General features: G+C 35.6%; 17 protein-coding genes, 2 long non-coding RNA genes and 1 pseudogene across 26 annotated transcripts; 11 read left to right on the plus strand and 9 right to left on the minus strand.

Annotated features, from left to right (window-relative positions):
• The first annotated feature begins 1,334 nt into the window (after window positions 1–1,334).
• Window positions 1,335–18,678, plus strand: SDG14 (SET domain protein 14). 2 transcript variants are annotated; one of them, XM_088810396.1, is made up of 29 exons: window positions 1,335–2,772; window positions 2,851–2,906; window positions 3,001–3,184; window positions 3,436–3,543; window positions 3,644–3,712; window positions 3,799–3,867; window positions 3,969–4,057; window positions 4,186–4,281; window positions 4,395–4,530; window positions 5,089–5,161; window positions 5,290–5,389; window positions 5,476–5,600; window positions 6,196–6,341; window positions 6,532–6,636; window positions 6,821–6,885; window positions 7,014–7,227; window positions 7,528–7,614; window positions 7,774–7,830; window positions 7,919–8,008; window positions 8,146–8,232; window positions 8,929–9,003; window positions 9,141–9,241; window positions 15,867–16,066; window positions 16,163–16,207; window positions 16,397–16,573; window positions 16,689–16,736; window positions 17,248–17,418; window positions 18,280–18,387; window positions 18,593–18,678. In XM_088810396.1, exons 1-29 carry the CDS (start codon window positions 1,906–1,908, stop codon window positions 18,676–18,678), a joined length of 3,834 nt encoding a protein of 1,277 aa, XP_088666522.1. In that variant the 5' UTR covers window positions 1,335–1,905. The 2 variants fall into 2 exon arrangements, with proteins under 2 accessions (XP_088666522.1, XP_088666526.1); XM_088810400.1 differs by lacking the exons at window positions 15,867–16,066; window positions 16,163–16,207; window positions 16,397–16,573; ... (2 more) ...; window positions 18,280–18,387; window positions 18,593–18,678 and adding an exon at window positions 9,378–9,855 and having other exon boundaries at window positions 1,343–2,772.
• LOC18613984 (uncharacterized) lies at window positions 12,988–13,624 on the minus strand. The gene is made up of 2 exons (XR_001927637.2): window positions 13,504–13,624; window positions 12,988–13,420 (listed from the first exon to the last, which is right to left on the minus strand). It is a non-coding gene; the product is annotated as an uncharacterized LOC18613984 (long non-coding RNA).
• Window positions 18,679–19,457: 779 nt separating the features above from the next.
• LOC18613986 (putative RING-H2 finger protein ATL21A) lies at window positions 19,458–22,272 on the plus strand. The gene is made up of 2 exons (XM_007051498.3): window positions 19,458–20,381; window positions 21,426–22,272. The coding sequence occupies exons 1-2, from the start codon at window positions 19,715–19,717 to the stop codon at window positions 21,875–21,877; spliced, it is 1,119 nt and encodes a 372-aa protein (XP_007051560.3). The 5' UTR covers window positions 19,458–19,714; the 3' UTR covers window positions 21,878–22,272.
• LOC18613987 (Ubiquitin-like superfamily protein) lies at window positions 22,158–24,616 on the minus strand. The gene is made up of 3 exons (XM_007051499.3): window positions 23,873–24,616; window positions 23,160–23,778; window positions 22,158–22,517 (listed from the first exon to the last, which is right to left on the minus strand). Exons 1-3 carry the CDS (start codon window positions 24,511–24,513, stop codon window positions 22,371–22,373), a joined length of 1,407 nt encoding a protein of 468 aa, XP_007051561.3. The 5' UTR covers window positions 24,514–24,616; the 3' UTR covers window positions 22,158–22,370.
• A 573-nt stretch (window positions 24,617–25,189) lies between these two features.
• ATG6 (AUTOPHAGY 6) lies at window positions 25,190–29,441 on the plus strand. The gene is made up of 10 exons (XM_007051501.3): window positions 25,190–25,524; window positions 25,906–26,246; window positions 26,335–26,505; window positions 27,004–27,128; window positions 27,339–27,387; window positions 27,686–27,844; window positions 27,930–28,015; window positions 28,271–28,342; window positions 28,659–28,808; window positions 28,974–29,441. Exons 1-10 carry the CDS (start codon window positions 25,374–25,376, stop codon window positions 29,224–29,226), a joined length of 1,557 nt encoding a protein of 518 aa, XP_007051563.1. The 5' UTR covers window positions 25,190–25,373; the 3' UTR covers window positions 29,227–29,441.
• A 505-nt stretch (window positions 29,442–29,946) lies between these two features.
• Window positions 29,947–30,324, plus strand: LOC18613989 (non-specific lipid-transfer protein A pseudogene; annotated as a pseudogene).
• Window positions 30,325–30,991: 667 nt separating this feature from the next.
• Window positions 30,992–36,684, plus strand: LOC18613990 (mitochondrial inner membrane protein OXA1-like). Its single transcript, XM_088802868.1, is given in 10 exon segments — window positions 30,992–32,127; window positions 32,438–32,528; window positions 33,023–33,070; window positions 33,307–33,365; window positions 33,553–33,628; window positions 33,762–33,893; window positions 34,037–34,044; window positions 34,076–34,175; window positions 35,873–35,927; window positions 36,149–36,684. Coding segments are annotated over 10 exon segments (1,281 nt in total). The 5' UTR covers window positions 30,992–31,654; the 3' UTR covers window positions 36,388–36,684.
• A 313-nt stretch (window positions 36,685–36,997) lies between these two features.
• On the minus strand, window positions 36,998–41,286 carry LOC18613991 (putative cyclic nucleotide-gated ion channel 13). The gene is made up of 9 exons (XM_007051509.3): window positions 40,896–41,286; window positions 40,218–40,331; window positions 39,321–39,864; window positions 38,951–39,163; window positions 38,567–38,862; window positions 38,347–38,458; window positions 38,010–38,246; window positions 37,530–37,924; window positions 36,998–37,440 (listed from the first exon to the last, which is right to left on the minus strand). The coding sequence occupies exons 2-9, from the start codon at window positions 40,244–40,246 to the stop codon at window positions 37,137–37,139; spliced, it is 2,130 nt and encodes a 709-aa protein (XP_007051571.3). The 5' UTR covers window positions 40,247–40,331; window positions 40,896–41,286; the 3' UTR covers window positions 36,998–37,136.
• Window positions 41,287–44,380: 3,094 nt separating this feature from the next.
• Window positions 44,381–49,465, minus strand: LOC18613992 (helicase with zinc finger protein). Of its 4 annotated transcripts, none has more exons than XM_018122747.2 (10): window positions 48,951–49,465; window positions 48,719–48,795; window positions 48,038–48,165; window positions 47,671–47,826; window positions 47,425–47,530; window positions 46,993–47,175; window positions 46,327–46,486; window positions 45,488–45,813; window positions 45,124–45,213; window positions 44,381–44,719 (listed from the first exon to the last, which is right to left on the minus strand). In XM_018122747.2, exons 3-10 carry the CDS (start codon window positions 48,050–48,052, stop codon window positions 44,652–44,654), a joined length of 1,104 nt encoding a protein of 367 aa, XP_017978236.2. In that variant the 5' UTR covers window positions 48,053–48,165; window positions 48,719–48,795; window positions 48,951–49,465; the 3' UTR covers window positions 44,381–44,651. The 4 variants fall into 4 exon arrangements, with proteins under 4 accessions (XP_017978236.2, XP_088664394.1, XP_088664402.1 ...); XM_088808268.1 differs by having other exon boundaries at window positions 48,692–48,795; XM_088808276.1 differs by lacking the exon at window positions 48,719–48,795 and having other exon boundaries at window positions 49,110–49,465.
• Window positions 49,466–55,654: 6,189 nt separating this feature from the next.
• LOC18613994 (DEAD-box ATP-dependent RNA helicase 31-like) lies at window positions 55,655–60,734 on the plus strand. The gene is made up of 10 exons (XM_007051514.3): window positions 55,655–56,744; window positions 56,827–56,933; window positions 57,367–57,422; window positions 57,852–58,076; window positions 58,383–58,589; window positions 58,675–58,761; window positions 58,842–58,937; window positions 59,199–59,414; window positions 59,751–59,933; window positions 60,128–60,734. Exons 1-10 carry the CDS (start codon window positions 55,768–55,770, stop codon window positions 60,353–60,355), a joined length of 2,382 nt encoding a protein of 793 aa, XP_007051576.3. The 5' UTR covers window positions 55,655–55,767; the 3' UTR covers window positions 60,356–60,734.
• A 567-nt stretch (window positions 60,735–61,301) lies between these two features.
• LOC18613995 (nucleotidyltransferase) lies at window positions 61,302–69,224 on the minus strand. Its single transcript, XM_018122726.2, has 9 exons — window positions 68,071–69,224; window positions 67,596–67,784; window positions 67,156–67,248; window positions 66,866–67,048; window positions 66,676–66,778; window positions 66,386–66,562; window positions 63,256–65,702; window positions 62,352–62,953; window positions 61,302–61,913 (listed from the first exon to the last, which is right to left on the minus strand). The coding sequence occupies exons 1-9, from the start codon at window positions 68,308–68,310 to the stop codon at window positions 61,904–61,906; spliced, it is 4,044 nt and encodes a 1,347-aa protein (XP_017978215.2). The 5' UTR covers window positions 68,311–69,224; the 3' UTR covers window positions 61,302–61,903.
• Window positions 69,225–69,758: 534 nt separating this feature from the next.
• On the minus strand, window positions 69,759–73,148 carry LOC18613996 (alpha/beta-Hydrolases superfamily protein). The gene is made up of 5 exons (XM_018115516.2): window positions 72,343–73,148; window positions 71,528–72,052; window positions 71,216–71,275; window positions 70,686–71,102; window positions 69,759–70,494 (listed from the first exon to the last, which is right to left on the minus strand). The coding sequence occupies exons 1-5, from the start codon at window positions 73,030–73,032 to the stop codon at window positions 70,075–70,077; spliced, it is 2,112 nt and encodes a 703-aa protein (XP_017971005.2). The 5' UTR covers window positions 73,033–73,148; the 3' UTR covers window positions 69,759–70,074.
• A 12,910-nt stretch (window positions 73,149–86,058) lies between these two features.
• PYL7 (PYR1-like 7) lies at window positions 86,059–88,019 on the plus strand. Its single transcript, XM_007051517.3, has 3 exons — window positions 86,059–86,472; window positions 86,971–87,186; window positions 87,301–88,019. Exons 1-3 carry the CDS (start codon window positions 86,347–86,349, stop codon window positions 87,517–87,519), a joined length of 561 nt encoding a protein of 186 aa, XP_007051579.1. The 5' UTR covers window positions 86,059–86,346; the 3' UTR covers window positions 87,520–88,019.
• Window positions 88,020–88,536: 517 nt separating this feature from the next.
• On the minus strand, window positions 88,537–92,738 carry LOC18613999 (pentatricopeptide (PPR) repeat-containing protein). Its single transcript, XM_018123680.2, has one exon. It carries the CDS (start codon window positions 91,769–91,771, stop codon window positions 88,937–88,939), a length of 2,835 nt encoding a protein of 944 aa, XP_017979169.2. The 5' UTR covers window positions 91,772–92,738; the 3' UTR covers window positions 88,537–88,936.
• Window positions 92,739–95,022: 2,284 nt separating this feature from the next.
• Window positions 95,023–98,489, minus strand: LOC148764805 (uncharacterized). The gene is made up of 4 exons (XR_016024221.1): window positions 98,343–98,489; window positions 95,624–95,963; window positions 95,446–95,517; window positions 95,023–95,273 (listed from the first exon to the last, which is right to left on the minus strand). It is a non-coding gene; the product is annotated as an uncharacterized LOC148764805 (long non-coding RNA).
• WTF1 (Ubiquitin carboxyl-terminal hydrolase family protein) lies at window positions 96,310–98,360 on the minus strand. Its single transcript, XM_018123684.2, has one exon. The coding sequence runs from the start codon at window positions 98,277–98,279 to the stop codon at window positions 96,687–96,689; it is 1,593 nt and encodes a 530-aa protein (XP_017979173.2). The 5' UTR covers window positions 98,280–98,360; the 3' UTR covers window positions 96,310–96,686.
• Window positions 98,490–98,581: 92 nt separating the features above from the next.
• Window positions 98,582–101,354, plus strand: LOC18614001 (Glycosyl hydrolase superfamily protein). Of its 2 annotated transcripts, none has more exons than XM_007051523.3 (8): window positions 98,582–98,900; window positions 99,008–99,081; window positions 99,162–99,242; window positions 99,339–99,447; window positions 99,521–99,618; window positions 99,757–99,844; window positions 100,364–100,718; window positions 101,002–101,354. In XM_007051523.3, exons 1-8 carry the CDS (start codon window positions 98,631–98,633, stop codon window positions 101,253–101,255), a joined length of 1,329 nt encoding a protein of 442 aa, XP_007051585.3. In that variant the 5' UTR covers window positions 98,582–98,630; the 3' UTR covers window positions 101,256–101,354. The 2 variants fall into 2 exon arrangements, with proteins under 2 accessions (XP_007051585.3, XP_007051584.3); XM_007051522.3 differs by having other exon boundaries at window positions 99,363–99,447.
• Window positions 101,355–102,204: 850 nt separating this feature from the next.
• On the plus strand, window positions 102,205–105,902 carry TROL (thylakoid rhodanese-like protein). The gene is made up of 8 exons (XM_007051524.3): window positions 102,205–103,061; window positions 103,836–103,938; window positions 104,025–104,105; window positions 104,312–104,386; window positions 104,514–104,588; window positions 104,790–104,870; window positions 105,118–105,303; window positions 105,451–105,902. The coding sequence occupies exons 1-8, from the start codon at window positions 102,418–102,420 to the stop codon at window positions 105,496–105,498; spliced, it is 1,293 nt and encodes a 430-aa protein (XP_007051586.3). The 5' UTR covers window positions 102,205–102,417; the 3' UTR covers window positions 105,499–105,902.
• Window positions 105,903–106,805: 903 nt separating this feature from the next.
• HTR12 (Histone superfamily protein) lies at window positions 106,806–110,190 on the plus strand. 3 transcript variants are annotated; one of them, XM_088803042.1, is made up of 7 exons: window positions 106,806–107,128; window positions 107,230–107,279; window positions 107,784–107,847; window positions 107,945–108,063; window positions 108,400–108,474; window positions 108,895–108,970; window positions 109,566–109,708. In XM_088803042.1, the coding sequence occupies exons 1-7, from the start codon at window positions 107,077–107,079 to the stop codon at window positions 109,577–109,579; spliced, it is 450 nt and encodes a 149-aa protein (XP_088659168.1). In that variant the 5' UTR covers window positions 106,806–107,076; the 3' UTR covers window positions 109,580–109,708. The 3 variants fall into 3 exon arrangements, with proteins under 3 accessions (XP_088659168.1, XP_017969663.1, XP_007051593.1); XM_018114174.2 differs by lacking the exon at window positions 109,566–109,708 and adding an exon at window positions 109,872–110,190 and having other exon boundaries at window positions 106,811–107,128; XM_007051531.3 differs by lacking the exon at window positions 109,566–109,708 and adding an exon at window positions 109,872–110,190 and having other exon boundaries at window positions 106,816–107,128; window positions 107,233–107,279.
• Window positions 110,191–115,136: 4,946 nt separating this feature from the next.
• Window positions 115,137–116,579, plus strand: LOC18614004 (CAPRICE-like MYB3). The gene is made up of 3 exons (XM_007051533.3): window positions 115,137–115,403; window positions 115,597–115,684; window positions 116,268–116,579. Exons 1-3 carry the CDS (start codon window positions 115,352–115,354, stop codon window positions 116,389–116,391), a joined length of 264 nt encoding a protein of 87 aa, XP_007051595.3. The 5' UTR covers window positions 115,137–115,351; the 3' UTR covers window positions 116,392–116,579.
• Window positions 116,580–121,896: the final 5,317 nt, after the last annotated feature.

Genomic DNA, 121,896 nt, shown 5'->3' on the forward strand with positions numbered 1-121,896 from the left:
TACCAAATTTTGAGCATTTTTTAGGACATTAACCCCACCCAAATTTGACAGTCTCAAAAACTGAAGCTTCATGAGCTGTACAAGCTGGCTAACAGAGTCAGCGGTCAGCACATTCCTCAACCTCAACGAACCTGCTAACTTCACACTGCAAATGGTGCCCCAAGCTTCAGATTATAACAGGATTTTCCTCTAAGCATGGAGCTTAAACTCTCTGTATTTTATGATACAAGGAGTTATTGGGGATATTTCCTAAAACCCAAATATCCACTTCGAAAGTCTGATGTACACAATTAAAAACATTACAAGACTGATTGGGTTTATTGAGTGTATAATCACCCTCATATTTTTGGAGTATCAAGAAAGCGTTTTAAATGATTTGTCGAGTGCAAGACGATTGCAAGGAGTGAAACGGTTCAGACTCTGTAATAGCAAAATTAATTAAGGAATATGGTAAATGACTACCATCTGAAAATTAGTACAACTAGACTGTCTTTTGTATAAACAGAAGAAAAGGGAAGAATGCAATTATTCTTTCTTTGGAAAGAAGGCTTTTAAAGAATGAATAGACCATAGGCCTCAGCTCAGATTCATCCCTGAATTGGCACAGAGTTACTGACTGAGCCTCCACCGAACTGTTTATATAGTATATATGCAGTGTGCACTGAAACCGGTTTCCAGATTCAAATAAAGTCTACACTTTCAATGCTTGAAACCGGTTTCCAGCTTCAAAAACCCGTTTGTAATATCCATGAGCAGTATCAGTATTAGTTTAACTATGTCTTTCTCTAACAAATCCAGATGGTAACAGGATTTCAGAGATATCAAAGCAAGGTGAATCTCATAAAGCTTGAACCTTTCAAGTCAGAAGGATTTTAAGCAGAGAGCAAGTTGCTGTAGGAGACGAGAGGTTGCGAAAGTCGCAAATGCTAGGACTATAACAAGGACGAGGGCCCTCTCCCGTACTCCTGATGCCGTCCCTAATGCCATGAGGCAAAACATAGGTTTATCAACAACCCAAAACCGCGTCGTTTTGCTTTGAGCCAGCTACCACTTTCACGGTGTCGTATTGGTACGAAATCTTAATCCAAAAGCAGTAACTTTTTTGTACCACATTCTTGGAGTTCGGATTTAAACCTCAGTTTCACCACGACGCTACTTTCTCTAAACCCCCTGCGACAAGACAACAAAGAAGATCCACCTGTACTTTTAAAAAAGGGCAGGCGGTAGGCCCCCAAGTCGGCACCACCTGCCAGAGAGGGTAAGCCTCAAAAAACTGCCCCAAGCTTTATTCTACACGTTTCAATTTTCGTTTCGCGCTTCCAACGAACCCAAAATTTCCTCCTCCTCCCCAATCTCCCTCCGTCTTTCCAATATTTGGAGCCAAAACACGGCGCGATCTGTGCCACCCCGCCACACGACACCATATTTTTAAAGTCCATTAATTACTTAAACCAATAATAATACTCTTTAAAACCCCATAAAAAATATTTTTAAAAAATATAATAACCATCTCGCCTTCCACAAAACAAGACCTCTTCCTTTCCTTGTCCGTCTATAACTATAATAGTCGTAATAATAATAATTTCACATCGACTCTAATTACCCTTCGCCAACTTTTATTTTAATCTCTTTTGCTTAAATTTAAATATTCGAATCCGAAATTTCTTTCAGTGTTTTGTTTGGAAGATGGATAAAGCAGGGAGAAGCGTGCGAATTTTGTAGCTTCTTCCTATTTTGTGTTTCATTGTATCAATCGGGACTTTTTTAGGGTTTTTAATCGGGATTCCGGTGCGCGTGGTTTTCAATTGCGCAACCATCGACAACCGAATACTCTACATCTAGTTGGGGCCTTTTGTTTTGATGTGAATTAGGGTTTTGGTTGACGTGCGTAGATAGATAGGGGAGATGATAATCAAACGGACGTCGAAACTTGAAATGCCGAGTATGAAACGCTGCAAGATGGAAGAAGCGAGCTGCGACGACTACGAAGAAGACGATATATACTACGATTATAACGCGAACCCCAAGAAATTGAAATCGAATTGTTACTATTCCTACGGCGAATTCGAAGATATCAGCAGCGGCTCAGGTTATTGGAGCAGCGAGGGGTCATACTGGGCTGGTGAATTCGAGTCGAATTCACTGAATGTGAATAAAGCAAAGCAATCTAAGAAGAGTTCCAAGAAGAGTGTGAAGCCTCCGTTACTGAAATCATCTAGAGGAAGAACTCAAATTCTTCCTTCCAGATTCAACGACGCCCTTCTTGATTCATGGAAAAACGGCGAATTGAGTGTCGATTACGAGGATTTGAGCTTGGAGGACGATGAATTTGATAGTGGAAGGTCTGAATTTGATGGGTCGAGATATATGAAAGATATTCGATATGGAAGCTCGGATTTGTATCTAATTAGTAAGAAAAGAGAGGAAAGAGAAATGGATTATGTAGGAACTAATAGTAGTTTTGATTATGGGAATTATTTGAATTCTTCTTTGGCATTGCCCGGAACGGAGGAGTTTGTGCCTGGGTATAATGGTTATAAGGGTTTAGAGAAATTGAGAAAAGGGAGAGCTGGAAAAAGGAAAGATGTGTATAAGCCTGAGGATTTTGCTTTGGGTGATATTGTTTGGGCGAAATGTGGGAAGAGATACCCTACTTGGCCAGCTATTGTGATTGATCCGATATTGCAAGCTCCTGAAGCGGTCTTGAGTTGTTGTGTTCCTGGTGCTATTTGCGTTATGTTTTTTGGGTACTCGAAAAATGGAACTCAGAGGGTAATCTCATCTCTTAAGTTGCTTTTGTTGTTGTTTAGTTTATGGCTAGTATACTTATATATTCGCAATTACGAGCAGGACTATGCATGGGTGAAACAAGGAATGATATTCCCCTTTGCGGAATTCATGGACAGGTGTGTACTCTGTAGATGACCATTCTTGGCTGACGTTACTGTAATGCCTTCAAAATAAGGGCTTTCCTAATGTTCTTGAAATTTCCTTGTTCAGATACCAGGGGCAGACCCAGTTTTACAAGTGGAAACCAAGTGATTTTCAAATGGCACTGGAGGAGGCAATTTTGGCAGAAAATGGTTTCCTAGACTCAGGCCATAAGACCCAGCAATTAGGATACCCTGAAGCTCAACCCAGTGGTTCAAGTCAGGATCTGGATTATTTATGCTCTCAAAACCAGGTACGTTTCAGAACCACTTTTCTTGCATCTCTGAGTTGAGCTTCATGACATCAATAAACTTGTGGGGCATTTCTAATTTTGGTGACCTAAATGACATGGAATGCAATGTGTAGTTGTAGTATGCTCTAGCTCAGTTGGATTTTTCTTTCTTCTTCCTGTAAATTTTGGTTTAGCTCTCTGATTTCTCAATTTTTGGCTTATAAGGCTCACAAAGTAGTTAAGTTGTAAGAATTCCCTGTTGATTTCTGCAGGATGCAAGACCTTGCGACAGCTGTGGCTCAGTTGTCCCATTGAAAACTATGAAGAAAATGAAGAAATCTGCTTATGAGGCTGAGCTTTTGTGCAAACATTGTGCTAAGGTTGATTAAAAATTCTTACTTTGGAGGATGTAGGTATGTTTGAATCTGAACGCCAATAAAATTTTAGTTTCTTAAAATGGTGTTCATGTTTCCATTACAGCTGCGGAAATCAAAGCAGTATTGTGGCATATGCAAGAAGATATGGCACCATTCCGATGGTGGCAATTGGGTAAGATATCTGCAGTTTAGATTTTGTAACTATTTTCATCGATAAAGCAGTTGCAGAATTTGAGATTGTCGGTTTAACTGAATTAGGTCTGTTGTGATGGTTGTAATGTGTGGGTACATGCGGAATGTGACAACATCACCAGTAAACTTTTCAAGGTGTGCTTATGATTTTGAACTTGCCTGTTTTTATGTTTTTGTTCCCCTCTTATGTTATTGTTTACCTAAGTAATTAGGACTAATTTGTTCACTGTTTGAAGGATATGGAGCATACGGATTACTACTGCCCTGAATGTAAATCAAAGTTCAAGCCCAAATCATACTTAGTGAAAAGAGAGCCAAAAATCAAGTATGTTGGTTCAATCTGTGTTCCTCCTGTTTACAGTTCCATGTGAATTTACACATTTGTCTTAAGGGAACCCTCTAGATTCTTTTCTAAAGCTGTAGACTTAATAACGTGATAAAACACTAAAACAGATCTACGGAAAAAGGGGGGGAAAGTGGTGTTCCTCCTGACAAGCTAACTGTAGTCTGCAATGGCATGGAAGGAACATATATTCCAAAACTTCATTTGTAAGTCCTCAAAACCTACTAAAATATTTGGAATAGGTTAAAGTGGGTTGTTCTCTACTGTACTTCTATCTACCATAATTTGTTCTTACAAAAAGATTTTCTTCACATTCTAGAGTTCTATGTGAGTGTGGGGCATGTGGGTCAAAGAAGTATACGCTCAGTGAATGGGAACGGCATACAGGCTGTAGAGCCAAAAAATGGAAGTACAGTGTGAAAGTCAAGGACACAATGATACCTCTGGAAAAATGGGTTTGTTCTTTTACTTATTCTTCTTTTTTGATTCTTGAAGCATGGCTTTGTTCTTTTACTTGATTTATAGTTTAACTTGCTTCAAAACCCTTTTTTTTGGTAATTTATAGGATTATTAGAGCAAGAACGTACTCTTTCATTTTCCCACAGAGAAACGAGCTTTATTTCTTTTTTTAATTTTGCTTCCACCTTTTTCTGCTGAAGGTTTTTTTTCATGGCTGTTCTTTAATGTTTTTGAATCCTATGTAATACCTTTTTTTTTTCTCTCCTTTGAGCAGTACATATCTGGCTTGGCCATGGTAGTAGTAACTCGTTATTGTGTAGTCCTTACATGTAACTTAAGCTTATAATGCTTTCAGATGATGTTATTAAGGCTAACTTCTGTGTGCATCCTATATAACTGATGCAAAGATACTAAATTATTGCTGCTTTCTGATTGTTATAGCTCAAGGTCCCCCAACCCTCAACCTCCCAGAAACACCAAAATAATCCCATTGTTTTCTTGTTTTTTATAATATATTCTCACATGCATTATGTATGTGTGGTTCTTGTGTGCAGATTGTTGAATATAATGCCTTTGGTGTAAATACTATGAAGTTAGATAAGCAGAAGTTGATGGGTTTTTTGCACGGTAAAATATTATTTCAATAGGACTTTATTTGTTGAAGTTCTTTGATCCCTTCCTTTTGTTTTAAGTTGCAGAAGTTAATCAATCTTTAAAAGCTTGAACTTAGTTATCTACTACTTTCATTGTAATAGAAATTTATGAGCCTGTTGATGCAAAATGGACGACAGAAAGATGTGCCATTTGTAGATGGGTTGAAGACTGGGACTATAACAAAATTATTATCTGCAACAGGTATGGTATGAATCAATTTTTTAGTTGACTTTGGCTACCATTTTATGTTTGCCAGATTTATTGGAAACAAAATTTTCTGTTTTCAGGTGTCAAATAGCTGTTCACCAAGAATGTTATGGGGCAAGCACTGTTCAAGATTTAACTTCTTGGGTTTGTAGAGCTTGTGAAACACCTGATATTGAGAGGGAGTGTTGCCTCTGCCCTGTAAAAGGCATGTCATCTAAAATTAGTTTTCACTCGTTTTCATTCTTTGTTGAGATTATATATATATGTTGTGAAGATCTTTTAAGGCACTATTGTAGCTATCCAGGAAAAAAAGGGGGGGGGGGGGGGGGGGGGGGGGGGGGGGGGGGGGGGGGGGGGGGGGGGGTTGGTGGTGGTGGTGGCCTCTGAAATTTTGGGACATCCAAGAATGTCATGGGGCAAGCAATTTTCAAGATTTGACTTGGGTTTGTAGAGCTTGTGAAACACCTGATATTGAGAGAGAGTGTTCCTTTGCCCTGTAAAAGGCAGGTTATCTAAAATTAGCTTTCACTCCTCGTTGAGATTATATATGTACATTGTGAAGATATTTTAAGGCACTATTATAGCCATCCAATCAAAAAAAAAACCCGGGGGGAGGGGGTGGTTGTGGTCTCTGAAATTTTGGGCCATCCAAGATTGTTATGGGGTTTGTAGAGCTTGTGAAACACCTGATATTGAGAGGGCGTGGTGCCTTTTCCCTGTAAAACGCATGCTTTTTGTGGAGTTTGACTGTTTCTTTGAACTGTTTGTTGTTCTTACAATATGTAAATCTGCTTCTCCAGGGGGTGCTCTGAAGCCTACCGATGTTGAGTCACTGTGGGTTCATGTCACATGTGCCTGGTTCCGGCCTGAAGTTGGTTTCTTGAATCATGAGAAGATGGAACCTGCTGTTGGAATCATTAAAATTCCATCAAGTTCATTTTTGAAGGTATCTTCTGAATTAAATGATCCTTTTAAACTGTTATATCTTACGATAATTCAGTTTTAAGATTTTTTGTAGGTAAGCCTGAGGTCTGGAAATGTCATCATTTTCTGCAATGCATTTTAATATTATTATGATTACATCACAACATTTGATTGCTTTTTATCTGAGTGCGCTTTAATTGTGTGGATGACAGAGTTGTGCGATTTGTAAGCAAACTCATGGCTCCTGCACCCAGTGTTGCAAGTGTGCAACTTATTTTCATGTGATGTGTGCATCAAGAGCAGGATATAGCATGGAAGTAAGTGTTTTTTTTGGCTTAATGGCAAATGTTAATCCCAGATTTATAAGTTGAGGAGTGTTATATGAACTTAAATGGTTGCTAAAATGCATATGACTGACCTTTTAAGTGCTTGTGCTTTTATAGAACGGGCACTTTTGTTCTTAACTCATATTTGTGGCTATCTTATGTATTAAATTTACAGCTACACTGCTCAGAGAAGAATGGAATACAAATGACGAAAAAGTTAGTGTATTGTGCTGTTCACAGGCAAGGATTATGTTCCTTCCCTTTTTTTTTTCTCAACAAATGGAAGGGAATACCTTTTTACCTTCTTCTCCTGTGTGCATCATTTTTATTGTTTGGATTTTATCCTTATACTTTGGTCTTTGATGCAGGAGCCCGAATCCAGATGCAGTTGTTGTCATGCATACTCCTTCAGGGGTCTTTGCTGCCAGAAACGTACTTCAGAATGAAAATGAATGTCTTAGAGGTTCAAGGTTAATTTCATCAAAAAATGCGGAGCTCCCTGGATCCCCAGCTCCAGAAACCAATGAGTTTGATGCATACTCTGCTGCAAGATGCCGTGTTTTTAGAAGATCAAAATTTAAGGTAGATGTCAGGGAACTTGTGATTTGCTGTCATTTAATTTTTTATATTCTGTTAGTATTTGCCAAATTTCCCTGATTATATTTTTATACTTCCTGAAACCTTTCTATTTTTTATCTTCATGAAGTTAAAGTCCATTAATTTTATGCGATTAATTTTGCCAATTAAGTGTGCTTTTTTAGCTAAAGTGAAAGTTGTTTGCTGGTACTAGTTACCATTAGCTTCATATAAAGTAAACTGCTAACATGATGCAATTATTGGTATCATTATTATGTTACTTATACTACTCTTGTTGTTTGCCAGAGGGCTGAAGGGGAGCCAATATTTCACCGACTGAGTGGGCCAAGTCATCATACTCTAGATGCATTAAGTGCATTGAGCACGTATAAAGTATTATTCCTGTCCTTAATGTAGTAGATCTCCTATTTTTTGAACAAAAAAGTTTTTCATTTGGAACATACATTGTTTATTTTTCCTTCTTGGTCCTTTTATATTGGTCAATGAGGTAGATAATTTACTATATTTATAAAAACCATTATCTCGTTACAGGAAGTAGATGATTCTACCGTTTTCTTGTCATTTAAAGAACGACTATTCCAGTTACAGGTAAGCTATGATTCTTGATTATGTCCCATGGTTATTTCTTCATTGATATAGTTTTCTAATTCAATCTTACATCTGTTTGTGCCTTTAGAGAACTGAGAATCACCGAGTTTGTTTTGGCAAATCTGGTATTCATGGATGGGGCCTCTTTGCACGTAGGAACATTCAGGAAGGAGAAATGGTACTTTGTTTGTGCTGCTATCTCTGTTTCTGTCCATTTCTTAAGTCATTTATGTAGATTGGGTTTGAGGTTGGACTTCATCAAGGCAACTATTATTATGTTTGGTGTGTGTTGATAGTCAGCTTGTCTATCTTCAGGTCATTGAGTATCGTGGTGAGCAGGTTAGGCGTAGTGTTGCAGATCTTAGAGAGGCACGGTATCATTCTGAAGGAAAAGATTGCTATGTAAGTTTTTTCAAATCCCCTGTTTAGTTTATGGATGTGCTGCATCTGTTATTCAAACAGGTTAGATTTGACAATCTTTATGGTCTAGATTTTTAGTTTATAGACATAAAATTCATCATACTAATGAATCATCATGAAGAATAGTTCTGCACATGATCTTGTGGTGGCTTATACCATACAAGTACTACAAAAATCATTGAATTGATAAGCCAATGCCAATATTTTCTTGGTTTCATGAACTTTCAAGGTTTGATTATGCTGAAGTACCCACTTGATTAGTAGTTAGTCTTAGCATTTAATTTGATTTGGAAAATGTTACTAAACTTTTTGAAGACCACCTTGATATGTTTATGTAGATTGTATAATTTGCTGAAAGTCCAGAAAAAGATTGCATGCCATAGTTTCACTTTCAGCCAACCATCAGATGTTGAACCGAATGTAGGTTAAAATAAATGTCTCTATCATCTTTGTGATCATGTATATGTTTTAAAGCATTTATAAAATGGCTGAAGTTTCTACATTTGCTGTACTCAATTGACACATGCTGGAGTCTCTAGAGCCTCCTTGATTGTCTGTAATTAATCATGTTTGAAACACCCTTGCTTTCTGGATACGTCCATTTTTAATTGTTGCTGCTGCTGCCGGCTACTTTTGTTTGGTTACTGGTTTTTAATGAGTATTCAACATACAATGCAGCTGTTCAAGATCAGTGAGGAAGTAGTGATTGATGCCACCAACAAGGGGAATATTGCACGCTTAATCAACCATTCGGTATGGCCTTATAATTGGATTGATGCTCCCTCCCCTTTTCTTTCCCACCAAAAGAAAAACAGAGGAAGTCGTTATGATTACTTCTGTAGCATTACGAGTTATCTTTTTATGCTGAAAATGTCACATCCCTTTTGCAGTGCATGCCCAATTGCTATGCACGGATCATGAGTGTTGGTGATGAGGAGAGTCGGATAGTTCTTATTGCTAAGACTGATGTGTCTGCTGGTGATGAGCTAACGTAAGATTTGTGGATTCCACTTTTCTCACTCTTTCTTTTTGTCCTTGTATATTCAAGCTAGTCTGCATTCATTTATCAATACTTCAATTGCAAATTTGGATGATATAATATCATTTACGTATGATTTGTCTGGCAGGTATGATTATTTGTTTGATCCCGATGAGCATGATGAACTAAAAGTTCCTTGCCTATGTAAAGCTCCCAACTGCCGGAGGTATATGAATTAATGTCTATACTCCTCTTTACCTACAGAAGAAGCATTAAAGAGCTCCGAACATGGGGAACCTCTCCCCATTGACATATTTGATAAAATCAGAACCGAAACAGATGAGGAATGCCACAGTGTTTGTCACACATTGAGCTTGTCATTCTTTCCTTTTTTTCCCCATAACCTCATTTTTTTGTAATTCTTTACGAATAATATGTAAATTTACCAGCTCTTCGGCTGGTGGCTTTTATTGCATGGATGTTGTTGCACTTGCACCTTATACCATCTTACCTTACAATGTGACGCCTACGCCATTTTATATACTAGAATGTACTCATGTGCGGTGCACACAAATACAATAATACATATTGTAATAATTATATTTATTATATTTTTTATTTTATAACTTTTTGTAGGTGAGGATTAAAGTAAGTTCATGTATTAAAAATTATATATGCAAAATGTTATAGTCAGTAGTTAAAAATGTAAAGTAATATTACGATAATTTGTAATTTTATATAATCATTGTTAATTTAGTTACAAAAAGTAGTGCTTCTAAACAAAAGTCTATATAACGCTTTGGTAAAGCTTTACAAAAAATGTATTATTTTGCGTCTTTTTGAGATAGTATGTTATTGTTTTGTTAATACTTTAAATTTACATAAAAAATAGAGTGATAGTGTGCAATAAAACATGAAATTTGGTAATTAAATAATAATTTAAAGTTAATAGTAATTGATATTGGGTTTAGAATCATAGAATTTTAAATCAAGGATTATAATTGAAATGATAGGATTTCAGATTGAGAATATCAAGTATTATGTTTGAAAATGTAGCATTACAAATCGATGATATAAATAAATAATATTAAGGATATTATTTATTATATTTGGAATTGAAAAATTTCAAATCAAAGATATCAAACATTAGGTTTGGACACGTAGCATTACCAAATCAACGATAACAAGTATAATTATTTGATCTATATTATTGTAGACGAAGGATATAAAGATTATGTTTGGTATCATAACACCTTATATCAAGAATATCATCTATTATCAAGGATATTTAGTGGATATCATATTTGATACTACACAAATCTCATTCTTAAGTTGATGCCATTATATATAAAAATATCAAGCATAAAATTTGATGTAAATATTTAAATAGATATTATATTTAACCGTACAAAGAGCATCTGCGAATAATTCCTGATAAAAGAAAAATCTATTTCAATACCGTTGTACTGCACGATCACAAAATCCATTTCACTTCTGACTTGGCTAAAATGCAAAAAAAAAGTAGAAAAAAAAAGCTTAAATGCTCTCACATAGGGTGAAGGAAACCATGAATGTGACTCTCTACAAAAGAGAAGAACTAAAGGAGAAATGGAAAGTGTACAAGGAATAACGTTGAGAAGCTTTTTCCTAGTGAAAAGATTTGTTGTAGAAAATGGTAGTAAGGTGGTTTGACTTATGTACTGAAATGAACGGTAATGATTTGATCATTGCTCAGATAAAAATGCAGTGAATAGTTACCTTTTAACAATTACAGGTGATCAGAAGAGACAGGTTATGCTTTGAGAGCAATAAAATTGTCGCTTACGCCATTGAATTTCTTTGTCATTTTTTTAGAATTACCTTTTTTTTATCTTAATTATTGTCTTTATTTTAATATCTGTAGATATTTGTGATGGTAGAGGCAGTTGTTGTATACAAAGTTAACATCAAATAGTTGAAATTGTCAAGTTGATTTCTTACATGTTGATAATCCCTTATAGTCCATGAACAAAATTAAGATAATTATCTATTGGTATGCATTTGCAGATATCTGTGATGTTAAAAGCATTTTGTTATATACAAAAGTACATAATTCTGTACATTCATTCCCACCTAGCTAACAAAAAGTTTGTCGTTATCAACAAAATTAGCATAATTCTATGACAAAGCTGAACAACTGACCTTGCTTGGTTTTGCACAGCATTTTTGTAGCACTCCCTCAAAATTAGCCTAATTCATTGTACAATTTATTCATAATAGTACAGAATTTTCAAAAGAGAAAAGTCATAGGCTAATAAAGCAGGATAATATTAGAAATCAGTTCTTTTCATTCTAAAGAAGAGATGTACGCACCTCAAAATATTAAAAATAGCATAGAATGGTGCTTAAAACTAAATAAGCAAGATTCCTACACTTCATAAGAACAATGTATATTCTTTTGTTCTAGAAAACAAAAGGTTGAAAAGTCCACTGCAACAAACAATTACAAATACTATATTACACAACTAAACAACAACTAAACTTTTACATTAGTTTCATTGGACTAACTATCAGGCTCTTAAACTTGAAAAAGTATCCATAAAGTGATGGTTTGAATGTAACTTGTTTAATTTCATAATAGAAGTAAAAAATAATGTATCAAAAAGAAGAATCCTCTCGATGCACCATAATATAGTGTCATATCAGATTAAAAGTTTACAAATCATATTATGTAAAATAGCTAATAAATAATTATTGACACCTTTATAAGCATTTGCATCATAATACATGGTGAACATACATTGTCTCAAGGGAAATAAAATAAATAAATTAACGCATTTGTGAAATCCCCATTATGTCACTAATTATGCGTAGAAATTTGAAGAAAGTAATTATCCATGGATGTACTGAAAGAAGTAAATAACAACCCCATAAGTTATTTAATTTTCCTCAAGTAGTTAAAGCCCAAAAAACAATGCTATCACCTTGAGATACAACACAACTGATGTAGATTTTTGTTGGTTTATGTTAATATCTCACGGTTTTTCACAGAGCAAAAAAAAAAAAAAAAAACCATCTCGTGGTTTTCCAATGGAAGTGAATTGAGCAAAATATTAAAACAATGTAGTATTGAAAGGTGATAACAGCCTCAATCAAAATTATAATTTCAAGCAAGGGAACTAAGAAATAAGTTCTAGCAACTATATAGTTTAATCTAAATATCCCTAAAACATGTAAACAACAATCTCCTCATTCAAGATACATAACGTAGAAAAACTATGAAGCAAATGATTTACAATTGTTATAAGTGCTGACAAACAAACTGAAGCAGAATCCTCTGCGAAACAAAAAATGACAAACAAATGAATATAGAAACCCATGAATCATAGAAACAAACAAATAATTTAGGATAAGTACTAAGGAAAAGAAACAAGCATAGGACAATCAGTACATGTATAAGCAACTTTTATGAACAATCGTATATTTATTTTTCCCTGGAGGATAATATTTTCACATCAACAAATAGACAGAGAAGTTTGAAGTTTATAAAAAGGTTAGCATTTTCTTGTAAGTCAAGCAATAAATTCAAGTCCAAAATTTGTACGTAAAAAGCATAGGAATTACAGATAGCACAAACCTAACCTAAAACAGGTTTATGTAAATTTTTGGAACTTGTGAGTAATTCAATTTCCCCACAAAAGAATGGAAAAAGTCAAAGTAGAAATTAAAATCATAAACAATAACAAAAAAAATTAATAAAAACAACAACCTCAAGAACATGATAAAACAAATAGGTACATAGCAAAGAATAAATATGGTAAATTTTCGCAAGAACAAATAGAGAGATTAAAAAAGAAATAAAACCTATAACTAATAACAAAGCAAGGTCATAAACAAAGAAAATATAGGAAATCTAAAACAACTCAAAGAAGACAAACGGTGTTGAACCCAAATGGCGAAATTGAGAGGTAAACACAGGAACACATAAAAGCATAGATAAAAGAGGGAAAAAATGCAAATAAAAGGAAAAAGAAAACGAAAGAGAGAAAATGCTACAGTAAACTTTTGGAACCCACAACACCTCCAGCAAAGACAATTGAAGACCCATGATTGACATCGAGAGGACAAGGCCAAAAGGTCCAAAACACGGCACTGAATTCAGGTAAGTCACGTCTAACTGCCGTACAAATTGGAGTCGTTGGGTTCAAATCCCTATAAACCAAAAACTTTCACGTCACTGTGAAACAATAGAAGAAACACATAGAAAAAAAAGAATGATATGGGAAGGAAAAAACCTTATGTGGGCCTTAAGCTAAAACCCAACCAAACCCAAGATAAGAAACCCCTTGAAAACGTCACATGTCATACAAATAGATTTTCACTTATTGACCTCAAGGATATCCGCATGAGCTTCCTTTAATACAGAGGTATAGATATTTATTGTTGGCTCAAGAGAAATTGAAGATAAATTAAATAACATTTTACAAACCTAATTCCATTTTTACTGGAACAAGTATGTCAAAGACATCTTATCTTATTATCTAATATATATAAATTGTGTCTTAGTAACTTGTTTGAGCTACCTTTGATTGGTTAAACTCATTTGTATATACAAATTTTCCAAAGTTCTAGTCCATGGTGAGGTTTATGTTGCAGGTGAAGATGGATCTTCTATGCAAAATTAAGGTGGCATTTGATATTTTATAATATAATATAATTATAAGGAAGATAATATTATAATGTTTGATATATTAGTAAAATAAAGATTAAAATATAAAAAAGATAATATCAATTTTCAAAATTATTCCTATATCTTAAAATATAAGTTTAATATATTTATATTTTTTTATTATTAATTTTTATATCATATCATCTCTTACATATATTTTTCATAACATATATTTTGTTTTCATTTCTTAATATAATTTCCTATATTTTATATTTTATTTAAATTTCTTTTCTTTTAAAAAGACAATATCTAATATTTTATTTTAAGTTAAAAAATAAAAATATTGTAGAGTACAATGCAATATGATTACATTAATTTTAGACTGCAATTACGTTACATCTATTAACTGTAATATGATTACATTGTAGTGTTTGTTATAAAATAAATATTATAATATAATTTAATTTGATCTATTATAAAAAATATATTCACACTTCTCTCATACTAAACGCTGCTTAAGCCCTTAAACCTTAGCCATTATGTTTGGAGACCTGAGCACGTTGATAAGGAACCAAGTAGCTCAAAAATATTTTAACGAGGCCCATTTTCAGATCCATTTAACTCAGCCCGATCCAGGATTCAGATCCGTAATTGAACCCGTTTCATTTTTTATTTTCCTTTTTGAATTATTTTTAAATATGAGGATTTCGCGCGTCACCTGTATAAATACCCCAAGATTGAAGGCCTCTTACAAAATATTTGAATTCGAAATTCTTCTCAGATTCACGAAGAAACAAAAGAAAAGAGAGAATGAGGAAGCGATTGAAGAGAACGAAGGGAATTTGCAGTTGCACATCTCCTCGTTGCACTGATCGCTCTTCCTTCAGTTGGTAATCTCTCTCTCTAACGATTTGGAGCTTGATCATTTTGATTCTTTCAATCCTTTTTTTATTCCATTGAAATTTGGAGCTGGTTCGACTAGTTTAATCATGCAAAATAACAAACTATGAAAGTTGAATCTGATGAAATGAGCGATCAAAAGGATTTTTAAATTTAAACTACTTTGAGTTTTAGCCGATTCAGCTAAAACAATTTGATGATAAAGCCTTTTTTTCATTTATGATAGTTCTTCTCATTCATCCAACTTCGAAGGTTCGCGCTTCTTCATGTATCGACGATGTTTTTTCGAAAAAAGAAACAAGGAAAGAAAATAAAAATCTCATTTCTGTTGATTTTTTTATCCTAAAGAAAAGGTCTCCATGAAGAATTGATCTAGAAGTTTAAATGAGTCTCTGCTCTTCAGAGACGATTCAGCGTTAGTTCTACAAATTTTGGCACTCGAAATGCATTTTTCTCCTCGAATGCAACCTGTCGCTGTTTTAGAATAGGTTGAACTAATTTCATAATGGTCAATTGAGTTCATTTAATCGTCTAAATCTGCTTGTTAGCTGAGAAATGGTGGAATTTGAACTGAACTAATTTCATAATGGTTTATTCAGTTCATTTAATCGTCATCTGAGAAATGGTGGACTCTGAAATATTCACTGACTTTTTAAAGCTCTGTAAATCTTCAAATTTCCATAATGCTTAAGGTTTCTGATTCTTTTTTTAAAGCTTGACATTGAAGGTTCAGTTTCTGTTATTCCGTTAAATTTTCTAAGTTACCAAAGATATCCTTGATATTAATTTCCTTTCAGTTAATTCTGTTATTTGATAATATGTTAGAACAGAAGTTGATTATTGAAACGTATCTAGTTTGTACTTATTGGTTTTTGCTCAAAACAATACACGATTACTCTTAAATATTCAGAAAAAAAAAAAAAATTCTCATGAATTAATTTTCGAGAAAGTGATCGGCCCGCCGAGTCAAGTTCATATGTTGATTCAGTTTTTTTGTTCTTTTTTTTTTCTCAGCAACCAAACAGTAATTAATTGTTAAATTTTTGTCATATGGTTAAATTAATCTATAACTTTCATATACTAAAAAAGGTACGAGCAGGATATGTGGACATACATAGCCAGGTTTTTGGATGGAAGATCATTGGTGATGCTGGGAGCGGCGAGTAAATGGTTCAACAGCGTCATCATGCAAGACTGTGTATGGAAGTTCGCATGCCTGCGTGATCTTCAGGTTCCTGATCCTGGCCACGTGGCATTCAGTTGGGCCAAGCTCTACGCTTCAGCTGTTGGTAACCATCAAATCCCTTTATATACACGTGTACATTAACTGTTTAATATTTAATTCCACTGCTAAACATAGCTGTCTGATTGACATGGTTTTGCAGATGGGAGTCACTCTTACATGTTCCGCCAGCAGGAGAAACATATTGGTTAGATATTTTTATCAAATCCAATGGCTTGTTAATAGTTTGGAGTTCAAAGTCTAGCACCATTAATTGTAGATTTTGTTGGATGCATTTGATTAATCTATAGCTAGAATCTGAAATTATGAGCTGGTGGTCTTAGTATAAGGACAATTTGCTATTGACTGAGTTTTGTTTTTCTTGGGGAGTAATCAGACTGGATGCGCATTGGGGCGTTTTCTTTCGAATCAGAAGTAGCATTTCTGAGCGAAAGGCTGAGTGCACCTGTGAAAATCCCAAAACAAAAAATCGTAGATGATATGTTGCAGTCGTGCGGGACATGCCTGTTAAGGAAAGTCAAGACAGGAATCTGGATAGCTGGTACTGTTAAAAATGGGGCAAATTTACTCCTGGCATTTTTCTTTTGTAGTATGGTCTCATGTTCTCATGCAAGTTGTGGTCAAAACTCTTACCTAAGTTTGTGCTTCAACATGGTTGATGTTTTCAGATCTACAGCTTGTTCGATGCCCCGTGTGTGACCAAGAAAAATGTGAAGGTGAGCAATGAAATGACTTACTGCCCATTAAAGTGCAGAGTGAGAGATTTTGTTCCTCTTATTAAGTAGATGAGAGTCTTGATAGTAGACTATGAACATGCAAGTCAAGGGTTAGAAATCTTGATCTTCACAGTTTATCTCCGTTGTCTCATTTTCTTTTGATCTCTGTTCTGTTCTCAACTACGCTCCGTTTTGTGATCTTATTTGCCACCTTAACAGCGGTGAGCTAATTAATCAACAGACTGGATATCCTTGTATTTGTCAGGACTATGCTTTACACTGGATGACGTAAAGACCAAAAAAAAAAAAAAATTGGCGGATGCAATCCTGCTAAAACATAAATGACTGGTTTGGTTTATATAATGCCAAATTTTATCTGAGGGCAGGTTGAGAAATCTGCAGAGCATGAGTTTAGGGTCTAAACTGTACCACACACATGAAAACTGTTCTCAAATTTTTTGATAGAAAGGAATACAGACGTCAAGGAAAAAACTTGATTGTTTTTATGTAGGGACAATGCAGATGTTGGATGCCAGGCACATTGAGCTGTTCCTTAGTCAGGGGTACCAGGATGGAAGTTGGGACTATGAGCTTGTTGGATCTCATGAAATCAAAAAAAGAGTACCAGGAGCTTATGGGTCCATTTTTGACTTCAAATACCTCACAAGCAAGACAGCAGCAGGTAAAATTTTATTCTCCACCTGAAGTTTACTCATTCTGTCATTGTCTTCTTGTCAAGAATGCATTCACATTACTTAGCCCCTGTGGATAGAATCAATCAACAATTATTGAGATGAAAATGCTTTGGTGGCTGCCCGATCCATTCATGACCAAGCCAGAAAAGTTTATTAACTGAGCTTTGCTTAATGAATTAGGTATGAAACCTCTTTGTTCCACCAAGCTGACATGTGTGCTCCAACAGACTGCTAAGATTTAATTGAAAATTGATAACTGAACTTACTTTATAGGACGGGATTGGGGCAGCTTTTTGGTGTTATAATATTTCAGTTTTCTTTAACCACTCAACAAATTCTATAATAAGTTGGTGAGACGGAATAGTCCTTGTTTCTTCAATTTCATCTAGCATAAGGATAAAGGATAGTCCTCTTATTGCTTGCTTGCTTGCATAACTAAACCTTGAATAATCCTCTTAATCAATAATGCACAACTTCCAACTGTCTTTTAAAATGAAAGTTCCATTCATCATTAGCAACTTCTTAATTAATTGGTTATATCACTGATTTAGAATACTGACCTTCCGATTTATGGGGGGTTCAACCAACCAGATTTACTGCTAGAGCATCTTCCTGTCACTTATCATCTCAATTTCCTGCATCAAATGTCAAACAGTACTAGAACACAGTAATTACTCTATTACGTAAATAAAGCTCTATATGGAGCTAGCTAAGCATGAGAAAGCCTTTACTTTTCTGATCCTAAATAGGTGGCTGTAAAAGCTTCTCTGAGTTAAGTGAGGTTGGTTTACTCCCCTTACTGGAAAAGATGCTGAACAATCTGATTTTGTTTGCCAATAAACTGGCAGGGGTCTTCAATTATAAGTCATGGATAGGACGAGCCAATGACTTTCAACCAAAAGCTATAATTACTCTTCATGCAGTTGCAGTCAACACCAATTTACAAGAAAATCAAGGTAACAAGTCCACAATCTGCAAATCTTGTGAAAAAAATAATGAAAAGGAAATTTGCAAATTACATGGACTGATTGGGTGTAGCTGGCATAGTTTGGAGTTTTTCACCGTGGATTTCAACTATGAATGACAAGATTGATTGGAGAAGATTTCTTTTCCAATTAATTAATTTGTTGTGATTTGTTCAGTTTTCTTTCTTTTTCTAAGCAGGAATTCTAATAAAGTACCATACCATGAGAGCAGGAGCTGAAGGAGAAATTGTTTCGATTAGAATCTCTCAGCAGCTTCTATGATACTGGTTGAACCCCCACACGTCATTGCAGTAGTTCTGTTCCAAGGCCGTTTGTGACTACTTTCGAAAATTTCTCATCATTCAAATTGATTTGTTCTTACTTCTAACTGTTCCGTTAGAATAGGAAAGTAGGACTCAAAACATATGAAAATTGGTATTCCCCCACGTAGACTACCTTTTCTGCTCAGCATCAAAATGACAGGTCACAGATTAGGACAAGCATATGCCTGCAAAAATGCAAACCATTGTCAGAAATACGCATAAACTTGTCTGAACTTAAGTGTGTATTTGTGGATTCATGGCACAGTGCGCTAGTTTTTTTATTCTCTTTGGGTACCGGAGCAAGAACCAAAGATACAACAGCTCAAAAAGGAAACAAAAAAAGTGAGCAAAACAGAAAACAGAGGATTTAGGGCCGCTCAAAGCAGGAAACACGCTTGCAGCCAACAGCGCCAGTTTTCCAGTTTACTTCTGTAGTGGGATGGGGCCTAAGCTTATCAATCACCACGATCGGTTAGGTCATATTAGTTTAATTTTTCAATTTAGCCATGTCTATGGAAGCTTAAGAAAGGGAACCGGTAAAGTTTCCACAGATCATCTCAGACTGAAGAGTCTATGTTTCGTTTCTTCTAGGCCATGAAATTGAGTTTTTTTTTTTTTTTTTTTAACTTTGGAGCAAGCATGTTTTAGAAATTAGAATTATGCTGCATTTGCACATGGTAATTTCTAAGTTCAGTCATTAAGAAATTCTCACTTCCGCCTTTCTATGCGCTAGAAAAACAAGAAGTAGAAGTAAACATTTGCATGGGGTGTTCAGGGTTGGTGTGCCTTAGTCTACAGACTCCCCAGTAATTAATGACACATAAGCAGACAGCCTTTGGCGATGTCGACTTGGAATTTTTCTCTCATACAAGCTAGAGAACTTTTATTTAATAGTTGACTTTCTGTTGTAGTTGAATAGTTTAATGGAGTCTTGAAATGGACTGCCCCCTTTTTCCCCTGAGATATGCCCATCCCTGGCTTCGGTCTTTTTGGACATGGATATCCTCATCCTTTTCTCCTTCCTCTTTCCTCTTGTATACGCAGCAGAACGTTGTTCCCTGACCAATTGCGGCAATAATGAAATTCTTATCCGATTTCCTTTCCGACTAGAAAGCAAGCAGCCTGAATACTGTGGATATCCTGGTTTCAACCTTGGATGCAAGAGTCAGAGTACGATTGTTCTAAAACTTCCTTATTCTGGAGAATTTTTCGTTCGCGACATCAATTATCTCAACCAACAGATATATCTTTATGACCCTGATAATTGCCTTCCCAAGCGACTTCTCAGCTTCAATCTTTCAGGTTCTCCCTTCGTTGCTCCTTTTCATCAGAACTACACCTTCCTCAACTGCCCAACTCAAGTCACAAAGTCTCGCTTCACCACCATTGATTGCCTAAGCAATTCAACGAACTCCGTCTTGGCTACTTCTTCCATAAGTCTGGCGAATTCGATGGCTGAATCATGCCAGATAATCACTACATTGCGGATTCCTGTTCCATGGCCAGCTCAGTATGATGAAGCATTGTCATCTGAGCTTGATGAAGACATTGAGCTAACATGGCATGCACCTCAATGCGGAGATTGTGAGTCAGAAGGCGGCATCTGCGGCTTCAAGAGCATCGGTAGTGAAGAAGTTGACTGTTTCCATCTCCCTAAATCAGGTAAGGATCTATCTTTCTTGAATCTTGATCATCATTTTGCATATCCATTTTTAACATCACATATCTTGTTTAACCCCAAACTTCACCCTTAGGCTAAGAATGACTCAAGGACTCATTGACTGGGTCAGGAAACTCAGGATAATCTTTTGAAAAAAAAATGGGTTAAGAGAACTGGGGACGGAAGCTGAGGGGTTGGCAAAGTTTGTGAAAAAAAGTATGGGCCAATCACCAAGCCAAGAATGAATTGTTTTGGAGTAAACAAATAAAAATAATGATGAATGAGTGACATGTACGAATCTAGTGGGTTTTCAGTGTTATTGACTTTAACTAAAGATGACGGATTTATATATTTAGTTATTGTTGTTACATTATAAGGCATGACCCACTATTGCAATGTCAACTAGAAATGAAAAACTTAAGATAGAAGAACTAAGATGGCAGTTCTCCCGTAGAATACCGGTTCAAACCAGGTGGTGTGTTATGTGTATTAAATTAGCTAATCTCTATTATGCTTTTGTAAAAGCCAAAAGTCGGAAGCCCCTCGATTCTGCTTCTGGGGTCATCCCCAGCTTCAACTTCTATCAAACGCATTTCCCTTCGTAGAAAGCTTATCACGTTTCCAAGTTCCCTTGGATTTATTAAAAAAGAAATGGAAAGAGCTTCAGCAAATGGCCACTAATTAAATCTCCCATTCGTATTAAATTTTTGGGAACCGGGTCATTTAAAGTGTGAACCGCCTGGCGTATCCCAAGGAGTTCATATGGTAATAAGTTAAAATGTTGTAGAAAATAACATTGATCCGCCATGGTTGGGAGCGATGGAGGAGAATCAAGAAGAGCATAGTCTAAACAGGATCTCTATTAGAAATTTACTTCTTCAGGAGGCCTGGGTAGCTTCTATTTTACTCCACAAGATAATCGAACTCGTAAAAATATATGATTTTTTGTTTAAGTAGATGAGCGGAATGAAGTGATTCCTATTTTAGTTAACCATCAGAATAGCAACTCGTGTTATTAAAGTTTTTCTTATGATCTCATATTTCAGGCAGATCGGGAAATGGTCTTCAAGTTTTCAGGATTATCTGCTTGTCAATTGCTGTACCAGTACTCTCATGCGCAATAGGAATCGCCGTCTTTGCGTGCTGCCTCGACAGTCGCCGTCGCAACAGGGGCAATTCCACACAGCAGAACACCGGACATTCTGCGGTGACGCCACAACCCACGCTCGTCGTGACAGGGCTGGACCAGTCCACAATCGAATCCTATCAAAAGTTGGTGCTAGGTGAGAGCCGGAGACTCCCTGGCCCAAATGACAGCACTTGCCCCATTTGCTTGTCTGAATACCTTAGCAAAGATACAATCAGGTGCATACCAGAATGCAATCACTGCTTCCATGCAGAGTGCATAGATGAGTGGCTTCGAATGAACAGTACATGCCCGGTGTGCCGATACTCTCCATTCCCGGTACATGCTGGTTCACATACTGACATTGTTTGATATATTACAATTTTTTTTTCTCACTTCTTGTATGGGATTACAATAGGCATACCTCTTATTCTTTATCCCTTCAAGAGAGTCAAAGAAGCCTGCAATCTGCAAATTTTTTCCCTTAAACCATGATTAAATCAGCTCATGAAGCAATGACTAAGACAGAAAAACCTCAAATATTCCATTTTATCAAAAGGACAAATGAGAATAAAACGAATGGGTTTTTTATAACATAAATCACGAACATCATCATTCCACAAATCTCAAACTTTAGTTTAGGCAAGGCATGTTTAAAGTCGTAACTATTTCTTGTTCCATTTTATTATAAGAGCAAAGAGCCCGTCAAGATTTCCTTAGGTAACAGGATTTCAGGATTCAAATACCATGTCATACATTTTTAAACAGGACAGAACGAAGTTAAAAAATATACACATTTCATAATTTGACAAAAAGGACTCCTCCATGATACTACGAGGTCAAATGAAGTCTACTACATAGGTTTTCATTTCTTTGCAAGCAACTTCTTTGGAAGCTTATCCAAAGGAATGGATTTTAGCAGGAAAAGCCGGGCAGCTCGCTCTTGCAAAGTACCCCCACATTTTAGCCCACGTGCCTGCAGTTCAGATTTCAACCTCTCCAATCCAAGAACCTATAGAAATGATAAAATTGTTAGTGCTGAAACAGCAATGACAGTAAGCACTATTAAGAACAATAGCATCACCATGACAACTTAATTTCGATGCCAGTTTCAAATTCACTTCCTGATATCTTTTCTTCAGTATTCTAGTTTGTATGGTGCGTTTATTTTTTAACAAAGCACACAACGATAAAGTCTAAACAACATCAAAGAACTATGACGAGATTTAAGCTTGGACTAGAAAAAAGCATTCAATAGAATTGCAACAACAGGCTATTGCTGAAATATCCTATCTCATCCATGTAGGCAATCATAAAGTTGGCTAGTAGTTGCAACTTTTTTAACCCCTTCTAGATGAGTTAATGCTATTGATCTATGTCAAAGGGAGAGGGTACTAAGGGCCATAGTGCACAGAAAGCAAAACAGTTTCACATATTATTTAGCTACTAAACACTTTCCTTAAAATCATCTATATCTACAACCTTTAATGGTGCTTAAGTTCCAAAATCATAAATGATAAAATGATTATCAAAGGTTAGCAAAATTCGCTGTCTAATAAACTAGAAAGGAATGAAGAAGGAAGGGCAAAAATGAACTAAGTCTACACACAAAGAGGAAACAGGAAAAGAACTTCAAGTGTGCAGCCAAAAATACCTGCATCTCTTCCGGAGAATTGAAGTCATCAAAGTTCAATGGCTTTTCTGGTTCTGCCACATTAGTACCTGAAACTACTGTTTCTTCATGAACTTCTGACTTCGCATTAGATAAACAATTAACTTCATCAATCAGTTTGCTCTCAACTCCTCCATTTACTGAAACTGGAACACTGAGACGCTGACTAACTATTTCCTTCTGATCTTCAGTTTTAGTTCCATTATGTTCCTCCATCTCAGGTTGAACGGCATCACTTCCAGCAATCACATCTGCCTCCATGCAGGCCGCATTTGCACACTGTGCTGTCTTCTCTTCATAAACCTCTGGTTCAACTTCAACCATGCTGTTAACTACATTGGGAGCATCTTGCCCACCAGATTCCGAAGTTCGCTGCAGGACAATCTCTTTCTCTTCCTCAGAACCACTCTCACTTGAGACTCCACCGGAAAAATCTCCATCATGTCTTCCCCCAGCAACTGAATCAGAACTCCCCTCAGTTCCCTTACTAGAATCTGAATGATTCCCATTGTTCAAAACTACAGATTTCTCATTTTCCTCGTCATCCTCATCCTCGCTGCTATCATCACTATCACTCTCATTCAATTTCCTCTTCCCCATCCTATTCAAAATAAGCAAACAAAAAGAAATAAATATTCCAAATATTAACACCAATCTTAACATAACAAACAAATTAAATGATCTCAAAAACATACCAAATTTTCAATCTTTTGGGGTCAGTTCCTCCTAGCACAGCCTTCCGCTTTTGGTTCCGGCACGCTGCCCTAACAGACTCTTCAACCACCGCCACGCACCTCGCTGACTCCTCCCTGTATTTTGCGACATACTTCTCGGCCTCACCATCTCCAACCCCCTTTTTCCCAGTTTTTGCCTTCTTCTTCATAAACTCCTCCGCAATCTTCTCCAACTTCCTATTCTCCTCCTCTGCCTTCCACTCCTCCAACCTCTTCTCCGCATTCACATGCCTCAGCCTCCTTCCACTCATGTCCCGGCACGCCTCGAAATTGCTCGTCTTTTTTTGCCCGGCCTTTGTGGCTGCGCCACGTAGCAGCGATCCGAAACCTCCTTTGCCACCAAGAAGACGGAGGGATAGGTTGAGGGTGGCGTTGGGGTGGGATATCACCGCATCGTCCTTGAGTTGATGGCCGCGGATCAGGCGCTGGAAATTGATTGGGATTTTGGTAATTTGGTGAATTCGGTGCTTGACGGAACCGACTTGGACTTGTGGGGTCGGGAATTGGAGCGATAAGGTTTCGCCATTGAGAAGTTTAACGAAGAGCTGTAATTGCCTTGGGTTGTTGTTGTTGTTGTCTCCATTGATTCGATGATCTTCCATAACTGTTATGTTTGAGCTTGGAGATTTCAAATTTTCCGGGTCCTGTTTGAAGGGAATTTTCGGAATCAGGGGAAAAGAAAAAACCTAGGGTTCGGGTCCTGATTATAAAGAACCCCTGCAATATCCCGATTAATCAATTTTTTAATCGGGTTATTTTGGGAAATGGCGGTGAATTGCCGCTTGCGGGTCCCGCTATTGCACACTCATTCTCAATGGGTATCCGGGTCAATTTTTCGGGTTATTGCTTTAATAATATTTTCTCTTTTTTTCTTTTAATCTCTTTTTACCATTTTAAATTTTATTTATATGTTTAAACTATCTTTAAAATCTGTGAGTTTAATTTTATTGTTGAACATAAGATGTCCAAATTTCCTACTTCTTTTGTCAAAATTTCTGTAAAATAATTTATATCAATTCGCTAAGTATTTTAATTTTTTATCTAGATAAACATTTACTTATAATTAATTATGCAACATGCCAATTTTATGCAACTATTAGAATAAAAAAATTTTACTATTTGTCGCTGGTAAAAAAATTTCTGTTTTACTAAACCATATGAATTTCCAAACATTATATTAAATTTCAAATTAAAAATATAAAAAGCCTTCGTTGACATTTTTTTTGTATCAATGATATATAAATAAGGTTTGGATTTAAAAGACTATGATAAATCAAATAATCGGGTTCAGATCCGGAGCATCTCGACTCCACCGGGTTTGATAGTCCTTTTTATTTGGTCGTTTTAATCACGAAACAAGCAAGTCCTAAAACTGCTATGATTTCTTTCTACAGAGCTCAACGGCTCAACCGTAGAAGCAAGCGACCCGAAAATCTCCTCTGCATAATATTCGAATAACTAAATGAAGAAAGAAGATATACCCGATAAAGGTCGGAGTTTCCCGGAGGATCCGAATCTCCCTAAATGGGTCTGCCAGAACTGTCACAACTCCCTTTGCATGGTCGGCGTCGATTCATACGTCGACAAGTTCCCAAACGACTCCTCTCGCTCCGGTTAGGGTTTCTCCAATCTGTAACAAATTTAATTTAATAATTTTCTTTTTAATTTCTGCTTGCTTGGATTGTTGGATTTAATTTTTTTAGTCCCTTTAATTAGTTTTTGGAATGCTGCATGTCACCTCACGTTTGAGGAGACCCCTTTAATTAGTTGATAAATAAATACTGTATTTTTAAACATCAAGTTTGGAGTAAAGTTGCAAATTTTCTAACTTAGGGATTGGTTTATTATCTGCATGTAATTTGACTTGGAATAAAGACCAACTTTGCGGATTATTAAATTTTTTAAACAAATTTTGGCTGCTAAACCAGTCTATAATTGCAATATTTAAAGCTGTTTTGTGATAAAAAATTTGGTCTCTATGAACGAAAATGCAGCAATGCAGGGGTCTTTAACTCATGGAGCTAGCAGTGTGCTAGGTTCAACACGTATGGACAACTCTTTTGTTGTGCTGCCAAAGCAAAAGCCCCAAGCACAAGGGATCCCTCCCCGTCCTCGTGGTGGGCCTGGACAGCCTGATGCTGGCCACCCTGGGAAGGCTATGGAAGAATCATTTGTGGTGGTGTATAAGTCGGAGTCTGCTTCTGATGGAGGTGGGGCACATTTACCATTGTCAGAAGGTGGACCAAACAGTCCTTTGCAGCCGAACAACTCTGGATTTCACTCGACTATTACTGTCCTGAAACGTGCATTTGAGATTGCCACGACTCAGACACAGGTATCGCTTATTTTCTGGCATTTTTATTCAGTGCTTCATTGTTGTATAGAGTATCTAAATTTGATTCCACTTTCTTGGGCGTTTTTAGGTTGAGCAACCATTATGCCTTGAATGCATGAGGGTGTTGTCTGACAAACTTGACAAGGAGGTTGGGGATGTGACTAGGGACATTGAAGCATATGAAGCCTGTCTTCAGCGCTTGGAGGGGGAGCCGCAAGAAATTCTCAGTGAGGCTGATTTTCGTAAGGAGAAATTAAAGGTAATTGTTTGGCAGCTTCTGAGTAAACTTGTTTATAAAACAGTAAAATTTTGGTTCTTATGGTAGTGCTTAATCTACTAAGGGAATCATTGAGGGCTTTTAATCTTTGTTGATGTTTGGACGCTTCAGGTTTTAGTTCCACATTTGAATGAGGGAGGGTTTCATTCACAAATGTGAATAAATTTTTGGTTTTAAAACAGGGTATCAATTCAGTCTAACTATCAACTGCTATGATCAATGTGCAAAAAAATCTCTGCAAATTTTGGAAATGCATGGTTGATTAACCATTTCCTTATATTAGAACTTTTCTGTTTTTATAAAAAAAAAAAAAAAAAACTTTTCCATAAGTTAACCTGCAGTACACTACTGAAGGACTAATGGATTTTAAATCAGGATACTACTAAGTAATCAGTCCTTATAATTAATATAAGCATCCAGTGAATTTTTGAATGATTTTCGGAGTTAAAGGCATATTTGATTATCTGTTCATTCTGCAAGATTGAGGAAGAAGAAAGAAAACTTGAAGCAGCAATTGAAGAAATAGAAAAACAGAATGCCGTAGTAAATGCTGAACTAAAAGAATTAGAGCAAAAATCAAACCGTGTCAAAGAATTGGAGGAGAGGTAAGTTTCTTCTTCTATTTCTATATCCTTCATATGCATTCTCAGATAAAATTGTAAGGTACAATGCCTTTTTTTCACTATTTTTCCTTTGTCCTCCCTCTGCAACCCCACTATTTCTTAAACCAGAATGCAGAGCACACTTTGAATTGTATATAGCTGGCAATTTTAACGTATTATCTCCTTATGTTTGTTGAAATCAATGTGTCACAGGTATTGGCAGGAGTTTAACAACTTTCAGTTTCAATTAATTGCACATCAGGTTTGGTGTAGATGCCTTCTCTTGAATTTTTTTTCTTTGATGTACTATTAGTCAATGAAGCAGTCCAAAATGGCTCAGAAATTTCTTATGCTTCAAAAATGTTTCTCAAATGTCAATGTTACTAATGTTGTTTTTGAATGATATGCTATTGGATCAAATTTTTGTCTACACTGAAGTGTTATTGAAATAGCTGTAAGCAGTAAATTGGATAGATAGTTGCAAACAATTGTTTCCTTAAAATAACTAAAAACACTCTTTTGCTGCCTTCTTACATGAACAAAATGTTTCTGCTTAACAGGAAGAGAGAGATGCAATTTTGGCGAAGACTGAAGTTTCACAAGCACATTTAGAGTTGTTAAAGCGAACTAACGTGCTCAATGATGCTTTCCCAATCTGGCATGATGGAGAATTTGGAACTATAAACAATTTTCGTCTTGGACGACTGCCTAAAATTCCAGTAAGAAAATTGGCATCATTTTCCATATAGAAAATTGTTTATGTTGATAATTAATAGTGGCTGATATTTGGTGCTATTGGTTTAGGTTGAGTGGGATGAAATAAATGCTGCCTGGGGCCAAGCTTGCCTCCTTCTTCATACAATGTGTCAATATTTCTGGCCAAAGTTTCAGTATCCTTTCTAATGAGTGTTAGTCTATGGAGTACTTTCACCAAAAGTCATATTTACATTTGTGTGTGTGTAATTGTTGAAGTTGAATATGGTCAACTTTTTTTTTCTTATGCTGTCATCTGTATGTATGTATTCTGCCAGTGTAAGGTAAAACAATAATTAAAATGTGCAGTATCTACAGGGGAACTTTGTTACCTTTCATGCTTAAAGCTGTTCATAAAGAGACATGTGATGTATCCTTAATTGGTGAATCAGCTATCGGATAAAAATAATTCCCATGGGAAGCTACCCTCGGATAAAGGACAGCAACAACAATACATATGAGTTGTAAGTATCAACTTTGGATTTTCTAAATTATTTTATTAGGAATATTAAAATGCAAACATTTAAACCTGAAAGGCTAGCTGTATTCTCATATTACATAATGCATAAAGGTGGGTTTGATCTGATATTATTTGATTCATTCAATAGAGAATGCTTAAATGCCTACGTGGTTGTCATTGGTATTCTAATGTATTGTTTTCAACATATAACTGATGCATTAGCAATCCTGGGAAATGTCCTCTTTAAATGTTTCAATGGATCTTGCTTGTTGTATGTTTGGAGTTGCTTGCAGTGTTTCAATTGACATAAATGTCTTTAGGTTTGGTCCAGTGAACTTGTTCTGGAGTACAAGGTATGACAAAGCAATGACACTATTCTTGACATGCCTTAAGGACTTTGCTGAGTTTGCAAATTCCAAGGATCAAGAAAACAACATTCCACCTGAGAAACGCTTCAACTTGCCCTATAAGTGAGATTTCTTCTGTGCAGAATAGTACTTTTTAGTCTTTTACATATCTGAATATCAATGCTATTTTGGTGGTTTTAAATAGATAGAGTAGATCCAAACTCTGAGTATATTGTGTGAACATATTTCCCTTTTCGCTTCATTTTCTTAAGTCATCGCATCTTACAGGATCGAGAATGACAGAGTGGAAAACTACTCCATCACACAAAGCTTCAATAAGCAAGAGAATTGGACCAAAGCTCTGAAGTATACCCTCTGCAATCTGAAGTGGGCTCTCTACTGGTTTATTGGAAGCACCAATTTCCAGCCCCTGTCTGCCATAGTTTCTTCGGCTACTGAAGTTTCAGCTGCGGGCTCTTTATATGCAAAACGTGGTCCTGATCCCAAATATGTAGCTCGAAAGCCATCAAATTCAAGATAGTGGAGTACATTTTACATACCATTATGTAAATAGGGTTAGACGCACGGATCAGTTTCGTGAACTTGCAGCATTACTTGTATGATAGAACACATTTGGTGCTTTAAAGATTTTGTTCTGTAATTCATAGTTTGAAATATTTTAAAGGTGACGTGCAATGGTCCTGTCTACACGATCTTAGTCTGAACATAAAGTTCCCATGTTTTCTTTGTGTTCAACTGATCTTGGCATTCTCCATTGAATGGGTTAAAGGGGACGATAATACGAAACTGGACTATTGGCTGGACCTTAAAAGTTGTTTCATGCGTCATCCTTACTCCATCAATCTGAGGAGTTTACTATATATGACGGTATTGGATAATAAAGATAATTGAACTTTGCAAGGACAAATAAAAGTCATAGTGATATTTTTAATAGATTATTTTTACCAACTAATTAATTATTTCATTTAGTCTTAGCCAAAAAAGAAATAATAATTTCGGGCTTGAAGAGGAACTGGAGGTTGAAACAATGATAGTAAAGTGCGGGGCCTATTCACGTGACTTCGTTGCTTATTCTAGTAGGTCAAGGAACAGGCATCAGCTCCAAACTCATGCGAGTTGCATGGCAACAAACTATGAAAGTTTACCCAAACCAACTGCTGTAAAGGCACTATATATGCTTTACATCCTCATCCTTCAAAGAGCAGGAGAAACACATTTAGGAATAAACTCATAGACCACCATGGCTGTCTCAATCAACTTTCTGGCCATGCTTGTTTTACTTATGTTATCAGCCTTGGCTACTGCAGAAACTTCACTACTTGCACCTTCATGCGCTGATGTTACCAAAGCAGTAGCCCCGTGCCTCAACTTCCTGAAAGGCAAAGGTGGTGCAGACCCATCCCAGGCATGTTGTGATGGTGCTAGAGACCTCGCTAAAGAAGCAAGGACCAAAAATGATCGACAAGCAATCTGCGAGTGCCTTAAAACAGCATTAGGAAAAGTTGGCTCTTATGACGCCTCCCGAGTCCCTCTAATTGCCAAGAAATGCAATGTCGATATTAATATTCCTCCAATTAACGACAAAACAGATTGTTCCAAGTACTCATCTCTTCCTTAATTTCTCCATCTTTCATTTTATGAACATTTCATTGATTTAAAGTTTTGCTTGCAGGGCTGTCTCTAGTATCATGCCAAAAAGTCTTTGAGTTGCCACGCTAGCAAAGAGTTAGAGCTGGAAATGTCAAAATAAGAGTATACCAAATAAATTGTATCTAGATGAATGGATTAGCTTTGTAGTATGTTATTCAACATACTTCGTACGTTAATGAATAATAAATCTTAATTATATATTTTTGTGAGCGTCTTATTCATTAAATATATTTAAATTATTTATTTTATTAAATATCTAAAAAGTTTAGTGATAATAAATCATTATAGTTAATCATACTAAATAAAAGGAGAGGTATTTTCAACTCTCAAGCGGCAAAAGCATTACATCTAGACTTGTGAAGGTGTTTCGTATCTTTTTAGCCACTTAAAGAGGATACTGCCAAAATCAAGAAAAACAGAGGAAAAATAATCCGTGCAGTGGAGTGGTGAACCATGGATCGTTTACTATCCTATGGGCTCAAAAGCCCAAATCGTTGAAGACAGATATAATAACCACTAACCAAGGAGAAAATTCTGATTAAAGGGAAAGGAACCCAAAGCCCAAAGGCCCATTAAGAAGGCAAAAATGTTTTACACACGATGGAAAAAATTTAAAAATTTGTCTGTCAAAACGGTGCCTTGGGGATGGCTTGAATTGAATGCCGAAAAATGAAACTCCACAGAAGTTGACAAGAGACAGAGCTCACTCATCCGGGAAGCAGAAAAGAGTTACTGTGGTTGGTTCTCGTTATACCTCTGGTTGATTGGTTAGTAGGAAAACGTAAGAAAGTAGTGGAAAAATACTAGTCTTTACGATTTTTTATGTCGTTTGAGGCCGTGGGAAATGGAAAAGTAGTGGAAAGCAGCCGATCATTTTGCTTACTTTAGTTGAATTTAACGTCATTTTGAATCCGAAACGACACGAACAATGAAAAGATGCTTTTTTTTAAAAAAAAAAAATCTTGTTTTCTTCGATTTTCTTAGCCACCAAAAAGAAAGTGAAATTATGCTTTCTCACTGCTCTTTTTTCTCTTCAATTTACTAGGGTTCTGGGAATTAGAGGGTTAATTGTTTCGTTAATAGTTTTGGGTTTTTCTTTTTTAAATTTCTAAATGAAGCAACGAGCTTCAAAGCTTAAAGCAGGGTCCTTTCTTTTATGATCGCACATTCTCAGTTTGATCATCTACACTTCTGATTATTTCGTGTCGTTTAGTTGTTAAGTTTGCATTTAGCTTGCAATTTCCATTTGGAATTTACATATTCTTTTTTGTTTTCTGAGCATAAATTGCCTTTTAGAGATGGCTTTTAGGGGTAGCATCTCCTCAAGAGCTACCCTTCTTAGTAGACGCTTGAACCCATCATTTAGCCATATCCTACATACTAACAATGATAATAATTCTAAATCCCACCCTCTAAATTTAAGTCAATCGCTGTCTGCCATTCGTAAAATTTTGTTTCAAGGTTCATCCAATGCAATCAATGGCCTTGGTTGTTCTCTATCTCAAGACAGGACATCTTCATTATTTCCTCAGCCGATTGGAGATGGATTGCCCTCATGTAGATTTATGTCTAGCACAACTGGAGAAGGATCCGAGAGGATTGATGATGTTGGTTACGTTGCGGAGGCTGTCAGAGGGAGGACTGTGGATGCACTGACCTCCCAAGCCCCTGGAATGAGTATGGTGGCTGTTGCAGCTGCAGATTATTCTTATCCTGTTGTTGCCTTGCGGCACTTGATGGATACTGTGCACTCTTAGACTGGGCTAAAATGGTATCGGCGTTTATTTGTATTTCCTACGAGTTATTGAGTCATTATTATTATTATTTTTTTCCGGGGGGGGTGGGGTTTGGGGGGTGTGTGGTGGGTGGTGGTTGTTAGGGGGAGTTCTGTCTATGTGGGATTTGAAAGATATCTCTTCATTGCGAAAAAGCTTGGCTTAGACATTGGCAGCTATTCATGTCATAGAGATTCCGGAAAGGATGAAATGCACATTTGGTCATTGTTGCTTTGTGATGCTTGGGTTTAGCAGTAGGACACGTGCATTGGTTTATTATTGAAAGTAAATGTTTATGGCTTCCAGGTGGGCAACTATAGCTTTAACAACTTTGCTGATCCGAGGGGCTACAGATCCATTTCTTATAAACCAACTCAAGGCTTCTTCAAAACTTAATGTTAGTTTTCCATTTTTCTTCTTTCTTTCATTCTTTCTTTTTTTTTTTTTTGGGGGGGGGGGGGGGGGGAGGTGGGGGGGTGCGCGGAGGTGGGGTGGGGTGGGGTGGGTTGGGGGAGCATTGCCTTCTTCCTTTTAGTGACTGTCATGCCTTAATAAATTTTTCTATAACTTTTTTTTTTTGAAAATCAATTTTTCCATAATACTTGTCTTACAATTGAAACACTTGTGAATGCTTAAGTTTAGATGAAAATTTAATGGGTAAGAACTCCTGGAAATGATGTGAATTTAATATTATACTGACATGAAAAGGTCAACCTTGTAAGCAAACTATTTAATTTGGCTCCTCGGTTCAGGTCTCAGTTGTCTCCAGATTTTCATTCACCATTTTTTTCTTCTTGTTCACATACAATTTGTTTTATTGATTTGCATTCTGTTAAATAATTGTCATCCACATTGTATGCCATTTTATTGATTTATTTTAGTGTCATACAGTTGATGAGGCCACGTTTAGAGGAATTAAGGCAACAGATGCAGGATAAGGTGAGATTTTAATTTATTTAGCCTGTTGTGTCAGGGACACCTTTTCTTTGGACTACATAACTCCCATAGATGCTTTTCTTAATGATGTTTTCGAGTTCACCTCTTTACAAGGCAATCATATGGCCCACCATTCATGCAAAATGTTTTGATTCTACTATTTCTTATTAAATAAGATAGCAGATTAAAGATCATAAGGAACTGTTGCTTACAGGTTATTAGTACATGTTGTCTTCCAGGCTGTGGATCATGAGGCTTCAGCTGAAGGCCTAAAACGAGGGAAGGCCCTATTTGATGAGTAATTAACAATTCAGTGTGTCTGACAGGGATAACATCGAAGGTATATATTTGCTGCATTTATGAAAGTCCGCCTTTTATTCTTGTCTACTGGATCCTGCAGTAAGTTCTGCATGCTGATTGTCTCCTTTCAACACATTGATATTGTAATTTTCATTTTTTTCTCTTATTATGATTTGAGTTCTTAGGTATGGAGTCACTCCGTTTACTCCATTCAAAGGACTTATCATTCAAGGTCCAATCTTCTTCAGCTTTTTCATGGCTGTAAGATATAAATCTAATTTGTTTTATTATCCAATCTAACTTTTTGTTCAAGCTCCCAAGTTCATCAGCTTTCTCCTTGCTAGAAAGTAATATTTATGACTGATTTTCTATTCACTGACATTGATGTATATAGATTAGAAACATGGCTGAAAAAGTTCCATCATTCAAAAGTGGCGGAGCACTGTGGTTTGTTGATCTCACAACTCCAGATAACTTATTCATATTACCTGTTCTTACAGCATTGACTTCTTGGATTACAGTGGAGGTAGGATTTTGTTTCCTCAGATGAGGCACTGCAACTTTGTAATGTGGAATTTTGAGTCTCATTAATTTTCACTTTCTGCCATGTGATTGTAATGTTTCTTGTAGATTGTGTCATATTAACCCTTAACCCTTGACTTTCCTCAGTGCAATATGCAGGGGGTTGGGGGGGGGGGGGGGGGGGAGGGAGAGGGGGGTGGAAGGGAACCCAGTAGCTGGCAACATGAAAAAATTTTTAAGAATTTTTGTTGCTGTATCAATCCCAGTGATGGTGACTTTTCCTAAGGTACATAAACTATCATAATCAATGTGCATAAAATGAAGGATCTACAATAAGTTAATTCCATATTTTTGTGCTTCATTATGTTTATATCTTTTATTAACCTCCCTGCCTGTTTGCATTTTCCATAATCCATCTTGCTCTCACACTTTGTCAAATCATGTCTTGGGTTGCAGCAAGTGGATAACTTGGCGTATTTATATATGGTTGAACATGCTTTCAGTAGAGCTATTTAGACAATCTGTTAGTGCCATGTGGAATCAAATTTTCTCTTCTAGATAAGCAGTTCCCAATAAATAAGTAATTTGAATTTATACAATCATTTCCTTTCAAAGACATCCCAAACAACATAGCCTAGAAACAGGTGTGTTGAATTTGAAGTCTTGAATCTTCTTGGTGGTTAATGGGGAAGTTAAAATTGAGACCATTATTGATGGGTATTTCGAAGTTTCTCAAAAGAATTTCTTTTTTGGATAAGTAACAGTTTTATATATCCAAAAGAGCAGGAGAAATCCTGCTACAAGGTAACAATGCTTGCAACTTAATACATGCAAACAAAAGAAAGGATTATGATATTATCAAAATCCCCCCTGATGATAAAAATCAGAATTTGTTGAAGATAGTAAGCAGGCTGGCCATAAATTCTTAAACAAACAACCTCCAAAACACTAGTCTGCTGATAGAACTAGGTGAAGTACATTGTTTTCTACATTTATACTCTCTCCAAATAGTGTAGATATAAGCAGACCATGCCAAGTTGAAAACCTGTATTGCTGAAGACTGTCCATTCAGATTCACTATAGCCTGTTGCAACTCAAAATCCCAATCTCCAGCTGCTCCTTGAACCTGTGACCTCTGTAAGATAGCTGTCTAGACTTCCTTAGTAGAAGTACTTGTAAAGAAGATGTGATCCCTACACTCATCAGCATTACCAAAGAAATAACAAGAATAAGAATTGAAAGCAATTCCCGAATTTCGCATCCTTAACAAAGTGGGGAGTTTGTTAAGTATACAAAGCCACGCTATTAAAGCATGTTTAGGAGTGTGTAAAGGATTTATCATGTCAGTTGTGTCAGGCAACCTTAGCTTGCTTGTGCATGAGAAAATTCCATGTGTCAATCACTTTACATTTACTAGATCCGTTAGGGAGCCAAACGAGAGAATCAACTTTTGTAGTTGGCGACTATAGTGCCATCTACAGCTGATTTAATGTCAAAAAAGGCCTGAGATCTAGACTGAGGCCAGTGCCATTCATTGTCATTAACAACAGCAGCCACTTACACCTGTTTGTGAAGTCCAGAAATCATCATAATCTGAGAAGAATATTGCAAGAAAGGGCCACATGGATGCCAATTGTCAAACCAAAAGAAAGTATTACTTCCATCATCAATCTCATGTTTATTGAGTAAAGCAGCAGAAACTCTTAGCCTTGATATTCTCCTCTAACTCCAACTACAATTTTGGGGGATAGGGATTTGCCAAAAGTTCCTGTCTCTAATTAAAGAAATTTGATTGGGAGAGTATATAATGGACACAAATATATACTTATATATGGAACACTGGTAAAAGATAGTATTACTAGTAACTTGTTATTTCTTGTGGGTATGTGACTGTTTTGCGTCGGTTGAGGTCAACTGCACATCATGCAGGTTTGGAATTGAAATTATATAAAATATTCATTGAATAAAACTTCATCTTCACAGGCATTGTTCTGTTACTGGTTCACCTCCAACCTGTTTTCACTTGCATATGGCTTAGGTGAGTCCTTCAATCTGAGAGACAGGAATGTCTTTGATTGTTACATTATTCAATGGACTAATCTCGACAGCTTCCTGGACTTAGAATGCAGGGAATTTGGTTTTGTCAGATGATGCAATGAAGAATTGCAGTTAACTTTAAAAAATATTTGTCTTTTTTTTTCCATGGGATCTATTGAGCTCAGTTACATCTAACCAACTGTTTGTCTTTACTTAATTCAGTAATTAGACCCCCAGAAGTGAAGAAATTATTAGGCCTTCCTGATGTACCTACACCAGCTGAGACTGCATCACAACCCGAATTTTCTTTGTTATCAGCACCGAAAAGGGACACTGCAGTTAAAACAGAATCTTCGTCACCTAAGACAACAAAGTTCACAGGGACAAGTGTTCCTCCTTCAGTAGTTAGTCAGAGACGTCAAGGAAAACAAGTGAGAGGAAGAAAGAAAAGCAAGAACTGAACTCCTTGTGCTAGAACCCCTAGTTTGCTCATTTGTTTGGCCAAGTATCGTTCTGCCTCTTCAGCCTATGGAATTATTGAGTTAATCAGGTTTCGTAATTTAAACGTAGCTCCATTTTTGCTTCGAGGACATGCTGACTTGATTAGAGAATATTTCAGTCTGAGAAGCTCTTGAGGGGCTATCTCAAGGGTCGACATGCCATAGAGAATTAGAGAAGAAGGAAATCATAATTTATTCATGAAATCATCTATATTTAAATAATTATTACCTTCAATATGGAATAACCCTATTTTGACCCCTACCTAAGCATTTAAACTTGTGGTTGTTTGGCATTTAAGGAGGATACATGATTCCAAAATGCAAACAATTCCTCCATTAGGTTGGACCCAAGGTTTTGAAGATAAATTGCACTAGTTTATGCAGTAGGTTTAAAAGTACACAGGTCAAGCTCTGTCCATGGCAGTTGATTTTCCGAGAGGTGGTCTCACCATGAGTGTCTGTTCCCATTCAAATTTTGGATAGATAAGTTGCTGTTGGTATGTAAAACTACACTTCTACTTCTGGGCTGACTTTGAGCAGGCTTGTACCATATACATACCATACAGAAAACTTTACAATAACTTTAATTTCCTTAGGAAAAATTTTGAAATGAAGAAAATCTATGGGTATATCTGTTTTAAAGAAGCTTTATGCATTGGAAACAGTAATTTCTTCCAAAATTACTGGAATATAAGATCAAAACTCAAAACTTAGCTATCTTCAGCAGCAAAATCAGGCTCTGCCGGCTTTTGAGGCAGTAGCGGTGGTAATCTTTGAGGCAATCTGGTAGTTTGTGAATTGCTGTGCCGCAAGTTTCGTAATGCATTGGCAGCAAATTTTGATGCATAAAGAGTGGCACCAAGGCTTGGCGAGGTTCCAGACTCTTTTGCCAAAGCATCTTGCAGCTTATCCTCTGCTTCACGTAAGGACTTAACAAGCTTCCTCTTGCAGTGCCGGCGCCAAGCTGCCTGAATAAAAGATGCTGCCCATGTCTGCCACTGCACCGAGTAGAACCTGGTAGAATGAAGCATTTGATATAAATAAGAAAGAAAAAGGAAGTCTTCGGATAGCAGTGAAAGATAAGTTCTTGTTTCTGGACTTACTTGAAAGTGTGCTGGAACTGCTTGCTGTGAAGGCGTCGAAACTGGGAGGCCACAAACTTCAAGTCATCTGCCATTAAAGCAAAAGCTTCCACTTCTTTCAGGGCCTGCACGGTTCTAGTCGAGATAGGTAGATTGGAAGAGGACTGGAGATCCAAGGCCCAGGTAAGAAGATCATCTCCACAAAAGTCACCGGCCTTGAGATGAACAGCATTGAAGAAGCCAGTTCTTCCACCATTGGTGGTCGTACTTACTAGGTTTCCTCGGATGATAAATAGCATCTCCTCTACGGGATCCCCCTCACGGACAATGTAGCTCTTGTCAGTGTAAAGCGCCAGCTTGAGACGATCACACATTGCATCTAATAGTCGCTCATCCATTTTCTCAAACATTGGCACCTAAAGCAAGAATCGAAAGAAACTACAGCTTAATCTTTGACAAAATACAGTTTATTAAGGTTGAAGCTTTTTGGAAAGCACTCACTTTCTTGAGAAGAGCCAAGCAAAGATGCCTCTTTATATCCCTCTTGAGATCTTTAGGAAGGTTATTAATCAGAGTCTCTTCCACAACCCCTCTGGTTTCTTGCCATTTATACTGTTCGTAACGCCTGATACGTTCCCTCAGGCTCTTAGGAAGCATTCGATGGGACATCCATTGTTCTGCATCTTGCCTTTTCACTCTCATTTCCTCTATTCTGACTCCTGTCGACTGCAGATATTTCTGTGGAAACAGAACAAGTGATGTTGAGGGAGGACTGTGAAAGAGTTTAATCATTAATGGCAACATTAAATTGTACCAATGAAGAAGAATCAAGAAGTACCTGCATATTGCCAATAAGCAGTGAAAACAGAATCAGTCCAGCAATGGAAATGAAGATAGCGAAAATTATCTCCCCAACAAAAGTGCTTGTTTTGAGATTTTGGCCCAGAGAACTAAGAAGGTAAAAGGGAAAAGTAACCTCCAAGTGAACAAACTATTCAAACGAATAATGAGTCACTCAAAAAGAACTAGGGTAGAGGGTTATCGTGTTTGTTACAAACCTTAGATTCCGCAAACCCCACCAAAAGCAGTAAAAGAATTTTTCTGGAAAATCCCAGGTTTCCACCACACCTGACTCAAGTGCATCGATGAATATCCCGAAGTTGAAGACCTTCGGATCCGTTATGTCATCAGGGTTGGTAAAAGGGCATGATGTATTCAGCAATCTTACTAAGTCGTAGTTTATTTCTGACTTGTCTTCACAATACAATGCAACTCTTTCACCACTGGGGGTAGCATCGCGCCAGCACCTGTCTTCTCGTTCTATTGAGATCAAGTACCACAAGGCGCCAACAAACTGGTATGTTATATTAGAGATCAGAATATGAGAAAATTCCTCAGAATAATGTATAAATGATTCATACATTGTACCAAATTAAACCTACATGACTGGCTAGCATGTAGAGGAAGAGATTCAAAGCAGCTCCGGCCCATGCTGTTTCAGTAAGCAAGCCAGAAGTTCTTGTAACTTCTTTGTAAAGAGGGAAAATTCGAAGGATTCTTGGAACATATTGGCAGAAAATAATGTATTTCAACCACTCCTTCGTGACCAATGAAATCGGGCCTTTTAATGTGGGAATTATGATTAGGATCACCATCTTAGCAAAACAAACACAAGTGTTAAACAACAGAACGAACATCAGCTTTCAAAGTGAATGCTTAATTACCTGTTGTCATTTGGTATGATTGAATTAAGTCATGGATTTAGAATGCAAGTGTAACTTCAAGCTGGATCAAGAAAGTGCATTTAAATACCTGTGGGAATGGAAGAATTGCCAGAATATCGATGATGAAGTTCTTGGACAAGTACCTCTTTGCTATGGCCCAACGATCCTCAATCAACTCACCCCTACCAAATACCCGAGAAGAAGGGGCAATAAACGCGGTGCGGAATTGAAAGATTATGTGAAGTATATAGAAGGCATCCATGAATGTTCGGAGGACGCAAGCAGTAATTTCCAATTTTTCATCTAAGTTAAGGCATTTCCGTTTACCATCCATCACGGGGATGTAAAAAAACAAGGGATCCAGGGCCAGAGCAATTGTACAGGAAAATAGAAATATTTTATTCCAGTTCTGAAGAAATTGCTCCTGTGGATTAAGAATACTCTTCCTGGAACCCAATGCCCTCTTTTTTGTTGGTTTATTACCCCAAGAACGAAAGCTTATCGGTTTCTTCAAGCTTCTAATCCTTTCAAAACCTTTCTCAAATCCTCTCCGGAGACCGCCCATAACAGCATTGAATGATGGTCTAACTTTCTCTGCAAATGATCCATCATCTGAACTCCAATCTTGAAACCTGAGTAGAATCAAATCAATCCAATTAGATATCATAAAAACCATAGTCTCAATGAAAACAAAATCAGACTGCTTCCTTATCAAATCCCCAGGAGAGTATTCAAGAAAAAGTGACAATCAAGACCAGCCTACAAACTTTTCTTCTAATAGTTAATGCAAGTAATTACCCTGCTTTCATTCTAGTGCCTAGCATCCATGTAATTGACCTACTTGCATTGTGAACAATTACCAACAGTTTCCCAAACAAGCGTTACAGTTGACTACTGTTCATGACTTCATGCTAAGGTTGGCTTATGTACTTAGAATTGCACCGAACAAAATGGAAACTGTTTAGGCATTATTACAAAGACCAACCTTACAAATTTGTCTCGCCGGAAATTCATGACTTCAGCCAAGTTCTCTGATAGTTTCAAATGCCAAAAAGGGTTCAACCTTGAGAGTTGTCCAACTCCTTTTAAAATCCAGGCCCTGCCAAATTCGTATTAGCAATCCCCTCAAACAAGAAATGAAACCAACTTAATAACTTAGAAGATAAATAAGACTAATAAATACATGGCAAGCCTTATAACGAAAAGTAAGTTTTCGTCTGTATTGAGTAAGGAATGGTTCATCTAGAAAATCATTTAAGTAAGACCATAAACTTCACCTTATGCCACGGTCGTTATCTACCATGCACCTAACACAATTTTTTTGTCTTTTTGGTCAGCGTGTAAACGACGTTAACACTATGGTCTTTTTTTTTTTTAATTTTGTTCTCTCTTTTCTCCTTAGCATTTTGACAGGAAGAACGTATAAGTTGCAGAAATCAAAACCATAGGCATTAATTATACGTTCAGTATAAATAAGTTACATAAAAAATAAAACTATTTTCATGTTTCTTCAAAAAAAAATTGAGGAAAACTTGAAAACCCAATAAGACCACGAAAACAAAGATCATCAATCTTTCATAGAGAGACCAAAAAGAGTAACAACAACGGTCGTTGTTACTTTGCTTTCCGCTCAAAAAAAAAAAGAAAACAATGAAAGACTCACCTTAACAAAGTCCAGGCTCAAGAAGGATTAAGGTTCTTTTCATTTATGAAGAGGGGTCTGTAAACTGTAATAATTCCCTGGATCAAAAGCTTCCAAGTTCAGAGACTTTCAGACCAACTAAACCAGGAACAGAGGAAAAAAAACACAGAGCAGCAGCCGTTTTGTTTGTGGTCTCACAAAGACATAAAAACGATTATCAGTAAGGAGAGAGAGGGTCTAAAACAACGGAATTAAGGAGTAGTTTCGTTAAGGGGCAGCCCTTTTAGAAAAAGGAAAAAGAAAGTTCGTGGAGGGAGTCGCTCATGGCAGTTATTGTCTGCGTTTGTTTTCCATTTCCAAAGAGAAAAACAAAAGAAACAGGGACGAAAGACTTAAAAGAGAGGGAAATATATATAAAAATTAAAAGAGAGGAAATCTACAAAAAGCAAGATCAAAGGGTTTTCTCATTTAGTCACGTGGAGTTATAAGAAAAAAAAAAGTCAAAAGAGAAATAAAAAACATATAAAAAGAAGCCCGCGTGCAACGCACGGCCATAGTCTAGTATATATAAAAACAAAGAAGGAAGACAGAGTCTACAGACTACAGGGGGATAGAAGAGTCAAGCACAAGGTCCCTTCAAGGGAGCCTCCGAGAAATTGTTTTGTTGGAGTAGCTTTCGGGCCCATTACAGGACAGAAAATGGAAATTGTTTAATGATTTTATCCACTCAAATTGCCCAGTTTCTTTTGGTTATCCGAAGAAGGATCTTTTATTTTTATTTTTTATAATTGAGAGAGAAGTGATTTGAATTCTATATTTAAGATAAAAAAATTATATATTAATCAATAAGCTAAATACTTGAGTGCTATGATCCATTAAATTTAAGATATAATACTTTATTTTTTTTTAATTATTTAAAATACTTTTATTATTTTATTATGTTTAATTAAATTTTTATATTTTTATTTTAAATCAAATAAATTTTTATGATAAATGATCGATAAATTATTATTTATCATTTTACGTCCATGTGATGCTAACATGATATTAAAATAAAAAATATAATATAATTATATTATCATATCACATCAACATATTTTATTACTAATTGTTTGACATGTCAACATGTCATGTCAACATCACGTGAAATAAAATTTTTTAAACTTCATGTAATATAAATTAACAAGTGATAATTTAATTAATTATAATTAATCAATTTTTAATAATAAAAATCTAATTGGTTAAAAAAAATAAAATAACTTGATTAAACGTAATATAATAAAAAATTTTATTTAAATTTTCTCGAATAATTTAAAAATTCATTTAAGTATTATGTCTTAAATTAAATATTTGGATGAAGTCAAATTGTCAACTTTTAAAAAAATGTAGAAGTATTATTAATTAAAAATTATTTTAACAAGTTGATTATAGACCCTAATATGTCAAAGTCATTTGTTTTTATATTGTTTATGGTTATAGTTTCCAATTTTGAAGTCTTACCACTAGAATAGTACAAATTAGGGGGCCATTAGTAACCTTTACACGCATGAAATGTGACATGAATATAAAAATAATAAAAAATATGAGTATTATATATATATATATATATCGATATTAATTATGAAAATTGATATAAAACAAAAATAAGCTCTACAACTATTCCTTTAATTATAGCAATTAAGCTATCAACCTTTTATTTTGATGTCTAAGTTAAATTTGGACGAAAAATGTGAACACAAGTAATCGGACCAAATCAAATGAAAATTTGATAGCTTAATTGCTAAAAATAAAAAATTAGGGGCTAAAAAGAAAATTTAGTCACAGTTTGACACAAGCTATCAATCATTAAATTTTTCTTGTTGGTTTTGTAGTTTTTAAATAAGTAGGGAGACAAGTTTGTTAATCATGCTTTCTACTTTCTCGCTCAGGCAAACTGGAAAAGATTTATAATTAAATAATTAATGATTAATAGCAATAGTAAAAATATCGTACAAAAGTCAATAACGTACTATCGCGTCAGAGTTGACACCTCCCGCGCTTATTGACTTTAATTATTAACACCCAAATGGACATATTTCTAATATTTCTAATCTTTCCCCTCCTTCGCTTCAAGTGTAAAAGAAACTACGGTCCAATTTACCGGTAGTTATAGGTCTCAACTCGGTTTGAGATATATATATATATATATTTTTATTTTTTTATTTACTTTAATAATTAAATGAACAAATAAGACAAACTCGGCAAAGAAAACCCATAGTCCAAACCGATCTCTAGACAACTCTATTTAAAGAGCCCACATGAAGAAAGTATTACCCTTTACTTTGAAGCAGACAGGACGACATCAACCAATAGTCTAATATTGTTGGTATTGCTTTTTTTTTTTCAATTAACTTTTTAACAATGAATTTGCTCAGCTGTTGTGGCCCTTGTGGGCTTGCAGTTGTACATTTTTTCTAATGCCATCTTTGAGTTTTTATTTAATTTCCTATTTATTTTTATATAAAAGAATACTACAAGTGGTAATTAGGTTTAGACTGCTAGATGAGGGTTGCATTTTGTGGTCAAAGGTATATTATCTAATTGTATATTTAAACTATATATGCATTGTATTTTTTATATAATATGTATATACTGTAATATTTAATTTTATTATATGTGCCAAAGCATTGCAATTATTTGGTTGCATCATCGAGAACGTACCTCTGGCATCATGTTAGCAAATCATGCAGAAGATTGGCATTCAAATTTAGGACAAATTTCCTACGACCTTGTCAACTGTAGAAAAATCTATCAATTAATGCACTAGAAAGTTTTGAACTTAACAGATCAAAACGTTGAACATTCACCGTTTAAATGTACTATTTTCAAAGCATTCCAATTTGATAAATGAGAACTTGGATACTGAAAAACTTGATAATTGGCAACTCGTTTTAAACAATATCGAGAAAAAAGCACCCGTCTAGATGAGGAATAGCTCCCTGATTGATAATTTTATGGTCAAGACATTCAACGTTTCGGAAACTAACCACAAACAAAACTATTGACCTGCTGGATGAAATTTCACTCGGCTGTCAAAACTAGGCAATCTGATCATACAAAGTCTCCAGTTAAGTTTGGTTTGATGATGTTATCCCATATGCTGAGTCAGTAGGCATTATGGTAAATCAACTAACCGTCACACAGATACCACATCCACATGTGAGATTCACTACCAGTGCATCGTCCATCAGGTATTAAAGACGAGGCGTGTCCTGAAGCTAGCATATTATTTTAAATAGTATTTCCCATTAGAAAAGGGAGACATCAGAGCTTTGTTGAGTCGGTTCCTGTATTTCTTTTATTCGCATGTAAACTCATAGAACAGAGTAAGGTTGTCTCAGCTTTCAACCATCAATAACAGAATTTATTCCGTTTTCAGAATGAGCTCGATTGATTGCCTCGTCAAAGAGTTCAGGTGGGATGGGGAAAAGATTGCAATGATTCCCTCGTCGTTAGAAAACAAAAGATTACGAACAAATGGTCCTCAGGTTCTCCAAATAAAAATAAGGTCTCATATCAACAATCTGAAAACTTACAACTAAGGAGAACTTGGCTGCTTTCCTGTTTGCTTACTGCTATTGATTGATCAAGCTAAAACCAAAATTACACTGCTAAAATGTTCAAATTTGTTAACAATTCAAAATGCCTACTGAATAGATGTCAAATGCTGTTCTTATTGATCTAACTCTATCCTATCCTAACAATTTTAAGAAGGTAAGGTACAATACTCACCTTGATCTACGATTTCTCCTCATCGGACTGAGAGCATGGCTGCCCAGGGACAGAATCAACAAAAAATTCCTCCACTGAAACAAGATAGATCTATCAGTGTACGGTCAAAAACACAAGGCATACAGAGTTTATTTGAATGGCGGAAATATCAACAAGCTTAGTATTTCAAAATGTCACATTGATGCCATTTGCCCACTTAGTACTATAATTCACAAGCCCTACTCTGTGATTTTAATTACATGTGGATATAAAGTCAACCATAATGAATGGCATGGAAGGTCTGGTACAATAATTTTTGATGCCAATTATAAAGCATCCCATTTCTGTTAATAGATAGAACAGGTATCACCATGTTTTCTAACCTTCTAAGCTACTCCTTTTTTCTCTTCTTTTTTTGAAAATAATATTCTAAGCTACTCAACATCCTCTAATGATTCTAATAGGCATCAAGGTAAATAGCATTATGCGACCTCATTACCTATATCCTCTTGCTCCGGAGAATCAAGCAAAATTTCTGAATCAGAAGGAAGAAAAGGAGAACCAGAATAGTTCCCAAGGGCTCCTAAATCTGTAACAATTCCAACGGCCACATTTTATGAGAGCAAGCTCCATAAAGAATAGCAATAAAAAAGAATGATCAAATAACAAGTGTGTAAGGTTGCTAGAATAAGGGTTTCGAAGGCCAACAACGAAGCAATGCATAAATTATTAAGAGCAAAAATTCGAAAGGCAAATACAAAAGCATGAGTCTTGAGATGTGTGTGTGAGAGATAAAGATGACAAACAACTTCAATAAAATTTTAACTGAATATCTTAGAGTGGTTCTCATAGCCACAACTTACCTCCCAAGTTTGACAAGTCTGCTGTCAGATCTGTGAGGCTAAAATTCCACTGAATCTGATCAAGTGATCTAAGGGAATCTCTAGAATTCCCAGCTCCATTATCAGGTCCCAGCTGCAATCCTACTGAACTTGCAACATCAGTTGTGAAGGCTGAATCAAGTACTGAAGTGTCTACTCCCATCCCTGACATGTCTGACGCAGTGAAGGGGAAATTCCCACTGGACGCCACTGATGTAGGACTCACAGGCATCTCTGACATAGATGACATGGTAGTGGTTGGAGGAACTGCAGGTGTTACATTAGTGGCATTGTTTTCCATCACCATGCTACAATATGAAGAAAACCAGTTACCATTAGCTTAACTTCTCTGGAACAAAATACTTAACCAGAAATAAAAAAATTTTGAAAGCCAAAAATAAGACATAAGAAGAGGAGTAAAGCTAAAGAAAATGTGACGAGTACTTAATGTCCAAACATTCTTTAAGAAGGGTGTTTGTACAAATTATTCATTTCGCTAACCTAAAACAGTTTAGGAATATGGTTTAATTGAACAGAGGTGGTGTACAATAGCGTGATGTAACCTTAACACAATCATTGATGTGTTGCAAATGTGATCAAGCAGTTCCTGAACATTTCAACCAAAAAAAGTGAAACAAAGCGACACATAATTACATTGCAAGTAATCAAATTGTTAATTAGGCAAGCTGTTTAGAAAGAAATATAGGATGTGCTCAGGAAAATAAAGAAGAAAGGCACCTTCAAAATTAGCAGTAAGTAAGTATCTGTAAGTCTAATAGACAATTAATAATATATTAAAACGAAGATGGTTAAGTTCTCACTCGTTCCCTGAATTCATGCGCATAGGTTGAAAATTGCTGGGTGCAGGGACTCCATTGACCACATGACAGCTAGATATGCCCATGGAGTCAAGATGAGGTTGCCCCGTAGCTGGAATTGGAGGCTGTTGCAGCACAGGGTATCCCATTGGTAAGTTGTTAACTGCACTGCAAAGAAGTGGAGTTGAACAACCATGATAGTGACATAAACATGCTAACCAAATAATAACAACTACTACATCAACTTTTTACTTCAGAGATACTGATCCCAAAGGAAAGTTGTGATACGGTTACAATGCCACATCCCTCTCACTGATTCTCTTCTCCCAATTGAAAAAGGAACTGCAAACTTCCTATATGTAGTCAAACAAACAGAGACACCATATCATATGAAAAGTTACAAACCATTCCCTACAAGTGTTTGAAACCCAGGGATCCTTTTCCTTATGTTGAGAATTTGAAAAGAGGAATGTGATCATCTATTTTCCCAGAAATTTATCCTGTTCAAAAACTATTCTATGGCAATATTAATACTCATAAAATTTCTCAACGATATGCGGCTATTCCATGCTGATCTTGACTCTACGATTAGGTGAGTATCATGATCACTTTATCATATAACTAAAATGATAGAGGCTTGCATCCATTATTTATTTAGTCAGAACTTACCGGGCATGGGATGGATCCCATTTTGTATTGGAGCCAAAGGAACTTTTGGAGGCACAGGGTATTTCATCAGATGATATTGATGCTCAAGAAAATGGTTAAATAAAAGGATTTGCTTCTTTAACTTCAGCCTTATGTAATAGGCCCGGAAAAAATCAGCATTCTCCTCTTCTAGCTTCTGCCATACTGAATAAACAACAGTAAAGAGAACACCAGAGTGAGGTTCCCAACTCTATCACAGTTGAACAACAAATATACTTGATAATTGGTCGCTAAGATTTAACTAATTCAAAGATATCATTGCACTAAAATGAATTTTACTTTGCTTTAATGGTATGTTCTACTAAATCACGTGCATTTTTGATGCATTTTCTTGAAAATTCCAAATAACATAAGCACATATGCAGACTAATAAAGAGATTCGAGGAAGCATACCTAAAGTTGTGAATCCAGGGTCTATCCTTGCTCGAGTCAGGAGAGTTTTGACAACCTCATCTCTATTCATGTATAGTTGTAAACATCGTTCAATTAAATTCTGGACCTGCACCAACCAGTTTACATAAATTATAAATCAGTGTAAATAAAACTCTCTCTACCATCAAACATCATGGTAAGAAAACTGAAAAAGAAAAAAGAAAAGAGGATAAATAAATAAAATATAAAAAGGGACCAGTTTCATACAAGTTCAATATCTTGGCGTGAAACTTTTCGGCCATCATTGCTTGAAGCAGACACAGAGCCAGAGTCTGCTAAGGGGGCATCTGTTGTTTGATTGTTCTGCTGTTCCGTTTTTGGTTCGTGTGAAGCTTGAGTTGAGGGTTTTATATCTTGTGTGCTCTGTAATTGAATATAATATATCTTCAAGTTAGCATCAAGGAAGAAGATCTGAGTGATAAGCAGATTAATGCACCAAACAAAAGGCTGTAAACAGTTCATTACTCTCTAACTTTGGAGTAATGACCACTTGCAACTAAACGAAGTAACCACTTAGCTGACACCTAAGAGCAATTAATTATAAATAAAATTACTTATTAAAAGAGAAAAACACCTGTAAGTTCTTCATTCCAACTGAAAGCCAACTGCTTGCATCTCTTTGCTCAGCTCAGACACTCCCCAGCTAAGGCCACATAATTCACCAACATCAAAATGTTGGCAACTGGATCAATGGCATGCAACCTGGGAAGAAATTTACAATCACAAGGCTGTGAGCCAAAAGTACAGTGAAGAGAACTTCTCCCTTTAAATATTAGTACAAATTAAGTTTCACCAGATAAAAACAAAAACTATGTTCAAGGTGAAACAAGAATATACCCCAAATGCCACTTTACTGACATTCGAATCCTGACCAAAACAAAGAAATATACCATGTATAGCTATTCTAAATTTCTCCACATAATCTCTTCAAAATTAGACAATTTTACTCACTCTTACGCATGACTACGTTGCTCAAATCAATCATTAGGTTAAATAAGCATTAACTCCAACAAACTTACAAAAACATATCTTACTAATTACTTCAAATTCACAAGGCAAAAAATCGACAAAAAGATCTACACCGGTTATCGTTAACTAATAAAATCCTTCACTTCCTCTCAAATTTTTCCGTAACACTTTTCAATTTTCGAATGCAAATAATGCAACAAGCAGAATCAAGTCCCTAAAATTAATTACACAAACTTTGCAAGGACAGAATCTACACAACCTATCTTATCTTTCTAAAAGCAAAGACCTTTCTCGCAATCATTTGTAAAGTCCATACTACTTTTTCAAAGCCTACTTCCCTTCTTTTCCCCTTTTGGCTAAAAACTGCAAGTAAAGGACAGTCAGTTTCAGTTAACAAAGCGAAAATTCCGAAAAATCATTTTGGCATTAAGCTACGATAAACAAGTAGAATTAAGAAGGCGCACCACAAATTTAAATTTAGCAGTACTAAAAATAAATAAAGATCTAGTTAAATTTACCTTACAACCAAAGCTGCCGACTCTTGTAAGCACGCGAAAACAAAGAAATTTAAACTTTTTGTGTCGACGAATTTAGAGATCCAAGCTTAAGAATTAAATTAACTTTAGGAAAAATAAATTTCTGTACGAAGCAGTGTTAATTAAGTTCGGAAGATTTACTGTGGCTGTAATGAAGGATTATTCGATGAAGATTCTGGATTGAAGCTGAAATGCAGAGCGCTAAGGACTTGGGAGATATTTTGAGGATGGCTTTGAGAGATATTTGCAGCGAAATAAAGAGGACAAAATAGGAAAAAAAATTGAATTTCGAAGCAAAAAAAATGGAGGCCAGAGCAGCAGTGAAGTATATGGAAGATTTGAGCGGAGCTTTTTAGGGTTTATTATGACATTATTAATATAATTATTTTCTTCTTCTTGTTGCTGAATGCTAAAAGTGGAAAGAGGAGAGACCGCAGAGAAACCAGAGGAGAAATTTTGGGGAAAAAAAAAATCTTTACAGAATGCGTTTTTCTTTGGTTTATTCTTTTTGGCATTTTATAGTTTTGATTTTCTGGTAATAAAAAGCGTCAATTTGGGGAGAAAATGACGGTCGGGACAAAGGAAAATATAGATATATATTAGATGTGATAAAAATAAAGGGTACTTTTTGAAATTCCGACACGGCTTCAACGGCTTGAGCCTCGGCTTGTCCCGGAGATCTTTACTAATCACGTTTCACGAGGCTGTCGTGATTTAAGCATCTGATCAACAAGCCATACTCTTTCTTTCCCTTTTTTTTGGTGATTTAAATTATTAATGTAAAGCTAAATGGATTTTAATTCTGAACTTAACCTAAAGTTCATCAAGTGTATATCAATATAAATTTCTCTAGATTTTCATTAATTGTACTACTATAGATTTAATATATATCGCCATATAATTGTACAATCTCAATTATATCAACAAATTCAATAATTCAACTCTTGATTTTAATTAAATTTTCTAATTAGATCGTTTATGCACTCGATTCAAAAAAATTGTGTAGACCCAAGAAACGATGTTATCAAGTTAAATTATCCATTTTGTATTGATCCAAATTATATTAAATATGATTTTTTAAAGTAATTGTAAAATTATTATCTAAATTAACTTTTGCATGTTAATTATTATATTATTATTTTCACTGAAAATTAATTTAAAAAAAAAAGAGTAAAGTATGTTATAGAAGACTGAATGCAAAAACAATAACTACGAACTTAATTTTTTTCAATGATAATGAATATTTTTTATTTTTATACAATCATATTATATTATTTATATAATCACTTAAAATATTTAAATAATTTTTCATTTTATTATGACATTTTAAAATGTTTTTATTAAATGATCTAACTATTAAATCAGTTACTTGATAACCTAAACTCTTAAACGAACTATTATTCAATCTCATTCTCATAATTATGACATGTAATAATTTAAATTTCTTGTGTTACATTTTAAATTAAATAATAATTAAATTAAGAATTAAAATTAAAATATGTATCCAAATATTTAGTTCATTATTAATACATGATTTCTCTCTAAAAAAAATTTAATGATGAATTTCTTTTTCTCTCCTAATAATTAATTACTGGAGTGGTCCCTCGCTTTACGTGAGTGCATTTTTAATAAAAAATAATTTTAAATTACATAATATCATAAATAAAATAATAATAGCAAAAAGAGAGTAGTTTTAATTTAGAAAAATTAAAAATAATTAGTTTTAAAATATTTTCTCATGTCTTGTTAAGTAAATTTTTTTATTTAAATAATTTTTAATTTTTAAAAACATTTGATTTTTTATACTTTAATATATGTTAATATTAATATAATTATATTTTGTTAATTACAATGATTCTAATAGTGAAATTAAATTAAAATTAAGAAAATTTAATATATTGAAAGTCATTATTCATAAGCTACATAATTTATATAGGTAGCCAAATAAAAAAAGCTACATAACTTATATAATAAAATTATTAAAATAAAATGACTATTTTTTTGAAAGTCAAAATAAAATGAATATTAATTACGCATATTAAAATTTTATTAATTTTAATGATGAAATTTTGTAAATTATATCTTCAATTTTAATTCCTACTTTTTTATCTTATGCCTTCATAATTATTTAGAATTAATCCCCTAAAAATAATTTTGAGATCCCCCAATATTTTAGTAAGTCATTATTAACTTATTCAATTAATTATTTTATTTTTTATTACTTATCAAAAATATAGTTTCATTTTTTTATTCTTATCTCTTTTTTAAAGTAACTTTATAAATTTAATTAATGAAAAAAAAAAGAAATTACATAAGTAAAATAAAATGAGTAAGCCTACAACTAAACCAATTTAGATTTGCGTGAATCCAACTCATCTTTTTTTTTTTTTTTCTATCCATAAAATGACAATACTGTTTCAATTTAAAGAAAAACACCAATGAAGTAACATTCTTTGTGCATATGTTTAATTTATATGTTGTGCAACGTTACCCAAATTAAGACCCGCAAACAAAATATTACTGCACCCTTGGACCTTGCAGCATTTGCAGAAGCAGTGGTCCTGATCTATTTGAATAATATTGGTGATTTGGTATATATCAAAATGCTCCATCTTTTCATCTAGATTTAAACTTAAAGCATAAGCAATTTCTTTTCTTCTTTTTCTATATCTAATATAGAATATAATTATTCTATTTTTATAATTAACTCTATCTAATTCTACATATACGAAAAGAATGACAAGAAAGAGGCTTTTTCCAAAATTATAATGATAAATAAAAGAGGGAGTGACATGATTAAAAATACATGAGACCCTAGAGTTTAATCTCTTCCTATCACCATTTGTTAGGAGGCTTAACATGATTTTTCTCTTTTTAGACAATTTCAATTGTAAGTCTATTTTCACTTATCATGAACTCTTACAAATCGAATTTTCTCATGGTGACGTGGTCAAATCTAGAAACAGCTTTAAATTTTTTTTAATATATGTTATAGATATTTGTTGTAATTAATGGACGATCGTAAGAATTTGAAAAAGAAAAAAAAAACAAAAATGAAAATGCGAGGCGGTGTGGGTGCGGCCTCGTTAATGAAGGGACCTAAGAAAGTGACAAGGAGTGCTGTAATGCAATTCAAGTTGTTGATTGTTGTTTTACTGGTATCCCTGTCGTACACAGCGTGCCGCCCGCCATGGTTATCATAATCTTTTTTTTTCCTTTTAATATGTTTTGGGGGGCCCACTGCCAATGTGGTCCATGCCTTTGGAAATCTTCATTGCCCATCAAGCCGATCCTTGATTATGAATCAGATCTTGCCCCTTGAAATTACTAGGAGCCTAGGACCACACCCCAGCAATTATATAGTTGAGATCCAACTCGGACAGTTCTTTGTCCAATCTTTAATTAATTGCTTTCTACTTTAAAACAAACTCGAACCATTTCCTTTTATTCTATTTCCCCCCACCACTTCAATTTTATTTATTTTAATCCTTTTTTTTACATATTAAATTAACATTTTTTATGCAGTGTGCTATGTTGTTGGAAATTTAATGAGCTATGCACAAGAAACTACACACGATTCTTTTGTTGCAATAAAAATAATTCACACGTTACTTCAATATCAAATTAAATGAACCGCCTAACAGACTTGAATCAATTATTGTGCTTGTCGGTGAAAGACCAAATCTTAGTTATTTCTTTGGTTTGTAAATTATTTGAATAATTAATTCATGAAATAACATAAGAGCATCAATCTTAAATCTTTATTCAGAATTCATCTTATCCCTATTATTCAAGTTAAGTCAGGGAGGCAAAGCACTTGCTATGAGGCAAACTTTTCATGAATGATGAAACAGTATTAAAAAAAAACCCTTTTTGTTCTTTTTATTTTCATACATAAAAATAAATAAAATAGTACAGTAGAAGATTTTTTTTTAATATAGTACTTGGAAGCTGGCTCGTGAGCCATCACGAGCCAATCGTGCTCTACACGTGACATAAATTAAAGGAAAAAAAGGGTGGTTAGGCACATATCATTATTTTTATTAAGAAAAGGTAACATTTTATAGTCATTAGTATTACGACATTTGGAGTATTAATGAGCTTGAAGAGAAATTGACCAATAAAAAAAAGACACATGTGACAGCTTTGTTTCCTTATACACCCCAACCAACAAGAGCGCGTCACACATATCCTGATCCCTGACAAATTTGTCAGAGGAGCGACCAGTCACATTCGCTTAATGGAAATTACACGTGTCATAAAGTTAGCGGAGGAGCGTGGCTAGCGTGTGGCCGTTTATTACCTTGGGATTTGGGGGGTCGTTTTTTAAGGGTGGGGAGAGAATTAGAAGAGGTACGACATTCAAAATTCCCGCTAGGGTTGTTGTCTTGACATTTGGCGCCATCGTCTTGACTAAAATTAAGTTTCCCTTTCAAGTGATGTTGGTTCCATACGGAAATCCAGTCACCTTGACATGCCCCCTTCCCACGCAAATCTTTCAGGTCTACGCACAGTTCCGAACGTACATCATTGCCGGTCGACCAATGCCAAAGGGGATCATCTTGTTCAGGAAACATTAATTTTCACACAACTTCTGCTTTATGGTTTGGGAATTTGTCGTCCGCTGGTTTCTGTTTGTGTTCCACACAACATGCCCTTACCACTGCCGAAAGATACTTACGACGTTACGCTGATGGGAAAAACACCAAGGGACACGTTATCTTTGAAAATTGAACTTTATCTTCTGGATTTCCCTTCCCCCCCCGCCCCCCCCACCCCCCGGGGTCTCCTTCACGGCTGCGAAATTTCCAGCATGAAAACCAGTCAAAATCAATTTAATGTCGTGACGATTTAAGTTGTTTCGTGATTGTGTTGGTCACTTGAAACACGGCATCACGTTAAACCGCTAGACTATTCTGCGAGGAACATATAGGAATACTATTTTGGCTTTTGCCCAGCTCAACAAGCTCGATTAAATTCTGACTAATATGAACATCTAGAAATCAACGTGATGACGATGACGACTACCGTACTTTTAGTGACGATGATGGTAGCCGATAATTATGAACTAGCTCAAACTATTGTTGGAAAAAAGCCAAGGCCCTCCAGGTCTCTACTGTCATTTCCAAACCAACTAATCACTCCAACAAGTTTAGGCCACAATAATTAATCTCACACTCTAATCACAAAATTCCTTTTCAATTATTGTCCATTTTTCCTTTTTCAATTTTTGTTTAATTGTCTGGTTGTGCCGTGTGACATGGGGTTTGCAGGAAATTCAACAAAGAGATTTGATATGAATAAATCCTTCTTTAAAAACTTAATTTGCTGAATTTTATTAAAATCTGAAAAGAAAAAAAGTGAGAGATAAAAAAAAAAAAACTTAACCTTTTTTTTCTTATTTTCTTTTCCTCCATTTATAAATGGCTTAATTAGTAATGTAGTAGGCAGTATAATTTGTCTCTATTTCCACGGGGAAATTACATACAGTCCACCAAAAGAGGAAAAGGTCAAGAACCGTTTTACAAATGAACCATCTTTGGATCATGTGGTGTCTCAACTTCTTCAGGACCTCCAAAGCCGAGGGCCTTTTCCATAGCAAATGTTTTTGTTGTGTCGAACAACCCAAAAGTTGAAAAAAAAAATCGACCGATGACCTTTGGCCTTCATTTCACAAAACCACAAAAATCTCCTGTGCCCACTTGATTGTTACACATGCCATGCCATTATATCTTGGCATACTCCCATATAGCTGCATGAAAAAGCAATTGAAAAGTTCAAAACGCTGCTCAATGATTAAAGTAGAATTAATGTTGTCCTGCAAGTCTTTGCTCATGTAATCCTGGTTGCAGTATTATCATATCAAATGAGATGCGAACATAAGAAAAAAAAAAAACAAAAATGGTTCATTATTTTTAATTAAAGAAAAGCATTCGAATTCTATATAGAGTGGCATCCAATGAATTATTTGAAAAGATTACGAAGGCAAAACAAAAAGAAGTGGGTTTTGGTATGAGTACTACCTTGGCATACAACACAAGGAATGAAAGAATGAGCGAACATCCATGAGAGGGGCCAAGACATTGGTTAAACTCATTATGGAAATTATTGGGAGAAGGACCACATAAGCTTTCACACCAACTCTTTCTTCTTCATGCATTTGTCCTCACTTAAAAAGGACACACCTCAAGTTTGAGCCACTAACAATTCTTGTGTGTCCAAACAAGGGACAGAAACCCAGCAACCATATAAGCCTTGCCTGCCGCCTCGCGTGTAGCTTCATCCAGATTAATATTCCGATCAACGATGTGACTGTCTTTTTGTCCTGTTGTTTGCTCCCTTCTGGTAACCCAAGGCCTGGAAAAAAGGAAAATTTCGATTCAATTCAATGTTTGGTTTTCTTTTTGTTATTTCTTCTATAGATCATTAGGCATGGTATGCACCATACACACAAATAAAATTGCAAATGGGTGGGTTATATATTGGCCTGCCCAACCCATTTTCATTTTAACCTATGTTAAAACTTAGTGGTTCAATTCTTTCCTTCGGCCCAGATAAATCAGATTTTGGGCAAATGGGCCGGGTTCGCATAGAAATGTTTAAAACCCTTTTCCTCCAAAACGGCGTCGTTTAGATGCGCCCCTTTCTTCGCTTTCAAATGAGTGAATGACAAAAACCTAAAACCCTATCACCGTTTCATTCAAAGACGTTAAACCCTCGAAAATCCTAACTCGCCATTTCCCGTCACTTTGGAAAAGCTGGCACTGCCACCCGGCTGTCGGAAGCTCTGGGTAAACAAATGCCTATCAAGTTTCTGCCACAGCTTCGTCTTCTCAGCCCGTCTCTACCGGTCACCCGTTTCCCCTCTATGAGACCTGGAGCCTCCATTGGCTCTAACGGGTCCATGCCCGTTTTAAATAGGGTATTCCCTTTTAAACTCAAATTCATTGGCTTATCACCTGGCTTTAACGGACATCTCGGTGTGCGGAGCCTCTCCACCAGGTCGTTTCGAACTAGGCCCGGGTCAAGCTCCGAGTTCACTCGTAAAGACAGGGGAGATGTCGGTGCCTCGAAGAGTCTGATCGAGGACGAGGCAGAACTCAGTGACTGGGTCGGCGAGTTGAGAACCGACTCGTTCCGTGGTCGACTCACTAGCGAAGACGAGGAATTAGATGCGGATAGAGCACGTAATAGAGTTAGGAGTAGAGATAGAGAGGGAAATAGGGGTTCCGTGAAGAGGAGAAGAGAGAGTGAGTTCGACAATTTTCGTGAATCGAACAGGAGGGGAACTCGGGGCAACCCGGGCTATTCTTTTTCGAGGAATTCTCGGTTCAGTAAGCGGTTTGATAGTGAATTAGAAGACGAAGACAATGATGACGATGAGGAGGAGGAGGAATCTTGCTCGAGGAGAAAAACTCGGGGGGCAAAAAGAGAGAACAAAAAAGTGGATTCAAGGAAAGGAAGGGGGAACGAGAGGGGTTTGAATTCAAGAAATATGGGAAACGGAAGGAGAAATTTGGGAAGAAAATCAAACTTTCGGGAAGATAAAGATGATGATGCTAATGACTTTGAAGAAGAAAGAGGGAGGGTAGTAAGAGCTACTGCAAATTTTCTTAGCGAGGAAGATAGTGATATTAATGATGATGAAGATGATGAAGATGATGTAATTTTTAGGAAGAATGCGAGTTCTGCGCTTGGATTGGATAAGGATGTTAGGCAAACTGGAAGTCCGAGAAGTTCACCAGGGAAATCTGATTCTTATTTGAGTGAATCAAGGTATGTTATATCAACTATTGTGAGAAATGATTTTGATTTCGTTGGCTTTTTCTAAATGTCTGATTTTTTGTTATGCTCGTAGATTTGATCAATCTTCACTATCTCCCTTGTCACTTAAGGGAATTAAGGATGCTGGCTATGAGAAGATGACCGTGGTACAGGAGGCTACTCTTCCAGTTTTACTCAAAGGTTTAATTCCTTTACGGCATTATTTATAACCCAAATTTCAACAATGGGATCCTTTTAGAATTTATTGTCTCGTTTGTTACTCTCGAACACTGTCATTGTTAATGATGAGGGTAGCTAAATGTGCTGCAAGAGGGAGCTGCAAAAGGTGTGGGCATTTTTAGGATTCCCATGTTCAATAGTTTCTAGACGATTATCTTTGGAATGGTTAACAGGTAGCCTCAAAAAATTAATTTGTGTGGTTTACATCTTTTCAGCTTTATATTCTGTAGTTTGCCTGACTACAATGTTGGTTTGAGCTGTACCCTTAGGTTGCTAATCAGTTGATGTCATGAAATTCTGAAATGATATTGCCACTGATTTTGTACATTGTTTGTGTGTGCATATTGGTTATCTGCTGATTTTATTCATTATCTCATTGTTTTTCTTTATTTAGGCAAGGATGTACTGGCCAAGGCCAAAACGGGCACGGGAAAGACAGTAGCATTTTTGGTAAGATGCTACTTTTGTATGTTCATGTGCATTTTTTCTGTGTACTAAGGTATTATTATATGCTGCATGACCCATTATTTTCTATTGACCTCTGCATGCCTTCGTATTATCAAAATTAACAAAGCTTTTTTCTTTTCTTTTCCTTTTTTTTCTTTTGCGTAAGATCTAAATTATTGTTTGCTTTTTCAAAGAAGTATCAAAGCAAGGAAACAAAATTGTTGTATTCTATGTTTTTTTATGGCCTGTTTTTAACTTTGCTGCCCCTTTTAGCAACGCAATTCTGGGCATCATAATTAATTTACTTGAAGTCATCTTTGTATCCATTGCGGGCTGGAATTCCTGAACTAGTGAAACTTACTCCAAATAGTCCATGTTAGTAGATATGTTGGAGTTGTTCACTTTGCTTGCTGCAATGTTCCTTCTTTTCAGCTTCCATCGATTGAAGTTGTTTCAAAGTTGCCTCCTATTGATCGTGATGTAAAGCGGCCACCAATTCATGTACTTGTAATATGCCCAACTCGAGAGCTTGCAAGTCAAGCTGCTGCAGAAGCTAACACCTTGTTGAAGTATCATTCTTCTATTGGTGTTCAAGTTGTTATTGGAGGTACAAGACTTGCTTTAGAGCAAAAACGCATGCAAGCAAACCCTTGCCAGGTGAGTTTGTTGTAATTAATACTTGCTTTCTAATTCACTAGGCCAACTCTTGAACAAAAATATTGATCCTTATTTACATTATAAACTGTTGGAGCATCATTCAATTGGAATGAAAGTGAGAGAATTGAATTGGATCAATGGATCAAAGGATCAAAGTTTAGATGTTTTTTAAACCTATCTAATTAGGGGACCATCAGGTCCCTCTCAATCAAATTCTGGGTCTTCACTGTGAGTTAATACTGCATTTAATATAAATGTCATGTTGTAGTAGGATGTTGTTACATATTACTCCCATTTAACTCTCAGATTCTTGTTGCTACACCTGGAAGGCTCAGAGATCATATTGAGAATACTGCAGGATTTGCGACAAAGCTGATGGGTGTGAAGGTCCTTGTACTTGATGAAGCAGATCATTTATTAGACATGGGTTTTCGTAAAGACATCGAAAGGATAATTGCCTCTGTTCCAAAGCAACGGCAAACACTATTATTTTCTGCTACAGTTCCTGAAGAGGTTTCTTTCTTTATCCTTTGTGTGTATTGGCTATTGGTGTTTTACAAATTTGAAGAATATTCTGAAGTTACTAATTGGTGTGAAGGTCCGTCAAATCTGCCACATTGCTTTGAGAAGAGATCATGAATTCATCAATACCGTTCTAGAAGGCACTGAGGAGACTCATTCACAGGTAGATTTTGCACCCAGCTATTTGTTGGGTAACATGGAATTTTCTTGGTGTCTCAATTACTTAAATTTTGGAATTTTCAGGTCAGACAAATGCACATGGTTGCTCCACTAGACAAGCATTTTTCCGTACTGTATGTTCTTCTTAAAGAACATATTGCAGATGATGTTGACTACAAGGTGCAATTTTACTTTACAGGTCTTTGCTTCAGATTATTAGTTAGAAAGTTCCACATAAAGAAATTTTATTTTTTGTGTCTCCAAACCCTCCGGTAAAATGAAGATAGTGTTGGCCTCATCTTTGAATTGTCTAATATCAGAGGTTAATATCAAATGTGTTTTTCTCCAAATGTCGCATAATGCTATCATGCACCTTATATTTTGCTCATCATTATGTTGATCCTTGGACAAAATTTGTAATATAGCGGCCTATTTTTGCAGGTTCTTGTATTCTGCACTACTGCTATGGTAACAAGACTGGTAGCTGACCTTCTTGGAGAGCTGAACCTGAATGTTAGAGAGATACATTCAAGAAAACCACAGAGTTATAGAACTAGGGTATCTGATGAATTCCGCAGGTCAAAAGGTCTTATTCTTGTGACATCTGATGTATCTGCTCGTGGGGTTGATTATCCTGATGTTACACTTGTCATACAGGTAACAAGGTGTTATTTTTCTGTGGTGATGTAAGTGGTCCCTTTTGTCCCAGTTCTTTTAGTGGGAAAATTTTGTGATATGTTTCAAAATCTGTGGTGGAATGAGGTATTTTGCTTGCCATGTCCGAAATCCCAGCAAGTATCCAAGTGCATTGTTTCTTTAAAAATCCCTTTCAAACCATTCATATGTGCAATGTCCTGTTCAATTTTAGGAGGAAGACAAATTCTTCAACTAGAGCTTTTCCTGTACTTTCTTCAATGTATATACCTTCTAGAGTACAATAGTTGTCTTCGCAGTTGGCTGTTTTATTTTACAATGTCGTTTTTACCATTACAGGTGGGCTTGCCAGCTGATAGACAACAGTATATACATCGGCTAGGTAGAACTGGGCGTAAGGGTAAAGAAGGGCAAGGTATACTCTTGCTAGCACCATGGGAGGAATACTTTGTGTCTAGTATCAAGGATTTGCCAATAACAAAGGCTCATTTGCCCTCAGTGGATCCAGACACAAAGAAAAAGGTGAGCTTTAAGTAGAATTTTCCTTCGTTTTTGGTCTGTGTTGTATTCTCCTAAGGCTTTCTATTCCCATCGTCATTTTCCTTGCAGCATATTAACTAACATGAAGATTGCTTGATTTTATGTGAAAAGTTTATATACATTGGCAAGTGAATATCCGGGAAAATATTTCATGGTGCTAAAATATGATTGAACAGGTGGAACGGGCACTTTCCAATGTTGAGATGAAGAACAAGGAAGCAGCATATCAGGCATGGCTTGGTTATTACAATTCCACTAAGAACGTAGGCAGGGATAAGTATAGACTTGTGGAGCTTGCAAACGAGTTCAGCAGAAGCATGGGTCTCGACAACCCTCCTCCAATTCCCAAGCTCGTCCTTAGCAAGATGGGCCTAAGGAATATCCCTGGTTTGCGTTCCAAGTAAATCTGGAGCTAACCAGTGATTCAATCGCATCAATTGTCAGTTCATCACATCACCCGTGAATATTCCTATAGAAGGATGATTGTAGGAAATTCCTTTTGCAGATCACCAGATATAAGAAATTATTAACATTGTCTTCAAATTTTTCTTAGTGCTGTATTCAGATTAATGTGTCTCATTAGTTTGCTTCTGACGGTTGACAGAAATGTAATCTTTCTATCCCCCTTCTACCAAGTTTCAGCCTTGCTCCCAGGCAAGTGTAAGAAGGCTAAGACCCCGGGGAGGGTAAGGAAGACTTAGTCCCTTCGTTTTAATCTCATTTCTGGATCAATCAACATTATTGCTGTCGTTGCAGCACTGACGACAGCTGAATTCATAGCAATGCCATGGAGCACAAGATACCCAATGATCTCCATTAAGAAAGGCAACAAAAATGGGCAAAGTTTGAGAGTCGACTCTCTATTAACCTTCTTCCCAAAAGAGGAAAAAAAAGAACGCAATTTAAACGGTATCATACAATATGATAATCCCCAAAGATATTTGGTTTCTTTATGGAATTGTAAGGTAAATTGTAAGAAAATTCTACAGAATTCTGGTTTCCCTTGGCGTTTAGGCCTTCAGGTTTGTTAGAGAAAACAAAACTTTTAGCCTTTAGGTACCCACCACGCATCAATCCTTCTGGACAAGAAACGTATCTTAACAGGCAAATATTTAAATTAAAAGAAGAAAAAGAAAGAAAATTCTAGCATCATATTTCACTAATCCATCATTTTATACAGAGTGGTTCTTCCAAAAGAAATCATGTTCTGTTGGAAGCTTGATCAACTGAAGCACCCCAGAACCTGCTCATCCACAACAAGATTCATCTAGGGCAAGAACACATCAATACTAACATGTCATGCATGCAGCAAGAGTACTAGACATAATAATAACATGAGCACATCTGACATCTGGTTTCTTGCTTTGAAAAATGGTAATTCTAAGCAACTCATTTTTTACCATGGCAATGTTATCGATACACTGTAACTTTCACAAAGAAAGTTAACAAAAGCGAGCTTATACACTGAAATTATAAATCAAAAATGAAAAGCCCTATTACAATGTGGGAAAGAAAATCCTGATCATTGCAATTTATAAAATGATAGAACTCAGTTCTAATCCTAAGGAGTTCCTATTTCAGTTACAATGTGCAGAACCCTAAGTTTAAATTCTCTTGCCTCCGAGTCCTGCATTCCTTTCACCATTACTCTGATATATCTTTGAAAACAGAGCAATTTTGAAAATGATTTTCATCATTCATAGTGTACATACAAGTACAAGCCAAGAAGCACTTCTGACCATCTTGTGAGAAAACCATTAAGAATCACTAAATCAGAAAATTCAATTCTTCCTTTCATTAGTGAGTTGAGAACAAAAAAGCCTGGTTAATGGGAGCTTTTCTCATTGTAGGTTCTCCCACCATCAATTCTTCCCTCAAATGGAAAAGCAAGATGTGGGAAATCCTCATCTTTCAATTGATAATTCTCATGGGCCACTGATCTGGCAATAAAATCAAAGTCCCCTGTTACAATAAAGAAATGAGAGCATCATAAAACAATCCGATTGAAACAAATGAAGGAAAAAATCAGAATATTAAAGCAAGAAATTTAAAAAGTGAGGGTTATGAACCAATTTTAAATTCAATTTTGTTGCCATATATGATATAACCACTAGTTATGGTTTATGACTGACAGACAACCCACCAGAATTATGAGGAGAGCGCCAGCCAGGAAGAGGGTGGCAGCAGAAGATTATGTCAGGGTAGGAAAAGGTGGGGGAACAGGCAGCAATTTCCACACAGCTCATTCAAGTTGGGCCATAGAAATTACTACACCATCAACGGTATTGCTAGACCAGCAATGGCAGCTGGACAATAGTATGGATGCAGGGTACTTTTCAGGCTGACTGCTTTCAGTAAGTCTTGTAAAGAAACTACCTCAGAAGAACAAGAAGACATTACCTTTGAAGGTGGGGTGAAGAAGGCTGGTCTGGTGAAGACTGTTGAGCAGAGGAACCATGAAACCTTTGCTCGTCAAATACCCCACCTGAGCTGCTTCCATCACTTAGCTGTGATACTTCATTCATGCCTGGAAAACCCACTGGTCCAAGGGAGCCAAACTCGAGCTGTTCGGCAGGGGAACTATAACCAGAATTATGATCATAAGGATACAGCATGACCACAGACGGAATGGTAGGTCCATTAGATGATACCCCACTGGGGTTCATGGCTGGCAGTGGATACATGCCATATGGCATGCTGGCAGAACTACTTTGTGAAGAGTTAGAGCGGACTGGTCCATTGTGAGACTGGTATGAAGTAAATGAATCATGTCTATGTGAGCTCCAAGGCCTCTCAGCTCTGCTCTCACCAGCAACAGCTGCCAAATGGTCAATCGTGAACCTTGATTTTTCATTTTGATTGCGACTATGGCTGCGCCCAGCAGCTCGTGACTTTGAATTAGCAGTCCAGTTTCCTTCTCTATCACCATGATGGTCATTTCTATCGTAATTATATTTTCCCCTCCTTGTATTTGTGGAATGGCGTTCTCTCATTGGAACTTTCTGAAGTTGAAAAATCATATACAAAAGTTATTGAAGGCTTTAGTGCTCCAGGTTAAATGTCAAAGAAGAGCTAAACAACATTAAGATCACTGCCAATAACTGATGAAACAGACTAATGCAGTATCATATAATCTTATGATCAATATAACACTGCATTTCAAATGATTGACCACTATAACAGTGCATAAACAATTAATGGAGAACGGAAAACAAAACCATGTAACCGTATTACTCTCCAAACCACGCAAAGTTCAAGGGCAGAGTAAAACAGGCTCATTACAGATTGCCAATGTGTGACTTACAGGGTTTGGCAGGTATGTCCCAGTACCACCACGATATCTTGGCATTTCATCAGCATACCGTTGGTATACACTAGCAGGCCTATTTGAAACAGATTGGAATGGAGTAACAGGAACAACACGGGGCCCATAATTCATAAGTTGAGAAAAGAGATTTACATCAGTTGAGAGAGGTCTCCCAGGACCATCCCATGGGAAATGACCTTGTAAACAGACAGGTGGCACCATAACAGATGAAGGATAAATCAGAGGTGGACGATATCGTGAATTTTGGCAAATCCGTCCATACTGCAAGTTTTTCCAATGGCTAGCAATGTCACCATTAAGAATGTCACGTTTGGACTCAGATGGCTTAAGAGATGCAACCTTTCTTGTAGAACTAGAAGTACTTAACACGTCAGACTGATCAAGTCCCTCAGATGAATCAAAATTTTGACCAGAATCATTGTTATCCAAACCTTCATCCCAACTAAAATGGCTTGTTGATGCATCTGGAGTTCCTGTTTCTGCTGGAATGTTGTACACAGGGCACAAGAAAAATGGAATTGGTGGACCTGTTATTGTAAAGGCCAAGGGAGGAACTCCGGAATTATCCATAGCTCTTTGCCCTGAACCTGGACCTAAAAGAATTGGAGCCATGGGTATCAGTGAATCTGAGCCACTAGTCTGAGCTGCCTCAAATCCAGGCATTTGATGCCTTGGAACAGGCAAAGAACCAACTGGTTGAGGTCCACTAGTTCTTTCTGCCATTTCAGTGCCCACTGTTGGGGGTAGATTCCAGTCTCTGCCATCATCGCCTGCCTGAGAGGAATGTTCAGATACACTTTTACCTTTCCCACATGCAGCAGAGGGAAGCGCAGAAGCAGCAGTTTTCCTACCCCGTTTCTCCCTAGCTGGCTTAGAGACCTTTGCTGATGACCCTTCCCAAGAATTTTCTGATGACGTTTTACTTCTGAGTGAACTACTATGTGAAGCAGGCATGGATCTAGAACTTGCCGTTCTTTCATCAAAGTAAACATCATTACCTCTGTTATCTTGATATTGGCAAACATCTACATGATCTTCCCTATTTGACCCTCGAGTTTCTTTAGTAAACTTCTGTTGGACTTTAGTAGAACTACCAGAGCTGCCTACCCTAGATGAAGGATCAAAATTATAGCCACCTGAAGTTGACAGTTGCTTATCATCTGACTGAAGCATTTCAAAACTTCCATTATCAAGATCAAAACCACCACTAGAGCCCCTGTCTTGTTCATGCCATAACTCGTGTTCTGCTTCCCCTGGATTCATTTCTGAAGAACCAAAATTTTCACTGCCAGGCTCAATTGAATCCTCTGGATTTGAAGCTAATCCAATGCCAGAAAAATAATGGGCCAAAGGAGAAGAGACCAAGCGTTGGGGAAACATATGTATATTTGTAGGAACAATTCCACCCAAATTTCTCTGATTGTTACCCATTGTTGCAAGACCTGAGGACTGGATAGGAAAAGGTAAGTGACCTGCAGCTAAATTTAGCGGAATAGGAACTTGACCATTAAAGCCATGAGCTGTAGAAGATGCCATCATGTTCACTAGATCTTGCTCTTCTTGATGCATTCCTTGTGCACCTGGAATTGAGGAAAAGTCCTGACCCATAGCTCCCAAGCCTAAATCATCTTGGTAACTATTTAATAGACTATTTGGATCAGCAGTAGCGTCAATGCTTTGATGGGTTGAAGTGTGCCTAATAGATGAAGGATCATCACATGAAGACTTAATGTTATTGCTTGCTGTCATATCAGATTCCATATTCTTCCTCCCGTTATTATCTGACCTCATAGAAGCAATGTGGGTTTTCCCACTCTCTGGCACTCGGTTCCGCCTTCCTCGAGAAGCAACTTCCCCATATGTTTCAGTAAGCTCAGGACTAGAACGTGTCCTTGCAAAAAGATATCTTCCTTGAACATCAGTTACAATATTCTCTGCTTTAGAATTTCTCTGCCCTGTATCATTATGCACATTCTGATTGGAATTAGAATCCCGTCTAACCTGGTCAGATGTATTTGAGTTGCTCATGCTACCATAACTCTTTTGGCTTTGAGCACGAGAAGCAGTTGATACATCACTAATCTTGCTTGTGCATTCTGATGGATAATTAACATGCTGTGAGGAAACACCACACAATCCTTGTGCTCCTTCGGCTTGAGTTTCATGCCCTGAGGACATATCATTTACTTTGCTGCTTGAATTGTTCCTGACATTCTTAGATCCATGAGTGTGGTCGGAATTTGACAATCCCAAGCGCCACAGATCATTCCTTGGTGCATCAGGGCGTTCGCCGCTACCATGCCTTTCCCATGTATTCATAAAGAATTGATTTACTTCATCATATAGGTCCTCTTTGGGATCAAGTAGTCTTGCCAACTTTTTAGCCCCAAATGCAAATGCACTGCGAATCCTAAAGAAATTACCTGGAGGAAAGTATATTATTTATGCACAAGAAAACCTATTATTAACAACGGATAGAGCCAACCAGAAAATTGACAACTCAACTATTCCAAATGCAGTAAAACTTTTGAAAATATTTACATAGTTGTACATGTAGAAATTTATAAGTGCAAACAGCCAAGAAAACCTATTATTAGCAGTGCATACAGCCAACCAAAAAATTAACACTCAATTATTCTAAAAGTGGTAAAACTGTGAAAAACAAGGTTTACATTGTTGTACAAGTAGAAATTAAAATAGTATCCAAATCTGATTCTGACATGCTTAATCACATAAGGTTCCAATAAGTGCCAAAATTGTGCAGAAATAAACAAATCTACAACTCTAATTGTTCGCTATCACCTTCCTTCCCTCCATTTAACAGTCTCTTCACCTTGCTTCTACCAATTAAAGTTCAATATTTTCAAAATTTCTTAATCATGCGATTCTCTTCAAAGTTCATTGCAGCATATCTCTTCAAAAGGACAATTTAATATATCAAATAGTTATGTCAAGGATAGAGACTTATAAACAACAACAGCATGTGGCCATAGTACTAGATGCAACAACAAGGAATTGCCAAACAATTTAAAAAAGCTTACAAAAAATGCAGAGAAACTTCAAAAAGTACAAGAAGTAACCACTAAAAAGTTATAAATGTAGCTACCTTTACTAACACTACGTCCAAGGTTGTTATTTATACGCAAAGGATCGATCACATTGAAATGTTTAGATACAAAGGGTTGGCCCTGATTTTCTTGGCAAACAGCATATCTTGAACTACAAGTATCAAGAAAATATTTGCTAAGTAACAACTCTCCACCATCTTTTCGAGGAGGTTCCGCTGCAAAAAAGTATTTCAAACAATATAATTATGACTAGAAAACTGGGATACATTCTGTAAGTGGAAGCTTCTTGTTCAAAGCTTAGCAGAAGATATTCCAGAAATTGTGGTACCTGTTATGTCTGGCAGCGAACTAATTGGAACAGGACCCCAAAGGCTAACACAAAAATTTTCCCAATCAAACTTGCTAAAAAATTCAAGAAAATAATACAGGACCTACACATAAAAAGGAAAAAAAGTTCAGACAAATGAACAGACTCAAATGCAAAAAGCATAAAAAAATAGAAAGGTAAACATAACCACCTCAAGTGGTCCAGAAAAGGACTTATTGAAAACATGGAATATGTAAAGAACCAAGGTTTCCAGGGCATAAGTTGAGATAAGTCCATGATGAGCACCCAATATACGGCTCTCATAATAACACCATGCCTTTATCAATATGATGCTACGTTTGAACAAATGATTCTGGTTTATCAAAAGATCAACCTACAAACATGGACATTAAGTTAGGTTTAAACTTACACAAATTCCAAAAAGATCTACCACTACAAAAACAAATGCAAACATGCAGTGGCAGGTTTTGCAGCACTAACCTCTTCAAGGAAACAAAGAGTACATAATCCACCAAGCTGATTAAATGAAATGTCTACCACAATATTTTCTACAAGACACTTTATTATCTTAACCTGAAAACATATGAGAAGGGAAAAAAACATATCAAAATGAATTTATGTATTAAGATAATAACATTGAGCAAATGTGTGGAAGAATTCGACAACTAGTTTTATGCTAGACACTTCAGACACATTAAGAAAAGTAGGAAGAATACAACTGAACATAAGGAGTCCCCACAAACAAATGAATCAGCATATTACCAAGTGTCACAAATGTGCAAACTTTAATCAAAGAAATCTGGAGCGGGAAAAGATACGGAAACATTGATAGAATGGTAAATAAGAGATCCTAAGAAGAAAAGACATAATGCCAGGTGCCTAAGAATTGCAAAGAAATGGGCGTCTCATTATGACTTTACCTCAGCCTGAATGTACTGAACTTCTTTTACTAGGAATTTAGCATTCTCATTTTTCTCTTCATTTTCCAGCATATCGCGAACCTGATGAGCCCATGTATCCTTCAAATTTTGATTCTCACTGAAGGCCGTTAAGTCAATATCCCCATCAGGCAAATATGTCTTGAGGGGCACAGACCCGAAAGTAAACACCTGTCCAACAAAAATAATCACAAGCAAGCAAGCAACCGATATTAAAATTGATTGATGAACTCAATACGCTACTCCATAAAAAGTTAAAAACTTCATATAAGTAGCATTCATCCCTTCACTGTATGACCTGAACATGAAATGTAAAGATCGAACTTGTTAATCCTTTCTATGAGTGCCACTTATCCATCCTTAACATATTTAGTCAAACACATCTATTCAATAATTCCATCTCATACAATGGCACCCATTTAGAAAGAAATTATAACAAAATGGCATTCAATTGGACCTGACAAGGGAAGCATTGGCAGATGAGGCCCTGGACATATTCAGCGACGTCTTTACGGCGCTTTTCCGAGGGTGCATTGGGTTGAATGCGGGCAATCAGGTCAGCGGTTCTTTCCTCAGCCTTCATCCATCGCTCCGAATCAAGTATCTGAATCACCGAGGCGGTTTCGTTCGGTAACAAACCGTTCGGCAATAGCTCGCTCGGTGGCTGCTGCGCCGCCCACCCTTCATTCTCTTCCATACAATCCTAAACCACTTTTCCTCCCTAACAACTTTCTCAACCCTCCCAACCGGCACAAGGCAACCGAAAACAAAGAAAATAAATTTCAAAAAAAAAAAAAAAAAACTAATCCAAGAAAAAAGATGGATTGTTTTTCAATATGTACGGTTTTCCTAGTAAATCCACGATAAGGGGAAAAAAAAGGAAGAAACTTTGAAATTAGTTTTAGTTTTTTGTTTTTTAACTAATAAAGTAACAACCCTAGAGTATGTTAACGTTTTAGAAGTAATAAAATGGCAAGAACAGTAAATACTGCCAAAACGAAGGGGATATTCCAATAAACTTCCAAGGTAAAATGATAAAAGGATGTAAGTTTTTTCCTTTCTTTTCTATTCGATCAAGAAAATCTACAAAACTTCAATATAAAAAGCCCTAGAAATAAAAAATATGAAACTGGAAAAAAGAAAAAGGAATAAGGAAACCCTAGAGGGTCAGCAAAATGGGAAACAATGGGGCCGTGAGATTATCAAAAACCCTAAATAGAAACTGCACCAATCCTGGAAATTGGGAAGTGTCGGCGAATCAAAAAAGGAAGGCCAAGAAGGACCAAATAGCAAAATGTAAAGAGAAAGATTGGGGAGAAATGTAAAAATGGTGAAAACAGGAAGGGTTGTAGAGGATCAAAAGAATGCTTATTTAGGTTTCTGGTGGTGAAAGACAGAGAAAGGAAACAGAAGGGGGGAAGAGAAGGGGGTCCGTTTGGTTACAAGAATAAGGGATTGTGGAGGCGTGATAGAGATATAGTAATTGTTTGACGTTGAGGAAGTTTGTGCATTTGAGGGTTCTTTTTAAGAAAAAAAAAATTGAAATTTAATTGAGAGGAAGAGGATGATAGAATCTCTGGCAGAGAGAGAGAGAAGAAAGAGAAGAGAGAACAGAAAAAGACGAATTGAAAATAGAAAAAATTATTTAAAAGAAAATTTCTGCACTCTTCTTTAATTAGTCTGGCCTGTCGACAAAACCTTAGGCCCGCTGATTTGTAGGCCTATTAGCATTGGGCCGGTAATGCCTGCTAACTCAAAGAATGGGTCAGCAAATCTTGCATCTTTTGCAGTATTTCCCTCCTTGTGTAAACCAACTCCCATGATTAAACTCGTAATTAAGATAACAAAAAGCCTAATCTAGGTTATTCACTTTGTTAACTTGTCATTAACACTTCTTTTCATACATCAAACAGCAAAATCTTTGGTGCATTGCCATGTTATTACAACAAGAAGACAGGGAAAAGAAAGAAAAGGAATTGTAATTCTAGTAGTAAGTTTAGGGTTAAGCTTGTTTCTTTTTATTTCCTTTGTTTTTTGGGTTTAGTTTTTCTCTTTTATGCCTAGTTTAGGTTTCTTCTTATTAGTGATGCATTGATGCACTCTTTTGCACTGTGTTGGGAATAAAAAGAAAAACAAAGCGTCGAGTGAAGACAAGAGAACATTGACATTTCATTAACACTTAAACAGTGTTAGCCCGTGATGAATAACATGGAGACAGAGCCAAAAGACTATAATTTCAGTGAATTTACAAGGGTTTATCTTTCTTTTTTCTCTTTCAATATCATAAAAATCAGGGGAGGGAGGCTTGGAGATGCTGGATTTTGACCTTGGATTTTGTATTTGCCATTACATTACGGTAAAAAGGGGGACAAAAAGGAAAAAGAAAAAAGCTCAGACTCTGCTATGTGTTATCAACATCTTTTGTATATCTATGGAGCAACCATGGAGAAGTCTTCAGAGTTCACACACCGGTCATTATCTCCTTATTTGATAACATGCTGCTCTCTAAAGTTCTATCATGGCTCCATGAGTGGGGAGATGGCGAAACAAGCAATGGCCACAATAAGCTTCTCTGTATCCTCGCCCGGCGGACATCCACCCTTTTGTCTTGCCTTAAGACCCCATTAACTGCTTTCAAGTAGTTGCTGGAGTCATGATCTCTTAAAATAGTACCTTCTGAGCCATAGGCTGTAAGATCGCTGAGAGTGTCCAATGGATGGGGGCAATTAAGGAAGGCCCTAAGGGCCTTCGTGGAGTATTCACAATGTGTATTGTCCAGAGCATAAAGAGCACTTCCTGGAGGGATTAGTGGGTGCGGAGGTGATAACTTCTCATTAGGTTGGAGAATGAATACTTTGCCTAGTGGTGTATACAAAAGTTTCTGCATTAACAAAAAAATGAATGAGTTAGCCTAGCAGTGGAAAGATCATATTCGTAAAAGCTATTTTTCCAATCAAAATCTTAACTTCAAGTACATTTCTGCATATGATTAAAAGGGAAGTCTACATCTCCCACTTGCTGCAACTACGCATGATTCTTATTTTGATAAGAAGCGTTTAAGGAAGTACTTACATTTTTAAGCAGACAGGGGTGAGATCGGAGGGAACCAGGCAAACGCTTGAGGACAACAGCCACATGGTTCGGATATTTGCAGGAGAAGGCTCTAGGGACAATGTCTCGGTGCATCATCACACAATGAACATGGTTCTCATCTAGACCCAATTCATCTAGTATCTTTTGGCCTCCGCAGAACACAAACGGTGAGCCAAAAGTGACAACTGGTCGAAGAGCAGAAGGCTTTACAACCTTCCTAGTTAGCAGCATCAAGTTAACTAAAAGAGAAAGACTACCCCCAAGGGAATGACCGGTAAATTGAAGCTTTGCACGATCTCCATGCCTCTTCAGATGGTCCATAATTTCTGGCATGAGTTGTTCGTATATGCCCTTTGCAGCTTCATAAATTCCTCTATGAACAAGCACATCGGTTCCCTACAAAAGAATAATAGATGTTAGATTTACAGTAACTCTTCTAAGTCTCCCATTAAGGTTAAGGAGTTCTCATTCGGAGTTCTTAGACTTGTTACTCAAGCAATTAAGCTCACCTCAAAATTAGTAGGCTCAAAGAAAAGGTTTGCCTGCCATGACGCTAGAGAGTCTGATCCCTGCAACTCAAGTTCAATTAGATCATAGATGCAGATATCAATAAATAATCTAGGAGATTTCAAGATTCAATAATTTGATCTTTCCTTGTGAGATTTTTCTTAGAACAAAATGTTCTGAATTGAATTATAATAGCATAAGATATATGATGATTTGTGCATTAGCTGCTATAACGGATTAATTGTTGCTTGGTAAATGTAAATGCTGGCCTATCAACGGAAAATGAAATGAATGACAAAGTATTCAACTTCTACCTGAATTACAAAAGAGCGGGTATATGTGCTTAAGTCATCACAAACAAACCATTCACAAGGCGATGAGTCTAGCGACTGAAGGTCCTTTGCTGTCTCTTGTTTTTCCCTCTCCCCAGCTCTAACAACAGCGGTCATTGCTGATGCTGCCACGTAAGCAGCCACCTCTGAGTTATATATTCGGGGCGAATTCTCCCCCTCCATTTCTGGCTGGTCTCCACATCTGCATGAATCCGTGCCACCAGCATCCTCCTGTGACTTAGAGCCAGGGGACAATAGGCCTTTTGCCCGTGACTGAACATAGCATGCAGCTGAAGCAGCAATTTCATAAACAACAGATAAGCGGATTGGGCGCTTCTGCTCTGATCCCTCAGCTTTTACTGACTTCGATTCAGTATTTTCTGAGGCAGCAACTGGTACTCGAGTAGAGTCCTGATCTAATTTTGCTTTGATTGTAGCCGCTTCTGCTTTCTTTTCTAGGGACGATGTTACTAACCGTAGGCCATAATGTTTTCTTAAATCCTTTTCCTGCATATATATTCCTAGAATGAAGTTACTCTTTGTGCAAGAATAATCGATTGATTTGGTTTGAAACTTTACTGATACAGATGTTTAGGATGGAATATAAAGCTTTAAATTTTAGTAAGTAATGTTTAAGACTACTCCAAACACTTGATGCTAGACATATAATTGCAAGACCAGACATATAATGCAGGGTAGTGACAGAAATCAAAGAATAGTTCTAAATTCTAAACATCAAAAACTTGACCAATTGGGAGAAACATGTCATGTGAAACAGAAATATGAAAGATGCATACCCTAATCTCTCGTATAACATAAGCTATGTTGCACAAGAAGGCGAGCTGAGAAAAAAGCTTGGTATCGGACCATGGCACCCGAGCCAATAATTTCGAGAAAGATTCACGGTCATATTTCACTTCACCTCCTCCACCTCCCTCTTCATCCGAGTCATAGTTCACCTCACAGCCACCTTCGTCTCCATCACCATCGCCACTTTCATTCTCATCATAAATCCCAACTCCATCCACGCCCTCTTCTAGTTGTTTATAATTCCAGCGACGTCGAATCTCCAGCAACCTATTCACCCAATTCGCTCTATTGATTTTATTCTCTTCTTCATTGTTTTCCATGGAGTTCTTATCAATATTCACATCCTTGTCCACTAGACTCAAATCCTTACTCGTCTCCAGGTCAAACAAAAATGATCTAAAAGTGTTTGGAATTATGGAACTGGATATTTGGAATGGGAGCGTCGGGAAAATCCCAACAGAACGGCTATACTTCAGGGTTGGTTTTGTTGATGCAGCACGTATTCGATTGATAGAGTAACAGAGGTGGTTATCCGAATAAGACCTTTGAATGCCTACACTCTTATGAAGGTTTATGCCAGAGTGTGATCGGCGAAGGCCATTGATCTCTTCTTTGCATCCATCTTTCGCCGCTGAGGCAGCTTGAGAGGTAGGGGTAGTCATCGATGTGCATGCCATAGCTTTGTATCAGGTTGTTGATGCACAATTAATGGCGGTAAACTGTCACCTTAGGCTGGCTGGCCTGAAAAAATAACCAACCTTCGTTAGAGAAGAAACCTATGCCATGGGAAGAGTGTGAGCTGAAAACCAGGGGTGTTGGTAGCCTTCTTGGAAAGAAATAAGAGTATGGTAACGAACATTATAAGGACCCTGTGTGAAGATCTATGAAACCAGCCGTTGGTAGCAACAAGGTTCTAAGATGCATCAATGTTGTTCTGTAGTAGCCAAATTACCAAACTAAATAGGTGTTGGACTTCACGAAAAACTGTGGTGGAGGTGTTTTTGGGTCATTGGCCATATGCCTAGTTATATACGAGATTGTGTTCCCATTATCCATAGACCATAGACCTTTAGACCGTAGACGATGCTTTTGTCATCTAGTTTCATTACATGGCAAATGTTGGTCGATTAAACACATTTTGCACTTTTAACTTTGACCCAATACTTGAATACGGTTTTTTGTGGACACCACATGCCACAAGACACTAGTATCGATGAAATCAATGGTGTCCTCGTTAGTTTGAATCTCCCAGACTTCAACTACTCCAATAGGACAAAAACCATCATTTACTTCAATCTACCCTATATTTTTGGATGATCTCATGCACGGTTTATGTTGATAAAATTTCAATTCGAATTCAAATAGCTCAGACCCATTCTGCATCTTCCTCTATATTAGCTGCAAATATTGAGGTAATCAGGTTTAGCAAAAAAAATAAGCAGGGTTGAACTCTGAGGTACTCCTATATTGGTTGTAAATCGAAAGAAGAAAAACAAAAACAACACCACACTGCACCCATAGCCATCTGCCAACTAAATAAAGAATGATATTTGCTAGTCGTGCATGGAATGTATGAACATTTCAGGGTAGAAAAAAGTAGTTGTGATACAAAATAAAAGGGAGAATATGTCGAAAATAAGGCAGGTACTTTGGTTAAAACTCAGAAGAGACGGGATAGGAAGAATGAGTCCTAAAGAGGAGAGAACAAAAGTTTTTGTCTCGTACCTGTAAAGAAAAGACGCTATCTTGTTGATCTCTACGGCAGCTTTCAGACTTCTAACGTTTCAAATTAAGCATCCTCCATACTTGAAAATCCCCGTCGCCCTCTCACTACTTTGCTACAATTCAACGAATAGCCGGTTGTTAAGCCCCACACTGTAATAAAATACCGCCATGTCCAAGAACTAAGACTAGGATATCCTCGCAATCTGCTCTATTTAAATGGAAATATATGAATGTTTCCCAGAATGTTGTAAGAATCCAAAAGCATCTAAAACTCCTGTATATTGCAGAGTCTCAGTGCTTTTCTAATATGATGTACTTATGCTAATATTCAATCGATTTCTCCACCAATTCGAATCTTTTAAAGTTTAAACAAGCATGTCTCACCATATAAATTTCCCATCTTCTTATTCTATTTCCCTTTCTCACATAAAAGAAGCATACATGTTTTACATCATTTTTAAAAAAAAGAAAACATGATGTAGATTTAACCTGTTAACATCGAGAGACCAATCTATGTTTATTTTGATTTTATGATTTTCTGTATTAATTGGAAAAAAATCCTATAATATGCTACAGTAAATTCAATGGGAAAATTATAACATAAATTAAGAAGAATAAAATTGCTATAGACACATTTAAGCAAATATTAAAGATATAATATTTTAAATAAATTTTTTATTATTTTATTATATTTAATCAAATTATATATTTTTATTTTGAATCAAATATATTTTTATAATTAATAGTTAATTATTCGTTATATTTTAAAATGTTACTTATTATGTTATATTAATATAATATTATTGTGAAAGATGAAAATATTAAAATATAAAAATTTAATTGAATGTAATAAAAAATTATTTAATTTTTTATATAATTTTAAGTTAATATTAAATAATAACAAAAAAAATTTTGCTAATTTACATTTGGTAAGAATTGCATAAAACAACTATCTGAATAGTTAGAGTATCCGATTGTTTTTTCCGCCTAATATAGAAATCTTTCCAAAATCAATAGGCTCTAAAACTAATTAATTGCTGAACTTTGTTCTTGTAAATAGACTGTGTAAAAAAGTAATTAAAATACACGTTTAAATGCCTCCTTTTTGTTTTTCTTTTGAAAGTTTGAAAACCAGCGGTAACTCACCCTCGGAATCCTCGCAATTACCCCAGCTTGGAGCCCACCTCTTTGAAAAAGTTTATAGTTCCATATACTGTGAAAACTCTTAACTAAACCGGAAATACCTATGCTCCTTGTATATTATTCATTATGCATATTAATTATTTATTCCATCCATACCATGAAATTAATAAAAAAATCTATGGAAATAAAAATTAAAATCCCCCTAAAAGAGCTTTGTAAAATGGTTGGGGTTAGGCCCCTAGTGATAACATGTGCACCAGGTGGAATCACCCAAATACCAAGTACGTACCAACGTGATTCACACCCTTTTCTTTCCTCCTCCTAATTACCAAATTCATTTAAATCTTCTTGCTTTTCTTTGACAGTAATTGGGCGAAAAAAATAAAGGAATTTAAATGTATTAATTTCCTTTTAGACTTAGCGCAGGTGCGTGCCCACGTGCTTTGTTTTGCTGTGTCTTTGCTTAAATAGGCTAATAACTATAGCAATAGGCATAGATTAGTGCTCCAGATTAATGATTAATTAGCATTAACACAAGCACTTTGATCATCAATCTCATCAACGCATGAAGATTGAAAATAACGACATAATTATTAAACATTTAGTTTGAAATTAATATTCCAACATTAGTCATAAATTGGTTAATACTTTTTATTAATTAGAGATAAATGTGTTTAAATAAAAATCATATATAGAAATTCCATGTGTTACCCTAAAAAAGCACGTGTTAAAACTTTTTAAACTTTATGTTACCTCTTAACATGCGTCTCTCGCTCCTCTCATTCTGTTTCTTTTGCTCTCTATCTCCCACAAATAACCATTTCATTCTATTTTAGATGTACTAATTAAAAAAATCTTTTAATTAATATTTTTCATCATGCATGCGAATGAAAAAGCATACACCACAAGTTAAATTTAAATGTCAAGGCATCTTTGGCAAGAATCAACAATGTCCATAAGCCAAAACAGAGGAGAAGTAAGAATTATTCAAACTCATAAGAATTATTCAAACTCATGTGTACCTTCGTTCACCATCGATGGATGCCGCCGTAACCTAAAGGAGGAGACGACAATGCCAGCGAGAAATTGTACGATGATCGCATCGGAAACCGAAAGACGATAACGTGAGAAAGCGGAAACCCGAAAGCTTGATCACTAAAAAGGAATGGATTCAAAAATGAATGTCCAAATGTGTTTTGCAGCTGAATTCTGACGGGAAACTGAATTACGTGAACATTTTTTTTTTAAGTATCATGTGTTACGAAAGATTGGTGTATGCTTTTTGGAACAAGAAACTATTTCTTTTTGAACGTGAGATCTGGTTTGCTACAAATGGAACGGAGTCAGGAGTGTAGTTAGCTATAACGGAAGCGATCAAAGAATCAAAAGAGGAAGAAGAGTTTGGATCCAGGGAATCTGTTTACGTGGACAAAGTGGGCTTCAATACATGAATTTTTTTGGACATAAACGCCCCTCATGTCTTATAAAATTACTTAATTAAGTCGATCTCTTTCTGCATTTTTTCTCAATAAAAGTAGATTTTATAACACTAGTATCTTCATTTCATTTTTAAGATATTCTAAAAGAATTTTGACATGCTTGCGACGAATAATCACTAGAGAATGTGATTTACATATGCTTGTAAGATATTGTATTGAGTGCATGTTTGGCTTAACTTTTTTTCAATTTATCTGTCTTGTAAAAATAAAAATCAAGTCAAACATGATTTTTTGATAAATTTTTAAAAAAATAATTTTTTTAAAAACAAAATTTTTAAAAAAATAGTTTAAAAAAAGCTCCAAGAATGAGTTTTTCTTCTTTTCTTTTAAAAATATAAGAGAATTTTTATTTTTGTTTCAAAAATATGTTCATTTGTTAAAAATCATTACAATATTACTTTCTAAAAAAATACATATTATGATAATTTTAATAAAAATTATAACTTATTAAAAAAAACTTATAAAAAATTTATCAAATAATTTTAACTTAATTTTAAAAATTATTATTTTTTATAAAAATTTTATAATAATTTTTAAATTAAAAAAAGTCATACCAAACAAACTTTGAATCGTTGCGGAAATTAACAGAATCTTGACGGGCCGCGTGAAGAAGGTGGAGGCCGACTTCGGGAAGAGGGCGTTTGAGATATTTTGTTACTGGGTGGAGGGTAGAATCGTCAATCGCAGAAGAGCCCGCGCGGCCAAATGTGCGGTTGCATGAAGCGCTCACTGCCATTAGCCTCCACATTTACCCCATCTCATTGGCTTCCTTTCTGCTCTTTGCCACTTGTTTCCCGCCCATTCTTAACCGCCTGGTTACGGCGGACACACGAAAATCGAATATTTTGAATAGAAAGCAGGCACCCTCTTGGGCTGCCTTAGAAATCGCCACGTACCCCTCCCAAAACAAAGATTCTTCACATGCCCTTCCACAGCAATGTACGATCGCCACGCGTCATGTGAACAAGGGTTGTCAGCATTTCTATCACTTGTTTTTTCAATTTTTTGTTCAAAACCTTTTTGACGAAAAAAAAAAAAGGTTGGATTTCTTGGCACATGTATACATGCTAATTGGCTGTCCTCGTTCCATTTTTTTGGCCTTTTCGTGATTTAGTCTTAAAAAAATATAACAATTAAAATTTTTAAAATAAACATATAATTCATTAAAATGCAATTAAAAAATTAAAATAAGAATTTCATTTATAAAATTAAAAATTTTTACCAATATATAAAATAATGCTTTCTTTTTAAAAACAATAAAATTATAATAATTAAGGACAAGAAGAAGTTTGGACGTATTACTTGAGACTCACGTCTGCTCATGTCTTCAGCATGTCTGACCTAATTGTTCAATAATAACTGATTGGATAAATCGAGGTTTTTGGACTGATCCGGTATGAAATTATAAGTTTCGTAATTCTAAATTGTCAGCAGCTTATATTATAAAAAATTTAATGAAATTAATTACAAATTATAATATTATTACAGAAAAAAAATATTGTAGTAAAGTTTATTGTAACAAGTTATTATAATACGTAAATGTAAAATCAAAAGAGCATGTTTGGTTGGAGAGAGTGAAATAGCTATATATTTTTTATTTTCGATATAAAGTTATATTTGGTTTAATAAAATAATTATTATTCGAAATACTCATATTCAAAAGAAGCATGAATAACCATTATCAAGTCCTCTCGATAATAATTATACCAAATTATTAGAAATAAGAAAACAAATTGATTAGATAAATATATTATTTTACAATTTAAAAAATTACCTTATAAAAAAATACCAAACTTATTTTTTTTCTCTCTTTCACACTCATTCTCTCTCTAAAGCATTGTCGTAACGTGCGGGTCAGGGAACCCATCTGCCAGACGTCGACGAAAATAATGTGGTGTGGGAGTCGCCACCAATTTTTTTTATCTAGATGTGATTGGTCACCTATTAACCCGATTCTAATCGACGAAGTCCTAAATTAATTTTAAATTCGTCGAAAGAACGAGAACTTATCCACGTTTTTTAGAGATGGGTTCGGGAGTGCGGTTACGCACGGAGAAGGGTTAGCACATCCGTGACGCCCGTTCCACGAACGGTACCATTTAATCTTAAGTTATCATATTATAGCCTACTTTTGATTTAATCCCTACTTATTGACTAAAATTTTTATTAAATTGGCTGTCTGAGTCTTTTATTCGGTTTTACGTATACACATGATGCAAGCGTAAAATTATGTCATGACTTGTTTACTTTAAATAATGGGATTGACAGCCTTTATTGGAAAATTATTCAAAGACCATCACAACGCTTTGGTGAAGTTTCGAAATTTTTCTCACCTAGAGATATCCCCAGAAGAACTCATCTCTACAAGCTCTTTGGGAAATCCCATCATCATAACTCCCGTACCATTTACAAGATAAATATGGCATGCTATGACAAGATAAAGTGATGATGTCTACATGCACACGTTTATTGACTTAAGCGGTTCATAATTCATCCAATAATTTATCACTTTATTTATATATTTATTTTGTCATTTTTTATGGATTATTTATTTATTTTATTATTATTTTTTTGTTTTTCTATTTTCTATTTAGATCTGTATCTTTTAATTAACATTGTTGATTAACATTTAACTTGATTATATAACTTGTCGAATAAACAATTAATTAAATTAATGGTTAACTTAATAAAATTTTTTTAATGATATGTATTTGCTGATTAACTAATTACACTAACTTAGATTTAAATGTAACATTATGTAGATTTATTTATTTTTATTATTTTAGCGACGATTATTTGAGTTAACGGGTATTGAAGTTTAGAGTTCGGATTTATCCCGACGCTTCGTTGAAAATTCGTCTCGTACTTCCTATTAAAAAAAAATTCACTTAGAAAAGGCAACTCTTTACTTCTCTTAGGTGAAATTTTTCAAACGATCATTTCATTTTTCCTTTTTTATTCTTCTCATTTACTTACCATTATTACTATATTTATTTATTAAAAAAACTAAATCTATTACGAATTTTCTTTCTATTTATTTACTTATTTTAATATTTTCTAAACCATGCATTTTACTATTATTTTTTTATTATTACTATCATTATTATTTTTTGATTTTTTAGCATTAAAATAGCATCCATAATATATATATATATATATATATACATATATATAAATGACTTTTCCTAATATGGTTTAAATCATAACAATAAAAAATGTAATTTATTTAACAAAATGGGCTAACCCAAAATTAATTGAAACAAGCCCAAACCAAAGAGGATGGGTTATATCTTTCTGGGCTCAGATTAGCCCAGCCCGATGACCCGTATAAGCCCAAATCTACTACACCCGGCCTGCTTCCTGAGGCCCACAAGGCAGAATTCAAAACGCATCGTTTGGTGCTTGTAGAGCCGCTCAAAACGACGCCGTTTAGGCCTGGACTTTCCAACTTCTGCCACTCCACTAAAACAGTATCGTTTTGTTCTCCTACGCTTAGGTATAAAAACCCATTTTTTGGCTTTTTCTATTCAATTTCTCTCTCTAGTCGGCCCCTCTCTCCGCCTTCTCTCTAGAAGACCTTCCCTCTCTTTCCCCTTCTCGTCTGCTAGTGCCTACTTTTCTCTATCTTCCCTTCACTGATCGACGACTTCTCTTTGCTCTCTACCGCCAGCCAACTCCCTCTCTTCTCTTTCTATCGTCGGCGCCAAAACTCTCTCCTCTCATCCCTGCGTCGACAGCCAAAACTCTCTCTTCTCTTTTTCACCGCCAGCCGAACACCCACATAGATCAACTCCCTCTCTTCTCACCCACTACCCGAACCCCTTTTGTTCAAACACTGATTTTTTGGCTTTCTTTTCTTTGGTTATTTTCTGATTGCCTTTTTTGATTTTTTTTTTGTGGCTAGGTCTTTGCTGTTGGTAGATTTAGGATTTTTTTTTGATATGTGGTTTTCTTGGTTGTCCTCCTTTTTGGTTTTGCAGGTTCGATTTTCAACAGCTGAGTTATCTAAAAATTTGGACAACTCGACAATGGGGTTCTGGCACCAAGGAATTGGTAGCCAGAGTTCCATCATTCAGGGTGGTTGGAGGAAGGGATGGCTAGGCCAGCCATTCCTCTTTTATATATATATTATTTTTTATTTTGAGGTGTCTACAAGCACATAAGATACAAAATTTTTTACTTCATTTTAAAAAATAAAAAATATAAATATTATTTAATTATAATAAATATTATAAAGTATATTATTTAATATTATTATTTAAATATAATAAATATAATACAAAAAAATATTTAGTATTATTTAAATCTAATGAAGAATATATTTTATTTTTTAATATTAAATATTATTTAATTATAATAAAAAGTTTAATTATCTTCTAATACAAAATATTATTAAATTATAATAAAAATATGTTTGTGTTTTGGTGAAAATATTATTTAATTATAAAAAAGTTATTTTTATTTTATTACTTGGAATATTTTTATCTTTTAACAAAATAAATTTTTTCATTTTAATAAAATGTATTTTTTTCTCATCATAGTATTTTTGTTTTTAATTAAAAAATCTTTAAATATTAATAAAAAATATTTTTATGATTTACCCTTTATTCCATAACTATTCTTAAAATTATTCCTATCAACCAAATAATGAAATAAGTAATAACAACAATTTCTATCATATTCTATTATCATGAACTAATTTATATAATAATTATATTTTTTAATTTTATTCTTTTAAAATAACTATTTTATTTTTAATTTTATTTTTTTTAGTGAATCAAATATACTGTAAAAGTTTAATTGGACTAAATTATATTGTTAAAAATCAGGTCTAATAAAATATATTAATTTATATTTAATATTATGAATTACTTATCCGCGTGGCTTTTGATGTCAACACCGATATTGTTATAATCTTTAATGCAATTAAGGACATTTTGGATTAGTGAAAAATACAGGAGAAACAGGAAAAAGTTGTAACCCAAAGACAGATATTTGTTTGGGGAGTTGACGGAAAGGACAGGAGCATTCTTCTGGAATCATAATCATTAAATATGTTTTGGACGGTCAGTCGTACATAGAATAACTTAATTACCCTTGGACTTGGAACCTGCACTCAAGCCCGGTCAAAAAAAGAACAAACCAAAGTGAACTTAGTCTGGATCTTATCCACTCACCTGTAATTCTCAAAATTAGCTTGAGAATCGTGAAGCTCTGTCTTGATAGCTAAGTATTCTCCTGGAAAGAGTTAAAGGTGAGCTTGGAAGGTTTCGGTATTTTCCACATGATGAGTTCAGATACAAAGGCAGACCGGGAGTTCCTCAGAGAAGCCAATTGCAAACCAACACGTTAGGGCTCTTGCATCCCTTGATGTGACTTTTTGTTTGTTGGCTGTTAAATTGGATAAAAATTCCCTTCGAATTTTGGTTAATAGTTTGTGTCGAGGTGGTCCAAGAATTCGTTGCAGGGGATAAACCTTGAAGGTTTTCGGCAGAAAAAACAAAAAAAAAAAAAAGATTAGCCCCTTTTTTAGCAGAGAATGGACTAGCTTTATCAGTCCTGAGACCTAACTTATAACTCAATTTTCTTTGTATTCAATTGGGTTTCTCTTTGTTTTTCTTGTCTCTAGCCACAAAAGTAGTAATTTTCAAGACACTGAGAGCTTTTATGTTCGATGGAGAAGTTAATGGTAACGAAATAGTGTTTGATGGAGGAAGGATTCTCCCTTTTTGATGATTGGTGAAAATTGACCCAGCTGAGTAAATGAGTTCTCCATTCAACGCTACGCAGTTGAACATAATTTTGGACATTATATCTTTCTTAGGGTGTTTTGAAAAAGGCGGAAAGTTTTGGATAACAATGCATTAAACATCCGGTCAACATGGAGAGAGGTTTAGGAGATAACTCATGGCATGAAGCAAACGTCGAAAGTTTCCCAAATTTGTAAGTACTAGATAACTTCTTACGTACATCATTGCTTGAAATTGTTTTCGATCCCATGTGTTTGAGATTCAGAGCAAAACAGAGGGGAAAACAGAGCAAATTCCCCAAGGTGTGTCCAAATGAAAGAATTGAATTCTATTGATATTCAAAGTAATAGTATTAGCCGCAATGGCGATTAATTCATAAAGATAATTCTCAATAGATGACCATCAAGCAGCAGAAAAGAACTTGTGGTTCAATAGTAGTAGCTTTTTTTTTTTTGTTAAGATAAAAGCTATATTTAGCGTTGTTTTCCCCTGTTTTTGGATTGTCCTTTCTGATTGAGAAGGAAATGGGAGATCAACACTTGGCTTACACTCATAGAAAGAGAGTACGAGAAAAGGAGAAAAAAAAAAACGAAATGTTGATGGACGATGGTTCATCGAAAAAAGGTTGACAGTTTTCTCATTGCTTTGAAGTGTGTCGTTCTAGGATTGATCCATGGAAATCACTTGTAAGCCATCCAATAAAATTGCAGTTTATGTAGGGGAAAAAGAAGAAGGAAGAAAGAAGAAAGAAGAAATTTCATTCACTGTTAACAAACAAACACGAAACTCCATTTTGTCAATATACGCAAACTTTTCCTGTCCAATTACATTGCAACATGTGTGCAAACACACACACACAAAAAAAAGGATTTGCTGTATGCTTTTTAATACAGCAGTGATTGATGGGTGATGGCGAAGGATGGGTCGAATTCGAATAATTAACACTATGTCGAGCAGAGACATATAATTGGACCACATGAGCACCACATCTGCAAGCTTGACCAAGTCTTCACCATTTTCTGCCTTGTCTCAAGAAGCCGGTATAAACTTTTGTCCTCTGTTTTCTGATTGGTCTATATAAACTTAAAGGTAACTGGAGTTGGATTTGATGGTAGATGAAAGTTATTTAGTAGAAAATAAGGCAAAAATGGTTTTTCCACGGTAGAAGATATGAAAGAGGGGGTTGGATGCTTAACACATATATTTATGCACTACCTACAAGGTGGATCGTAAAGCCTGGAACAATGGCATATCAAATAAAATTAACCTTGGAATCTAGTATCGGCAAGTGTCAGGTTAAAAAATCATATGTTGCCATCGCCGGACAAAGGAATTCTTCATTATATTCTCACGCTAGAATATAGACTTTTTACAGTTGCACATAGTTTTCATATCACAATGGCATATCATGACCAAGATCTAAAAGCAAATACTTGTATCATGTAAAACAAAACCACCAGTTTGTTCTTTCCACGTGTAATAAACCAAAATAATTTTAGTACATATGCGTCTGACGCGGTTTAATGTAACGAAAATTCAAAAATCTCATTATACAACAAAGTCGTAATGTTGGTGAAAAGCAGTTTTTTTTTTAAAAATGATTAGCTATTAGATCGTTTGTGATTGTGTAAAACTAGATATTTTTAATGTGGGTGGTGATAGATATTTTTTTAATGATTATCAATTAAAATTCACTCGGTAGTAAATGAAACGTGGAGGTCCCCACCATTTGGCATTTTCCACTAGGTGGTCTTACAGTGGCCTGGCGTTAAAATATTTTTGGTAATTAGCTTCAACTCAAAGCTTTGGGATTTTACTTTCAACGGAGAACCGGACAGAAACATTGAACGTGGCACAAGGGGTGGATTCCTGAATTTTTCTTTTTGCAGTATAAAGTGTCTTGTTCAATGACAATATTTTCATAAGTGGGTCCTTTCTGTAAACCTTTCGACCTCCCCAAACAGTTCGCTGCCACCCACTAGTTGACCTAATCCCATCTCGTCATGCCTCTACCCAAATTGTATTGCCACAACAATAATCATGTAGCGCTCTTTTTTTTTTTTAAATTTGGTAAAACAAAATAGGACTAAAACTCTATTTATCTTAAAAAAGAGGTTAGCTTTCATACGAAAGAGTGATAACAAAAATAGATTAACGTTGTTTTGATGTATGTGATGAAAATTTTCAAGTAATCATTATATTATATTATATTATATTATATTATATTATATCATTATTGATTATAATATATCAACATATTACGTTAAAATTATATAATATATAATAATAAATAATATTTTAATTAATATTAATTATAAAAATTTATTTAATTTAAAGTAAAAGTATAAAAAACTTGATTAAAAGTAATAAACAATAAAAACATATTTGAACTTTTTTAAATAAATAAAGAGGTTTTTTTAAGTATTTTATATTAGTGATAAGAAAAATAAAAGCCTTTTTTGTCAATAATTGTATCATCTATTTTGGGTATTGGACAAAAAATAGTAAGGAAATGTTTTTTTATTTGTGGTGCTTGACGAAAAGCAAATATGAACAATTTAGCCTGGAATGAAAGCAATAATGGATTAGATTCAATTTTGTCTTTTGCGCAAATTGCGCCAAGCAGATGATAAGAATTTTCTATTTTCGGGCGTTGGGGTGGACGAGCGATGGAAATTCAATTGATTCTATCGAAAATTGTGGAGATAAAATTTCAATGCTCTCGTGGTTACGTTGGATCCCACAAGATCCTTCAATGGCTACGAATCGCCTGTCAGTTTTGTGGTGACTTCCTCCACCGTTCATTCTGCAAATTGATTCAACAAAAAATTATTATCATTAATTAAACGCCAAAATCAATTGCCTTATGCTGAGGCACGAGGCAGAAGAATCCAGACATATTATATATCGAGCCAAAAAATTTGTGGAAAATAATAATGTAAAATTGGTTCAAAAGATTGAGATAAGTGACTATTGTAATTTCCGATTTCATTTAGGGAAAGACTTTTGGGTCAGGCAATAAAACTGGCAAACACCGTTACAGGTTGATTTGGCTTCTGTGTTGCTTTTTTGGTTCAGGCCAGTCTTTTTTTTGTGCTTGGCCAACTGCCTTCTCAGGCAGATGCAGCTTGTATATCTCTTTTATTGTAATGAATATGCCTTTCAAAAAACAAAAAAAACTAGGCAAAATCTTCGTCACGTCACAACCACTTCATGGTAGTTCTGATTTTATTATTTGCACCTAACTTTGTGTTAAGGGGAACAGAAAAAAAATGGTGCCAAAAATTAAAGGGGAATGTTCGCCTAGAATCGGAGGCAAAAGAGTGGACTGTGAGGGAAACCCATGACGACCACAAGTAACGTTAGAAGAATTATTTTATTCTTAGTATTTTCTTTTTAATGGAAAAATAAAAGGATTAAAGAAAGTAAAAACCAATTCCAATTACAAGAGGATAAGGGCAATTTGAAGAGGATAGTGGACCCAAGGAGAAAAGCTGAAAGCAGGCTTCCGGGCTTTTATTATTATTATTATTATTATTGTTGATGGAATAAAAAATGAAATTGTCGGTGGATTCATAGATTTTTGATAAACTGCCAAGCCAACTTAAAGACCAAAGCCCCTCTTAAAGCTAAAAACCTGAGCTAAAAGCTAAAGCCAAGCGGGGAAGGTCCCTTTGTACTTGCACCACCGAATCCCCTGCAAAACCAAAAGAAAATAGTAACAAAAAAGCTTATCGCTTATCTCCTCGAGAACTCTCCTGTATTGTTTCCAGATACTTATTCCTTGAGACAAAGACAGAGAAGTAAGGTGGTTTTTTTATTGTTCATTGATCAGATTCAGACATATCAATCAGGAAAAGGGAAAAGAAAAAAAATGAACGGCGGTGAGGCGTACAGTATGATGGAGGCGCAGTACGTACGGAGACACCACAGGCACGAGATCAGAGACGACCAGTGCACCTCTGCTCTTGTGAAACACATCAAAGCTCCTGTTCATCTCGTAAGTTTCTGTGTCTTTCAAATTTTCCTTTTTTTTCCCCCGTTTTCCTCTCCCTTTCTAGTGCTTAGTGCCTCTTCGATTTGTTCGATTTTGTGGCCAACCGGCTGGGCCTTTGACTTGGTTTTTCTCTCCCCTTTGGATCTGCTAGAATCCTCATCTCTTTTTGAGTTTTACTTAGTTGTTAAACAACATTCAAATCTATGTTCACGTCAGAAATTTAACCGGAAAAATTCCACGACTATTTCTTGGTTTTTTAGATTTTTCTCTGACAAACACCACTCCTTTCACTAAGATCTATAAAGTACCGTTACTTCGATATTTCCGAAATGTCGGAGTATTTGGTTTGATTAGTATTTCACTACATCTGTTTTTTCAGGCACCGGAATTGGAATTTGTTGGAGCTAGTACTACGTTGTTAGTAGAAGAGTTCTGTTCTGTAGTAGAGAAGTAGTTTTTGTTAATTTTATCATTGAAACTAATGGTTTACGGTCTGGTTAGGTATGGTCATTGGTAAGGCGATTTGATCAGCCGCAGAAATACAAGCCGTTCGTAAGCAGGTGCATCATGCAAGGGGACCTCGGAATTGGTAGTGTTAGAGAAGTTAACGTTAAATCCGGCCTTCCCGCCACCACTAGCACCGAACGATTAGAACTTCTTGATGATGAAGAACACATTCTCGGCATCAAAATCGTCGACGGCGATCACCGCCTTAGGGTACTAATACAATTTTTTATCCTCTACTCTCTTTTTTTTTTAATTATTATTTTAAAAAATGAAAGAAGAATTTGTTTTGTTATAGAATACTGATTTGTTTACTGATTTTTGCAGAACTATTCTTCCATCATAACGGTCCATCCTGAAGTTATTGAAGGAAGGCCAGGGACAATGGTGATCGAATCATTCGTTGTGGATGTGCCTGAAGGGAACACCAACGATGAAACATGTTACTTTGTGGAGGCTTTAATCCGATGTAATCTGAAATCCTTAGCCGATGTTTCAGAGAGGATGGCTGTGCTGGACCAGAGAGAGTCTATCAACCCATATTAATCGAGAAAGGTGGAATTTTGATTGCTAAAAAAAAAAGTAGCTTTTGTAGACGGAGGTGAGGGACAGGAGCGATGGATTTCATGATCTGGACAAGTTTTGGATACATTGCTCGATGTGACTTTTACTTTGTTACGGGAGAGGGAGACCCTTAACACTCTTTTTTCTGCTTTGTTAGCTTTTTTTTTTTTTTGTTTAATGCATCAGTAGTTATCTTTCGAGGTTTCAAATTCATTACAAGGCTCCGAAATTTCTGTTCTATAATGGGGTTCCCGACAAGTCGAAGATGGGGTTCTTTTTCACCGTTGTTTCTCTTCATCTGGGTTTTGTGCAATGGTGGTAATTACGTACGTTACTATGGTCGTATTTGTAAATATTTATGTAAGATAAGAAAAGATGGAAGCTTTTATTTCCATATTGTAGCTGCAGATGTAGGTGCACGATGGATTTGGAGAACCATTTTAAGTAACAGTTCTGCTCTTTTCTTTTCTTTTTGTACATAATTGTGTCTTTTCAATAATTTTCTTGTTGGGATCTTTTCAGTTTTCCCTTCCTGTTTAGGTGAACCATTAACCTATGCCTTTCAACTTTCAAGCACTTTATCAAGTGTCGTTTCAGTTCTCAGCCTCTGAATTTGAGCGTAGAAAGTGCGGGTACACTATGGAAATGCACCAAGGGGTCGCTTTTTTAGTCATAAAGTTGCAGAGCACGCTAACTCGAAGGTCTTGTGACGATTTTGATTTAATTTAGAGCTACCACGCTAGGAAAGTTTATGGGGTAGCCAATCACTCGTCTTTGCTGTACTGAACTCCCTACACGTGTACACTCTGAGGCAACTCGTGATTAGCTCTCTTTTTAAACCTGGTCCAATTCAATTGGTTTACAAATGTTACCGGGGCAGCATGCGGTGGATTGTGGCTTACCCTCCCTGACGGTTGGCTGGTGGATGTGTGTCAAATTCTCCTCGTTGGCAGGAAGGAATGGAAGTGGCAGACATGAGTAAGAGTATGCCATGGCAAATTAGTAAACATAATATTTCATTCCTTATCCGGAAAGCTTGTAGGGATGTAATACTTCTAGTTTTGAAGTTGTAACAATGTAATGGTTCCTTGAAAATGCTTTTATGTACCAAAAAAAAAATGCTTTTGAACTTCTATGAATGAAGGTAAGCGGCTTATAAAATATACATGTCGCTAAGTCTGGACTGTCCTCTTCTCAAGCCTGCATTGCTTTCAGCTATCTGTTGCTGATGAGTGTAGAATCGAATTGCTTGATTGTCCTTTGTCAAAGAAAAAGAATGACCTTCCCACCTGGTTGATGTATTTCTTCTGCTTGTGCAGGAGAAAGTGCTGGTTTCCACCTTCTGCAGGATTTCGCATGATGGTTCAGATTAGATATTGAAAGACATTAAGGCCCCTTGTTACCAACAATCATTACAGGAACACTTCCCTTCACTGAAATGGTGAAACCGACCACCATCTCTGAGGAAAATCTCTCGCTTCTTTACCAGAGATATGTATTTAGCCGCAGTGTGGCAGTCGGGACAAATCCTTGTGTTCTTGATTACCCTGATAGGGGCATCATTTCTTGACTTGATTAGCCCATAAGTTATGGCCAATTTCTCTGTGTGACTCAGCAGCATCTCCTCCTTTTCATTGTCATCAGTGTTCTGACAAACACACTTGACATCAGGTTTATACCCAAGCTTCTTCATTTCAGAAACCATATGGTACAACTCAAAATATATCTCCCCTTCGTCTGGATGGTTCTCTCCCGCAGAGAATAAATGAACCATCTGATCAATTTGAATCCAGCTCCAGACTTGCCCATTTTTCACACCTGTATTTCTCATCAAATCTTTGATACGCTCAACATCTTCCCATCTGTCAAACATGGCATATAGATTCATCATCAAAACATAATTTGCAGAATTATATGGCTCTAACTTGAAAAGTTTCTTTGCAGCAATCTCTGCGAATTGCATGTTCTTATGGATTCGACAAGATATAAGAAGAGCACCCCAAATAGTAGCATCCGGTCTCAATGGCATTTTTTGGATGAAATCCCAAGCTTCATCAAGATATCCAGCTCTTCCCAGAAGATCTACCATACAAGAATAATGTTCAAATGTTGGTATTATACCATAATCAGAGCTCATACTGTCAAAAAATTTCCATCCTTCATCAACTAAACCTGAATTCTTGCAACCAGAGAGTACAGCTGTGAACGTTATGGCATCTGGTAGGATGCCTGCTCCAAGCATCTCGTCAAAGAGCGAGACCACCTCTTTACCAAGGCCATAGATCGCAAACCCCATTATGAGACAATTCCAAGAGGCCAATGTTTTATTTTCAATCCTCTTAAAAACTTCATAAGCAGCTTTCAAATTGCCAGATTTACTATACATGTCAATAAGTGCTGTAGCTGCAAACACATCTTCAATAAAACCATTTTTTATGCTGACGCAGTGTATCTCTTTGCCTTTCTGTAATAGAGATAGACCTCCACAATTTCTAAGTAAGCAGGATATGGTGACAGAGTTGGGCCTGATACATTCTTGTTGCATTTGGATAAAAAATTCGAGGGAATCCCTATAGTTTCCATTCTGTGAACTGCCCGATATTAGAGCAGTCCAAGATACCACATTGGGAGTCATTCCAGAATTTTTTGTTTGATGAATCAGGGCTAAAGCCTCGTTACTGCGCCCCCAAATGGAATACCCTGAAATCAAACCATTCCATGTCACTAGGTCTGGCGTTATTCCTTCCTCTTTCATCCCATTCAATAAGGTCATAGCATCTTCAAAAAGGCCCTTGAAGGAATATCCTGATATTAACGAGTTCCAAGCAACAATATTTCTGTTATTCATGTTATCAAAAACTGCCTGAGCTTTTCCTAGACAATCATGCTTCACGTACATGTCTAACAATGAAGTTCCTACATATACATCAGAATCAAGCCCATTTCTTATAACATAACCATGAATTTCCCTCCCCAAATTCAAGATCCCCAATTCAGCAGCAGCTTGAAGAACACTGGTGACAGAGCTCGAATTTGGCCTGAAACCCATTACTTGCGTTCTTCGCAACATCGTCAGGACAGCTTTATAAGAGCCATGAAGGGCATGGCCAGAGAGAAGGCAGTTCCAGGTTATTATATCAGGTTTCATAGCAGATGATTCCATTTCATTTAATAAATCCCAAGCATCATTCAAATAACCACGAGCAGCATAACTTGAAATTATGGAATTCCATGAAGACAGGTTATGATCTTCCATCAAATCAAAAACTCTCCTAGCTAGTTCCAGTCTATTATTTTTTGAGTACATATTAATCAAGGAATTACAAACTGACATATCGGATACCAATGCAAATTTTAATACATACCCATGAATTTGCTTTCCTTCCTCGAGAGCTCCCACTTTGCTACAGCCTTGCAGCATCTTCGCAATGGTACTACTATTAGTTTTGGCAGGAGAAAACTGCATTTCTCTAAACAACTCCATAGCTTTCTCCCATCGCTCATTCCTCATGTTTACCATGATAGCCTCATTCCATACAGGATCTTCCTTTTCCACCATTTCATTAAAAACTTGATTAGCACTCTCCAAATCCCAACACCTCCCATATAAATTCATTAATGCACACTTCAAATATACATCCAAATCAAAACCCTTCTTGATCAAATCAGCATGAATCTGTAATCCCAGCCATGAATCCATCAAACAACCACACATCTTCAGAGCCAAGGTAAGAATTTTGCTATCAGAACTCACCCCTTTATTATAAAATTTACCAAAAACTTCAAGAACTCCACGTGTCTCTCCCCCACAACTATGAAGCTCGTCCAAAAACGAACTCCAGAAAACATAATTCCGATCAAAAGCCATGAAGAAAACCATCGTAGCTGCTCTAAACTCGCCAAATTTCAAATAACTTGAGATTAAACTCTTAGCCACAGAATCTGAACTCCAATCATTGCACATTTTAAGCGACCTGGCATGCAAGACTTTAACCGACTCCAAACTATTGACCCCTTTTACCTCGTCAGAGAAGTCAAAAGTGCCCGAAGAAGAGAGACTTGACCAAGAGTGGGGAAGCGAAAACGTAGAGAGTTGGATTTCAGGAGAGGTGAATGTGGGCCCAAGAGCCACAGAAGAAGGTGAAATTTTTGTGGGTTTTGTTGGATTTTGGATCAGTGTGTTTTGATGAAGAGAGAGACTAAAGTAGTGTCGGAATAGAGCTATTTTGTCCATGGAGGGTTTTTTGGCGGTTGGGAGATGAAGTGAAGACGGTGAAGGTGGTTTGGTTTTGAAGAAATGGCGGTCAAGGGTATCTCATTGGGTTTTTTGTTTTCGTTTTCCTATAACGCTGCTGGATGAAAGAAAAGTGTTGGCCTTTGGATTTCGTGGATAAGGATTTTATCTAACCATGTTATCTTCACTTTGTTTGGCTCCTTATGTCCAAAAGCTCTTCCCTTTTTGGCGTTTTCACCACTTCTTTGGTAACATCAACTGGCAGATGCAAGAAATTTCTTCCCCACCATTGATGGCAAATTAAGTAGTAGCAGTGTTGATTGGCAATTTGTGCATGTTACCAAATGTTCTTTAACCGTTGAGATAATTCGGGTAATGGTACAAGAATCTTGATCCATGGAATGGGTTAAGATATTGTCATTCATTTTTTCATGTCACTAAAAAAAAGAAACGATACTATTCATTACCAGAGACTGATCTAGGAATGGATCTAATCCAAAAATAAACACACAGGAACAGCTTAAAATCTAAAGCAGAAATCTAGGCAGAGCTTGATCTCGGTTCATGTGTTTCTGGCATCCTCAAGCACTTCTTCGTAAATTTAAGCAGCTTGCTACCCATTGAGATCAACCCAACCCCAGGTTGCGACTAGTAATATTCAAGAAAAGCATCAATGGGGTCTGAAGCACCGACGAATTATCAATGTTAAAAGAGAAGTAAAAAAAAAAAAGCCGGCATATATAGTTGTAATTAACAATTAGCTAGCAAATATTAAGATTAAGGTAAAATCTTGTCCATAACCACGCTATCTGTATTGCAGTTTGATGTCTTCGAAAAGCTTGAGAATACGTTTGGTTTGTGGAATAGATAGAAATTGAATAAAATATGTGTTACATAAAAATAGAATAAAATAGATATTATGTAGTTTGGTACGGTAAATGGAATAAGATAAGAATAATTATCATAACTTATTATAGTGTTCGGTTGGTAACAATAATTTTAGAATAAAAAATAAAAAAATAATTAATATATATAATTATTTATTTTTATTTTATTTTTAAAATATTAATAATTAATATTTTAAATATTAATATTTTAGTATAATTTAATTATTAATATTTTATTTATAATTTAATATTATTATGATTAGAATATTAATAATTTTAATTAATTTCCAAATTTAAAATATTAATTTGTATAATATATAATTAAAAATAAAACTTTTTATTATAATAATATTTATTTTTTAAAACAACAAAATACTCTTTACATAATTTAGTATAATTTATACCAAAAGACAAATATAAGCAAAATTTTTTTAATTATTTAATTTTTATTTTCATTAAAATTTTCAAAATTTAAAATTTAATAATTTATTATTAAAATATTAGTATAATTTTTTATTTTTTATTTATACTCATTAAAAATTTAATATATTAATAATTTAATAAATAAAATATTAATAATATTTAAATTATATATAAATATTAATATTTTAAAATATTAATTTTTTTATAATTTATAAATTATTTTTTTCTTTTTTTCTTTCTTCTTTTCTATGTGTCGACCACCGAAAATATTACCGATGTAATGAAACGTCGATCTGACGACCATGTAGTCAGATCTGGCCACTAAGAGGCCAGATTGACACTTCCCGTTGCTAGATCTGGTAGTGGAGTGCCAAATTCGATCGTGAGGATCTGATCGGGAAGTATCAGATCCGGTGCTTCTCGTTACCAAATCAGGCCATGGATCCCAGATTCGGTGACTCTTCAGTTGAATCTTATCGAATAGTAATGATCGACACTTTTCAACTATATTCAGTAGTAAATTATTTTTTTATTTTTTTCTTTCTTCTTTTCCATGTGTCGACCATCGAAAATGTTACCGGTGTAATGAATCGTCGATCTGGCGCACCATGTGGCCAGATCTGGCCACTAAGAGGCCAGATTGACACTTCTCGTTGCTAGATCTGACAGTGGAGTGCCAAATTCGATCGTGAGGATCTGATCGGGAAGTACTAGATCCGGTGCTTCTCGTTGTCAGATCAGGCCGTGGATCCCAGATTCGGTGACTCTTTAGTTGAATTTTGTCGAACAATAATGATCGACACTTTTCAACCATATTCAGTAGTAAAATCGTCGTCCCCGCTACTACCATCGTCATCTCCAGTGATGAGTGCTAGCTATAGAGAGAATTAGAGAGGTACGAACGTGAGAAAAGAGAGAAAGAAGGGAAAATGAGAAGAAAAAGAAATATTTATATGTTTAGAGTTGTAATATTTCTAAGTTATAAGAAGTATTTTAATCTTATTAGATTTTAAAGCTATTGCCCCAGCAATGAAATAGTAAATACCGAGAACTTGAGTTTAGTTATGCTTGAGTTTTACCCATTTTAAGGAATAGTTAATACCAAATAATAGTTATTCCTTATGGCATTACTTACCAAACGGGAGTAAAGAGAAAACATGGGAATAGATGTACCAAACATGCTGTAAATGCTTTTCTTTGAGTATGTTTTTCAGTTTTTACAGCTAATCAAATATGTAAAACCAAAAATAAAACATGGAAAACAGAAAGAAAGCAGGAAGAGTAGATAAATGTTCCCAGCTTCGAAGCCTGGAAATTCATGACAACTTTTCTTCACTCTCTTTGAGGGCTTCGAACTGTAGTTTATTGAGCTTGAAGCCTTCGAAAGAGAGTGAAAAAAGGTTGCCATTGTCAACTGATCAGACGCCTCCCAAAGCAAGAAACAGTTTGCTCAGGTCCCCGACAAGAGCCTCCAGCCGGCTTCACTATACACACGGAAGCCCTGAAACATCAAACACTACCGAAGCTGGCGAAGTTGGAAGCCCCTGAGGGGGAGTGAACAACCTGTGCCTTGGCCTAGTCTGACGACTGGCTAGATTGATCAAGATATCTTTCAAATATGCCGACTTCAAAAGACTCACTTGAGCAACTTGAGTAAGGAGTGGGCTAACGACGAGCCTTTTATAGGCCAGATAATGCATGCAAGGAAAATGTTACATGCATTCACTAACTAATTTCATTCATCTCATCACAATCGTTCATTAGATGAGTTTCACGTGATAGACGGTAGTTAACGAATCTATTGAAGTGTGAATCAAAGGCGCAATTTGATCCCCAAGCACTGATTCTCAAAATTTGGGTCTCTCTCACACTCTCTAATATCCAAATGGCAAAAAACGAATTGGACCCGAAGTTTTGGCATCTCAACAAAGAATAAAGCAGTTTTGGCATCTCAGTCACGTCCATTTCTTTGTTAAGTCCACGCAAGAACAATAATATCCATATCGAATGGAACATTTCACCAGTCCGAAATATGTAAACCATATCTTGAACAAATCTTCAAGATATGAGAACATTTATCGACCAAGATTCTCAGACATCTCATGCATCACTACTTCAATCAGCTCACCTGATGTATGTCTTTCCAGACCCAGCTCCATAATTCTTTCTTTGTGCCCCATCTAATGCTTTGCCTTCTCTTGCAACCAAATGAATGCAAGAAATTAAAACACAGGAATGTTGACTAGAGAAAGCAACTTAAAAATAAATTTTAAAGTTGTATATTTGCCTAATGTCACCATAGGTTAGAAAGAAGATGCCTATCTTTCTATCTCTTTGTTTTCAGTTATTCACCACATACAGCACCTTGGGTTTGCAGAGAACATTCTGTTGTATGCTTCACCAAAAGCAACGCTTGGCAAGCATGACAAGCATACCCTGAATCAATCCAAATGTATTTAGCATTTAAATCTTTGCTCAAGAAGGAGCAATTTTACGGTGAAATATGTAGATGGAGAAATAATTTTAAAAAAGTTCAACGTACCAACAGATTATGTATGGTTCTTCCGAATCTTTTAATGTTTCAGTTTCAGATACCATAAGGCTGGATTTCAAAATGCATACTCAAGCAGTCAAGTTAATGCATCAACTGTGGAAAAATGGATAGCCTAATTTTCTCTTTTTGATGAAATATTAATAGCCTAATTGAAATGTAAATATAACGACATAATTAAGCAAAGAAACAGTAACTGACAGGATACAATAGGTAACATGGTCCACAATGGCCTTTCAAAAAAAAAAATGGTCAACAATTGGCAAATTGAGGTAAGTTGAGACCAATGGTACTGATCTTCCATTTAGTTTTCTTTGTCCAAGCCCGCAAGCTGTTAGCACAAGATTTGCATCTTAATTAAAAAGCAAAAATGGACAGATTGGGCAACAAGCTGAGCAGGAAACTAGAACTAGAAGCTAAACTTAGATCAAATGAACTGCAATATAGGATAAATTTCATAAGTGGAAATAGTGCCCCTTGCACGCCTCCTAAGGCAATAAAAATACATTAACATCCCACAGAGAGTCCTAAATCATTGCAGATATGAACTAGGTATACACTTTAGGGCTTGCAGAATTGCATTAATCATCAATGAAGCTTTTCCTGAGCTCCAGCCAGCCATTTCAATGTGATAAATGCAATGTAGTAAGGGAAAAAGATAAAAAAGAACATTTCAATAGAGTAATTCTGTTTAGATCACTGGTAATGTCTTATTATATTAACAAAGGGCATGAACAGTTCATTCTGGAAGCTGCCTACAAGGTTCATCTATCATAAAGATTTCTCTTTTGGTGCTTCATTAACTTAGAAAACATTACGTTCATGCCATTTACATACATATAAAATTTGTATCATAGCCTAATTGATGCCCATCTGCAACTGCTATAACTTCCCAAGCTTCCAAGAAATAAGATTTGGAACCTCACCAAACAGTAAACTGGATTCTGTCTCCACTCTCCACAGGAAAAATTCGAAGCTAAGAAGGGATACGCAATCATTTGGGGGTCAAAAACCTAATGGGAGCCCTCAGTTTCTAGCAAATTTGCAAAACTTTTTACCAACGTTCTCTTGGCTGACCATCAGGAAATGCAGGAACAAGTAATTTCTCTTCTTTCTTTGCTAAGTAATCTGCTTGCTTAGTTGATTTGCTCAGTCCAATCTTAATAGGTTCATCATCTTCATCAAAATCTGGTGGTGCATCATCATCTTCATCACTCCAATCTTCCTCATAGTCATCATCATCTTCATCACCCTTATCATCATTAAATCCACCATCACTCAGATAACTATCCATATCAGACCATCCTCCTTCATCATCGCTTGCCTCCTCTGACATGTCTCTTTCTTCATTCCCATCAGCAGCTTTCTTCAAACCACCCCTCTTGGGGAACCTAGGAATGGCAACAAGAGAGCGGAACTTCTCTTTAATAAGCAACAGTGGATCCTTATCTATCAATTGAGAATCTCGATAAGCTTCCCTAAGGAACACAGAATCCCTATCCCCTTTCAAAGACACATAGAACATATCAGGGTGCCTTATTATCATCCCTCGCAGTTGCTGAGAAAATCTAAATTCCTCTCGAAAGTGAGTGAGATGATCCACAAGAGTTCTCTTCTCAACAGTGAGGCTCAAAATCTCATGTACGACCCCGCAAGCATGCTTTTCCTTCTCTGGAGTTCCCGACCTCAATCCTGAAAAGTCTGAATAAGGGGACATGTAAGGCATGTCTCTAAACTGGCATAGCCTTCTCATTTCACCCTTAGAAAGATTAAGACCCTTAGGAAGCTTAATTCTATTGAACTTAAGTGGCCTATCTATAATCAAATTCTTCTCTGCCAACTCTCTGGCTCGATTCTCCTCTTCAGCTAATTCAGCTGCTGATACTGCAAGATCAGGATCCCAATGAGTTAATTCCAAAGCAGGGCCTCGTTCAGTTTGAACAACACGAAAATATTGAGGGTACTGCAGACAAATTGTGTTGCGAAACTCTAAAGGAAGCCCAAGATCAGTCCTCAAATGTGCAATCTTCTCCAGCAAAATCCGCTTCTCCAATGACATCATCAACAACTTCCTTAACTTAACAACCAACAAATCTTCCATTTCATTCCTAACTCTCAACTCATCCAAGTAAAGCCTTTCTGCTTCGGGTGTCAATCTAAACCTCAATGAAAAAGCCCCTTCTTCCATGATTTCAAACACTCCAGGAAACTTCCTCAATAAAGCAATAAATCTACGCCTTTTTTGGAGACCTAAGTCTCTTCTATACTTTCCCAATGACCTAAGTGACATGATTCTATCAGGCTGACTCACTAGAATCTTCCTTATCTTTAACACCAATTTAACCTTCTTGTCCCTTTGAATCACATTATCAAAGGGAAGCTCTTTTCTTCTCTTAACTGCAGCTCTTACTGGCTCAAAAGGGACATGGGTTTTATTCAGATTACCCAAAGAAGTAAAATCCTTATCTTGAAAAACCAAGCTTTGTCCCAAAAATGGTGTCTTTTCTGGAAATTTGGTCGAGGAACGGAAATGGGATTTCATAGAAAGTTGTGGTTTTCCATGAAATGGGGATTTGTAAGATAGAAACAGGGGAAGAGAAGTTGACATTGAAGCTTTGTTTGAAGCAAGCACAAGGCCAGGTTCCATGTTCAATTGTTAAAAATTGAGATAAATATACAAAAAAGAAACAAAGTTAGATGGAAGAATTACCTGTTCAGGGTAGAGGGTGAAACTCGTCTAGGATTGAAATTGAATGTTTAGGGCTTATGAGCAAGCCAAAACCCCTTGTCACTGATATTTTCCAATTGAGATTCTTGTTATCTAACTAATAACTTATTCAGGGACTTCAATGTAAAATCATCGAGCATGAAGGGCAAAATTGTCATATTAAAGCAAATTGTTAAAACGGCAAGTCGTTTTTCTGTCAGCTGAATTATGGACTTCTTTTTTTTCCTGACTTTGTTGCTAAAGGATTGACTTGGACTAGGAACGAGAGAAATGGCGAGGAGGCGGGAGCGCCGAGTGGAGCCGAGTCAGGAACGGCGCAAAGAGCGAGTCGGAACGGCAACTCGAGAAGACAAATTCAGCGACTCAGATGCTTCGGATCGTAAGCTCATCAGTATATTCGTAGTCTTCTTCATCGTAATTCCAGCCATATCTGTACTCGTATACAGCATCAAATACGGTTCAGGTACGAAACGTTTCGAACCGGTCGTAACTGAACGAGGACTCATCAAAACCGACATTAGTTACCAAGAGATCCTCGCTGTAAGAACCGTACTTAAAATAAATAAATAAATAGACTGAGCTTATTTATCAAAGAGAAATTTTTCCTTTTTTTTTTGCTAAAATTTTGAAATTGTAAGTAATTTCAGGAGAATTTGAAGATACCAGAAAATGCGTCGCAACGGCATTATGATTATCCCGTGTTGGCTTACATTACCCCATGGTGAGATCATCTCAAGGGTGCCTTTATTCAAATGTTGGTGGAAATCAAATTCTTGATTTATGTGATGAAAATTTTTGCAGGAATTCGAGGGGCTATGAAATAGCAAACAGGTTTAGTTCTAAGTTTACTCACTTATCACCCGTTTGGTATGATTTGAAAAGGTATATCCAATATTGAATTAACAAATTTTATGTTAGCATTCCTTTCAAATTTCAAAAAATTAAAATTTTTGTTTTTTTTTTGTTCAAATATTAAAGTAAAAGTAAAAGCTTTGTTGCCAGCCAAGGAAGCAGCTTAGTTCTGGATGGGAGACACAATGCTGACAAAGGATGGTTATCAGAGCTTAGAATGAAAGGAGATGCTTTGGTAATTTAAATTTTTTTTTGTTTGGAATTTTCCATTATCATAAGAATATATTTTTGATATATTATATATGTAGGTATTACCTAGAGTAGTTCTGGAAGCATTTCCTACGAAGCTGCTTAAAAAGAAGAAACAGAGGGATAAAGCTATTGATCTTATAGTAACAGAGTGCAAGTAAGCCCCCATTTCTTATTCTATGTTCTTTTGTAAGTATACCATGCTACAGAAGACATTTTTCAACTGCACTTCCTCAACAAAATGCTGTGGTTCTCTAATGTTATTTGTTTTGTGGATTCTTTCCTCAATGAATAGAGAAATGGACTATGATGGTATTGTGCTAGAGTCTTGGTCAAGATGGGCTGCATATGGTGTCTTGCATGATCCAGACATGAGGAATATGGTAATCCTCACCTTAACTGAGGTTTTCTCTTTGTTAAAAACTGTACCATTCTGGTTCCCAAGACTTGGGGTTTAAACATGTTTTGAAGTGGCAGTTTGTGGAATTTTGCTGCCTGAGCATGCCAAATCTTTCTTCACTCCTTAAATTGTTTTTCTTTTTTCAAAATCCTTTGATTCTTTTCATCCTTTTTCTTTTTGGGTTCAATAGCATTATGCTTCCTTTCTCCACCTCATGCTTAGCTCTATATTAAGTTTATAAGAATAAAGCCTCAATTAAATTATTATAAGTTATCTTTTGAGGCTAGCTGTTAGTGACATCTAAATTGATGTGTCTTTGCTATAGGGTTTTCAGTTTTATTATATAATACCAGACCCTGAGGTTCATATGATCATCAAGCATTCTCTTTTTCTGATCTGACGCAATTCCTTATCTCTAGTGATTTGAAATGAAATGGTCAACCTAAATTAAGTTCTTTCTGATTTATGAGGTCTGAAAGATTTTTGCTGTTTTCACATCTAGGCGCTCAAGTTTATAAAACAACTTGGATATGCACTGCATTCTGTGAGATCAGCCAGGAATCCTGAGCAAAAATTGCAGTTGGTGTACGTTATAGGCCCACCACATTCAGAGAAGCTCCAGCAACATGATTTTGGACCAGAAGATCTTCAGAGTTTGAGTGATGCTGTGGATGGTTTCTCACTTATGACCTATGACTTCTCAGGTCCTAACAATCCAGGTCCAAATGCACCTATTCAGTGGATACGCTTTACCTTGCAGTTGCTTCTTGGCCCCCCTGGTAACAACGCTCAGAGCCTTGCTCCAAAGATATTTCTTGGCATCAACTTTTATGGAAATGATTTTGTCCTTTCAGGAGGTATTAGATCTTCTTTTCCCTTATTTGTTAAGGTGATTGTGCATCTATCTTCCATGGAAGACCATCTAGCACTAAATCATATACGTTGACCTAGCAATCTTCAGAAATATGTGAACTTGACACTGACTCCTTGGCTTATGCTAAACATGGTCTTTTATGTCTTAAATATCCTTTCCACTATATGTTGTAACTTATAATATTTATGGTGTACATTGAATTAGGCTTGTTAAAAGACAAGTTTTGTGTGTGACATTAGAGGTTTCTCCTTGTCCATATTGAGCAGGTTCTGGTGGTGCAGCTGTCATTGGTAGGGATTACCTCTCATTGTTGGAGAAGCACAGGCCCCTAATACAATGGGAAAAGAACAGCGGAGAGCATTTTTTCGTTTATTCTGATGACAACAACGTCAGACATGCAGTGTTCTACCCATCGTTGATGTCAATTTACTTGCGGCTAGAGGAAGCGCGGTCATGGGGAACTGGCATTTCAATATGGGAAATTGGGCAAGGCTTGGATTTTTTTTTTGGTCTTCTGTAACCATTCCAATTTTGTTCTTTTTAGGCAATGCAACGTAAGTTTGGGGTTTTCCCCTTATTCATCTGTCTTTTCTAATGGAAGAAATTCAGTTAGATACCACATGCCAAGGAGTCCTATAAGATCTGAGCTGAAATCAGATTTCCACGAAGTATACGTCTCTCCTGATCTCCTTGTCTTTGCAATATGTCTTTTTGCACCATCCAGTTATTGGATCCTCTAAGATACTAAACTGTGGTTTGGTCTTTGGCATTAAACAGCAAATGCCACATCAACAAATGGGCGTTCTTGCATATCCATCCAGCATTTATTTTAGCTCTGAGCCATATACAAAAAGAAAAGGTCTCTTGTTGTTAGCTTTTGCTAAGGGTTTTTCCTCTTCTAATTCGACAGAGTTCAGGGTTTTGATTCGAACTCTCTTTCTTTGGTCCAAAGAAAGGTGAACGCCAGTTACCCAGCATTTGATTAATAGATGGGCTTAATGGACTAATCGGACCATAACATCACTCTTTTCCAACCAGGCATGCAAGATTTACATTTTGGACTCCAGACAAATCTCACATTGACATCAAAAACCTTCATTAAGGAATCAAATATTTGGGTACCCAAATTGAATCCGGTAGAAGAATCCTTGTCTTTATTAGCTTTTTAACTTGCTGCTACTATTTCTCTAGTTCTGGTAAATTGAAGATAATTACAATTTTGAATTTGTAATCATCCTGTTTGTGTGGAGGAAATTAGGAAAGAGCCTGGAATGATTTGCACTACAACAGTAGCTATGGTACACTGTTTTTTTTGAACAAAAAGAAAGGTACTACTGTGTTTTTGATGTACTATGGAGTTTTCTAAAAACTTCTCCTGACAATTATCAGCCACACAAATCTGCTTAGACCAGAAAGTGCATCTGGACATGATCATAAAGCCTGTGATCTCACTTCCAATGTGTCATGCAATGAATGGCAGAGATCTCATATCTCATTCCACCTCAGCACCTTTCAACATTCAAAGCACCAGCCAAATTGCTCCTTCCAAAAGCTAAGGCTTTGTCATCCAATCAATTCTACAAGAACAACAAAATCCTCATAAACCCTCGATTTCTGATGGTTCAAGCTTCTCCATCATATCTTTGAGAGCCTACAAGCTGTCTTTTGCATAAAATTATGCTATGGAGGCCCTCAATGCAGCGAGCTTGACACCTCTCTCAGTTCTTTGTGAGAGAAGAGCAAAGACCAGAAAAGTGTCGTCACTCTCAATTGCTTCCCCACCCAAAGTTCCAACTTCTGCAGCTTTTATTAAGACCCCACCATCTCTGCAGGAGTGTTTGTCAAGAAGCTTGCATAGGGGTATAGTGCTGCTGTCTTCCGTTCTTACCAGTGGTGCTGCTAAAGCTTTATCATACGAGGAAGCACTGCAGCAGACTAAGGACTTCTCCTCGTCATTTGGTCTTGATTCAAATGGGGTTGTTGATAGTGTTGTCAGTTTTGTAACCGAGAATCCCACAGTTGTAGCCGGCGGTGCTGTTGCTTTGGCAGTTCCATTAATTTTGTCTCAGCTGTTGAAGAACCCGAAGCCATGGGGAGTTGAGTCTGCAAAGAGTGCTTATGCCAAGCTGGGTGATGATGCCACGGCTCAGTTGCTTGACATAAGAGCGATCAAGGAGTTTAGAGAAGTTGGTAGCCCTGATGTAAGGGGTTTTGGTAAGAAGCCTGTGTCAATTACCTTTAAGAATGAAGACAAACCAGGGTTCTTAAAAAAGCTGTCTTTGAAATTCAGGGAACCAGAAAATACGACCTTGTTCGTCATAGACAAGTAAGATTTTGGACCTATGCCTTTTCTGTGTATTTGTTCGTATGAATTCCTAGTATTTTGGGCATGAATCATACTAACTGAATCCAAATCAATCAACATAGAAAAATTGATTAATGAAAAGAAACAGACCAGCATTTCAAAAACTTAAGCGCACCGGCATTGTTTATAACATCACCACTACTATTGATTCATTTTTCACCAGGTTATTCGGTGCTAAAACTTGACCTTCTTGGTTCTAAATCACGAGGCATATGCATATGACATTGCCATAATTTATAATTAGTTTAAGGATCCACTGCTATTGATGATGTCTCTGCATATCTGAGATGAAATGCATTGTGTATTGGTTGGACTAACAATAAAAGATCTTTGTTTTGTTTGCTTGCTTGCTTGTGGAGAAAATATTCAGAAATACATATGGAGGCTCTTTGGCCTTAAGCTACACAGTAGAATATGGCTATCTGCCTGTCTCCTAAATCCTAAGCCATAAATTAACCGCATCTTGTTCCAAGGTTGGAGATTTCTAAATTGATAGTCTAAGTTCTAAATGTTGGGTTGTTTCTTTGATAACATATGGAAGCTTGGCTGACAATGACATACATTCTAGTTGTAACTATAACCTGAAAATTGCTCTCTGTTGTAAATATAAACTGAGAATTGCTCTCTCTCTCTCTCTCTCTCTCCTTTATATGCATTGTGTTTTGTAAGAAGGATGAAATTAGAACTTCTAGTAGGTTCATCTTCTCATGTTGTTAAATTTGTGTTGAAAGCCAGATTTGATGGGAACTCCGAACTGGTTGCGGAATTAGTCACTGCAAATGGATTCAAAGCTGCTTATGCAGTAAAAGATGGTGCAGAAGGACAACGAGGATGGATGGTATTTGCTGTTCTAAATTCTTTGCTGTTTAGTATTTTATTCTTTTAGCAGTTGCATCATTTGAGAGGCTAATTGCAATTTTGCAGAATAGTGGTCTTCCTTGGATACCACCAAAGAAAGGGCTTGACCTTAGCAATTTGACAGAAACAATCACCGGGGCCCTTGGAGTGCGTATCTTCATTTCTTATTTGCTTATGCACTTCTAAGGTTTTAATCTCATAGAGATTTTTACATATCCTTCGGTTCAGAGGCAAGATGCATAAAAATTAAGGAAGAAAAATAGCAACCCTTCTTCCTATGTTCTTTATAAGAAAGTTCTGCAGCCTTTTTTCTTTGTTTTCATCTATATGGTAACATTGGTTATAATCTGCAGGAGGGATCAGATGGCCTCTCTGTTACACTAGGGATTGCTGCAGCTGCTGGATTGGGCTTCCTGGCATTTTCAGAGGTTAGGTTTTTAAGTCCTATTATTAGCTTCTAATTTCTATTTTTGCTTTTATCATTGTTTTGTTTTGACTTTAGTTTTTTTTTTTTCATCAAAACAACTTAAATTGTGGTTCTCATGTCTTCTTCAGTTAGAAACTATACTTCAACTTCTGGGCTCAGCTGCTATTGTTCAGCTTGTGAGCAAGAAACTCCTATTTGCAGAGGCAAGTCTCCACTTTTGAGCTATTTTTTCATGAATTTAATTGAAAATTAAGTATTTTCCAGCTTACTTTGAACAATATGGTTCCTGACAATTGACAACTGTCGAATATGTTGCTTAATTTTTAAATCTATGGTCTTTCTTAAAGCCTATGGTCTAAATGAAATGGTTCTGCTTGACTTTTCTACCCTGCTATTTGTGACAGGACCGAAAGCAAACTCTTCAACAAGTTGATGAATTTTTAACCACAAAGATTGCTCCTAATGAATTTGTTGATGAGATAAAGGTATCCAAACTTGATACAAATTCTGGTTATTATTTGTATGCTTTATTTATCTGTTGAGCAAGACCCACGTCTTGCCAAGAAAAGTTATTCTGACCATAAAAACAATTTTTTGCTGTGCATATTACTGCAATAGGCTGCTGTAGACTGGAATGCGTTCTTCTTTCCCCTCATAATTTCTTAACTATAAACCATTGCTTCTTTTCCATGATCATAATTCTCTATATTTGTATCTACGTGTGACACTCAGCAAATTGGAGTGGCCTTACTACCAACAACTACAGGCAAGTCTCTTCCTGCACCTACCGAGGCTAAACCAGAGCCGAGAGTAGAAGCAGCAGCAGAACCACCTCCTCAAATCAATTCGGTACCTACAACAGGGGCCAAGGCAGATGAACCCTCTGGATTTCCAAGACCACTTTCACCATATGCTTCTGTAATGTCACTTTTATTACTCCATAAATTCCTCATAGTTTTTATCTTATGCCATATGCTTGTATTACAAGTGGTTGCTTTTGCTTCCTACTGTTTGTACATGGGAAAAATACTAACATTTCTCATTTTTCTTTCTTTATGGTTGCAGTATCCAGATTTGAAGCCTCCAACATCTCCTACTCCATCACAGTCCTAGACTTCAGAATTCAGTTGAACTCTGTATGGATTTCTACTGCAAGCAACTGTTTGGTCGGGAACTTTCAAAGCTATCCAGTGAGTTGTGTAATTTTCCAGCTCACATGATGATTTTTGGATCAAGAAACTAGTAAAAAGGGGAAGAAGAGAACCACTCAAAATATATAAATAAATAAATAAATAAGCAAAGCATACTATTTTTCTGCCTCGATATCTTGTTGCTGTCTGTCTTCTGTGCTACTCCATTACGCTATGTTGTAATTATTAGGTATCTTGTGGATGTTGCTGTATGATTTAGCTTATCTGAAAGTATGTCTTTTAGCCTTTGATGTGGATGTTCAAGTGCATTGTTGTGGGTAGATCAGAGTGGGAATGATGATTGCCTCAAGACTGCATTTGCTGTAATTACGTCTTTGTTTTCAAGATTAATGCTTAGAGTTGGAAGATTTTCAGCGACGTACTCGCCAACTTAGCCAGGTGGATGACTCTGTCTCATACATAGCTACCTGATCATAAAAAACTTGAGTGCCACAACTACTAGAGTAAAATTCTTGAGGATGCAATGTATAGTTTCATAGCAATGTGCTTGTAGTTTACATGGAAGAATGAAGAATATCTATTACCACCAGCAAGAATTCAACCTCAGAATACTCTACTTAAAAGATGTTCATGCGGCATTAAATTTGGCTTGGGTGAGTCATTTCTCTAAGGGGGATAAAATATGAAGTAACTGGCTAAAATATATATATATATATATTAAAATAAGAGGATGGCAAAACGAACTGGGAGCCAGGAGGTTGGCAAAGACTTTGAGAGAAAGAAATGCACAACGTTATTCTTTCAAGCAATTCAAAAATGTCTTACTTTTGACGTTTTCTGATGTATACTTTTTAATTTAAAATATTATTTTTATAACGAGTAATTATTTCTTTTCAAAAGAGGGTATCTAATGAAATATAAAATATTTATTCGATATGAGATTAAAGATTTTTTGGCTTTGAAACGCCTGACGTGATATAAAGTTACTATTTATAGTGTAACTATAGTACTGAAAAAAAATAAAAAGAAGGTAGAAAAATATGTGCTCCTCTTGTACTACATTTTAAATATGAAATGAGAAAATCAAATTTATTTTTTAAATGAGAATCATATATTAACTATCGTATTAAATATTAAATGCACTTTAAAATTTATATGGAAAATGTACTCCATTTTTAGTAAAACTTAATTAAAAAAAAAAAAAAAGAGATGCGCTCTATTTTCTTTGAATGTAAATTGAAAACCTTTCGCGTTTTTGGTAGCAAAAAGAGAAAGAAAAATGAAAATTTCGAGCACGTGAGTGGCACGGGCTATAACGGGCAAAAACGAAAAACGACAAAACGCCTACGTTTCAAGGAAACCTAGCCATTGTAGCGGCGGGAGCCTGAGAAGAAGAGAACGGAGTCGGTCCCGGACCACAAGCGGGAAATAAGATTCAAAATAGTCAAATACGATTGATTTATATTCGGATACAGTCTTCCCAGCCAAATTTTTTTTTTAACAAAAAAGCGCTGAAGGAAAGGTTTTCATCGCTCCTGCCATGGCGAGAACCAAGCACACCGCTGCTAAGAAAAGAAAACCAAAGCCATCTGGTAATATCTCTCTTTCTCTCTTTCTCTAAACAAACGAATTTGCTTAGGATTTCGCTAAACGTTGGTTGTTTTTTTTTTAAAAAAAAATTATCCACAAAAAGCAGCTGCCGCAGGGGCCTCAACGTCGACGCCGTCACCGGGAACCAGTCCGGTAGCTTTCTCTTTCTCTGTTTTTTTTTTTTTTCCTCGTTTGAGTTCTTTCTGTGGATTGTCTTGTTGATGATAAAATGTTGATATAAAAGCCAAAAATTAGGGCTTTGGTTGAATTTTCCATTATTTTGGGGAAAATAAAGAAGAAGGAGAAGAATATGTTTATGTTTTTGGTAAATTTTCTTAGTCTCCCAAGCTGGATTTTTCTTCTTCTCATCCCTTGCTCTTTAGCGTTAGCTTTTTTTTAAAAAAAAATTCAATATACATATAATTGTCTTCCTCCTTTATTTGATGACTAAGTGGAGCAACAAAAAGAAGTCAAGAACGAGAATTTGAAATACTTAACATAAATTTGCTCAGTTATGCCAACTATTAATTTTGATAGCAAATCTAAATTTACCAATTCTTTTGTTGTTATTTTCTTTTCCCCTACTTTTTCTCATAATTTCTTTATCATATCTGTAATATAAATCTGAGGTCTAATTTGCATTTTGAGCTTCTGAAGGCTCGTGTTCTAAGGACAAGAAAAACTGGAGGAGAGGGAAAAACTGGAGGACAGGCCACACCGTGTGAGTTTTAGCGGGATCTGATTTTTTTTCCTGCCCTGTAACTAACAAAATTCATGCTGTATCAAAGATTTAGCCTGATGCTTTTTCGTTGTTAAAGCTCAAGGAACATCGAAGAAGCCTCATCGTTTTAGACCGGGAACTAGGGCTCTTCAAGAGATTCGGAAATACCAAAAGAGTTGGAAACCGCTCATTCCTGCTGCCAGCTTCATTAGAGAAGTGAGCTCTCTCTCTCTCTGGGGTGCTTATTTATTGTAGGCACATACCTAAACTAGTTTATTGTCTTCAATGCACTACTTATTGAACATCCATCTATACAACTGAAAATGTTAGTGGCAAATTGAGATTGAAATAACTCTATTAATTTCGAATGCACCAGTTATTGTTGAATTTTGAAAAGGTTACATTTTATTTTATTTCTAGCTTTGGCTCTGAAATATCCCAATTAGATGTCATTAACATTGCCCTTGTGCATGCAATATGCAGTATCTTTTAGCTGAGAGTAGTTATGAAGCTTAATCAAAAGGTTCTGATGTTCAATATGATTTTTTATAGGTACGAGCTATTACCTACCAACTTGCGCCGGACATAAGTCGCTGGAAAGCCGAAGCTTTAGTTGCAATTCAAGAGGTTCGGTAACTTATCCCTTTTGCTGTCATAAAAAAGAATTGATAAGCCTTTAAAAACAAATACAACACACAATGATGTGCAAGTTAATTTTTGGGCTTATGGTTGTGAATGTGGTTGGTCTGTTACAAATTATGCTTCCCAGTCTTCATATTATCGTATAGCCGTAGGTTAGGTTGCAACATTAACATGCAAATCAATTTACACTGAGCATATCTTAATTTTGCATTCGTAAGTGTCCAAAAACTGAGCTTGCATTTCAGTGTGGTATGAGTATGCTAATTTCCATCAATGATTGTGAACTCTAGTTTGTTCAGGTTGTCATATATCTTTTTACAATATGGAATAGCAATGCAATCTGTGGTATCAATACTTTTGCTACGTCCTATTTCAAAATGTGTATGACTTTGGGTGCATATGTAGGCAGCAGAGGAATATTTGGTTCAATTGTTTGGAGATGCTATGCTGTGTGCAATTCATGCTAAGCGTGTTACACTGAGTAAGTTAAAGACTGGAGAAATTGTTGTTTTTGTTAGAACTACTTTATATTGGGCATATTTGTTCTGCAGTTCAGGGCCTTCTAAGTTAATGCTAAAATAATTGTAGTGACCTAAAGGTAGTAGTAATAATATGGTGCTATAAGTGTTGGTAACATGATACGGTCAACTCCACGTTTGGGATATTTAATCTGATACCTTGATGTTGTGTATTTGATTCATTGAAGTTAGTTACGTGTTTTAGTGGAAGACCATGTACAGAATAATGCCATTGGGCGTATTAAAAGTTCGCCTCTCGGCCTACAAATCTTTTCTTCTTTTGTTGAAAGTAATGGAAACATGGAGAAGTTTATGGAGGCCTTGCTATGAGTAATGTTTATTCTGAATATATGGCTTCTTCTTTGATGGAAGAGTAAAATATGTCTTGATGTGTATCGGTTATATCATATTTTTAATTGTTAGGTTCATGCATACATATGAAGTTTTGGCTATGCTTTACTCTCGAACTATGGTTGCCCTCCATATCCAGTCTGTATAGATATATAACATTATGCAACATTTGCTTGGCACATTATGATTTTTTATTGATTGTTGCAGACCAAACTGTGTAGGATGATATGTGGAATGCAAATGCTGAATCAATGGACGGGAAACAATCATTTGAAAACTCTTTATGTGATTGCCATATGTTTGGTCCCAGTTTATTTGCCTATAAGACTATTAGTGTTGCCATCTACTCATGTTTCTAGCTTATGTTTCATGCTTATAGGAAAAACATTATTTCTCAATTTCAAAGAGTCAATTCTTTCCTTTTATAGGTTGATTGCAATTATTTTAAAAAAGAATTTATTCCATTTTCATTTCAAAAGGAACAAACTAACTTTATTTCCTTTCTTGCCACAGTGAAGAAGGATATCCAGTTGGCACGACGGCTTGGTGGGATGGGGCAACCCTGGTGAGATGTTGCACTAAAACCAACACTAGCTGTCTATCTAGCTATTCTCAAAATGAAAATATAATTGCTCTATTTGTATGTAGCATTGCTAAAATTTGACTGTCGAATAGATTACATTGTTACTTCAGCATTTAATGTTCTTTGAAACCTGAACAGTCTTTAGCTAACAGCTAGGTGTTTCTAATTAGTAGGAGGAGACTTAACCTTCACGTTGTAAGAAGAAATTCAGTTATCGTAATTTGCATGGTCCATGTGGAATTTGAGTTTTGATGTGCTTGATGGGGTTTGGATAGGCTGTACAAAGCATTGTGAGGGAAAACATTAACATTTCACACTTCACCCTTTTAATATCCAAATTCCATGATAAAAGAAATCCTTGAAACTGGGTTCCAGGCCAGCCGATAGGGACTCTGCTTAAAGAAAAGAAACTAAGACGACAACATAAAATAGTAGTATTAGGCTGCATTACTACGTTTATGTACAGACATGACCGGGGGGGTACCTTCTCCCATTTCGTTTAATACTAGGATTTTCCCACCCTTCATCGAAACTGGAAAGGTAAGCTACTTACAATCATCCCTTTGTGCTTTGTGCTATTTACACGTAATCATTTGTGGTTGTAAAAGTTGCATTTAATTTCTGGCCAATTTCTTTGAGTTAATATTTGACATTTTTTACTACATTTTCGATAAATTATAATTCGTCATCTCATCATTATTATATATTTAAAAATAAATAAAAAATTTGAGTGAGGTGACAAATATATTGTTCACCGAAACTATGCATCAAATATAGACTCCCAAGTCAGGAGAGTAGCATTGATAAATGATTACATGTAAATGGGTTAAATTGATGAAGGATAGAAAACCAAAGTCTTGCGGCCAGGCATCGGAGGAACAGGGTTGCTCCATCCTTCGACTCACGATTTTTACCCAGCGTTAATGGTGCGAGGGTCCTTTCACTGTGTTGGAATACCTGTAGCCTAATCACAGATCATCTAATTTCACTTTTGAAAATCCTAAGCATACGCCAAAATGTATACTCGAAAGAACTGAAAAGGGAAAACTAGACTTCAGTTTACAGGGTAAAGCAGCATCCTGCAGGATCCAGTAGCTGACCTTAAACCATTTTCAGCCATAACTTGGACAAGAGAATCACGATCGAGCATCTTAACAGCAGGTTCTTCATCTGTTGGGATTTGCGTCCTAGTTGCTACTGTAATGTTGTTATTGTTGTTGCCCCTCTTCATTGTCATTTCATCATCCCAAAAAGGAGAGAGAGAGAGAGAGAGAGAGAGGGAGAAGCTAGCTGAAAGAAACAATGAAGGGAAATATGAAGAAAAACAAGAGGTAATACTACTACTACATTCTTCCTTAATGATACGTTTGAGAGAAAAACGTCACTATATATAGAGAATTAACATCTGGTTTGCAAAGGAAGCAGTGCTCCTTGCATGCTAAGTCATGGAAAATTACAGAAGATTCTAGGTCTTCCTATGGTGCATATACAATTAAAGAGGTCAGTATGATGTTAACATCTTGGATCATCGATTTAAAATAGTAAAAGAGTCTCCAAACGCGGCAAGTTGCTTGGACATGCAATGCGTACAAGAGACGATCTTCTCTGGATTGCTACACCAGACAAATCCGCTACGGAAAACTAGCCCAAGTTGATTTGTGCCACCCCGGCCTTTCTGGTTTTGATCAACTCCAAAATCGAGGCCCAAAGCCAACATCTAAAGACCACTGATGAGCCCATAGTGAATCCGATGAAATACCCATTAACAATTTAAACCCGGATTACTACGGGGAAGTAACAGAAATGAATTTTCTGATTAAGACATTCTTGTCATCTTAATGAAATTATAACACGACAAGATCTAAGAACCAAGAATCTTGGCTAAGCTACTCCTATCAGGTTATTGAGAAGATGCTATGATCAAAGTTCATCAAGAGGCTTCTAATCATCTGATTTACATAAAAGTTGATCCTGTAACGAGTACTCTATAATTTCTATCTCAAACCCACTTTTTCATTGGCAGGGAAATATATGGATCCAATACAGTTTGTGGGATGGAAATTAGATACAAGACAAGACAAGCACATATATATATATTTGATATGGCAGCTTCTCTGCAAGACTGCAAGCGTTGGTTGGAATGGTTGCTTTTCTGTCTTCAACATTTTCAGAGGAATCACAGTTTTATATCTTATCATCCATTCACGTTTCTTTGTCATCTAAGAATCTAGCTACTTGGGTTAGTTGTGCTTGTGCTATTTAATTTTTGAAGTAGCTAGCTCTCTTTCTGATTCCTGACTTTGAATTGACAGATACTATATTTTTGCGTGCAAACAAATATGAGCACATTAAATTCCTTTTTGTTATTAAGGTTGTAATTCAGAATTTGGTGATGATAGTAATACCTGCACATGCTTGGCAAATTGCAGTACCATCTCACCCTATCTGTGTCCATCTCATAGATTTCCTTCGAGTTTTTTTTTTCTAAATGCTCTTTCACGAATAAAGATAACAAATTTATCACGTGACATAAATAATAAAAAAATTATGTAACATCTTAAAATGAATATCTAATTTAAAATCTATTGATAATAAATAAAAAATCTTTTATTATATTTATATGTTCACGATACTCATAAATATTCTTTTATAAAATATTTTCTTTTATTACAATTTTAATATGAATAAGGTAAGTAAAAGTCAACTTTTTATTGAGTCGGATTTGGGTTCTTACAAGAAGAAGAGGAAAATAATGCCATATTGAAACATTATTACTTGAAGCAGATGCCTTTCAAAGAAAAAAAATACTTGAAGCAGATGCCTTTCAAAGAAAAAAAATACTTGAAGCAGATATTTACTCAAACAATTTCCACGAGAACAGAAAAGTTTAAAGAAGTTAGCTGCTAGGAACTACTGAAACTTCGCTGCTGGGTGTATGCCCATTTTTGTAAGCACAGCTGCAGAGAGAAATATAGGGGTGGGGGAATTGTCCGGTAGCTAAGGGTGGATGTATGTGTCCAATAGGTAAAACGTTGAATCCAAAAGAGCTGCAAAAAATTGTGAAACGAAAGTAACGCTCAATCTCCAAAAGTTGATCTTTCACATAAAGAGGCTTCAAAAGACACCAAGGATCTTTGCAAAAGCTGCCCTCTCCCCCAAACTCATCGAACAAAACGCCCTTCGTCCTGTCAACCTACATAGCTTGTTCAACTAAAAACATATAGAATATACGTTTAAACAAATAGAATAATATGAGTTTTTTTTATTTTTGGCCGGACCCTGGAAAGTAGTATGGTATGACGTATTGCCAGAGGTGATGTTTGGCCTTTTTCTTTTTGACTCTTGTTGCTCTACCGAACATTCATCCCTTTGAGTTACTCAAGTATCAACATACACCAAGTACAGTGAAAGAGAGAGATATATATATATATATATATATATTATTATATCTTTTTTTGGCTCATTAGTTTAGAGATTAATCATAATTAACATTTAATTAGCTAGATATTCTGGTCTCTCCTTCATAATGATAATGTCATGCAGAAAACTTAACAGCACAGCACTTGTCATCACCCTTCTTGTTTCATTCATAGAATTTGCTCTAATGCTACACATTAATTTGAGTTGTTTTTCCCCAGGTCCAAGGTTCTTTCAATTATCTATTGTCCAATGAGATTGTGCATGTCTTTTTTTCATGAATCCATCCATAAATATCAATATCAATGAAATTTTGAAAATTACTCACGAAATATTTCATCTTTAAAAAAAAAAATTTATGTAATGAATGGAAATTGGTGTGATATTTTCACTCAAGTCTGCTTGAATTTTGAAGGTTATTGTTCAAATGATTATAATGATCAGGATTTAGATAAATACCCTTTAATCTTCTCTTTAGTTTGTTTCCATTTATTAAATTATTATTATTATCCCCTGACTGTGCTGGATCAGATCATTTTGTACTGTTATTTTGTATGTTAGTTGATGAATCTGGATGTGAATATGATGGTCCATACCATACATTACTCCGACGTCGACCTAACTCCCCCACTTCTTCCTCAAAAAAACCCCTTCACGAGGGTGCAAAATATTATTAAAATTAATAAAAATGGACAGAGTTTATATGCCAATCCTGAGAATCATCAATATATCATTTATTTTACTTTCATCGTATCAAATTTTGTCTGAAATAAGATTACAATTACAACCCTTTCAATGCCTTGAAAACCTGGCAGCATCTCAAAACAGAATTTATCATTTGAGAAAAGGATCAACGGTTGAAATTTGAATGTTAAAGCAAAATGACAAAGCAATCTTAGCATGCTGAAAGGTAAACATACTTTTACCAAAAGGCACATAGGATTTTGCTATGGAAGTCAAAAATGTGTAGATCTCCAACAAAAGATAGCAGCTAATTTACAGAGAGAGATAAGGTTGGGGAGGCCTTTTTTGAGTCCCAAGTACCGGATCACAACATTCCATTGGAGAGTTTTGGGGGACTGTTCTCTACTTCTAGGTAGCGTTTTAAGCCAACAAGGGCAGCCATAGAACATGTCACTTTGAGAGGACTTTTGGGTTTTTTTTTTTTTTTCTTTCTTTGGGTTGGATTCTGCTGTTGGTTTGTTGAAGTTTTACCTTTCCTCCACAACAGGGATGATGGCGATTTAGTTGTCATGTCACATCGTTTTCCATTCCAGCCTCACTCTGGCAGTATCAAATCAGGCAATGTGGATTAACTACTAGTAATAGTTTAAGCTTAAACATCCAACCCTGATTAATTAAACTGAAATAACTGTTTCTAAACCCGAAAGCGGCAGCCAGTGGTATCAGGTTCTGGTTTGTTACATAGCTTGAGGAGTACTGTTTAACAAGCTTTGTTTATAATAACAATATTCTAGTACTGATTAGCTAGGGAAGTTCTTCGAGGGTCTTGCAGATTCTGCCCCTCCTATGCACCAAGAACAAAGATACCCCAAGGACAAAATTTAAAAAAAGAAACTGCTAAAGTGAAGGGCGGTGCTGTCATTTCAGCTGCTTAACGCTATCCTTAAGCAGAACTTTGACTTAGCTTATGACCTGAACAGGGACAACTACAAGTCAACCAAATTTTAATTTGTTTGTTTGGTAGGACCTGTCGTTCGTTGCTTTTGTTCCCAAGGGGGGGGGGGGGGGGGGGGGGGGGTTTTCCAAGCTCAACTCTCAATGCCCCATTTATGTAGCTCATTCATTCACTCATTCGAAGTCCGCAAAAATTTTATTCCAGTATATTATAAATTCCCTCTTCAGGAAACTATTAATTGTCAATCCTCAATTTCCCCTTCACCGTATTGCACTCAAAAACTCTAGTTTGAGTCTTGGGTTTCTCTCGTTCTCCTCTCTCTCACCCCTTTATATTCTCGCTGCCTTTTCTACTATGGACAAACGTCGCCGGAAGCAGGCAAAGACCAGTAGCTGCTGCTCTGAAGGTAGGTTTTTTTTGTGTGACTTTCTCTCGTTTTTTTGGACCAACACCGGGTCCCTTTCCGGGGGTTCTTTCATTTCCTCTTTGTTGTTCCGAATTTCTGTCTGTCTGTCTTCCATTTCCATTTTCTACTTCTGCTTGGTTAAATGTTAGCCAATAGTTACTCTGTTTTGGTCCTCTCTTAATGTTTATGGCAGAGGTGAGCAGCATTGAGTGGGAGTTCATAAACATGTCTGAACAAGAAGAAGATCTCATTTATAGAATGTATAAACTCGTTGGGGACAGGTAAGGAAGCGAGCCTGAAATAGAAACTTTCTTCTTCCTTATTTTCGAAAAACAAAACATTCTTTTCAATTTCATGCTTGGAACACAGAGAATAAACGGTTGTGGGTTGTCACCACCGATTCACCACACTAATTTATATTCTCTTCTTGGCTGATGTGGCATTACTGCAAATATATAAATCCGTTGGTAGTGTACATAGCATAGTGCATGGAATTGTTAGTAGTAATCTTGAGATTGCTGGTTTTAGCTAAGGATGCTTTTGCGGGTCATGTATATTTGTTTCGTTAAAAAGCAAATGATTGTTATAAACTATTATTGGGCTTATTGGTCAAAGTTTTGTTATTTACTGCAGCAGCAGTTGGTCCATTATTCATGGCCCCCTGCTCGACCTGGACAATGAGCTCATTTGGAAAGTACAATGGCTTTTTCCATGTTTGTTTTCTGTTTTGTTACATGAACCACTCAATTGAGTGGAGCGTTTTCTGTGTCATCCTAATTAAAAGCTTTTGACCGAAATCATCTTGTTTGTCCTACAGGTGGGTTTAGTTCTTGGTCCTAATCATTAACTTCTTGAATTATGCAGGTGGGCCTTAATTGCAGGTAGGATTCCGGGCCGGAAAGCTGAAGAAATAGAGAGGTTTTGGATCATGAGACATGGAGAAGTATTCGCCAACAGGCGAAGAGAGCTCAAGAGATATAATTCCTAGGGGCCTTAAACTCTTTAATTTCCATAGCATCATTTTGTTACGGAAGAAGTTAATCTTTCTCATGTTTCTCCTGTCTCCTTCTCTTCCTTCTCTGTAAGACTTGCATGCCCTTTGTATGTGGCACAAGGTTTTGATCAAGATGGGAAAGGAAATGGAAATGGAAGTAGTTTGTAGTTTTATTCTGGGTACTTGCCATTCAAACACCTACTCTCACCTCTCTTTAAATTCGGTTTTTCTCTGAGACTCTCAACATTGTCTCACTCTCACACGTGTACAACACGGAAGACAGTAGAAGTAATGCCCATAACTGATTCAAGAAAAGTTAGCAGAGGGTCTGGACCTTCCTTGTGTATCCTTCATTTATGATTTTGTGGTCAGTCTTTTGGGAGGGAAATGATGGGTTCCCATCTTCTGTTCCGCCAAGGAAATACTTTCTTTAGCATTCTCATTTCACGTATTAATTGGCTAATTCCGGGTAGGTAGTGGCCTGGACCATGCCATAGCTCGCATTAAATGCTTTCTTTCTGGAATCGGGGTCCAGAGCTTCAAGCATCCATATGTTTGTTGCTCATTCAATTTTGCTGACATTGCATTTCGTACCCATCTATTAAATGTCTGAGCTTGGAATCCAAAAACAAAAGGGAAATACTGTAAGATTGAGAATCTTCATAGAATTTTCTCTTTAAAGACAAAAGTAAAATAATGTCTCAACTTACGTTTCTGAATTTGTGGTTACAAATCTCAACCAACTGCATTGCGTTTTCATGTTTCAATCATTCTCCATATATTTATCACTAAGGACGCTCTTTCTTTGATTTTTCAAATCTTCTAAAATCATGTACGATTTTGGAACGATGTTACGTCTTTATCTCTGGCCAAAACACAAACCCTCCCCGATCTACCCCAATTTATTTTATTTTGCAGAATTTTCTTTTTGTCTTTTTTAATTTTTTGCACATGATATCTAAAAAAGTATTTAACTATCCTAAAAAAAATTCAAATAAATTTTTATCTTTTTATTATATTCAATCAAAATTTTATTCATGATCAAATATGTCTTTATAATTAACAATTATTTAATTATAATTAATCAAAATGACACTTATCACTTTATACTCATGTGATATATTGACTTGTCATAATTGAAAGTGATGTGGCATTCATATGATACATTATTGTGGCAACGTGATAATCTCACCTTACATCATAACAAGTTAATATGCTCATGTGACACTAAGTTAATATGCTATCTTAGTGACACCTTAGCATAAAAATTACAAATGTGATTTTATCATTTCATATAGTATTGATGTGATACATTGATTTGTTATAATTGAAAGTGATGCGTCACATTAATATGATCATGTGATATTCTCATTTTCATTATGATAAGTTAATGTGTCAAATCAGTGACATGTCAACATATAAATTTTAAATGTAATTTTGATTAGTGATAATTAATAAATTATTAGTTATAATTAAGAATTTTTTTATTTTAAAATATAAATATAAAAATTTGATTAAATATAATAAAAAATAAAAAAATTATTTATTTTTTAAATATTATATTTTTTTTCTAAAGTGGGGGTGTATAGGTATCTCGAAACCGGAAACACATCAATGCTTTATTAAATGGCAATTGGAATGTCTGGTCTTCTGATTATTTTAGTAATTCTTGTTCTTTTTTTCATGCAAAGCTGGTAATTAATTTAAATTTGGATGTCAAGACAAACTTTTATGGTTGGTGGAATTTATGTACACTCAAATCTTGCCAAAGGACAAAGTTGGTTGGACATCTTTTCAGTTGACTGTTCTTTTTGTTTTGTATCGGACAAGGATGCTCCAGATGTAATCCACATCATTTTGGCCTAAATACCAGTAAGAGATGCCTTTTTTTCACTATATATTATTAATAGTAAAACTTTATAATATTTATTACATAAGTAAAAGAAAAACTCAAAAAGGCTTCATCTTCTAATCACGGGAAGGTCAGAGAAAAAAAAGTTAAAAAAAAAAAGAGAAGAAAACAGGTAAAAAAAGACCCGTGTGCAACGCACGAGCCATAATTTAGTTAATAGGTAATGAGACATTTTTTTTTACATATAATAATTTTAAATTACAAAAAATATATAATATTTATAAAATATCATAAATTATTTTTTAAAAAACTTAAATAATTTTTTATTATATTTAATTAATTTTTTATATTTTTTGTGTCAAATAAGCTCTTATAATTAATTGTTAATTAGTCAAAATAATACTTATTATTTTATATCACTTGACACTAACGTGACGTGCTAACATGTTATAAATAAGTGATGATGTATCATGCTAATGTTATATGATGAAATCACTATGAAACATTTTTCACTCTTTACATCGATGTCGTTGAGAATAAAATAGTAAGCGATATTTTGACTAATTGATAATTAATTATAAGAGTTTATTTAATTTAAAATAAAAGTACATTAACTTAATTGAATGTAATAAAAAAATAAAAACTTATATAAATTTTTTACAATAATTTAAAAACTTTTTTCTAATATTGTGCAAAAAATAAAGTAATTCTCTTCATCTTATGTATCTCACTTTATGTTTCTTATGTTAAAATTGAGACCTTTAAGATGAAATTTTGAATTATAATGGCTACAGTCTTTATTTACCTTTATTAATTTTTCATTTTCTTAACGCTTGAAAAAAAAAACCATTAAGGTCAAAAGAAAGCAATAGTTTAAGAAAGAGGTGTTCTTATTTTTATTTTTAAGAGGAAAGAGGTGTTCTTATATATTAAATAATATAAAAAAATAAAAACATCTGAAATTTTGATTGAATAGTTAATGTATAAAACTATAATCAAATATACAATTAATCAACATTTATCAAATTTGAAAAAGAGTACAAAAATAATAATTTGATCCTCTTATTTTGATTTTTCGGATCAAGAGATTCATGAACCGAGATTTAATGCATATGAATACAAATGATCTAGTGGGAGTTATCCTTTTAAAGAATTGGACTCTATTCTTTCTTTTCGTAAAATAAAAAATAAAACAAAAACATTTAGAAGTAAACAAAAAAGAGCCAAAGTAGTTTGTTGGGCTGAGAAATTTTGTATCATAATATATATATATAGAGGAAGTAGGGACATGGTTTGTACTCCAACATCCTAGGTACTTTGGAGCTGTGAATATAATTATGATTATTAATTTAGTTTCTTATTAATTTAAAAGACCTTATGAATTATACAAAGTAAAATATTTAAATAAATTCTTATTTTTTATTGCAATCAAGTTTTTATATTTTTATTTTATATCAAATAAATCTTTATGAGTAATAATTGACTAATTGTCATTAGTCAAAATATTATTTGTCATTTTATATTCATATGGTGCTGATATAATGTTGATATGTAAGGTGAAAAATACCATATTCTCATGTTATTATATCAAATTAGTATGTTATGTAATCATCAATTATAATATGTCAGTATGACATGTTATATCATCATCAATTATGATATGTTAACATGTCATATTAGCATCACGTAACATAAAATGACAAATGATATTTTAATTAAGTCAATTATTAGTTATAAGAACTTGTTTAACTCAAAATAAAAGTATAAGAGTTTATTTGATTCAAAATGAAAATATAAAATTTTATTTTAATCAAAATAAAAATATAAAAATTAATTTAAATTTTTTCAAATAGTTTAGAAGCTATTTCACATATTATACTTACAAGGTATAATATTCAAATAAACCCTTAAACTATTGAATATTTCCTTCTCTTCTCTTATAAGCTGACTTTGAATTGCTAAATATAAAAAGAGGTATCCGATATTAAATAATGGATACCAATTAATGTATTTATATTATTTTCTATGTTAGAATTTCAACAACTGAAACTGTTCCTACTTTTTTTTTTTGTTTCTATCTTCTTTATGTGTTTAATTATTAATGCTGCTTCTATCACCTAATAATATCAGAATCAGTACTCTCATTTAATAGGAAAAAACGAAATAATAAAAGCAGTGCCTTTCTAAACCAATAATAAAAAAAAACGATGGGGAAGGGGCCAGAGTTAAATGAATATGAGTTAGTTGGTACTTTTTCTGTCTCATTTTATTTTTTTGTATATTTTGAATGTTTTTATCATATGAACCTAATTATGATTATTATTTTTAAAATATTATGTAAAATTAAAATCTCAAAAACATGTTTTGAAAGTTTTGAAAATCAAAATTTGTAACACTTATTTTATTTTTTATAATTTTATGATTTTATTAAAAAAATTGTTATTCAAATTTGTTTGACTAAAAAAAATCAATAAAAGATAGTATTTTGTTATTGAGTTTTGTCCTTGACAATTTACTGCGGCTTTCAGGTCAATAAAATATAGGCTGCGTTTTTTGGAGCCAGTCCAGCAAGTCACAAAGTAAAACAAGACAAAATGATCAACCAATACACATGACGAAAGCGATATGACCTGCCAACATATACTCACTGCAAACAAATAAATTGGAAAAGCATAAAAAAAAAAAGAAGAAGAAAGAAATGGAAAAACTCAAACGCAACGTTTTGATCATTCTTAGCTTCAAAAAGGTTAGCGAGGCAAAATGGGAAAACAGTTTACAAATTGGAGAGTACGTCCAATAGCTAATCTTTAAGAGGTGTTGAGAAGGAGATGTGAAAGTGAAAAAGCACACACGTGATGAGCAAAGGGAATTTTACGTAGTAATATGTGGAGCCTAGGCAATGAGAATGTCGCATCATGACACCTACAAGGGTTGTTTTAGCAATGGGACAAGGATACACCCTCTCACACGAAGGGGAAAGAAAAGGAAAAGATTGGAAAAAAAAAGAGAAAAGAAAGCACCTGCCTTTTATTCCTAAGGAAGTTGTTTTCCCTTTGATTTGAACTCTTAATGTCTGTATCATCATTCCTTGTACTTTATCTGCATTCTTTTGAGGCGTTAAAGTGTTGCACGTACAAGACGAGTTAGCTGCTTAAAAATCACCTAACAATGTCCCCCCTATACACTAACTGCCTCATCAATTTTTCTTTTTCTCAATCAACAGTCAAAACTCACTAATCTTGTAAATCTGTATCAAAGTGAAAGGGCCACGAATTGCAACTTTTTTCTTTAATTTTGTGTTAAATTTCTAGTAAGCAATTCTTATATTAAAGTTTAAGTTTTATGATTTAAAGTTTAAAATTAAAATTTTTAATTGATAGTATAAAATTAAATACATAGTGTAAAATTATGAAAGAAAATCATCAAGTGAGAATAAGAAATTTATATTTCTTATGAACCATTCAGTTTTAATGAATACAGTGCTCTTCATCATTAGCTGTATAATTGAGGTAAACCTTAATTAAATAGCCTCGAATAGTTAACTACGTCGACCTTGAATTATGTTTTAATACTAAATTCGAGTGACTCGAGCTTAATCGAGTTTTTAGTATTGTAAGTATGCAAAGTGATCATAAACTTGAATTGGA

This window comes from Theobroma cacao, chromosome 1 (genome assembly GCF_053813885.1).
Source record: "Theobroma cacao isolate CCN51 chromosome 1, ASM5381388v1, whole genome shotgun sequence".
NCBI lineage: Eukaryota > Viridiplantae > Streptophyta > Magnoliopsida > Malvales > Malvaceae > Theobroma > Theobroma cacao.

Coding starts and splice junctions, on each gene's coding strand:
- LOC18613995 (XM_018122726.2), bottom strand. CDS start 68,310: ATGGAAGAGAATGAAGGGTGGGCGGCGCAGCAGCCACCGAGCGAGCTA. Junction 66,779..66,865: donor CCTTTTCTGGACCACTTGAG/GTGGTTATGTTT, acceptor TTTTATGTGTAG/GTCCTGTATTATTTTCTTGA. Junction 66,563..66,675: donor TTCGCTGCCAGACATAACAG/GTACCACAATTT, acceptor ACTTTTTTGCAG/CGGAACCTCCTCGAAAAGAT.
- WTF1 (XM_018123684.2), bottom strand. CDS start 98,279: ATGGAACCTGGCCTTGTGCTTGCTTCAAACAAAGCTTCAATGTCAACT.
- LOC18613986 (XM_007051498.3), top strand. CDS start 19,715: ATGGATATCCTCATCCTTTTCTCCTTCCTCTTTCCTCTTGTATACGCA. Junction 20,382..21,425: donor TTTCCATCTCCCTAAATCAG/GTAAGGATCTAT, acceptor CTCATATTTCAG/GCAGATCGGGAAATGGTCTT.
- PYL7 (XM_007051517.3), top strand. CDS start 86,347: ATGAACGGCGGTGAGGCGTACAGTATGATGGAGGCGCAGTACGTACGG. Junction 86,473..86,970: donor TCAAAGCTCCTGTTCATCTC/GTAAGTTTCTGT, acceptor CGGTCTGGTTAG/GTATGGTCATTGGTAAGGCG. Junction 87,187..87,300: donor ACGGCGATCACCGCCTTAGG/GTACTAATACAA, acceptor TGATTTTTGCAG/AACTATTCTTCCATCATAAC.
- LOC18613999 (XM_018123680.2), bottom strand. CDS start 91,771: ATGGACAAAATAGCTCTATTCCGACACTACTTTAGTCTCTCTCTTCAT.
- LOC18614004 (XM_007051533.3), top strand. CDS start 115,352: ATGGACAAACGTCGCCGGAAGCAGGCAAAGACCAGTAGCTGCTGCTCT. Junction 115,404..115,596: donor CAGTAGCTGCTGCTCTGAAG/GTAGGTTTTTTT, acceptor TGTTTATGGCAG/AGGTGAGCAGCATTGAGTGG. Junction 115,685..116,267: donor TATAAACTCGTTGGGGACAG/GTAAGGAAGCGA, acceptor TGAATTATGCAG/GTGGGCCTTAATTGCAGGTA.
- LOC18613996 (XM_018115516.2), bottom strand. CDS start 73,032: ATGGCATGCACATCGATGACTACCCCTACCTCTCAAGCTGCCTCAGCG. Junction 71,276..71,527: donor CCCGCTCTTTTGTAATTCAG/GTAGAAGTTGAA, acceptor CTTGAGTTGCAG/GGATCAGACTCTCTAGCGTC. Junction 70,495..70,685: donor ACCCCTGTCTGCTTAAAAAT/GTAAGTACTTCC, acceptor TTGTTAATGCAG/AAACTTTTGTATACACCACT.
- LOC18613987 (XM_007051499.3), bottom strand. CDS start 24,513: ATGGAAGATCATCGAATCAATGGAGACAACAACAACAACAACCCAAGG. Junction 23,779..23,872: donor CCCAAAAGATTGAAAATTTG/GTATGTTTTTGA, acceptor TATTTTGAATAG/GATGGGGAAGAGGAAATTGA. Junction 22,518..23,159: donor ATTCTCCGGAAGAGATGCAG/GTATTTTTGGCT, acceptor TCATTTCTATAG/GTTCTTGGATTGGAGAGGTT.
- SDG14 (XM_088810396.1), top strand. CDS start 1,906: ATGATAATCAAACGGACGTCGAAACTTGAAATGCCGAGTATGAAACGC. Junction 4,531..5,088: donor TGATACCTCTGGAAAAATGG/GTTTGTTCTTTT, acceptor TCTTGTGTGCAG/ATTGTTGAATATAATGCCTT. Junction 5,162..5,289: donor GTTGATGGGTTTTTTGCACG/GTAAAATATTAT, acceptor TCATTGTAATAG/AAATTTATGAGCCTGTTGAT.
- HTR12 (XM_018114174.2), top strand. CDS start 107,077: ATGGCGAGAACCAAGCACACCGCTGCTAAGAAAAGAAAACCAAAGCCA. Junction 107,848..107,944: donor TGGAGGACAGGCCACACCGT/GTGAGTTTTAGC, acceptor TCGTTGTTAAAG/CTCAAGGAACATCGAAGAAG. Junction 108,064..108,399: donor CTGCCAGCTTCATTAGAGAA/GTGAGCTCTCTC, acceptor GATTTTTTATAG/GTACGAGCTATTACCTACCA.
- LOC18613991 (XM_007051509.3), bottom strand. CDS start 40,246: ATGAATTTCCGGCGAGACAAATTTGTAAG. Junction 39,164..39,320: donor CAATTCTTCCATTCCCACAG/GTATTTAAATGC, acceptor TGTTTTGCTAAG/ATGGTGATCCTAATCATAAT. Junction 38,459..38,566: donor TGGGGTTTGCGGAATCTAAG/GTTTGTAACAAA, acceptor TTACCTTCTTAG/TTCTCTGGGCCAAAATCTCA.
- LOC18613992 (XM_088808276.1), bottom strand. Junction 46,487..46,992: donor TGGGATCCATCCCATGCCCG/GTAAGTTCTGAC, acceptor TTTGCAGTGCAG/TTAACAACTTACCAATGGGA. Junction 45,814..46,326: donor CGCATGAATTCAGGGAACGA/GTGAGAACTTAA, acceptor TTCATATTGTAG/CATGGTGATGGAAAACAATG.
- LOC18614001 (XM_007051523.3), top strand. CDS start 98,631: ATGGCGAGGAGGCGGGAGCGCCGAGTGGAGCCGAGTCAGGAACGGCGC. Junction 99,082..99,161: donor TTGGCTTACATTACCCCATG/GTGAGATCATCT, acceptor AAATTTTTGCAG/GAATTCGAGGGGCTATGAAA. Junction 99,619..99,756: donor CTTATAGTAACAGAGTGCAA/GTAAGCCCCCAT, acceptor CTCAATGAATAG/AGAAATGGACTATGATGGTA.
- TROL (XM_007051524.3), top strand. CDS start 102,418: ATGGAGGCCCTCAATGCAGCGAGCTTGACACCTCTCTCAGTTCTTTGT. Junction 104,387..104,513: donor GCTTCCTGGCATTTTCAGAG/GTTAGGTTTTTA, acceptor TGTCTTCTTCAG/TTAGAAACTATACTTCAACT. Junction 104,589..104,789: donor AGAAACTCCTATTTGCAGAG/GCAAGTCTCCAC, acceptor TATTTGTGACAG/GACCGAAAGCAAACTCTTCA.
- LOC18613994 (XM_007051514.3), top strand. CDS start 55,768: ATGCCTATCAAGTTTCTGCCACAGCTTCGTCTTCTCAGCCCGTCTCTA. Junction 56,934..57,366: donor TCTTCCAGTTTTACTCAAAG/GTTTAATTCCTT, acceptor TTCTTTATTTAG/GCAAGGATGTACTGGCCAAG. Junction 59,415..59,750: donor ATGTTACACTTGTCATACAG/GTAACAAGGTGT, acceptor TTACCATTACAG/GTGGGCTTGCCAGCTGATAG.
- ATG6 (XM_007051501.3), top strand. CDS start 25,374: ATGAAGAAAGAAGATATACCCGATAAAGGTCGGAGTTTCCCGGAGGAT. Junction 27,129..27,338: donor GTCAAAGAATTGGAGGAGAG/GTAAGTTTCTTC, acceptor AATGTGTCACAG/GTATTGGCAGGAGTTTAACA. Junction 28,016..28,270: donor TATTTCTGGCCAAAGTTTCA/GTATCCTTTCTA, acceptor TTGGTGAATCAG/CTATCGGATAAAAATAATTC.